General features: G+C 36.8%; 2 protein-coding genes and 1 pseudogene across 2 annotated transcripts; 1 reads left to right on the top strand and 2 right to left on the bottom strand.

Moving 5' to 3' along the window:
- The first annotated feature begins 45,376 nt into the window (after window positions 1-45,376).
- LOC149149403 (gamma-tocopherol methyltransferase, chloroplastic-like) lies at window positions 45,377-99,244 on the top strand. The gene is made up of 7 exons (XM_089442468.1): window positions 45,377-45,703; window positions 55,484-55,670; window positions 58,734-58,822; window positions 97,791-97,901; window positions 98,296-98,388; window positions 98,491-98,578; window positions 98,848-99,244. Exons 1-7 carry the CDS (start codon window positions 45,377-45,379, stop codon window positions 98,949-98,951), a joined length of 999 nt encoding a protein of 332 aa, XP_089298594.1. The 3' UTR covers window positions 98,952-99,244.
- LOC149149404 (gamma-tocopherol methyltransferase, chloroplastic-like) lies at window positions 95,946-98,894 on the bottom strand. Its single transcript, XM_089440846.1, has 6 exons — window positions 98,762-98,894; window positions 97,546-97,650; window positions 97,286-97,396; window positions 96,805-96,897; window positions 96,616-96,702; window positions 95,946-96,349 (listed from the first exon to the last, which is right to left on the bottom strand). Exons 2-6 carry the CDS (start codon window positions 97,579-97,581, stop codon window positions 96,344-96,346), a joined length of 333 nt encoding a protein of 110 aa, XP_089296972.1. The 5' UTR covers window positions 97,582-97,650; window positions 98,762-98,894; the 3' UTR covers window positions 95,946-96,343.
- A 35,294-nt stretch (window positions 99,245-134,538) lies between the features above and the next one.
- Window positions 134,539-136,813, bottom strand: LOC149149402 (polygalacturonase QRT3 pseudogene; annotated as a pseudogene).
- Between the last annotated feature and the right edge of the window lie 7,366 nt (window positions 136,814-144,179).

Raw genomic sequence — 144,179 nt, 5'->3', positions numbered from 1 at the left:
CACTTGCCTCACAGTTCAAGTTGGATTTCACCCTCTTTGCATGCATGGTTTCATCTATGGTGGGATGTGGTTGTTTTCTTGACAGTGGAGCTTTTTTCCACATGACCGACGACAAGAGTTTGTTTAGTACCTTGGAGGAGAAAAATCTATAGATACTCATAGCGATCAGTAATGGTGAAAAGTATAGTGTCTCAGGTGTACGCATGGTTATTTTTTAGAGGGAGAATGGAGCTCGCATTACCTTGACTTGGTGTCGATCGCGATGCTAGAACACAGAGTCTATGATGTAGTCTTCAGTAAGGGAAAGGTTTTCCTTCGACACATGACCACTAGAAAGTTGAAGTAGATCGGTTCACGAGTCAAGAACCTATATGCTCTTGAGGTTCAAGATGCATGCAAAGCCTTGAGGAGTAAGGCAACTGATGGAGACTTGGTGGTTGAGAGGGAGAGTACACTACCTCTCAACATGCAATGCCAGACGAAGTCTTAGACAATTGTGGAGGAGCCACAATTGGTGAAGCAGCTTCAGGAGGTTGTGGTGCAGCCACAACTAGAGAAGTTGAGAGGAGATTGAGTGGAGGCATCCACTGATGTAGAGACCTCTAGTAGGGGGAAATATTGAACCAAGTGGGTAGAGGGATCAGATGCAACCATACCTCCAGGTGGGAGGTGGGGCGATGTGGAGTGATCGTCCCACGAAGGCTAAAATAGGGGTTGGATCCTTGATGTACCTAACCTTTTGGATTCATCTTTGCTACGGGAGACCTGATGAGGAGTAGCAGGACTAGCTGAGTGGGTAGAGACATATGCGTATGGAGCAGTAGAGAGAGATACAATGCAGGAGTCCCAAGATTGTGTAGAGATAGCAAGCTACAACAATGCGAGTGGGACAGGAGTGTTGCACTAGTGAATGATGGCACAAAGAGGTGTGCAATGGTGCGAGATGCATGGAGTGTTGCAGCAGCTCAGAGGTCAGAGAGGGAGGACTTGTTAGTGGCAGAGGGAGCTTCAGCATCAGAGTATGTTTCTAGCCCAACAGAGAGGTGAATTGGGAGATTTTTTGTTTCTAGAGTTGTTGGAGCAACAACACTTGGGAGAATGGTTGCATGCAAAACATTCCAAAGGTTCAAGATTGGGTTCGAGTTGAATGCCTTTCTTGTTGAGAGGGTGTGCTGAAAATGGCAACAAGAAATGCTAAAAATAACACTGTTATAAATAGCAGTTCAGGTACCAATGTTGGACATAGCAGCAAGGAATGAAAAATGGAAGTGCTATAAATAACATTGCTAAAAATAGAATTTCGGGATAGATTCCTATTTTAGTTAGTCCCTTAACTAAGATAGTGAAGTAAAATTTGAATTTGATCTTAGCATTTGTTTGTAAAATAAATAATTAATTCACCATGAGTTAATTAGTTGTAGAAAATCAAACATGAAGTGTATGTGGGGACATGCAATAGTTTCTCCATTAATTGAGGAATTTATCCATCAGTTTAAGAGATAGGGATGAGTTGTAATATTGAGTTGTAATTAGTTGGCTCAATTAACTGAGTCAAGTCCAGTTATATTAATTCAAACAGTTTGTTGAATTAATTGGGAGTTCAGTTAGTTAATGCTTGCATGCATGTAACTGGTGCTCTCCAGATAACTGAATATTCTCTCATAAATAACTCATGCATGTCAGTTCAGTCAGAGACCCAATTGAGATTAAAGGAAGGGATAGTGTACTATTAGTTGGAGGATTTTTCCCTATATAGGAAACTCTTCCATGCTCAAGTAATTATCTCCTTCAGGACTACGTAGTTAGATCAAAGGTCAGAGAGTGTGTGAGAGCTAATTCACACAGGTGGAAGCTTCTGGACCCCAAGAGAAACTGCGCAGGGAAATAGGAGGCTTGGAGGGTAGAGGAGAATGTTGTGAGAGCCTTTGACTATCTATGAGCAGTATTGTTTGATTGCAGAGAGCAGGATATCTTGAGAGATGATTCTTTTTGTAACTTGAACAAGATTTCCACTTGTATGATAATACAAAGATTGGGGTTTTATGCTGAGGCTTTCCCAGGTTATTTCTTCTATGTTATGTGTGATTGATTTCTCATTCTCAGTTATATGTGTTCTCCTCATCTTGCTCAATTTGATTAAGCTTCCGCAAAGTTTGTTGTAGAAGTAGATCTTGTATCTTGCTTTAGTCTGTTGCATAATCTATTGATCTACAGTGGGAATTTCTACAGCTTCCATTCCATGTGTTTTTGGTATATTCTATCGAATTTTAGATAGCTCATGTAAATTTGAGGCCACCCCAATGTCTCGTGCCCACAGGAGTCAAGCATAGTGATTAACGCCATGACTAGTGGTCGATTGAGGCAATCAACGATGTTATTTGTGTTGCCCTTCTTATACTTAATGGTAAAATTGAACTGTCACAGATAGGTGGACCATTTTGATGGTGATCATTTTGTAACTTCCCTTGTGTTTGTATGAACTGTAGAGGTCATTGGTCTATGTGGATGACTGTTTCCTTCCCCAAAATGTAATTCTTCCATTGACGGTGAACCTACACAATGGAATACATTTATTTGTAATAAGTGGGGTACCTTCGGACTATTTCTAAAAGTGTCTCATTGTGGTAAGCCACTGAATGCCCATGCTGAGTAAGAACTATACCAATAGCATAATCAAAGGCATCTGTCTCAATTTGAAATGGTTGTTGCAGGTTTGGCAATGTGAGCACTGGTGCAGAACATAGGTCATTCTTTAACTCGGAGAATGCTTTTTGTTGGGTTCCTGACCAAAAAAACATTTATTTAGCTCCTCCCTTGGTGACTTGACTTAAAGGCCAAGTGATATGAGAGAATCCAAACATGAACCTACGGTAAAGATTAGCAAGACCCAGAAAGATGTGGAGCTTTGTTAGAGTAGTTGGAGATGGCTAATCCGAAATGACTTGTATCTTGGACGGGTCCACATGTAAACCCTGCTAATCAATGGCGTATCCCAGATATTGAACCTCGGTCAGGTAAAAGGTGGATTTCTCAAAGTCAGCACACAACTTGTGTTGTCCCAAGGTTTGAAGGACTTGTCGAATATGGTGGAGGTTCTCTTCCCAACTCTGGTTGAAGATCAATATGTCATCTAAATACACCACCAAGAATGCATTGGTGAAAGGTCACAAAATGTCATCCATCATTCTCATGAAGGTTGCAGGGGCATTCGTCAATCTGAATGACATGACCAAACATTCGAAAATGCCCTCCTTGGATTTGAAGGCAGTGTTCCACACATAAGAGGGTTTGATAGGCACCTCATGATAACCTGATATCAAGTCAATATTGTTGAAATATTTGGCTCATTTGAGCTCGTCCAGAATGTCATCAATCCATGGAGTTGAGTACCTATTCGAGACAACGATATTTCTCATTGCCCGATATTCAACATGGAACCTCTAGGTCGCATCCTTCTTTTGTACCAGTACAATCAGGCTCCCAGAAGGTGATGATATTGGCCTGATGTGCCCTTTTTGTAATAGTTCCTGAATCTACCTCTTGATCTCATCGTTCTCAGAACATAGCATCGATAGATCGGTCCATTGGGAAGCGACACGCCCAGGTTAAGATTGATGGAGTGCTTAAACTAACAATGCAGAGGTACCAATGTGGGTAAGGTGAAAATATCCCTATACTCCTCCATGACCTTTTCCATCTGTTGTTGCTATGCATAGGAGCTATGCCTAGAAGCCGTGGCCACAACCTTCTTCTTACCTTGGGGGTGAATCATAAGGAAAAAAAATTTCCTAGTCTGGGAAATGATCTTACTGCATTTCTGTGCAGTGACCAAACAGATGGTGGTAGGCGGGGCTACCTCTGGTATCCTGTACAAATTATTAGCCAAAGTAATAATCACAGAGGGAGATCTAGACTCATATATAATATTTTTCTTCCACAAGTATGGTTTTCCTAAAAATACATCACAAACTTCAAGAGGAGCGACATCACACAGTACCTTATCAATGAAGGGCTTGATTCTATAGGAAAGGCGACACAGCTGGCTGACACAAAGATCGCATCCTTGATGAAGCCACCTGATGGTGTACGGTTGTGGATGTGTTGTAGTATTTAGGGCTAGCCGCTTCATGACCTATGTTGAAATGAGGTTCTTTTGGCTCCCGATGTAAATAATGAACTACAACGGAGAACCCTTCACCCACATCTGTGAGTGGAAGAGGTGCTCTCCCTCCTCTGGATCTTCAGGCTCAATCTTATGGATCTTGGTGGTGGCCATAGTGGCACAAGGATCCACATCAATGATCTGCCTCCCTTTGTCAATTCCCTTATCCGGTTCTCATTTAGAGTTGGAACTTATGTCTGATTTGAAAGCCTTCACCTCGACCACCGGTGACTACTTGGCCTGATACTCACTTGTATTGTTAGTGGAGCTCTTATGTAACTCACACCATTTTCCTATGTACTTCTTCATCTTCATGGTGTTGTTCTTTTCTTGCGGCTTCGGCAAGCTATCTTGGGTAGCCTCGCCTTAGCTTGTCCTTTGTTTTATGGTTTGGGGGAGCCTTTTCCTTGCTTTGTACTTGTAGATCCAAAATCCTAATTCTTTTGTTTAAACTTCTACTCAATCTTGACACCGTAGAGATATGCCATGCTGAGTGAGGAAATGTCCAAGAACTCACATCTCATCCTAGATGCACTTATGTAGATAGCAACAGTACTTGAGCAGCAAATGCCACTTAGTATCCTTGATACCTAGCTTCGTGTGAACTGTATCAAAAATATTTGTGAACTCTGGCACATCTTGGTCCCTTCCCTTCCGTAGCATGGTCCACTTTATATATTTGTCTTCATAGCTCCCGATAGGGTAATATTGTTTCTTTATGGCATCTCAGAAATAATTCCAAGCAAGTGCAGCTAAAAATAGTGAGGGTTCACTCTCGTCCTTTTGTTCACAATATGTTTTCCACCAGTCCTTGAGGTGTGGGGTATCTTTGAGAAGTGAAAAAGTAATATTTTCCCGTTTGGAAAAGTCATGAACTGAAAAATATCCTTCCAACAGATTTAACCATTTATCTATGGTGTATGCTTCTATCAAGCCTTCGAATATGGGAATATCGAAGTTAACTTGTACCTTAAAACAAGTGGTGCCTCCAGAGTGGTTGTTGGATGAAGGTGCATCTCCTATGGGTAGACGTCGAAGGATCTCGGTAAAGCTATCCATCATCGCATCCCTTTGTCACTTGAGGGCTTCCTCGAGAAACATTTTGAAAGGATCTCCTACCCCCTCGTCTTTCTTTTCTTCTGCCATGGGAGGTTGTTTGCTTTTGCGAGGCTGATATTGCAATGGTTTGACCAGATCAAGCCCTAACTCCTTATACTATGACCTCATTGGGGACATGGAAAGAAAAACAAAGAAAGAGCAGACCTCTCTAATACCACTGATTCGAACTTAAACATGAATGCAATAAGTTATAGATATAATCATAAACACAAAGATGCAGCAGAAAAAAAACTTTATTTCATTAATAGAAAAATATTAAAATATGCTTACAAACAGAATGGAAATAAGATAGCTTGGGTGATGGTAGCTTATCTCTGAGAAGAGATGTGGTGGCTACATGCCTCTAAACTATGTTACAATGAGGCTAAAGGGCCTATTTATTATTGGAAAATATGAGAAAACCACAACCAACAAAAACCATAACCCTAGGAGATGTAACACCAAGAGTTTGTGGGCCCCATTAGGGTTAGTTGGGCAATCAACTTTCCAGAGTCATAACCTAGTCTTATTATCTTTGTTTGATGTGTATGATACCTTGTTGGAAAGGCTTTGTCATGTACTACATGCTTTTCTACATGCTCCTACCTACAGATATGGGCCTACTATGGACCCCAAAAAAGGTTGCTTGGGGGGGGGGGGGCAAAACTGCTCCAGAAGTTCAGGACCCAAAAAATTGCTAAAAATTGTAAACACTGAAATGAACAAGGAAAAAGATGAAACTGACTGGGGGGTCTAGGTGGAATAGGCGGGTGGGCACAGATATCCAACTGGATCAGATTTAATGTTTAAAAATAAGTGTAAATAGGTGAATAACTTAGATTCACACCATGGTACACATAGTACCTAGAAAACATGGAGGGTGTGGAATTGAGAATATTGTATTATAGCTCATGTATGGGAGATGCGGGTATTTTTGTATGGGTTGTTAAATTGAGTTTGAAAATAAACTGAAGTATTCATGGCAAACAAGGGGTTGAAAGCTGTATAAAAAGAGCAACAATAAATCTTATGACATGATTAGTTAAGTATGGAGTACTTTTAAGTATGAAACAATCATTTTCTTGGTTAAAGACAAAGTTAAGGTTGTTATTAGACTTCAAATATAAAATACTAATTATCATAGTCAATAGTCTTCTTTAGGATTAATAGGAGGTCATATTCCGCTATTGATAAAACATCACCTAAAGTTATTGGTATAACAAAGTCATGCATCTATGCTACCATTTTGTTGAAATTATTTTGCAACCCCACAATACATGAAAAGGAGTAGCTAAATAAAATCACTTGAATACTTGGACATAAAAAATATTTACATATGATTTGATTGCAGATATTGAATAGGTCTTTAAAATTCCTTATTCCCCAGTCAACAAACCAAGCACGGTATGATTAGATTTCCCTAAAGCTAGTATGAATAATTGAAGGAATTTTTGGCATAATACTAACATGGTTAAAAACATATGGAGGAAGTATATGTCATACGGGTAATGATATGGACATTGGTATGGTATAAAAGTTGTACACATGGTACTAGGTACAAGCGGTACATATGGTATTGGTAGAGAGGCATAACATGTATAGTTGTGCATGCATAATGACTTGTGCAAGTGTGCATGAATACACTGGGGGACTGTAGGTAAGGAAACTAACGATAAGTATCCATATTTTGTTTCAATCTTAATACACGTAACACATATGAATCTACTTTATGATGGTATGATTTTGATGGTTATGTTGAGCTACCTTGATATGATATTTTATACATGTGATTAGTCCAATGTGCTAGTTCACTTGTTGTGACTAATCAAGGGAAACCACAGGAAGCAAGTGTTTGGAAAGAACACAAAGGCTTTGGAACAATTTAGGGGAAGAACATACATTTCCTCAATTACAAAGAACATGAGGAAACACATTTAAAAGACGTGAAACATAACCTGTAGTTACTCAGATCGTAGTACTATATATCATGTTATGATATTAACTATAGTAAACAAAGTTGAGTTCTACATCTAAAATCTCTCACAAAAATTGTTTGAAACAAATGTTACATGTACCAATTGAAGGAGATGTGCTGGGATAACTCCTTTCTAATTGAGATATATCAAAACATCTACATCAGAAGTCAAGGCCATGGGAGCCTATAAATTCTGAAAAAACTACCAGTGAATGCAGAAATAATATTGTAAGATGTAGTAATACACCGAGGACAGTGTAAATTTAAGGGGTGAAGTATGTAACACCTCTCCATTGTATTTAAAACTATGATAACCTAAGAAAATAAAAGCTAGGTCCAATGTGTAACAAGAAAAATCAATACTTTATTATTACATAAATAAATAATTTAATCACTTGGAAAAGAGAGACACCAAGGGATGAGATTCTTGCCAAGGGATAATTCTTTCATGATAAGGCTTCTAGATATAATTCTAGATAAGCTTGATGGATTGGATATAATTATCCATTAAGCTACTTAGCTGAAGAAAGATGTTAAGTGTAAGAAAAACATAAAAGCCTTACGGGAGAGAAAGGAAAGGTTTTATGGTGAAAAGCCTTGAGGGAGAGAAAGGCGAGCTTTTCTCAGAAAATCCTAGGCCGAATGGATAAAATATCCATAAAAGCAATACACCGCTAATGGAAACCATATCATGAAAGAGGGTATTAAATACCCATGGAAGAGATCAAGAGGAGGCACTTGATCCATGGCAAGAACTCTCGACTCCGGGGTGAACTGGAGGAGTTAGTTCTAAGTTGGGTGGTGGTGCTCAGTTTTCCAAGTGGCATTCTCTCTTGTAATCTAGTTGGATTTAATTGCTTAGGATGTTTTGTATGTGGCTCCTTAATCTTTATGTGTCACATCTTTAAACTTAGAAGTATAATTGCATAGTGCTATCTTATGATTCATTACTTTTGATGTTGTTAAATGTTTAAGAGTATGAGTAGAGTTGCATGAATAATATTTGTTCATGTAATTATGGAATAATTATACTTGTGACGACTATTGAATCTAAATTTAATCGAAGTTTAATTGAGGAATGGGATCCTAGTAGGAAATTGTAAAATTAGGCCACGGGGTATGTGACATTCATTATCCATCATACTAACAATAGCATATACGGATCACAAATGTTTTCAAAAACGCGGAGGGGTATTACATTGGCTTTGGCTCCCACCCATTTTAAAACTCTTAGCGTCCCCTCTCTTTTCACAATGTTTCTGATTAACAGGTGCCAAATTTGATTTCATATTCATGGGCATTTGTTTCAACACAGAGAATGTAATGGACAAGCGTTCTGGCCACTACCAATGTTGGATTCTTCACTATTCATTGAATCTTTCCAATTTGTTCTTGCAAATATGAACGACTGTGTATTGAACAATGGTTCTAACCTTTACCCATTCTCTCAACTTAGGCTCTTTTTTTTCTTACTTTCCTTGGAATTTGATTACGAACCCCTTGCCCTTTATTGCAATCAAAATCAGAAACGCTTGTAGAATTGAATTTCCTATGAATTTGAGAGAGAATAGGAACATAGTCATTCTTACTACTCACTTGATTACTATTCCCACTATCCAATTGATTTCTCTCCGTGAAACCATGTTTTATGGCTTCCGTTTGGGGATTTTTATCAACACCCATTTCAACACCTTAGGCAGAGCTTCAAATATCTGGGACTTGTATAGAATTTTGCTGATTTTATCCTGTTTTACTACCATCCTCCTCATTCTTTCGCACCTCAACTGTATCGAATAATAAATATATATAAGGAGTATAGGCTCGTGGGTGTCGATGATTCGGGGGAAGGAATGCAGGTTGCATATGAGAAGCGACCATAACTGGAGAAAGCACACGAATAGGCTACACATCCAGGATAGATCCCCCCCCCCATCTAGATATTGTGAAGTGTCATCTCCGCTCACATCCCGCAGTACCTCATGAGGTTGTGGTATCTCTGGAAGAACCAAATTTTCCCAGGAAGACCCCTCCAACAAGCCCACCAGGGAAAAATCCAGACAACCCGTCAGGGAAAGGCCCTCGAGTCTAAAATCATGCAGAGCTACAGAAGAAACAATGAAGAAGTCTGCCTAGCAAGAAGAAGAAACCAGTCACCTTTCAAATTTGAATAGGTGGGAGGAGAACAAAATTCAAGTTCGTTGATTTGCTGTAGTGAACAGTGTCTGCATAATGAAAGCCCACAGAGAGAACACCTTCGACGTAATTAATAGGCGCAAAATAATATATTGTTATATAATATTCCTGCATTAATATCTGAAATTCCCTTCCATGTGTATTGAATGAATGGGTCTTTCTTAATCCTAATGTGATGAAAATGTTCCTTTTTATGTGACAAGTTATTTGTTCAATCTCTCTCTGGTAGGATATCTCACTTCATAGTGGCCACAAGATAAATCCTTCTAGTTAAGGAACCTTATATTTATCATGGTCCCAAATTTCGTAAGTAAAGAGAATTTCACTGAAGATCCAACTTAAGATATGTTATTATATCCCTAATTGTTTTGCATTTTGAACTTTCCTATTTCTCTTACCTTTTAAACTTCTTCCCTTAATTTAATTTAGTCTTCCTTAATTGGACTTTTATAAATATGCCCAATATTTTAGTGAGCATACCATATTTATAGATTTTAGAACTTACCTTAACACAATATTTTTGCTAACTTATTGTCATTTTCTCTTTCAAACCAAAAATTATAAAATTCAAAACATTTTTGTTGTACGTTTCATCTTAAATGAATTTTCTCCAAACTATTTAAAATAAAAATGTTATTTAACTTTATTCTAATTCTTTATTTATATTTCCCATTTTAAAATTTACAAGTTATTAATCTCTTTTTATTTGTCAAATTAGTTAAGAGTAGCACCTCCATATACATTAAATGGTTGGTAAACACCTATAGGTGTTAACTAGCATCATAACACTTACTACATGATACATTTGGCATCGTTAAAATTAGAAAAAGTCATGAAAACTAACTAGATTACAATTTTACTTTATATTATTATTATTATTATTAAATCAATATAAAAGTTAAATATATAAACTTTTTGAAAGAATAAAGTGAATGAGATTCTTAGTCGGAGATTTACCCAACTTTGTCATGGATGTTCTTAATCCGTAAATAGGATTTGTTACAATACCATGGCTTATCAATACCACATAAAAAGTAAAAAATTATGTTGGAGATAAATTTCAACTTTTAGTTTGTATATCTATGGATATTATATGGAGGTTAAGTCTCCATCATCCAGCTAATAATTATTGACAATTAAATAAACATTTTGGAAGCCTCATTTCAATCAACTGGACTTAATTAAATTGTTATTCTAATTTGTTACATTTTTTTCTAAATTATTAATTTCTCTTTTATAAATAAATTTTCTTTTCTCCAATCTTAATATTTTATCATTTATTTAATTTTTTTAATATAAACTAAATATCAAATATCATTTTATATTTTATTAAAAAAATACCCATTTTTAAACATTAACCCATAATATAAAAGTAAAAGATTGTAAGATTTATTAAAATAAAAGTCCAATGAAGATATAAGACACTGTTAAGGCAGTAGTCCAATTGAGATACAAGACACCGTTAAATTAATTCATAAGATAAAATTAAAGGAAAGATGAAACCAACATCGTTTACTTTCATTATTAAATTGTTAAAGTAGAAATCCGCCGATATACAACACCCTTATGTTAATATCACAGTGGATTGAAAGACTAACGCTTAAGAAGTTACCTATTGTTTGAATGTTGGACGCGGCTGCTTTGAATATGAGAACTTTATTTGATTATTAGGTGAATATGAAAGATGGGATATTGAAGTTGATGAATACGTCTACGAAGAAATAATCAGATGAAAAGTGCATGCATTGATGAATAGTGCATGCCAGCACTATTCAGAATGTCGGGGACAAATGGTGAGGTAAGCGTTCTGCGTTCGGATGCTGCCGAGTTCTACGATCAGTTCTCGGCCGAGGAGCACTTGCACGTCGGCTTCTACGACGTCCCTTCTCCGCCACGGTCAGATTGATCGAGAAGACTGTCAAATTTGGTTACTTTTGAGTGTGAGACCAAATAAATAAAATACAAGTATGATGTAATATTATAAGTTTTTGAGAATTTTGGAAGAAAGTCTACAACCATTGTTTTTTGGAAGAAAGTCTACAACCATTGTTTTGGGTTCGTGGTTCTCGGCCCATGGTTTTCATAACACACAATATTGTGTGAATAATATATTTTTAATTACACATTAAATATTGGCATGAGAAGCAAGAAGATTGGAGTTGAGTTAACAGTGGTAGGTTTTAATTTAATAGAAAAGTAAGTTGTTATATATATTTTTAATGACACATTAAATATTGGTTCTTGAGTTAAGAGTTGTAAGTTTTTATTTAGTAGAAAAATAAGTTGTTATATAATAGGAAAATTACAACTATGGTTTTTAGTTTGTGGTTTTGGATTTATGGATTTCATAACACAGGGTATTGTGTCAATAACATACTCTTAATTACACATTAAGTTTTGGAATGAGAAAGCAAGAAGAATGGAGCTGAGTTAATGGTTATAAGTTTTTATTTAATAGAAAAGTAAGTTGTTATGTAATAGGAACATTAGGGATCTTTAGCCTAGATTTTTCCATGTTGGATTTTCCAAGTAAATCTATTGTTCCTTTTGTTTTTGTGAATTATTTTTATATTATTTTTTTAGACCTAGGATTTAAATTAACATGTTTTAGATCTACTGCATTATTCATAAATCTTATATTTATGTTATAGATAGACATCATTATACACGGATATGATATTTACATTGATAAATAATTTATTATTTATATCAATAAATAATTGGTTGAATGTTTTAACAATTACAAGTAGGCATCCCAATTTTTGGTAGTTTGATAGATGGATTTATCTTGAGTGATAGTGAATTGGGAGTTTTTTATTTGGTTGATTGGTTTGAATTTAAGTGGATTGTAGATTTTAGAAATATTTTGGATTTTAGAATTTAAATAATAGAACTAAAATTTTCCACTTGTTTAATTTCAGATTATTTTGAAATATTTGATCAATATTGTTTCACCAAATTTAATTTGAAAATATTTTAAAATCTCTAATCAATATAATATTATATTTATTAAGCTAACCATATAAATTAAATGGTAAATGAAGATGTATTCTTTATAAGGCAATGAAACATTCAAAAATATCAATTTTTTTGAATTTAGACTTCTGTGATCTATAATAATTATAACAACTTCTTTCCGTAAAAACCACATAAGAGATATTTTGGTCGTTTCGAACGAGCTAGTGTGGTTCATCTTCACGACAAGATGAACCACACTAACTAGTTCGAAACTTGTCAACTAGAGTATCTCTTATGTGATTTTTAACGAAAGAAATTATAAATATCAACTCTAACCTTCATGTGATTTTGAAATATTTAAAATTTTACAATTAGCATAACAATATCTTTTAAAATATTTTAGAGTTTCACAATTAACATAAAAATTTTCTCTATTCTAAAATTCATATCATTTTGAAATATTCTAGAATTTTGCAATTAGAAATATTCTAGAATTTTGCAATTAACATAAGAATATTCTGGAATTCTAAGATTCATGTCATTTTGAAATATTCTAGAATTTTGCTATTAACATAAGAATATTCTCTTGATGGACTTTTCCTGAGTGTTCGTTCAGACTGACTGTTGTTTTAGGTTGTTGATTGATGGATTTGTCTGCTTGTGAGTTTGGTTGTTCAACTGCTTAAACAACTAGCTGCAAGTTGGTCGCAATTTAGTTTTAAGTGGAAGTGGATTAGGAGGGAGCTCGAGGTATTTGAGTCACTCTATGTATGGAGCCTAAAAACATGCGGAAATGAAAATCCTTTGTTAAGAGTTACAGAGGCAGAGTGATTAAATCCATTATGACCAGAACTAAATTTTACAAATATATGCATGGTTTGAATTAAAATTTTGGAAGTAATTTTCCAAGTATAGTCACATATTATTGGGGAATGCAATTTTCCAAGTATATGCATGGCTATTTGTAATTTTGGGAATAATTTCCAAGTGTATGCATGGTTTGGTTTGACATGGGGATGATCTGCATTTCAAGTTTATTTGGAGAGTGGTGGCAATACACCTCAAGTCTATACAGAAGGGAATGTAAAATGTGAATATTGAGTCAGGTGGGTATTATTATGTAATGAAATTGGTAGTGTAATTAACAAGACTGTAATAAATTTATTTCAGTGTATTAGTAAATCAGAGAGATGCACAAGAATAAAATCAAAATTCATTTATTAAATTGTTTGGAAAACCAATATATTATATAAACACACATAGACAATTTCTAGGACAATGTAGATCCAAATAGTTCGGATCACGAACTCACAACACAAACTACATTATATAGGCACACGTAGACAGTTTCTAGGACAATGTGTATCCAAATAATTAGGATCACCAACTCAGAACACAAACTACCAAGACAGAAATCATGACAAATAGAAGCAACACTAAGACAACCAATACATTATATAGGCACACATAGACAGCTTCTAGGACCATGTAGATCCAAATAATTCAGATCATCAACTCACAACACAAACCACAAAGATACAACTCATGACAAATAGACTCAACACTAACTAGGAGAATACAACTCATCAACTATATCTTGACATATCATTTCTACATTATTCCAACATCCCCCCTTAATGGAGAAATGGATTTTCAACAATGCCTAGTTGTTGTCTACATATTTCAGAGTTCATATTTCCAAGAGGCTTGGTAAAGATGTCAGCTACATTCTTACTTGTATTACAATAGACTAAATGAACCTCATTTGATTGTATCTTTCTCTTACAAAATGATGTTGGACTTCAATTTTTTTAGTTCTTGCATGATAAATTGGATTATTTGCCAACTTCATGGAACTCTGGTTGTCACATTTGATGTTTGTTGGTCCTCTTTGTTTTTCTCAAACATCTTCAAGAATCCTCCTTAACCAAATAGCTTCACACATTGCATTGGTCAAGGATTTCCATTCAAATTTTGTGGATGACAAAGAAACAATTGGTTGTTTCTTGCTGCTCCATGATATGATCCCCGATCCTAAATTGAATGCATATCTAGAGGTTGGTCTTCTATCATGAGGATTTCCAACCCAATCTGAATAAGAAAAACCTGGAAAATCAACATCAGATTCATGAGTATACAAAATACCAAAATAAAGTGTTCCCTTCAGATATCAAAATACTTTCTTTGTTGCTCTCCAATGGATTTCACAAGGTTTAGCCATAAAATGACTAAGAATGCTCAGAGAATATGCTATATCTACCCTGGTAGTGGTGCGGTAATTAAAACTTCCCACCAATTGACAATACAAAGTTCCATTCACTTCTTTAGATCCATCATCATTATACAACTTCGCATTATGTTCCAAAGGAGTAGACAATGGTTTGCATTCAAGCATATGAAGTCTTTCAAGGATTGTCTTTGCATATTTGATTTGTGTGATGATTGTCTAACCAGATTCCCTCCAAATTTCAAGACCCAAACAATAATGCAATTCACAAAGATACTTCATTTCAAATACCTATGACCACTGAATATTAAATTCTTCAATCAACCTAAGTGCACTACCTGTTATGATAAGATCATCAACATACAAATATAGCAAGGAAATCTTCCATATTCATCTCTCTTAATGTATAAGTTAGAATCACTTTTGCTTCTCACAAAACCTATTTAATAAAATAATGAATCAATTTTCACATACCAAGATCTTGGTGCTTGCTTCAAACCATACAAATCTTTATTTAACCTACAAACAAGATGCTCCTCTCCCTGCTTTACAAACCCTTCAAGCTGAACAAAATAAACTTCTTCTTTTAATTCACCATCCAGGAAAGCACATTTAACATCTAACTGATGCATTTTCCAATTTTTTTTGTAGCTAACACAATCATGATTCTAATTGTATTCAGTTTAGCTACAAGTGCAAAAGTATCTTCATAATCAATGCCTTCTTTTTGTGAATAACCTTTTGCAACCGATCTAGCTTTATACTTATCAATAATACTATCAACATTAAACGTTGGTTTGAACAACCATTTGCATCCTATGGGAGATTTATCTTTAGAGAATTTTGTTAATTCCCATGTTTCATTCTTCATTATGGAGCGATATTCTTCATTCATTGCATCTCTCCATTTTTTATATTCTTTAGCTTCTTCATAACTTGAGGGTTCTATGACATTCATTACATGAGACACTAATGCATAATATTTATACCTTATAGGTGGCTGAATTTGATGTGATGACCTCCTTAGAGTTTTATTGCTTTCATCCTTCTTGTTGCTTTATGGAGTCTCTTGTTCTCTTCTTGGAGTGTCATGACTACTAGATGTTTCCTGCTCTTGAACCTGTACCTGTTGTTGTACTTGTTCTTGTTCATGTTCACAACATGCTTCTATTTTGCCATAATCATCAATATCATGCCATACACCTATGTTATTTATTTTATCACCTTCATCTACATTTTCATGAAACACCACATCCCTAATTGCAAGCAATCTATGTGAAGTATGATCAAACAACTTGTATGCATTTTGATAATCACAATCACCAATAAATGTGAACTTAATTGACTTTTCATCAAGTTTTCTTCGCTCATCTTTTGGAATAAGTGTAAATGCCTTGCATCAAAAAACTTAAATGATTCACTTTTGGTTTATATCCATAAAATTCTTCAAAAGGTGTGTTTAGATCTAAAATTTTGTTGGGCTCCTGTTTTTCAAATAAACAACTATATTAGTGGCTTCAACCCAAAAACTGTTAGAGATATTTTATCCTTGAAGCATAGTCCGTGCACATTCCACTACTGTTCTATTTTTCCTCTCAGCAACTCCATTTTGCTGAGGTGCATGAGGCACTGTAAATTGTTGTAGAATGCCATGACTTTTTCAATATTGATTAAAATCTCTTGATTTGTATTCTCCCCCATGATCAGATATGAGAATTTTGATGTATTTCCCAATTTTTTTTTCCACCATGTTTTTGAATTCCTTAAAGTATTCAGAAACATCACTTCTCTTTCTTATGAAATAGACCCAAGTGTATCCAGATCTATCATCAACAAAAATAAGAAAGTACAATGCTCCTCCAAGATATCTAGTTTGCATAGGCCCACATACATTAGTATGAATTAATTCAAGTATTTCTCTTTGCCTTTTTTCTTCATGTATAGTAAATTCCTCTCTATGTTGCTTGCCAAGTGCACATGCTTCACATTCAACATGATTATTCTTCATAACAGGAAGACCTTCAACCATTGTTTTTCTTTGAAGTAACATTAAATAATTGTGATTTAAATGTCCATACCTTTGATGCCATAAGTTTTCTATTGACATTGTTGTAGATGCCAATGCTTGATGCCCTGTCCTAGTCACATTTAGCTTATAAAAGCCTCCAACTCTGGTACCTGTGGCAATAACCTTATAGTGATCCTGGATATATTTAACAAAACATTGTGATTTGACAAATTCTACCTTTAGATCTTGATCAACGATAGTAGAAACATAAATTAAATTCCTTTTTATACCAGGAACATACATCACATCATGGATCTATCTCTCTTTTCCATTAGGTAGCATTACACCTATTAGTCCATATCCTTGAACTTGAAGGGATCTATAATCTCCTAGATAAACACATGTTCAATCAATATTCTCATGATATTCATCAAACTAATCCTTATTACAAGACATATGGAGTGATGCACTAGAGCCAATGAACCAAGCATTCACATCATCAGTCTCAGCACGCAATGCAGCATCAGAAACAAACAATTTGAGATTTTTAAATCCATCATTGATTGAGGTGTTCTTTTCCAAAACATTCCCATTATGCCTTCTGTTTCTCTGTTTAGACTCATTATGTTTCCTTTTATAGCAATCTTTAGCATGATGTCCAGGTTTTCCACAATAATAACAATCATCATTTTTCTTATCATGAACTGGAAATTTAGATTGTCCATACCTTTTTGCTTTGCTTGAAAATTTCCTCCTTTGTTTTTCTCCAATGGCTTGCCTTTGTATGGTTGCTTATCCTTGCCTACCAATGCCAAATATAAATTGTTTGAGCCCAAATTGAAGTTCTTCATCCTCTCTTCCTCTTGTAGAAGAATACCTATTAGTTCATCAAAAGTAGGAGGCTTCTCTCTACCTGAAATATTTGAAAACAAAATTGATAATCTTGCACGAAGCTATTTAATGTGATGGTGACCAAGTCAGTATTGTACAACTTTTCACTAATGTCTCCTAACTTATCACTTAGCACTTTGACACGAGAAATGAAACTGCTTATACTTTCATTGGCCTCCATTTTAATTGACAAAAGCTTGGTCTTGAAGAGCAAAATTTGGTTAGTATTAGATGTTTCATAGAAGCTTTTGAGAACATCCCATATTTCTTTGGATGTTTTAAAATCCCTAATATAAGGAATGATGTTGTCCTTAATTGACATTTGTAGTAACACCTTTGATTTTGTTTCCCTTTTTTCCCAATCTGGAATAGATGCAGCAACAGTTGGTTTGGGTTCCACCCCACTCACTATGGGCTACAAATTATTTCCTTCTAAAACTGTTAACACCTTGAATTTCCAATTTGCATAATTTCCTCCATCAATCCTTGTGGACTCATTCAAATAAGTTTCAGCAAGAAAATTTGACATAATGAAAGAAAAAATTGTCCCCACTCAAAAAAATGCACCCAAATCCACCAGATCTACACCCATATTCACCAGATATACATCCAAATTCACGAGATCCAAAACGAAATGCACAAACTCTTAAAAGAAACAATACTTAATCTTCTTTCCAATAAAAGACAAAGCCAAAATTACTTCTTATTTCTCCTCTTTTTACCAAACCCTCTCTCCGAATTTGTAATTTCGTTTTTTAATCAAATACACCCACTTTTTAACTTTCACCCAAAAGAAAATATTTAACTCCTTATATCTGGTAAATTCTTTTTCACCATAAAAAAAAAAGTTTTAATCCCCTATTTCTCCATTAAAAAACATTCACGTTTACAAACAAAATTTCCTTATGAAAACTTTATATGTAACGTGACTTAAAAAATAGTGCATTGCTTCAAGCTGAAAAGTGAACTCTTCAACGGCCGTGAACACTAGCTTTTCACAAAACAACAATTACTTAAGGTATGCTTCACTTTATTGCTCCACATTTCATCCGAAGCACAATGTTCAACTCTCCATTTTGATTGACCAACAAGTTCCCAAATGTACCTACAGTCCATCTGCATGTAACCTGCCTGAAACCGAAATGTTATGGGGAACATGTGGCAAGGCCTAAGAATACCTCCCACCTATAGATTTAGTTTGCACACAACGGTTTCAGATAGCCAACGAGAATCGAAGCTTGATTGTACACAACGGCTACAGACAACCAACACTTCAATGAATTTTGTCAACCAAGAAACATAAAAGCTTGGGAGCAACACCATAACAACAAGATCTCATAGCCCTCATGGATGTGAGCCCTATTTCTCTCAAATCTTAAGTCTCACTTGATCTCTCTCTCTGGCTCTGATACCATATTATAAAATTAGAGAGAGATGCACAAGAATGAAATCAAATATCGTTTATCAAATTGTTTGTACAAACACTACATTATATAGGCACACATAAACAACTTCTAGGACAATCTAGATCCAAATAATTCGGATCACCAAATCACAACACAAACTACGAAGACATAACCCATGATAGATAGAATCAACACTAACTACGAGAATACAACTCATCAACACTATTTGGACATATCAGCTCTACATTATTCCAACACAGCATGCATCCCTGTGTCACATGGATATTGTTATGTAATAAAATTGGCCAAAGTGAAAATAACAAGGTTGTAATAACTATGCTTTAGTCTGCATCGTTGTGGAGTAGGGTAAGATGGAATTCTAAAAATTTGGTTCATTTGACTTGAGAGTCTTAGTTTAAAAGGGTTAATAACTATCTAAAATCAAATGCGCCAAATTTAAATAACCGAGGCTAGAAGAAGCATAGAGGGCTTGTGACATTTTTGCATTGAGAGGATGCTTTCTGGTGATGGCATCCTCTCTTCTGGCAGGAACCAAAATTGTTCGTAAATGGCCTTCTTTAGGTACTGGATACGTCTAAATTCTTCAACTATTTCACCACTTTATGTTCTTGGTTACATAGTCTGGTTCTGATACCATAGCCTACATGACATAATGGAGGGTTGTTGGTATACTTGATTACCTAAGTATAACTTGGATTATTTTATTTCTTTGTAGCTAAATTAGATACTTTTAATGATTAATAGGTAACAGTTAGGTTTTAACTAGTCAATTTCTTATTGAATAGGTGTGTGCTTCCTCACTGCTCCAGTGGCAATGACCGTTACACCAATGTGCTCTAACAATCACTTTCTCTATTTTTTCCAGGTTTTACTTCTTCTCCTTCGAATTGGTACAAAGGTTTATATCCTCTAGTTCCCGATTGACTGAAAAAGGGTATTTTTTACCCAATTATTTACCTCATCTTCTGAGTGTGCTTAGATTCTTCTAGGTTGGAAGAAAATTTCCCCATATGCATGTTTTCTAACAGTTCGAACTGGAATTTCTTTGAAAGAGATTGTATATAATGAGCCTCAATAAAAGGTCAGACCTTCATTTTCTTTTCAATAGTATACAGTTAAGTCTTCGATTAAATTTTCAGCTTGGTCATGACTATATGTTTTGATATGTCTTTTCCTGTTATGGGTTTGTTGGGGTATACATAGCTCTATATTTGCTTTGTTCTTAGATAATATTGTTTTTACAAAGTTTATTTTTAAAGAAAAGAGGGTGACTGCACTTGTGGAAATCAATTAATAAGGATATTTCGTAGGCATTGAATCTCTATTTGAGTTCTTCGTCAGCCCACGAGGTTCTACACAGAATGGTGGGTAAAAGGATTTTTCAGTTCCAACCTAACCCTTCAGGCCAATATTTCCTAGTCTATTTTGTTTACCATAATTCACTTTTTAGAGTTTGGTACTATATATTACAACATTTTCATATAAGTTACAGAAAATGAATATAACAGTCTTTTAAGAAAGTAAGAATAGGCATCACACCCTTGTAATTTTACTAATGGCATTCCTTCATCTCGCACAAGTCTATTCAATTTTAAAGAATGGTTATCCCCGTTCCTTTCATGACAAGAATTGGGTTATTTTTTTAAAGAAAGTTACATCAGATTTTAGTTACTTGCATTGTAAATTTACATAATTTTTTGTAATTTGCTCAGTTTTGAATCAGAAACTAGTTTATTATTTTTTTTAAGGAAAGAAACACATTTGATCGGTTATCTATTAGGTTACCCTACTGTTATACGTGTCTAGCCATGACTTGACCTAGCTTAACCAGGACCATTTCACTACCAAGGGGTACTCCATCTAGATTAACCATGACCATTTCACTACCAAGGGGTATTTTCTAACAGTTATGTTGAGTTCGGACTACCTCTGAGAAAGCTTATGCTTGGAGTCCCATAAGCTTAACTGGAATCCCCCTTGTCCATTATAAGTCCTACAATATTTTATCTGTAAATGTGTTAGAAAACCAGCACAGATGAAGCTAGCTAGTAAAGGTTGAACACACAACTTTGCAGAGCAAAAAAACTAAAAGAATCGAAAGAACAGAAAGAATGATTGATTCAGAAAATCGGTTACAATGCTCATGATATAGAATTGTTGGGTGAAGATCCCAAGATAATGCGCCACAGTGGTGATCAATGAGAGGACTCAACACCTACAACAAGTTTCGGAGAGAACTAGCCAGTTGCAGAGTGAAAGGAGGAGGAAATCAGGGAGTAAATCCTGCAGAAGAACTATCCAGTTGCAGAGTGAAAGGAGGAGCAAATCATCGAGTAAATCATGTAGAAGAACTAGCCAGTTGGGGAGTGAAAGGAGGACAAAATCAGGGAGTAAGTCATGCAAAAAGGATCTTTCATGTAGTCCCATCCTCTAACTATGTGTCCACATGTGCCAGTAATGAAGGTCCTAGGTGTGTAGTACCTCCAACACCCCCCCTGAACACCACTATGGCGAAAAATAGAAAATGATCCCTGGCAACTAAGGCCAAAGGTCACCCAAAATACAGTGCAACTTGTACTAAAATTGAGGAAAGAGGCAAAACCTCGTGGGAAAAAACCCCCCTCAAAATATAATGTAATCAAAAGAAAAGAGGAAGAAAATACAATTGCTAAGCAACTATGTCCTTCACTCGAAGACGATCATGTAGAGAGTGAAACTTCTGTTCAATGAATGTCTTGGTGAAGATGTCTACAGTCTGTTCTGTTGAAGGAAAGAATTGCAAATCAATGACCTGATCATGTACTAAGTCTCTGATGTAGTGCATATGGATCTCTATGTTCTTTGTTCATTGCCGCTGTACTGGATCCCTGCAAAATTTGAGAGTGCTCTGGTTGTCACACAAGATGATGTTAAGTTATGGTATGTTCTATGCTTAGAGCCATTTACTTATTTTTATTATTATTATTAGCAATCACATGTACAGTAAGTAAAGTGCAGATAAAACATTAAACAATTGACAGAAAACAAGCCAAGACAAGAGACACAAGATGTGGCAGCTAGCCAGGGACAAACCGCAATATCGGGAAACCCTTTGATCATATCATCCTTTATCTTCGATAATTTAGCAGAGAGAAATAGTACATAAATCTGATTTACATTAGCAACAACAAACCCTAGATCAACTGTAAACTAGGGCAGACAATATCTTACAAACTGACTGCCGGATCGGCTTGATTCCTTCACCAAAAAATGCGGCCTTCTGAGGAGAGTCAGTGCCACCTACGTTTTATGGTCAACGCTGGTCAAACTTCTGATCTGCAGTTTCAACCCTAAATTTTGTGTCCTTCCTTCCACATGTGTGAGAGAAAAGTCCCTTTCTACGTAGTTGGAGAAGAGTCTCTTTTATGCGCAGGAGAGAGAGAGAGACATGTGATAAGATGAGTGTGTCCAAATGAGGAAAATACCTCCTCTATTTATATACAAATGTTGATGATGAATAGATGCATCTGTAGGGCTTTTGAGCCTACATGAGTTGCTGGTTGGGTTGATAATTATTCCATAATAAAAATAAATTCATATCTCCAGAAATACTTATCGGAATCAGATGATATTTAGATCAATCCTACACCTCCTTATGAGAGGAATCTAGGAAAAGTATTATCCACCATGAATAAGGTGACCCACATGGAGTTTGGCCCTAATTGCTAATTTTAACACTCACTCTCAACTAGGGAGAACTTCATCAGCAATTCGTCTGTTTGTCGCTACTATTCATCCATCAAATGCACTGCCCTATACAGCTTGACCCATGCTCTGATCTATTCTGCTATGCCCTGTTCTGATATGCTCTACTCTGCTATGTTCTGCTTTGTTCTACTCTGCTTTTTCCAAATTATGAAGAAGAAGATATGATCGAGGATGTATCATACCATCCTCCATTGACTCAAATTCAGTCTCAGAGTGTGTACCACTGGTCCCAGACCAGTCCTCAACCGACCCCAAGTGATTGTCATAGTGGGTACAACTCCTACCACTGGTCCCAGACCAGTATCATTGATCCCAGATCAATGAAGGTCATCCTAGCATAGGGAGTATGGTAGATATAGCGATGCATCCATTGGTACTACTATGGTCCCTATCCTCATTTCCTTGCTCATTAATCAGATGAGAGGTACTTCCAATGAGTCACAAACTGCATGGGTAGGATGCCTCGACAGGATAACTAATCATTCTGTCCACAGGAGAGAAAATCATCCTATCCAGTGGATGCCACGGAGAGCTAATCATCCTGGCCCACATGAGAGTGAATCATCCTATTCCACAATCACCATGGAGAACACATCATCCAGGCCTCATAGGAGAACTAATCATCCTGCTACACAATCGTCATGGATAAAACATCATCTAGACCTCACAGGAGAACTAATCATCCTGCTACATAGTCACCATGGGGTGTCACAGGGAAAGTTTTGATTCTTTTACCCTGTACACATACAACAACAAGGGATGGTGAGTCACCCTATGGTCATATGTCACTCCAAGAAGTACCCCGTACCCCCCTGGAGCTCCTAGAGCTCAATACATCATATAGGACCCTCATCAGAGGGTTTTTGAATGACACCAAGTCATTCTCTAAAAGTCAAAAATTTGACCTTTCCTAGGGGCTTTGTCAGAATGTCAGTGACCTCTTCATCTATACCAATATGTTGGAGAATTTATAGCTCCTTGCTACACCATATCTCGAATATAGTGGTACCTGATATCGATATGCTTGGAGTGATCATGAAATACAGGATTCTCTGATAAATGAATCCCACTCTGGCTATCACACAAGATCATGGTGGTATACAATGTAAATCCAGCAGCTCACTGAAGATCTTTCGTAACCAGACTGCCTCACAAGAGGCCATGCTAGCAGCAATATACTCTGCTTCAGTGGTGCTCAAAGCCACAGACTTCTGCTTCCTGCTCATCGAGGATATCGAAGTAGATCCCAAGGAGAAACAACACCTGAAAGTGCTCTTACGGTCCACCGCATTGCCTGCCCAATCATCATCAGTGTATCCAAGTAGTCTCACATCTTCGGCAGTGTATCTTAACCCATAAGTAATTGTGCCATGAAGATATCTCAACAGATTCTTGGCACCAATCCAATGCATGTGGTGAGGTTCAACCATATGTTCCCTCAATGTGTTGACTACGAAGCATATATCTGGACTGGAGTTCACTAAGAACATTTATTCTCCGACGAGTTGACGATACTCAGTGGCATTTCGTAAAACACGTCCAACAGTGCTACCGCTTAACTTCTTAAAGTCAAGCTCCATCGAGGTAGTAACAGGCTTGCAGTCCACCATACTGAATCTTTCCAATATCTTCACCACATATTTTCCTTGAGATAGGAAAATTTCCCTTGGCTTCTGTTGAACTTCAAGTCCTAGGAAATAGTGCATCAGTCCTAGGTCCTTCATCTGAAATTCAGAAGCCAACTCCCTCTTACATTTGTGAATGAGAGGGTCTGCACCTGTTAGGAAGAGGTTGTCAACATACAACACCAGTATGAGAGGTTTTTCATCTTCAACCTTAAAGTAAAGGTTAGGATCGACTTTACTTCTAGTGAATCCCAACTTCATCAAGTAGTTATCTATCCTCTCATACCATGCTCAGGGTGCTTGCTTCAGCCCATAGAGGGCCTTCTTCAATATGCACACATGAGATTTTCGATCATAAATCTCAAATCATTTGGGTTGCTCCACGTAGACCTCTTCTTTGATCGAACCATGCAAGAACACAATCTTGACATCCATCTAATGTAGGTTCCATCCTTGTGAAGCCGCAAGGGCTATGATCTAGAAGATGGTGGTATATCTCGCAATAGGTGAAAAATATCTCGTCATAATCTATACCTTCCTTCTGGGAGAAGCCACAAGTGACAAAACGAACCTTATACTTTTCCGTACTTCCATCTGCTGCATGCTTTATCTTGTAAAGCCATTTAGAATTGACAATTGTCTTGTCCTGGGGTCTGGGAACTACTTCCCTAACATCATTCTTCATAATAGAGTCATATTCTTCGGTCATAGAATCCTTCCATACTTGATGCTTGACAGCATCTAAGAATGATGAAGGCTCATTTTGTATGATCATGCTCATGATGGTCAGGTATCCCTGATACCTGTTAGGTTTCTTACTTTCACAGAAGGTTCCTCAGGGTGCAGAGTGTCCTTCAGCATCATCGAGTAGCCCACTAAGCCAAGAGGGCCTCTTCCTAGAAGAGGATGGCTCAGGTGGATCAATAGGATCCATGGGTTCATCCACATGGGGCATTGTTACATCATCTTTTTCTTTTGGTTCCCTAGTGTCAGCTTATCGAGAGCTCCTTAAAGTAGGAAGATTGTTCACCTTACCGAGAGCCATATCTTCGTCAAAGGTGACATCATGACTAATCAGGACTTCCCTTTGATGGGCTACATAGGTTCTATAGCCCTTAGTATTTTCACCATAGCCCACGAAGATTCCTTTGTTTCCATATGCACCCAATTTATTCCTTTTCTCTTTTGGCACATGAAAATATATAGGGCTTCCAAAAATTCTAAAATGAGATACGTCAGGTTTCTTACCGGTGAACATTTCTTCAAGAGTCTTGGAGCCCAATGCTTGATGAGGGCATCGGTTTTGTACATATACGACATTGTTTGCAGCTTCGGCCCATAGAAACTTTGGAAGTCTTTGATCATGGAGCATGGCACTAACAACTTCCACAATCGTACGATTCTTCCTTTCCACCACACCATTCTGTTCAGGAGTATATGGTGTAGTAGTCTCCCTCTTAATGCCAGCCTCTTTACAAAAGTCATGAAACTAGTTAGATTCATATTCAATCCCATTAACAGTCCTTAAGATCTTGATCTTCTTTTTGGTTTGATTCTCGATCAAGGCTTTGAAGTGTCGAAACCAAGAGAACACTTCATCGTTCTTTTTCAAGAAGTATATCCAAGTATTTCGAGAATAGTCATCTATAAAAGTAAGGTAATATGAAGATCCTCCCAAGGAGTTCATAGGCATCATACCAGATATGTTTGAGTGAACCAACTGTAATATATCGGAGGTCTTGCTTTGGCTTGAGGGGAATGGTTCCCTTTTGAGCTTTCCTTCGGCACATCCCGGACATACACCTTCTTTCTCTACTCGGAATTCGGGCATCCCTGTCACCATTTGTCTTACATCGAGTAGAGCTTTATAATGAAGCTGAGCAAATCTCCGATGCTAAAGTTCAGACTAAAGAGATGTGTCATATGACATGACACCTAGCGCACTTCCACCGACCTGATCTAATGAATCAACTCGAAACCCAAGAGCAAAGGCATCTTTAACATTGTTTTTCCATACACGTACCTTGCCATCGCTGAAGGTAACCTTGTAGCCTTTGCCTTCCATTGCCGAGATTGACACCAAGTTCTTTTTGAGGTCAGGTACATATAATACATCCTATAAGTGGATCGTATTACCTTGATTCAATTTAAGAGAGACATTTCCTACACCTTTCACAGGATATTTCATATTATCTCGAAAGACAATTTCAAGGTTAGTTTCTTTCTCTATCAGATTATGGAAAACTTCTTTGTAACCAGTGAAGTTCCTTGAGGCACCACTATCAATAAGCCAAATTCCCAGCGAGTTTGAAGGAGCAGAGGTAGATAGATCAGCTGGTAGATAATATTCATCCTGCTTATGTCAACAATGTTAGATTCATACCTGGAATTTCTAACCTTCTTGAATGGTTGTCCTCTTCCTTGATTTCCATCACTCCTTTTACCTTTGCTATTAGATTTTCCATTCCTTTGATTTCCATGAGAGGGATTTTGATCATCATCCCAGTGTGAGTCCCTTCTATCAGGGCACTCTCTTGCATAGTGACCTGCTTTATCGCAAATGTAACATCGTCCTTTTCTTCCACCCTTAGGTCCAGCCTTTCTTTTTTATTTAGTCCCAGAATTATTTCTTTTCTTAGCATGAGAAGAAAAGGCAGCAGGAGGACCTTTAGGCATGGGAATTTCTTGCTCTTCTATCCTTATTTCTTCTTGAATGCATCTTGCCATTAATTCCTCGAATCCAGGAATTATGTTATTGTTGAGGAGAGTAGTCCTGAACACGTACCATTTAGATGGTAATCCTCCAAGAGTTGTGAGTGCCATTTCCCTATCAGTAATAATCTCCCCAATAGATAGGAGATCATTTCTGATCTCAGTGATTCTTAAGAAGTATGCTTGCATACTCTCATCTTTGCCCTTCTTAATTTACTTCAGCTTATTTCTAAGAAACAAGACTTGATTTGTATCATTAAATTTAAATAAACTCACTCGTCTGTCGTAGATTTCCTTGGAGCTGTTTATGTAGGAGATGTATTCTACCAAGCGCTTGTCGATAGAGTCCTAGATGATCTTCTTTGTTTTGACTTCACCGGTTTTCCATTTGTTCTTGGCAGCAGTGGGTGCATTTGATGGAGGCTAAATAATATTGCCTCTCACATGGTCCGACACTCCTTGGTCTTCTAAGGTTAGATCAAGAGACATCTTACATCCGTGATAGTTAGAATTCTCACAGAGCTTGTCTTCAGCAGGGAAGAGTGTTGAGGACCCCATAGTTCTTTTAGGATAGCCTTGCCAGTCTTCTCTTTGGTGATTGCTCTTGCTCTTGCTCGGGCTTTTTCTTCACCTCAGCTCTGATACCATGTTAAGTTATGGTATGTTCTATGCTTAGAGTTGTTTACTTATTCTTATTATTATTATTATTAGCAATCACATGTATAGTAAGTAAAGTGTAGATAGAACATTAAATGATCGACAGAAAACAAGCCAAGACAAGAGACACATGATGTGGCGGCTAGCCAGGGACAAACACCAATATGGGGAAACCCTTTGATCAAATCTTCCTTTATCTTCAATAATTCAATAGAGAGAAATAGTAGATAAATCTGATTTACATTAGCAGTAGCAAACCCTAGATCAACCCTAAACTAGGGCAGACAATATCTTGCAAACCGACTGTCGGATTGGCTTGGTTCCTTCACCAAAAAATGCGGCCTTCTGAGGAGAGTTAGTTCCACCTACAACACAGTTCTGAGAGAGAGTCTGATGGTCAACGTTGTTCAAAATTCTGATCTGCAGTTGCAGCCCTAAATTTTGCGTCCTTCCTTCCACATGTGTGAGAGAAAAGTCCTTTCTACGCAGTAGGAGAAGAGCCTCTTTTCAGCGCAGGAGAGAGAGAGAGATGTGACGAGATGAGTGTTTCAAAATGAGGAAAATACCTCCTGTATTTATATATAAGCGCTGATGACGAATAAATGTGTCTGTTGGCCTTTTGAGCCTACATGAGTTGCTAGTTGGCTTGATAATTATTCCATAATCAAAATAAATTTATATCTCCATAAATACTTATCGGAATCGGATGATCTGTAGATCAATCCTACACCTCTTGACAAGACGAATCTAGGAAAAATATTATCAGCCATGAATAAGGTGACCCACATGGATTTTGGCCCTAGTTTCCAATTTTAACACAGTGGGCTGGTGGAACTAGATGCCCAACTCAGTGAGGAAGTGTTGTAGCCACAGAGCCTGAATAGTGATGTTGACTACTCCTCTGTACTCAACCTTAGCTAAAGAGAGAGCAATAGCAACCTGTTTCTTTCTCGACCAACAGATAGGGCCAGACCCTAGACTAAGTGAACATCTGGAGGTGGACTTGTGGTCAATGTTGTCTCCCGCCAAATCAAAATCTGTGAAGCCAAGGAGATTTAATGCAGTGCCTGCTGCAAATTGAATCTAGAAGGTGATGGTGGCCTGCACATATCAGAGGATGCGGTTAGAAACATTCCAGTGTAGCTCATGTGGCTCTTACATGTATCTGGAAACTACCCCTAGCGAATATGAGAGATCTGGTCTGGAGTGGGTGAAGTACAGCAAGCTCCCCACTAGCTGTTGATAGAAAGTACTGTCAACTAATGAAGTGTCGCCTCCATCCTCAAGGTGGACCCCAGAAAGAAAAGGAGTCGGTTCTGGCTTGCAGTTAGTCATGTGAAATCTCTCGAGGATATCCCGTGCATGCTTAGCCTGAGAGATTTTGATGCCTGTGGCATCCTGGCTAATCTCAAGACCAAGAAAGAAGTGTAATGGACCCATGTCCATCATCAAGAACCTATCATGCAAGGCCCTCTTGACTGCAGCAATGGATGAAGCCGAGCTGCTGGTGATCAAGAGATCATCCACATAAAAAACTAAGATAAGAATAGAATCATGTGTCCTGAGCATGTAAACATTCATATCAGACTTACATCTTTCGAAGTTTTGTGATAAGAGAAAAGAATCCATCTTTGCATACCAAGCTCTCGGGGCCTACTTAAGGCTGTAGAGAGAATTCTTCAGTCTGCAGACCAAAGATGAATCCTGAATGAAAGCATGTGGCTGCTCCATGTAGATCTCTGTGAAGAAAGGCATTCTTCACATCCATCTGATGTACTTCCCACCCCTAGGCAGTTGCAATGGCAAGTGCAAGGCGTATGGAATCCATCTTTGCTACTGGAGAAAAGGTCTCATCATAATCAATGCCATTCACTTCCTAGAAGCCTTTGGCTACTAGCCTGGCTTTCTGTCTAGTGATTTGCCCATTTGTAGCACTCTTTGTACTATAGACCCATTTGCATCAGACAAGTTTCCTTCCTGAAGGAAGGGGGACCAGATCCCAGGTCTGGTTCTCGAGGAGGGGAGTTATACTCCTCCTCCATGGCAGACTCCCAAGAGGGATGCCCAGCAGCCTCAACATAAGACTGCAGATGAGAAGACTGAACCAAATGACAATGCCAGGATGGCATTGGTTTAGTGGAAGTGAGGGCAAGAGGAGGTTTAATTAGCTCCGAGCTAGTCCTCCATGGATTAGAATTATCCCCCACAAGACCATTTCTAGCAGCTGGGTGGTCTTGTGCATATATCTCACTTAAGCTCCTTGTTCTCTGATTTATGACAGGAGAAGTTGATTCATTGCTAGAAGCCCGATCTGGGCTTGGATGTGGATCATCATATGCATGCACTGGATTTGTATATGAAGAATTTGTCTCTACATCTGCATGCTCTACCTCAGCATCTGCATGCTCTGTATCTGCATCTGAGTGTACTGAGTCATCATCTCGGACATGAGGTAGATAAAAGGTGTCTGCATGCAGCAATTGAGATGCATGCGAGAGACTTTCTTCAAATTTGACACTTCACTCAATGATGAGCTTTTCCATAGAGGAAATCAGGAGTCAGTATCCCTTCACACCATTTGCGTATCCAACAAAGATTCACTCAATGCTCTGTGGATCAAGAGCTGTCCTCCTTTCAAAGGGGATCTTGGCCCATGCTCAGGAGCCGAAAACATGGAAGTGGGTGACCTCCAGTTTAGTGCCGCTCCAAGCCTCAAAGGGGGTCTGATCCTTGACAGACTTATGAGGAGATCCATTTTGGATGTAGTTAGCACAATTAAGTGCTTCAACCCATAGCTTATGAGGTAGTGACTTAGCATGCAGCATGCAAGAAGCCATCTCTTTGATAGATCGGTTCTTTCTCTCAGCAACTCTGTTCTGCTGCAAAGTGTATGGAACTATGTGTTGCAGTTGTATGTCAAACTCAAGGAAAAGGTTTTGAAGTGCTATGTTAACATATTCCCCCCCATAATCTGTATGGATGGCTTTGATATTTCTCTCTGACTGTGTCTCAACTAGAGCTTTGAAATCACCAAAGTGTTCAGAAATTTCAGATTTGGCCCTAAGAAGATACAACCAAGTATACCGTGAAAAATCATCAATAAATGTAAGCACATACCTTGCTTTGTTGATGGAAGGATGAGGAAAAGGTTCCATGAGATCACTATGGATCAGATCTAGAGGAGAGGATGCTCTATGAGTCTTGCTGGTGTCAAACGTTTCTCTAGGATGTTTACCAAGGACACACCTTTCACAAACCCCTTTAGAAAAACAGATATTTGGCAAGCCTTCCACCATCTCATGCTTGCTTAGCTGCTGCATATACGTATAATTTAAGTGACCAAGACTCTCATGCCAAAGCCTACTACTATCATCAGTATGTGTAAGCAATTGTTAAACACACATGGACAACAAACAATGTGAAAGATAAATCATTCAGTACATTTTTTATTAACAGGAGATGTACATTTATAATACAATGTTGTGACTCTTGGGTTTCAGATCCCAAGGTCTCTTGGACTGCTTAGTCTTTTCGGCTTCCACACTAACCCTTTAGGATTAGGTGTCCAACATTCCCCCCCTTAATCCGAAGGGTTATGTATGAGTCCAAGAAAAGAGCTGTAATACAAAATGTGCAAAAAATACATGGCAGCACTAGGCTGAATGTGCTCTATGAAATGTTGGTAAAAAGGGCGGTGGTTTAAGGATGACCACCAACACTGGAACGCTTAGTGCAGTTCCCGGAACTCTTCCAATACTGGCAAGAAACTGAAGTTTTCTGCTAGAGGAAGTGTTCTCAATCTGTGATGGTTTAAGGATGACCAACAACTCTGGAATGCTTAATGCAATTCCTGGAACTCTTCCAAAACTGGAAAGAAACTGAAGTTTTCTGCTAGAGGAAGTGTTCTCAATCTGTGATGGTTTAAGGATGACCAACAACTCTGGAATGCTTAATGCAATTCTTGGAACTCTTCCAAAACTGGCAAGAAGCTGGTGTCTTCTGCTAGAGGAAGTGTTCTCAATCTGTTCACGGGCATCTTTGTCTCTGGCTACAACTCCGAAACTGGTGTGGCAGGTTGTGGCTCAGGCTCGCTTGATGTGACTTTGAAGCTTGTAGATGACCATCATTTCCCCCCCTTTTAGATACAAGGTGAGAAGATGGAGAAAATTCAGCTGCAAGACTGTTCAATACTCTGGAACAAGTTCTAACATGTGTTTGGAATATCTTCTTGGTTGTTGATGCCCATTGCCAAGAAGCGATCCATCCAAGATGAATCTTTGTTCTTGCAGGTTTTTTCTTTCTAAAGCATCTGTTTGAAGAATGGCTAGTTTTATGACAGTGCTCACATGGATGAAGATCAAAACAGTGATCTTTCAGATGGCCAACTCGGTCACAGTGTTGGCATTTCATGATCTGTTGTTGTTGTTGTTGCTGTGGAAGAGGGGAAGAATCTGGAACAAATGGAGGTGAACTGTCATGAATAAATCCAGCACTCTGAAACTGAATGGGCTTGGCATAGTCTGGAATATGAAAGGACAAGTCCTTGTCATATCCAAGACTAGTTCTGTGCTTGTTGTGGACAAGCTGTTCCCAAGGTCTGATGATGGGCTTGGGAAGTGCAGATTGAGTTTCTGCATCTGCATATACAACTGCTGCTTTATTTGAATGAACTGTACCATTATTAACATGCTGCTGATGGGTGGTTGTCTCAATGTTCTAAACAAAAACAGGTTCAGAATGGTGTCTATTTTGATGTAGCTCTTCTTGTTGTAGCTGTGATTCAAGCTGCAAAAAATCGATCTTTTCTTGTGCATCATGCAGGCAGGTCTGAATGTCACAAAGAGTGTCTTTGCTAGCATTTACCTTCCCACCAATAGTGGAGTGTATTAGTGTATTCAGTAACTCTAATACCTCATCAAATCTAGCCATTGTCTCAACAAAGAAATGAACACTTAGCAAGTCTAGACAAACCCCAGCTATTGAAGATTTCAAAAAATTAAGAATATCAGTTTGAAAAAGGCACTCAACTAATTCCAGCTAAGAATTTAGCCAATCACAAACAGATTTGTGTCCAGCAAGAATGAGAGGTTCAAAGTCCTTCCAACACAGATACAATAGATATGTTTCACCCTTAAAATGCTCAGGTATACCAAGATACGCTTTGTATGGATGCACAACTAAATGACTTCTTCCTTCTTTGAAATTCAAACCTCTGATATATCAACTCTAATAATAACAGAGATGTGAAGTAGAATATACCAGCAAATGTTAGGAAGACCAGTGACTGTAGATAAGTGTTGCAGATAAGCGTTGCACTTTATGATGATTAACACTCAAAAGCCGCTATTATTTCCCTCACATTTGAGAAAATGAACTGTTGCCACTATTCCCAAAAATAATAAATTACAAACAAAATATTGGAAACAAAGTTTGTATTTACATCAAGCGCCAACGATATCATCTTCACTTGAATCACTTAGTTCTGGCTGCTTCTGATGAAATCTCGGGAATATGGACCCCTTCCAATGTTTCAGATGCGGCAACTGCGTCCACTGACCTTCTGCGAAATCCTAGGATGGCATTTATCAGAATTTCTAAGTCAAATAAGCTGCCGGAAAATGGACGCATGTGAATATTGAAACTCTGCACTCAACCGTTGAGAGCGTTGAAGCAAATACGAGACGATGAATGTGCTCGAGGAATTGCTGTTGCCGAAGAGTAAAGATGGTGGTGTGCCTTTCGCTTTGCGAACGATGGCCCACCTTCGGCTTTGGCCTCAAGCCTCGATCACAACCTCATCTCATGAAGCTGGGATTGATAGTGCGTGCTGGTGGAAGATGGAACAATAAACTAAAGAACCATCACATTTAACCACATCACAGGTGACGGCATATCGAAGGCATCAACTCCCAAATTCAAATAAATGGCGGTGGCATCTGCAATCCCTCTGCACAGTGTTTCCTTCTCTACCAGAGCCTCAAATTCAAATACCCAAATATGTTGTAACCTCAGTTCCTCTCTTACAGGCAAATTCTTCGACGCTTCAAAATATTTTAGATTAAGTTTGTAAATAAAAATACATAAAATGTAACGAAATCATTGCATTTCAACGAATCCAAGAAATGTATAGAAGTCCAAAGATATAACCCAGTTGAAAGTCCTTGTTAGCTATCTCAATGAACGAGGGCTCTTTCACCAATGAACGAGAGTTTACAGAAAGTACAATTTGTATGGTAAAGAAGAATAAACTTTTAGGTCCAACTACTGGACGACCTTGCCAACGTCAGAACTCATAATAATGGTTACTTGCCCTTGTCATTTCTCATCTTATCGCTACAGATTTACTACCATTCTACTCTAGAAAGGTAGGGTTTTAATTTGAAAGGCCGAAAGAACATCTCCATCTCCATGTCCTTCTCGACTCCCCACAGTGTTTAATATACATGGCTGCTATCATCTAAAAGTTTGGGGCAGTAGGCTTCAAACAACAATACCAACTCTGAAATTATATGTGAAGCTACGAGTTTTATTAGGGCCCATGAAAACCTCTGCAGGCAGAGGAGATTTGGAGATCTGGTTCCAGAATCCTTCTTCCGATCCACACGCCTGCCTCTATCGCAAACTCGATGGTATTCACCACCGTCTGGCTGCTACAGGTGGCCCCTGCGAACTGAGGTTGTGCAGAAGTAACGTAAGCGCTGAGGCAGTCCAGCAATTTCTGATTGCACTGGACGTTGAGATAACTGCCAGAGCGTGTAATGCAATAGTCGTGATCTTTGCCAAAGATATAACATAGAACTTAGAGGAAAAAGGCAAGCCAGAGCTTGAATAACTTTAGTGGTCTTTGCACCAGCTAAAGCTTGTCCCTGTTGACGAAGGAAAACGAGTCACCAACCTCCATTTTCGAAGAGCTGACACTGATGTTCATTAAATCTTCCATCCTTGGCTCGCCCATGGAGATCTCCGTAGCCACTATATCCCATTACACTCACAACCTATTCCAAATAAACAATCCAACTACAAGCAAAGCATTAATCCTGAAATGGACATATGCGCAGTGAAACAGATACTAGATTTTGGGAATCGCTGTCAGAACCCACAAGGAGGAGCACAGTTACTAGGATTTCATGATTGACAAGGGATCATTTACTGCGATTTACAGCGATTTCGCTGAGAGAGAGGAGTGTTCGTTCATAAGAATAGGTCTGCACAGTACAGAGGAATGGCAGAAGCGTTTTTGCATTTTTGCATGGGAGAATACAAAGAAATGCAAAGAATAACGCACACAATGGTATCAAAAACTGAACAGAATAGGCGTTACTACACAGTGGCGCAGAAGCGTTTTATGTAGAAAGGCCACAAAACAAAACAATTCACTCAAGTATGAGCTGACAAGGGCAGAGATACCGTCTCAGTGTCAGGCCCAGAGCGCAGGAAAGAATATGGCGCAGAATGAGGAATAAAACGCTCAATAAGGTGGAAATTCTGATCAATTCTAATTAGTAGAAAGACAGAACTGACATGTAGGTAGAGACCACAAAACATGTGGCTCAAAAATGAGCAGGGCTAGAATTCGCCTGCTCTGATACCATGTTAAACACACATGGACAGCAAACAATGTGAAAGATAAATCATTCAGTACATTTTTTATTAACAGGAGATGTACATTTATAATACAATGTTGTGACTCTTGGGTTTCAGATTCCAAGGTCTCTTGGACTGCTTAGTCTTTTCAGCTTCCACACTAACCCTTTAGGATTAGGTGTCCAACAGCAATAAGGAGGATTCAGATTCAATAAATTCAGAAAATGTATATAGTCTAGCTACATTGTTTACCTCGCCGGTTGTAATTTTGGAGCTGCTATGTAGGTCATATATGTTCACTGCATCTGGAGTGAATTCCACTCTCTTTTCAATGCCGGAATGAGTGATCTGATAAACTGATAGCAGGTTTACCGAAAGTTTTGGAACATGAAGCACATCTTCAAAGCTTCCGTGTAAAAGTTCCACTCTACCTTTTTCGGTGACCTCAATAGGTGAGTCATCTCCCATGAGGATGGGAAGTCCTTTGCATGCATCCAAAGTGGAATAGACTTCCTTTGCAACAACCATATGATGTGATGCACAAAAATCTATAATCCATGCATCAAGGGAAGAGTTAATTGCAATTAAAGCATGAAAACTTTTACCTTTCCCGTGTGGTGGATCCTCAGTTTTCTTCTTAGCACCCTAAGGGATGTGGTCCCCAAGGTTGTGCTTGTGAAGGATTTCTGCCATTTGGTCAATTTGTTTCTTCATGCAGGAGGATTCCGAATGGACTCCTCGGTGACAGTAGGTGCATTTGTCTCCTTTCTTCCCTTTCTCATTTCTGGAGCCGGAGGAGTCATTGAAGGGCTTGGTGTACCCTTCCTTCTTTGGATGGGAATGTTCTTTTCCCTTGTCTTTTTGCTGCTGATTTTTCTGATTTGAATTAGACCTATGATTTTTATTTTGGCTACCATCATGCACATCAAGTGCACACGCTTTTGGAGGTTTGATTTTCCTCATGTAAATGAGTTTATCTTGCTCAAAAGTGAGGGACTCCATGAACTCTTTGAGAGAAGGCATAGTGTAGGATTTACCTGTTGCAAGCCGTACTGAATGAAATGTAGACACAAAGATGGAGTATTCTGGTCCAAGCTTTGACATAATAGAGAGAACTTGGCGACTCTCCTCCTTGGATTTGTCAATTCCACAACCCTTGAGTTGCAGCAATAGATCATTATATTTAGTGAAGAAGTCTTGAATTCTGTCATATTTCCATGGATCCAATGACGTAAGCTCCACTACGAGCAGATGTCCTCTCATCTCATCCTATTTCCCATAGAGTTCTTCAACCTTTTTCCAAATCTCATTTTGAGTATTGCAGGCAGATAGATGAAACTACAACTCTCGGGAGGTGCACATGCATATGAATCCGTGGGCCTCATCCATGCGGCTGAGGTACTTGGATTTCTCTATGGCTGAAGTGGGTTCCACAATTGTAGCCATGGTAATCCTGTACAACCCTTTCTGATGAAGGTATCGAGCCATTTGTTCCTTCCATTCGTGATAGTTCTATGGTGTTAGGCTCGATGCTTTGGGAAACTCCATTTTTCTGTCGATCTTCGATCTCCAAGCTGTAATACTTGAAAAATAAAGTACTAGTGTGCCTTTTATCTAGCAACCTGTGAGCTCTGATACCATGTAAATATGTTAGAAAGCATGCTTAGATGAATCTAGCTAGTAAAGGTTGAACACACACCTTTACAGAGCAAAAACACCAAAAGAATCGAAAGAACAAAAAGAATGATTGATTCCGAAAATAGGTTACAATGCTCATGATATAGCATTACTAGGTGAAGATCCCAAGGTAATGCACCATAATAGTGATCAATGAGAGGAATCAACACCTACAACAAGTTCAGGAGAGAACTAGCCAGTTGAGGAGTCAAGGGAGGAGCAAATGAGGGAGTAAATCTGAATGCAGAAGAACTAGCCAGTTGCGAAGTGAAAGGAGGAGCAAATCAGGGAGTAAATCATGCAGAAGAACTAGTCAGTTGCGGAGTGAAAGGAGGAGAAAATCAGGGAGTAAATCATGTAAAAAGTATCTTGCATGTAGTCCCATGCTCTAACTGAGTGTCCACATGTGCCAATAATGAAGGTCCTAGGTGTGTAGTACCTCCAACATTGTCCTGTTTCAACCATCACGGCTTCAATTGATTTCGCCCAAAAATTTCTATTAAAGTTATATTATATAGGAGTCTAATAATCATAAACCTTTAAAGTAAAGACCACTTCATATACAAAATACAATCATTTTTTATTCCTTGTTTATTTAAAAAAAACAAAAAACTTTTTTTTTAATGGAAAATAATGTTAAAACCATTCAATTTTCACATACATAAAAGAAACACAAAAAGCCTATTTTTCTTATAGTACATGAGAAAATAAAGTAAACTTTTAGAAGACTAGAAAATTTACTTATCTATTTGAATAGGTTATAATAATTATCAACGGGAAAGTCTCACTACCCAGTTTTGAGACTAGAAATTGTGTCCATCATCTCTCTCAAGACTTTTCCACACCTAACAATTTGGAATCTCAAATTCCAATTTTTGAGGTAGCCTGTACCTGGGCCTCAAGACTACTCACGTGCAGTCCAGTACCGTACACTCATGAATCAGTCTAAGTATTCCACTGGATCTAGGTTCAACTCAAGAATACCTCCATCCAACATTCTACTTTGTTACCACCATTTTCCTGTGACAAGTTGAGTTTTCCTTTCCACATATCCTCTATAGCTATCCTTGGATATTTTCAACTGAGCTCTGGGTTTTTTGGTGCCCCTCTAGGAAAAAAGGAAAGATTAATAATTGATTCTAACTTTCCAGGAATTCAAGATTTAATTTCCTTTTATTAGCCATTATTGGTTCACAACTGGAACCTTCCACACATCATATCTTTTTATTATTTAATTTTCATCCACATGTAATTTTTTCTAATTATAAATCATTGAGTTATTAAAGAAAAAGTAATTAATTGTGAACAACTATTCATAATATTGGGGTGTTATAGTATACTTTGATTAAAATTTAATTTAAAACATATATAAATATAAAATATAAAATGCAAAATATAATTTTAAATGTTAACATGATGACGATGATGGTGGTTAACATCCACTGAGACCAAATAGGACCTAAAGAAATGAATTATTTAGTTTGATTTAAGATTTTATTCCTATGCTCAAAAAGCTTGGAGAGAAGCCTCCCGAGCTCACTATAATTTTGACATCGTAAAAGGCTAGGAAGGTTAGTATTGCAACAAAGATTATGAAACTGAGATCTAATGTGGTTGTACGCGGAGCACTCTAAGAGGAAGTGACTTTCATCCCCGATGTTCATATTATCACAGAGATGGCAGATCCTTTCCATCCATGGTGTTTTAGGAACTTCCCAACGACCCATTTCACTATGGATCTCATGAGACTTCGTTCTAATCTTGGTGTTAAGTGTGAAGCCAAATTCATGCAGGATTCTAGATCCTTCTACACCGCCATTAATTTCTAGATCTCTATGATTCTAGACCCTTCTACATCGCCATTAGTTTCTAGATCTCCAGGATTCTAGATCCTTATACACCGCCATTAGTTTCTAGATCTCCATTTGAATGACATATAGGATTCTAGATCCTTCTTCTACCTCTATAAATTTGTAATTTCTCTGGCCAGGGATTGCAAGCCAAGGCCCAAGCCTGTTATGTAATTCTAAGTGATTTCAGTTCTCCAGTGATTGTTTTATCTATTCTGCTGTTTCTAATTGAGTAATCTTGTTGTTTCTCCATTTGTCTGTCTCTGAAATTATTCTTTGTTATTTCCATCTAAGTCTCTAAGTATAAATATGTTGTGTGTTATGTATGCTCTAATCTAACAACTGGTATCTGAGCTAGGGTCGAATATCCACTGTGCAAGCCACTTAGTGCCATTACCTTACTCTGGCAGCATTCGTTAAAACGATGGTTGTTACCTTTGGAGCTGTTGAAGGATCTATCCAAGAAATTGCTGAGGAAGGATGGAACTAAAAGGCAGTTGCTGCAAGAAAGACAAGGTCGTGGACCTATGTTGAAGCGTGGAGATCCGTGGAGATTGGAGTTGAAACGTGGTGTTCGTAAGTTTTTTTTTCAAACCAACATATGTATGTGTGAAATGTGAAAAGGTTAAAACATTATATATGCTTTTTATATTTGTTATGAAACATATATAATTATATGTTGGAATTTTGAAAAGTATATTTTAAAAGGAGCAGGAATTTTGAAAAGGGTATTTTAAAATGAGGAAGGTCATTATTACTAAATTTTAAAGAGTAATAATTAAAGTTTTATTTTTAAGTGGAGTTTTTGTTTTTGGGCATCAATATATTGAAAATGGAGATAGCAGTTACAAATATGGAGAAGTTGAGTGGGGCTAATTTTTCCCTATGGAAATCATAGATGGAGGATATACTTATTTTAAAGGATTAGTATTTGTTGATTGAGGGCACAACAAAGAAACCCTCATCGATGACAAATGAAGAGTGGAATAAGCTATATAGAAAGGCGATTGCAACAATCTGCCAATATTTAGCAAAGAATGTTTATTTCAATGTGTCCAGAGAAAAGATGGCAGAAGGATTATGGAAGAAGCCCCATGATCTATATGAGAAGAACACAACATCAAACAAAGTGTTCTTGATGAGAAAGCTTTATAATCTCAAAATCAAGGAGGGTGTTTCAGTTATTGAGCACTTGAATGCATTTAATATTATTACTAATCAGCTTGCCTCTGTTAAAATCGTTTTAGATGATGAAATTAGAGTTATTTTGCTAATGTGTTCTATGCTAGAAAGCTGGGAAAATTTAATTGTAGCTATGAGCACTTCAGCAACTACAGGGACCCTAAAGTTTGATAATGTTAGCAGCAGTTTAATGAATGAGGAGCTATGACGCAAGTCAATTGCGGAAAACCAGGGAGGAGAGGCTCTAGCTCTAGCTGATCGTGGTAGGAGAATGGATAGAGGCTAGCAAGGGCGATCAAGATCGAGAGGCCGATCAAAATCAAGGAGAGGCAGTATCATCTGCTTTCATTGTGGCAAATCCAGGCACATGAAGAAAGAATGTCAATTCTAGAACAAAGGACAAAAGGATCAGAGACCGTCTAGTACAAATCACAAGTCATCTGACACAAATGAAAGTGAGATTACTGTTGTAGCCACAGATGGTGATGTGTTGTTTACTGTTTCAGTAGAGGATGCATGTGTATATACATCTAGCAGTAGCTTTAATTGGATCCTTGAATTTGGGGCATCTCACCATGTAACCCCATGCAAAGATAGTTTTGTTTCATATAATCCTGGTGATTATGGTAGAGTGCATTTGGGGAATAATCTTTTTTGCAGTATTGTTGGAGTGGGAGATGTCTAGATCAAGATGAAAGATGGACAAGATATATTGTTGAAACAGCTCAAGCATGTACCAGAAATGTGCATGAGTTTAATCTCTACGGGATGACTGGATGATGAAGCCTATTCAAAAAGCTTTGGAAAAGGAGGCGGGAAAACTAGCAAAGGAGCATTGGTCATGGCCAACGGACCCAAGACAGGAACATTATATGCATTGAAGACATTGATAGGAAAATCAGATTTGGCTGCTATCACAAAAGAAGGAAATTCAACAGATCTGTGGCATAATCATTTGGGTCACATGAGCGAGAAGGGCTTAAAAATCCTTGTTGGTAAAAATTTATTGCCAGGTTTGAAATCCTACAATCTTGATCTTTGTGAGCATTGTATATATGGTAGACAAAGAAGGGTTTCATTCCTTAGAGGTGGCCATGACAGAAAGAAAAATGTGTTAGAATTGGTACACTTAGATGTTCTTGAGCCTGTTAACATCGAATCATTAGGAGGAGCATCATATTTTGTAACATTTATAGATGATGCATCCATAAAGGTTTGGGCATATCCTATGAAAAGTAAAAGTGAAGTGTTTGGAATACTTCAAAAATTCCATGTTGTTGTTGAAAGAGAGACAGAAAAATTGCTGAAGTGTTTAAGAACATATAATGGTGGAGAATATTGCTCAAATGCATTTAAGGAATATTGTAACAGGTTTGGCATAGAGCATGAGAAGACTGTGGTTGATACTCCTCAACAGAATGGTGTCACAGAAAGGATGAATCACACCATAATGGAAAAGGTGCAAAGTATGTTGTTCAATTCTGGTTTGGAAAAGAATTTTGGGCTGAAGCAGTCAGGACCGCTTGCTACCTCATAAATAGATCTCCAACTACAGCCTTGGATGGCGGTATCCCTAAAGAAGTTTGGACTGGTAATAAGTTGAATTATTCTCACTTGAAAATCTTTGGATGTGAAGCATTTGTACATATTCCCAAAGAAAATAGAACTAAGCTAGATGATAAATCTATGAAATGCATTTTTTTGGGAAATGCGGATGAAGATTTTGGTTATCGTCTATGGGATCCAGTAAAACATAAAATTATTAGAAGCATGGATGTTATATTTAATGAATCAGAAATGTTCAAGAGGACTGTAGGTGAGTTGAAGGTCAATAAGGTTATTGATAGGTTTGAAGAGTAGTAGGAAAACATACCACCAATACAAGAAAACGAACAAGAAATTCAGAAGCATGAAGAGCGACAAGTGGAAAATAATGAACAACAAGAAGAAGGAATCTTGGAGAAACCTTTACAGAGATTCAACCTAATAATGCACCACCATAGTTGGCTCATAGATGTTCTAGGCCTCATAAGCCTTCACAAAGGTATCCTCCTTCAAACTATACTTTTTTGACTGATTAAGGTGAGCCTAATTGTTTTCAAGAAGCTTGTAATGTTTAGCACTGTGAAGAATGGAAGAAAGCAATGGAAGAAGAAATGAACTCTTTGCTGGAAAATAAAACTTAGGAGTTGGTAAACCTCCCAAAAGGTAGAAAGTCTCTACAAAAAAAATGGTTTTATAGGATTAAGCATGAAGGTGACGAAAAGAAGGAGAGGTATAAAGCAAGGCTGGTGGTGAAAGGTTTTGCCAAAAAATAAGGTATTGACTTCACTGAAATTTTCTCACCTATTGTTAAAATGTCATCGATTAGAGTCATTCTTGGTCTAGTTGCTACTTTAGACTTAGAATTTCAACAGTTAGATGTAAAAACTGCTTTCCTTCATGGTGAATTGGAGGAAGAAATTTATATGGAGCAGTCAGAAGGCTTCATAGAAAAAGGCAAAGAAGGCCTTGTTTGTAGGTTGAAGAAGAGTCTCTATGGGTTGAAATAGGTACCTTGACAATGGTACAAGAAATTTGATTCATTCATGTTGGAACATGGTTTTCAGAGGTTAGAAGTTGACCATTGTGTCTATATCAAGAGGTATGATCAAGGAAAGTATATCATATTATTGTTATATGTGGATGACATGTTGATTGTTGGGCATGATAAGAATAAGATCAATAGGTTGAGGAAAGCTTTGGGTAGAAAATTTGCAATCAAGGATTTGGGATCAGCACAACAGATATTGGGCATGCGAATTATGCGTGACAGGAAAAACAAAAGGTTGTGGTTGTCACAAGAAAAATATATTAAGAAGGCTCTTGACAAGTTTAATATGAAGGATGCCAAGCCAGTTGGTACACCCCTTGTAGCCCACTTCAAGCTGAGTACTGAATTGTGTCCTAGTGATGACAAGGAGAAAGAAGAAATGAGCAATATTCCTTATGCTTCAGCAGTTGGTAGTTTGATGTATGCCATGGTATCCACATGACCAGACATTGCATATTAAGTGGGAGTAGTGAGCAGGTTCCTTGCCAATCCAGGCAAACAACATTGGCAAGCAGTATAATGGATTTTGAGGTATCTCAAGGGTACTACTCATTATTGTTTATGTTTTGGTCATGATGAGACCATGCTTGAAGGATTTACAAATGCAGATATGGGTGGAGATATGGACACCAAAAAGTCCACTATAGGTTATTTGTATACATTTGTAGGTGCAGGAATATCTTGGGTGTCAAGGCAACAAAGAATAGTAGCCCTCTCTACAATAGAAGTAGAGTACATAGATGGAACAGAAGCTTGTAAAGAGATGTTGTGGATGCAACGATTCCTAGGAGAGATAGGAATAAAGCAGGACAAGTATGTGTTATATTGTGATAGTTAGAGTGCCATTCACTTGGCGAAAAACCGAACATTTCATTCAAAAACCAAGGACATTGACTTAAGGTACCATTGGATCTGGCATGTGTTGGAGGAAGAACAGTTATCCTTGGAAAAGATCCATACAAATAGAAGCCCTACTGATATGCTCACTAAGATTCTACCACGAAATAAACATGAGTTATGTAGAAGCATGGTAGGACTCGGTGTGACTTGATGACTCTCATTTGGCTTCAAGTGGGAGAAAGTTAAGTGTGAAGCCAAATTCATGCAGGATTCTAGATCCTTCTACACTACCATTAGTTTCTAGATCTCCAGGATTCTAGATCCTTCTACATCACCATTAATTTCTAGATCTCCAGGATTCTACATCCTTCTACACCGCCATTAGTTTCTAGATCTCCATCTGAATCACATACAGGATTCTAGATCCTTCTTCTACCTCTATAAATTTTTAATTTCTCTAGCCAGGGATTGCAAGCCAAGGCCCAAGCCTATTATGTAATGCTAAGTGATTTCTCTTCTTCAGTGATCGTTTTATCTATTCTGCTGTTTCTGATTGAGTAATCTTGTTGTTTCTCCATTTGTCTGTCTCTCAAATTATTCTTTGCTATTGTCATTTAAGTCTCTGAGTATAAATTTATTGTGTTATGTATGCTCTGATCTAAAACTTGGCTATATTAATTTTCTTCTTAGAGTTAGTTAAAACAGAGAGATACTTTTGATCTTCTAGGGTGGGGTTGATGACCTCCTTATAATATATTAGTTTTCTTTTAGCTGCTAAATCTTTCTCACACCACATTTTTTCTTTGAACTTAGAAGTAACAATATTTTTAATGTTATTAATGTTTTGCAATGCAACATTTTCGTCCCTCTCCCAATGGTTTAACCAAACCCTAGTGTCTTGATACCAACCTCGTTTGAGCTTTAGGTGATTTTGGCTGGAATTTAAAGCTAGCTTAAGAAGTCTATGGTCTCCTATAAAAACAAAACAAAAGTAAATATACGTTTTAATTAATATTCAAATTAAAACATATATAAATATATTTTCAAACATATTATAATTGATAATGATTTTTTTATTATTATTAAATTTAATTTTAAATTTTAAAATATTACAAAAACTAATTAATTTAATTATTTGAATTAATTCATATAAATCAAATTTCCAATTTTCAAAATATTTTAAAACTAAGTTACACTCTCATTTAATATGCAGGGACTGTAAAGTTGGATGAATATGTAATTGTGTATGACTAAAGAGTTAACCCTGCATAAATATCAAGAGTTTTTGCTAAAATTAATTTAAAATGATTAATTAATTGACCAAATGAGGTAAAAATAGACTAACGACAATGAGTCACATCTGCATCTTTTCTATGATTGTATTTTTAGTCCCTGCTGCAGGCTAGGCAGGGACTATAGTAATCCATATGATGCTCACTAACATTAATTGAGTTTTTTAAAATTCTTAATAACCAAATTTTTAAGATTGGTGACATATTTTTCATAGCTAAATTTTTTTCGCCATCTTATTTGGCCTCTTCCTGAGGCAGGGAGGCCAGAACCATATGTTATTTTCATGTTTGTTTGATATGTTTCCTTGGCATTTCCAATTGTGAAACTAATGCTCACATTAACTCGATTAAATGTTTTGGTTATTTAGATATGTTAATAATATATATGTTAGAGATAGCACACTGCATGCAACCGGATACCACATGGCTGCACATGGCTACACATGGCTAGACCAGATAGCACATGTCGACACATGACCACTGCATGTACTGCCCTCGTGTCTGTGATATGAGTTAACATTTCATTCCTTCCTATATGTGATACCAGTTAACATTTCATTCCTTAGTGGATTATAGTATCCTACGATATTATTGCACGGCACCCAGAGATCCTGGCTTTTTTTTTCTATTTTGAGCTCTTGGCTTTTTTTTCATGGCGACCTCTTGGTTCTCTTTTTCATGGCCAAGCCAGTGGCTGGACAAAGTTCAAGCCACACAAAAGAGAGGGCGTTTGTTATCTCGAAGGGGACAAGGCGGGGGGAGCGTTTAGCAGGAAGCGTCACGCTAGCCCTCAGTTTGCATCCTTCTCTCAATTCGATCTGCCCAGCTACTCTCACATCGACCTTCCTTGGCGGGAGTACCGGAACGGCCACGCATCTTGAGTACCTTATCAGTGATATGTCAAATGGAAGGACAATCCAACCTGCCTGCTTTGCCGCCTGGTTCCATCAATGGCCATTTTTGGAGGAGCCACCCATCACGTTCGACTACCGTAAGATCTCAAAGGTAAGGGCAATCCAACCCGCCCGCTTTGTCGCCAACGACCATTTCTAGAGGAGCCACCCAACACGTTCGACTACCTTACAACAGGTTTTCCCATTCTTGTACGATCCCTCACTGTTATATATGTTTCATCTCACTGGACACGTTCAATGGACTTATAGTTTTCAGTGATATTATGCGAGTAAACAGACTTTGCGAAGAAAGAAAAAAACCCAAACTGGTCGAACCTGTTATGCGAGAACTGGGTAGCCGGTTTTGCTCGCACCTTCCAAGCTTTCTTCTGTTGAATTGAATGTTGTTCACTGCAGCCTCCCAGCCTCTGCAAAAGTTCCTTTTCCCTCCGCAAATAAACTGGCCTATTGTGTGGAATATTGAACTATTGAACTTACGTAGTTGTGCCTGTCCTGTCAATTTCAATGTATGAAGAATATAAAATATAAAATCTTTGCTTAGACCTTACATCTCGAGAGCCATCCATTTATGTTACTTAACCAGTAGATCCAACAGTAGCTTATCCATCACTACCTACACCATCATAGTAGAAGAGCTAGCAAGAGAACCAACAGTAGGACCAGCATCACAGCCATGCCATACAAGACAGCGATCCAAACGAAACGACCAGCTATGTAATCAAGAATTGCTTTATGTTTCAGATTCACACTCATATACAAACTTTTAGTGAAGAAATCACACTTGGTTTGCATGCAAGCCTCAAGAAGGCACGTGGCGCATTTAATACGTTAGTTTCTCAAATATATCTAATTTTTGTTTATGTGTTTTAGATGTCTGTTTATAAATTGACAAACCAGTCAATAAATCGCAAGAGAATATATTTCGAGAATAGTTTCTTGATTAGTTCTATAATTTCAAGTAAAATAGTTAATTGTAACGTGGATATTGATGAATCTATGTATAATCATACCTAATATTTATTTACCATTTATGAAAGGTAAAATATGTTACATTCAAGCATTTTAAGTCTCAATGATTAGCCATCATGATTGATTAAAAAGTATTTTTTATATAACCATCATTTAAAAAGTTTGTGTTTATAATTCTAATTTATTTATTGTTAAAAATTCAAAGAATCTAAGATTTAAAATGAATTAAAAGTTTTTATATTTAGTAATTTTATGTTTTAATAAATGTAATTGGCTTTGAAGGCATTCGAACTTTTTGTTGTGTGTCATGCAAAAGTTCATTCAGACTTTCTATTGTGTGTGATGCCCTCAATTCCCCAATTTCCCAATGGGTTTCCCCGATTCCGTCACTGCCTTTCCGTCGATCAGAAACTGGTTATGATCACGAGATGATTGCTGGTTAATGGCAAACATAAGTGCTGTAATTTTTTTGTTAAGCATTGTACACTCATTTTGGGAGTAACGAAAAACCCAAGAAATTAGACTAGGTGATGGAAAAACTAAATTACGTTGAGTAAGGTATACACAAATTCACTATAACATAATTTATAAATCTGTACTAGATGCACAATGAATAATAAGATTATGTAGAATGGTTGTAAAGTTCCAAAATCCGTATACTCAATCTCGTGTCTTCTCTCGCATTCTCAATCTCGTGTCTTCTCTCGCATTCTATCTGACACCTTAATTTTGACGTAGTTTTCGTCAATATCTATTTGTATCATATAAATGATTGCAGGTATGGGCTAGGCCACTGTCCAACAACGACGTTGTTGTAATACTATGGAACAGAAGTAGTTCTCAAGCCTCTATAACTGCTAAATGGGTAGACATTGGTCTTCCCTCAGACGCTACTGTTAAAGCTAGAGACTTGTGGGTTGTATGACTACTTCCCATTCCTTTGCATTATATTTCTCTTTACACCGGCAAAATCATTACCATAATTACCACATAGAAAATAGTCACCTTTCTTGAAACTTGTGAGCCTTACAAAGAAAGAATTGGAAAAATCCTCATGATGAAATCCAGAAAAGACTTCTTTGCAATGATTCACAGGAGTACAAAGTTAGTGATTGCAATCATTCATAGGAGTACAATGTTAGTGATTGCAGGTGGTTCAGAGAAGTAGCCTTCCAATTTATAGCTTTGCTCATGTTGGTGGGTCAACAATGATCTAGATCTGGCTTTGGCTCACTGCCTTGTTTTGACAATGATGATCTAGATTTGGCTTTGCCTCACTGCCTTGCTTTCATTGACTTTGGCTTTGGCTCATTATACAGCTCCGTTGTCTGACACTTAAAGCCTTTCCCAACAAAAAGTAGTCTCTGGCTTTGGCTCACTACCTTGCTTTGACAACGTTGATCTAGATCTGGCTTTGCCTCACTGCCTAGCTTTGACTGACTGACTTTGGCTTTGGCTCACTAATTGACTTTGGCATTTATTATACAGTTGCTATTCGACACTTAAGGCCTTTCCTTGGCTTTTGCTCACTGACCGACTTTGGCGTTTATTATACAGTTGCGTTGTCCGACACTTAAGGCCTTTCCCAACAAAAAGCAGTGACTAGCTGTGATGCAGCCTCCCTTGTTTGAAATAGAATCTAGAATATGAAATTTTATAAATTTCTTAAGACATGACTACATAGATGTCCCTAACATATTGTATGCAAATAGTTCCACTACTTCCACTGAGGTCTGAGGTCTTTGGTCCCCCTTTAGGAAAAGACGAAAGACTAATAAGTGATTTTAATTAACCATAAATTCAAGATTTTTTTATTTATTTTTATTAACTATTCTTGATTCACAACTAGAACCTCCGACACATCATATCTTTATATTATTTAAGTTTCATCTACATATCTTAATGTAAAGTTTTCTTATCGTGTTTTCTCAGCAATTATAAATAACTCAGTGATTGAAAGCAAAAAGTAATTAACTGTGAACAACTATTCATAGTATCAGGTTGTTACAATATATTTTGATTAAAATTCAATTTAAAATATATATGAATATAAAATATAAAATATATTTTTAAATGTTCAACATAAAAGCAAAACAAAAATAAATATACGTTTTAATTAATATTCAAATTTAAACATATATAAATATATTTTCGAACTTATGGTAATTGATGATTTTTTATTTATTAGTTTTTATTAATTTAATTATAAATTTTAAAATATTATAAAAATATTTTAAATATTTTAAAAAGTAATTATTGGAATTAATTCATATAAATCAAATTTCCAATTTTCAAAATATTTTAAAATTAAGTTACAGTCTCCTTTAATATGTAGGGACTTTAAGGTTGGATGAATATGTAATTGTGTAGGATTAAAGAGTTAACCCTGCATAAATATCAAGACTTTGTGCTGAATTTAATTTAAAATGATTCATTAATTGACCAAATGAGGTAAAAATAGAGTAACGACATGCATCTTTTTTATAATTGTATTTTTTTAATTAGAATCTAATAGACTAACGACAATAAGTCACATCTGCATCTTTTTTATAATTGTATTTTTTTAATTAGAATCTAGAATATGAAATTTTAGAAATTCCCTAGGACATGACTACATAGATGTCCCTAACATATTGTACGTGTGTCCGAATACTTCCATTACTTCTAGAAAATTCCAAATCTCAAATTTTAGATTTGTATTACTTGCCAACAAATGACTTCACTACATTGATTCATGTGAGGGAGAAGAGAGTTTTGTTGGCTCCCGGTTAATGGTGGTGTAGAAGGTCAACGCTCTCCGTGTGTTTCGCAGCATGTTCTTAAATCTAGCAATATGTCTATTTACTAACACCTGCGGGTTTTGGTGTAACGACAATCATGACTCTAACAACTGGTATGTTGTTAGATCAGAGCATACATAACACACAACGGATTTATACTCAGAGACTTAGATGACAATAGCAGAGAATAATTCACAGAGACAGACAAATGGAGAAACGACAAGATTACTCAACAAGATTACTCAGTAAGAAACAGCGGAATAGATCAAACAATCACTGGAGAATAGAAATCACTTAGCATTACATAACAGGCTTGGGCCTTGTCTTGCTTTCCTTGGCTAGAGAAATTACAAATTTATAGAGGCAGAAGAAGGATCTAGAATCCTGTATGTGATTCAGATGGAGATCTGGAATGATCTAGAAACTAATGGCAGTGTAGAAGAATCTAGAATCCTGCATGTGATTCTAGAAACTACTGGCAGTGTAGAAGGATCTAGAATCCTACATGAATTTGGCTTCACACTTAACATTCTCCCACTTGAAGCCAAATAAGAGTCATCAAGTCACACCGAATCCTACCATGCCTCTACATAACTCACGTTTATTTCGTGGTAGAATCTTAGTGATCATATTAGCAGGGTTCCTATTTGTATGGATCTTTTCCAAGGATAATTGTTCTTCCTCCAACAGATGCCGGATCTAATGGTACCTTAAGTCAATGTGCTTGGTTTTTGAATGAAATGCTGGGTTTTTCGCCAAGTGAATGGCACTTTGACTATCACAATATAACACAAACTTGTCCTGCTTTATTCCTATATCTCCTAGGAATCGCTACATCCACAACATCTCTTTACAAGCTTTTGCTGCAGCTATGTACTCTGCTTCTGTTGTAGACAGGGCTACTATTCTTTGTAGCCTTGACGCCCAAGATACTACTGCACCTGCAAATGTATACAAATAACTTGTAGTTGACTTTCTGGTATCCATATCTCCAGCCAGATCCGCATCTGTAAATCCTTCAAGCACAGTATCATCATGACCAAAACATAAACAATAATGACTAGTACCCTTGAGATACCTCAAAATCCATTTTACTGCTTGTTAATGTTGTTTGCCTAGATTGGTAAGGAACCTGGTCACTACTCCCACTGAATATGCAATGTATGGTCGTGTGCATACCATGGCATACATCAAAGTTCCAACTACTGAAGCATAAGGAATCTTACACATCTCTTCCTTCTCCTTGTCATCACTAGGACATAATTTAGTACTCAGCTTGAAGTCGATTGCAAGGGATGTACCAACTGGCTTGGCATCCTTCATATTAAACCTGTCAAGCACCTTCTTGATATATTTTTCTTGTTACATCCGCAACCTTTTGTTTTTCCTGTCACGCATAATCCGCATGCCCAATATCTGTTGTGCTGGTCCCAAATCCTTCATTGCAAATTTGCTACCGAAATATTTCTTCAATCTATTGATCTTATTCTTATCATGCCCAACAATCAACATGTCATCCACATATAACAATAATATGATATACTTTCCTTGATCATACCTCTTGATATAGACACAATGGTTAGCTTCCAACCTCTGAAAACCATGTTCCAACATGAATGAATCAAATTTCTTGTACCATTGTCGAGGTGCCTGTTTCAACCCATAGAGACTCTTCTTCAACCTACAAACAAGGCCTTCCTTGCCTTTCTCTATCAAGCCTTCTGGAAGCTCCATATAAATTTCTTCCTCCAATTCACCATGAAAGAATTCAGTTTTTACATCTAACTGTTCACATTCTGGGTCTAAAGCAGCAACTAGACCAAGAATGACTATAACGGATGACATTTTAACAACAGGTGAGAAAATTCAAGTAAGTCAATACCTTCTTTTTGGGCAAAACCTTTCACCACCAGTCTTGCTTTATACCTCTCCTTCTTTTCATCACCTTCATGCTTAATCTTGTAAACCCATTTATTTTGTAGAGCCTTTCTACCTTTTGGGAGGCTTACCAACTCCCATGATTTATTTCCCTGCAAAGAGTTCATTTCTTCTTCCATTGCTTTCTTCCATTCTTACTGTGCTCGACTGTACAAGCTTCTTGAAAACAATTAGGTTCACCTTCATCAGTCTACAAAATATAGTTTGAAGGAGGATACCTTTGTGAAGGTTTATGAGGTCTAGATGATCTACGAACCAACTGTGGTGGTGCATTATCAGGGTGAACCTCCTGTAAAGGTTCCTCCAAGATTCCTTCTTCTTGTTGTTCATCATTTTCCACTTGTTGTTCTTCATGCTCTTGTATTTGCTGTTTATTTTCTTGCATTGATGATATGTTTTCCTGCTCCTCTTCAAACCTGTCAATAACCTTCTTGACCTCCAACTCACCTATAGTCCTCTTGAACATTTTTGACTCATTAAATATAACATCCCTACTTCTAATAATTTTATGTTTCACTGGATCCCATAGACGATAACCAAAATCTTCATCAACATATCCCAAAAAAATTCATTTCATATATTTATCATCTAGCTTAGTTCTATTTTCTTTGGGAATATGTACGAATGCTTCCCATCCAAAGATTTTCAAGTGAAAATAATTCAAATTATTACCAGTCCAAACTTCTTCAGGGATACTGCCATCCAACACTGTAGTTGGAGATCTATTTATGAGGTAGCAAGCGGTCTTGATTGCTTCAGCCCAAAAATTCTTCTCCAAACTGGAATTGGACAACATACTTCGCAACTTTTCCATAATGGTGCGATTCATCCTTTCTACGACACCATTCTGTTGAAGAGTACCAGGCATAGTCTTCTCATGCTTTATGCCAAACCTATTACAATATTCCTTAAATACATTTGAGCAATATTCTCCACCATTATCTGTTCTTAAACACTTCAACAATTTGTTAGTCTCTCTTTCAACAGAAACATGGAATATTTGAAATATTCCAAACACTTCACTTTTATTTTTCATAGGATATGCGCAAACCTTCCTGGATGCATCATCTATAAATGTTACAAAATATGATGCTCCTCCTAATGATTTGATGTTAATAGGCCCAAACACATCTGAGTGTCCCAATTCTAACACATTTTTCTTTCTGTCATGGCCACCTCTAAGGAATGAAACCCTTCTTTGTCTACCATATATACAATGCTCACAAAGATCAAGATTGTAGGATTTCAAACCTGGCAATAAATTTTTACCAACAAGGATTTTTAATCCCTTCTCGCTCATGTGACCTAAATGCTTATGTCACAGATCTGCTGAATTTCCTTTTTTTGTGACAACAGCCAGATCTGATTTTCCTATCAGTGTCTTCAATGTGTATAATGTTCCTGTCTTGGGTCCTTTGGCCACGACCAATGCACCTTTGCTAATTTTATAGCCTCCTTTTCCAAAGCTTGTCGAATAGCCTTCATCATCCAGTGGTCCCATAGAGATTAAACTCATGCGCATTTCTAGTACATGCCTGACCTGTTTCAACAATATATCTTTTCTATCTTTCATCTTGATCTGGACATCTCCCATTCAACAATACTGCAAAAATGATTATTCCTCAAATGCACTCTACCATAATCACTAGGATTATATGAAACAAAACTATCTTTGCATGGGGTTACATGGTGAGATGCCCCAGAGTCAAGGATCCAATCAAAGCTACTGCTAGATGTATATACACATGCATCCTCTACTGAAACAGTAAACAACAGATCACCATCTGTGGCTACATCAGTAGTCTCACCTTCATTTGTGCTGGATGACTTGTGATTTGTACTGGACGGTCTCCGATCCTTTTATCCTTTCTTCTAGAATCGACATTCTTTCTTCATGTGCCTGGGTTTGCCACAATGAAAGCAGATGATTCTTCCTCTCCTTGATTTTGATCGGCCTCTCGATCTTGATCGCCCTTGTCGGCCTCAATCCATTTTCCTACCACGATCAGCTAGAGCTAGAGCCTCTCCTCCCTAGTTTTCCACAACTGACTTGCATCGCAGCGCCTCATTCATTAAACTACTGCTGAAATCATCAAACTTCAGGGTCCCTGTAGTTGCTGAAGTGCTCATAGCTACAATTAAATTTTCCCAACTATCTGGCATAGAACACATCAACAATATGGCTCTAATTTCATCATCTAAAATGATTTTGACAGAGGCAAGTTGATTAGTAATAATATTAAATCATTCAAGTGCTCAGCAACTGAAGCACCCTCTTTCATTTTGAGATTATAAAGCTTCTTCATCAAGAACACTTTGTTTGATGCTGTGTTCTTCTCATATAAATCATGGAGTTTCTTCCATAATCCTTCTGCCGTCTTTTCTCCAGACACATTGAAATAAACATTCTTTGCTAGATATTGGCGGATTGTTGCAATCGCCTTTCTATCTAGCTTATTACACTCTTCATTTGTCATCGATAAGGGTTTCTTTGTTGTGCCCTCAATTGGGAAATACTAATCCTTTAAAATGAGTATATCCTCCATCTGTGATTTCCATAGGGCGAAATTAGCCCCATTCAACTTCTCCATATTCTTAACTGTTGTCTACATTTTCAATCAAATTCACGCCCCAAAACACAAAAACTCCACTTAAAAATAAAACTTTAATTATTACTCTTTAAAATTTAGTAATAATGACCTTCCTCCTTTTAAAATACCCTTTTGAAAATTCCTGCACCTTTTAAAATATACTTTTCAAAATTCCAACATACAATTATATATTTTCATAATAAATGTTTTAACCTTTTCACATTTCACACATACATATGTTGGTTTGAGAAAAAAACTTGACATATAAGTGCAAAGCTTGATGTAAAAAAAAACTTACGAACACCACGTTTCAACTCCAACTCCAATCTCCACGGATCTCCACTTTTCAAACTCCAGCAACACGTACGGATCTCTAGTTTCAACATAGGTCCACGACCTTGTTTTTGTTGCAGCAACTATCTTTTAGTTCCAGCGTTGCTCAGCTATTTCCTAGATAGATCCTTCAACAGCTCCAGGGATAACAACCACCGTTTTAACGAACGCTGCCAGAGTAAGGCGATGGCACTAAGCGACTTGCACAGTGGATATTCGATGCTAACTCTGATACCAATTGTTAGATCAGAGCATACATAACACACAATGGATTTATAGTGGATTTATACTCAGAGACTTAGGCGACAATAGCAGAGAATAATTCACAGAGACAGACAAATGGAGAAACAACAAGATTACTCAGTCAGAAATAGCGGAATAGATAAAACAATCATTGGATAACAGAGATCACTTAGCATTACATAACAGACAATTACAAATTTATAGAGGCAGAAGAAGGATCTAGAATCCTGTATGTGATTCAGATGGAAATCTGGAATAATCTAGAAACTAATGGCGGTGTACAAGAATCTAGAATCCTGCATGTGATTCTAGAAACTACTTGCGTTGTAGAAGGATCTAGAATCCTGCATGGATTTGGCTTCACACTTAACAAGTTTGTCTTTGCTTTCCGATTGAAAAATGTGAGAGTAGCATAGCTGTGTGTGTGAAGGGAGGATAGAAGTTCACATTAAAAAATGGATTGAAAGATGTGAGAGTAGCATAGCTGTGTGTGAAGGGAGGATAGAAGTTCACATTAAAAAATGCTTTGTGGAGTTGCTCTGAATTGCGTGATGGAGATAAGAATTTCTTATTTGCTTTCCGTGGTAGAGTGAGATAATTATGTTAAAGGAATATGTACTTTAGATTTTACTTGTCCTTGTGTCTGCTACGAGCACCACCCATTTCGCTAGCATAGGGTGATACAAAAATAATGTTGACGATGACCATTCGATAGTGGCGGAGGACGTTCAGCAGAAATACAGCAGATCAAAAAAAATCTTGAAAACAGTAATGTGATGTTGCAGGCAGCTGTTTTGAATATGAAATGTGGTGGAGTCAGTAGAGGACAATTTATTTAATTATTAGTTGAATATGAAAGATTGGATATTGATGTTGATGAGTCAGTCTAAGAACAAATAATGGGGCCATTCACATCGTAAGCCATCATTGTAAATAGACATGTTGTATCAGCCTTCGTCTGCTGTGTCGTGTTGTACTCGCATTCTGAGGAGCGACTGAGCGACTGAGTGTATTGAGGTGAGCGTTCTGGCTTCGGATGCTACGGAGTTCTACGATCAGTTCTCGGCGGAGTGGGAGGAGGATCGTGGGGAGCACTTGCACGTCGGTTGCTACGACGTCCTTTCTCCGCCCGACAATCTTCTCGATCACAAAGTCGCCACTGTCAGATTGATGGAAGACACTGTCAAATTTGCCGCTATTTCTGGTTACTGTTTGGGTAATATTTTGATTTCTCGAAAGAAGAGCCGTGGTTTTGGAGTAATGTTGGTCTGTGGTCTTGTACTCATGGTTTTGGATTTGGATTTATGGTTTTTATAATGATATTGAGTTAAGAATATAGTTTTATTGAAACTGAGTTAATGGTTGTAAGTTTTTATTTAATAGAAAGGTAGGTTTTATGTAATAAAAAAATTACAGATCTTTGCTCTAAGTTTTATGTAAATTTATAGTTTTTTTGTTTTATGAATTTTTTTTATATTATTTTTTCAAATCTGAAATTTAAATTATGATGTTGTTATAGATTTACTACATTATTCATAAATTTGATATTTATGTTATAGATCTACAACATTATATACAGATTTGATATTTATATTGATAAATAATTTATTGACTGTTTTAATAATTATAAATAGCTATCCCAATTTTAAATAGTTTGATGGATGAATTTATCTTGACTGAGAATGAGATTGTGGATTCTATATCGAGTTGAATGTGTTGAATTTAAGTGAATAGTAGATTTTAAAAATATTTTGGATTTTAAAAATATTATTAATAGAAATAAATTCTTTCACCTTGTTTAATTTCAAAATATTTTGAAATCTCTAATTAATATAATATTATATATACTAACCTCACCATATAAATTATATTATATATTAACAGAACTATATAAATTAAATTGTAAATGTAGATATACTAATTATAGGGAAATGAAACATAAGACAAGGCAAAAAGAAAAAGAAGTCAACTCACATTTGATTTTGAAATATTCTACATTTTTGCTAATTAACGTAAGAATATTCAATTACTCTAATATTCATGTTATTGGGAAACAGGGTTGGAATTTGGATTTCTTTTTACCCGTCATACAATTTTTTTTTGACGTTTTGGATGCTTATGCTTCCCGTCAAGAAACGTTATATTAAAAATTTTGCCCTTCAAGAATGATGTTACCGTTTCGGAAATTTTACTGTTTCCGAAGGTGATTTAATCATTGATGTATTTTTATTTGTTTTTTAAATTGATAATTACGCAGAAGGCTTCGTCTATATTGACTTGGGTTTAAAGAATTTCATATTTTTAAATTATGAATAGCCAAGATTTAATAATCTCGAAATATTTTTAATTCAATACATGATCTGATCAATAATATAGAAGATATCTAAATAGTTTTTCAGTGTCTAGATTATTTAATAATTTACATTTAATGATAGTTTCGTTTGGCTGATGTATGGGCTCTCTGTTTCCTCTACCTGGATGTCGCATCGACATTGGTATGATGGTGGGAGTAAAATGAAATGAGTGTCATACACATAGTTTTCAAAGTCAAATTTCGGTTGTTTTTATTGAATTTAACTTTTTTACGGTAGTTTTCGGCACAATAAATTCTCCAGTACAGGCATAAATTTTGAAAGCAATTAAATGGCAGCATGGAGAAATTGTGTTTTTTTTTAAGAACTGTTTACTGAAAGTATTTTTTTTTTGTGGAAAACTGTTAAATGATAGCATGTTTTTTCAAGAACAGTTTATGTAAATTTGCTGAAACAAATCCGTGTTGTTTTTTAGAACAAGTTTCTATTTTTCAGAATCACAGTGGGTTTCTCTCGTACCAATTTCTAAAACTCTGCTGTTATCTAGTCGTCTCCTATACAACAGTATAATATATTATTTTTAGAGCAAGATTTGAAAAAAAAATGATTGTAAAATACAATAATCCATTGGGAATCGTGAAAAACTACAATACCTTAAAATGCTAATAAAAATTTAAAAGCTAGCAACAATCAGACGGTAGACTCTTGTGAAATTTATGAAATAAAAAATTAAAAGCTAACAACAATCAGACGGTAGACCCACAGTGTTTGAAGAATAAAAAATCAATCACTAACCTGAACTTTGAAGCACAATTTGTAATTTCCTCGCAGTTTCCTTGGAGGCTGGAGCCAATCTTGAGCTGGGCGACAGGCGTAAGTTTGAATCGGCAATGCATTGAGAGAGAGTGTGCACTGTGAATCATGAACTCGATTGTACAAAGAAAACAAGCCCACGGGCCACATTCGTTGGGTAAAAGACATGGAGACCATGCAGTGGCATGCACAGATCTCCGAAATCATCCAGAGAAAGATTCCAAATTTTCCCAGAGAAAAAATCTTCGGCTAAAAGGGAATTGCCCATTCTCTACAAAAAAAAACTAAATCTCTGACTGAGAAAAAATGGCTATTGCCATTGGCTGCTCCCACATGCTAATTTCGTTCCTCCCACATGCTAATTTGACAGCCTCCGCCCTCTTGAAATTTCCACAATTGCCAAGAGTTTCCCGTAAAAGGAAGGAAACAGTGACGTGCAGGCTGTGAGATAACAAAACTATACCTAGGACGTGAGGTGACGTGAGGATGATAAGAAATAGCCATATTATAAGGAAACAGAACTATACCTAAGTATAAGAACGTTTTGGAAAAAATTCGAAACGTCAGAAAAACGTTTTTAACTCTTCTGGGCACGTCAGTCAAAACGGGCATGGACAAATTCCAGTGGTCAAATACGTTTAAAAGGGCTTATGACGGGCAAAATGCCCGTCAAATTCCATCCCTGTTGGGAAATATTCAAGAATTTTGCAATTAACATAAGAAGATTCTCTTGATGGACTTTTCCTGAGTGTTCGTTCAGACTGTTTGTTATTTTAGGTTGTTGATTGATGGATTTGTCTGCTAGTGAGTTTGGCTGTTCGACTCGTTAAGCAACTACTTGCGAGTTGGTTACAATTTACTTTTAAGTGGATCGCTTTTGTAATGCATTTCGAAATATTCTAGAATTTTGCAACTAACATTATTCTCTTGATGGATTGTGCTGAGTGTTCGTTCAGACTGTTTGTTATTTTAGGTTGTTAATTGATGGATTTGGCTGTTCGACTCCTTAAACAACTACCTGCGAGTTCGTCAGAATTGGGTCACTTTTGCAATATGCATATCCGAGAATTGCGTGGTTGGGAGTGACATTTCGATTGCTATTAAACGCGAATGTTTTATACTTATCGTTCGTTGTGTTAAAGATGAGGAATCGAAGAGACCGAGGCGTGTGGTGGACGTGGGATCTGGATTACGAGGGAGCTCCGGGTATTTGATTAAAAAGTATGGATCCTGAAAACATGTGTGAATGGAAATCCTTTGTTGAGAGTTACAAAGGCAGAGTGATTAAACAATTTTCCCAGTATAATCATGGTTTGTTAAAAACATGATTACTGAATGTAATTTACCAGGTATATGCATGGTTTGTTTTGTAGTTTTGACAAAAAAAATTCAGAAGAAAAAGCAGTATGGTATTTATATTATGTTCAAAAACAGTCTGAATATACAGATATATGGCAGGCTTTTTTCCCGGATATGGCATCCTGAGTATTTTCATCTATTCATTTTTCATTAATGCATATACAATTTTTTTTTGGACTGTAATTCATCATAGACATATTAAAAGACTTTCAAAACTATGTAGATACCTGTAAATATGAGATATTATCAGAAAAAAGGAGCTTGAAGCATACCAGAAAATTGTCGACCTTATATGTTGGGCATAGAGAAGGGCTGAATGACATATGTACAGGATTCCATAGAGATGCTCAGGTGCCACTTACAGAATGGAGATTGCATTCCTTTCTTTGAAACTTCATCTGCTTTCTCATTTTGATTACGCCTTATATGTGAGATAGGGAATATATCAGGCTTCCATAGAGATGCAATCCTACCCAGCCATCCTGTAAGGCTATCATTTCTAATGTCATGTTTTCCTTTCACATGTTCTATGATTAATTTAGAGTCGCCATATACATTGATAGGTCCGATGTCCATGAATGTACAGAAAAAAATCAGTGCATGCAGGGCCATGGCCTCTGCTTTGTTATTAGTCCCATGGCCACCATTCCAAAACATGGAGTATTGGAGATCACTTGATATACCAATGTAAACATCGCAAGCGCAAATGCCATCCTTTGTCGCACCGTCAAATTGGGCCCTTGGGAAGGAAAGTTGCTGAGAGTCAGTGGCTGTCATCTGTTGATTTTTCTGTTGGGGAATGTTTTGGAGTATGGAGAAATAATAAGAAATAACCTTATCCATAATACGCCCAAAACTCTCCTTGTTGTTTTGAAAGATTCTTTTGTTTCTCCACTTCCATATGAACCAGAATACAATTAATGGAATGGGTCGCCAAATAGCTTTTTTATAGCCCCACGATTCACATGCTTCTGTTATGGATGGATGTGAAATAGCAGGAAAGCCAAAATAAGTTGCCAATGGCATCCACAAGCCCTGAGATTGTAGGTAGTTTAAAAAAATGTGAAGATTGTCTTCTGTGTTGGCAAGGCAGATTATGCATATCGCTGGCCCCTGCCAGCTCCTTTTCTGCAAATTTGTCAATGTTAGATTTTTATTATGATATACTAGCCATGAAAACATAATGATTTTTAGCGGGCAGCTTATCTTCCATAGAGAGTATGGGAAGGTTTTGTGGGGGACCTCTCTTCTCCATTATATCAAGGAGTGATATATGTCTCTTACTAATACAATGGACCTGCCTTTCTTTACTTGCCATTCAATGCGATCTCTGTCCTCTGTTTTATAAAATCCTGCATATTTCATATTCCAAACAATGCTATTCCATTGGGCAGCCATTTCTCCTTCTAGGCCCAGTCCTCTGTCTGATTTCCATTGTGGAATGGCATCCTTCCATCCTTCTATAACCTGTCCCTAGAAGAAAAGACCTTTTTGGTGGAGGAGCGAGAGAAGCTGTGGAGCGATTGTTGGTTCCATTTCTACGCCCTTGATTGCATCAACACCTATGAGGATGTTGTTACCAGTTTGTAATTTCCATATAAGGTTTCTATAGAAAAAAAGGAATAATTTTTTGTAAACTTCTCCAAATCACCGATCCTTGAGAAGGCCATTTAGAACCGTTCTTGTACCAATAGTAAATATCTTCATTTCCAAGGTATTTCATTTTAATAGTTTGACTCCATAAGCTATTCCCAAAAATTGCTCGCCACAAAGATTTGCACAGTAAGGCCATGCCAAAGAGACACAGATTCATGAGGCCCCAGCCTCCCTTTTTTTTTTGGAAGGGAGATGTTTTCCAATCTAGTAAGATGATATTTTCTCTTATCCTTGCAACCTCCCTAGATAAAGGTTGCCATTAAACTGTTCAACTTTTTTATTATAGCTGATGGAATGTAATACTGATGCACCCAATATACACATATTTGAGCAAGAACCGACTGTGTTAATATCATTCTGCGAGCTAGTGATAAGCATTTAAATTCGCACCCTGATATTCTCTTATAAAATCTGTTTATGATCCATGACCAATCAGAAGTATTGTAACTCGTGGGTTTTAGATGATACCCTAAGTATTTTAACCCCTTTTTAAGGGAAACAGCCTGTATGTTAAATAGCTGTGAGATATATTCCATCTCTTTTGCATTAACCTTACCATATTGGAATGTGGATTTACCTTCGTTAACATATAAGCCTGTAGCCCTTTGAAATAAATTTATTATCTCATGCATTTTATGCCATGTATATCTACAAAGCATAGTGAACAGAAGAACGTCATCCACAAAGAGGTTGTGCGTTAGAAAGTTACCTCTAGAGATGGGAAGAGGGCCAATATTCCCCACTGCAACCACTTTTTTGATGTGAAGACTAAGGGTATCCATGACCAAGATGAATAAAATTGGAGACAGTGAGCACCCTTGTCGGAGACCTCTTTCAGCCTGGAAAAAAGATGTGGGGTATCCATTTATGAGAATCACGTAGTTGACTCCTTCTACACATGCCATGATCCATTTTGAGCACAGGTAATTTAGCCCGATCTTGATAAGTAGACATCTCAGATAGCTCCAGTCAAGGAAATCGAAGGTTTTTTTAAGATCAATTTTAAGAATGGCAGCACCAACATTTTTTGTTTGCATTGAATGCAAAGCTTCTTGAGCTATGGCCATAGCTTCTAAAATGTTTCTGCCACTTAGAAACCCATGTTGTTCTTTTGTGATATGAAATGATAAATTGCCACGGATTCTCTCTGCTATAATTTTAGAAATGATTTTATAGATGACATTACATAAGGAAATCGGCCTATAGTCTGCAAAAGAAAAGGAGTCCTTTTTTTTTCAGAATCAGAGCTATGTAGGTGGATGAAATATTTTGATGAATTTTCCCTTTTAATCTGGTTTCTTCCACCATACCCAAGATGTCTCTTTTCATTATATCAAAGAAGTGTATGAAAATGTCTATGGTCCAGCCATCTGGGCCGGGACATTTGTCATTTTTAAATGATTTCATTACAGAGAGTAATTCTTCTTCCGTTACAGCAGCAAATAGTCTTTCATTATCTTCATCATCAAACATATTTGGAAAAGGATCTATGCCCCATAAGGTATCATTTATCTCCTTGTTAGTCTTTCGTTTGTATGCTTTTTAAAAATGATTGACAGCCTCATTGGAAATGTCTTCTTGGGAGTACAGATGTTTTCCTTCTTCATTCTTGATTTTCCAAATAGAATTTGATGCTCGTCTTTTGCTAGCAAAACGTTGAAATAACTTGGTGTTTTTATCACCCTCCTTCAGCCATGTGGCTCGACTTTTGAGCCGCCAGGAGATTTCTCAATCTTTAAAATATTTTGTTTCCTTTTTCCAAGTTCCAAAATCCGTGCCCAAGTGCTCCATGGAATGGAATGGGAAGTCATACCATCGGCTATTTCATTTAGTTCTTTTTCAATCTTCTTCAGTTCTATACAGTTGTTTGTTTTTTCTGAATTTTCCATTCTTTCACTTTGGATTTAAGATTGCTGATTTTGCCAATCAGGTTTTCTGATGGAGAGGCTTCTACTGTTGAACTGTTAGCCATCCAAAGCTCGTAGACCATGATGTTAAAATCTTCCTCTTCTAGCCAATACCTATTGAATTTGAATGGATAGCTTTTCCACAATTTTTGATTCATGCATTGTAAAGTAACCGACCGATGGTCCGATATAAAAATAGGGAGAGTGTGAGAGCTTGGGAAACCATGTTTCTCCAGTAGTTTTTCATGCATGATGTATCTATCCAGTATTTTTGCAATATAGGCTTCCCCTGAACGACCGTTGTCCCAAGTGGGGGATAAAGATTTCGGGCAGATGTCTACATAGTTGTATTGCAGCATTGCTTCTCTAATTTTCTCCCCAATAGAGTCAGCTTTTTTTCCCTTCCCCCAAACTTCATCTGGTCCCAATGTAAAATTTAGATCTCCCGCGATGAGGAGCGATTAATTCTCTAAGATACCAGAGGCAATAAAATAGTTCCAGAAGGAGGCTCTGTCCTTGTAGGATGCATAGACATTCAATATATGAAACCTATCAGCACATCCTCTATATTTAATAGTGATCAAGATTCCCCCAGGGCATCTGAAAGTTTTGGTAGAGATCCACCTCAGATCCCATAGCATTGCTAGTCCTCCAGAGAGTCCTGATGCCTTCGTTGCCGCTATATACCATGATGGGAACATTCTTCTAAAGAATGAGATAGTGTCCAGACTGTTATGCATTGTTTCTTGTATTAAAATCAACTTGTATGAAGATGATAAAAATAATTTTTTTAGAGGAATATATTCTGGGTTTGCTCCTAAACCCCTTATGTTGATAGATAGCATATTCATCATTTGATAATGTTCTCAGGCAATTTTGCTCTAAGAGACTTGGGTTCAGAGATATGATAAATGGGAATATCAATAAGGGAGGAATCTAGAAAGTTCAGGTTCTGAGATCCTTTGCGGCCCCTAAAATGTCCACTGCCCCTATAGTATTTCCGGCGAACATTGATATTTTTGGCAGAATCTGGGCTGATGACAGGAGAAATAGATCTTCGGGGTTTATGAATAGTTAGGGGGAGTAGGTGGAGCTAGTTCTTCTGAAGCAGCATTTCCAAGTCGCTGTCAATGGAGTTGGTAGGGGATGGAAGAGGAGAGAATGGGGGAGAAATGTGGGTCAAGGGAGCTTTATCTTTGGACGTCGTGTGCTTCAGTGAGGAGTGCATGGGGGGGGGGGGGGGGGAATGGTATAGATTAATAGGGAAATGATCAGGTTTGATAGGTGATGGGGAAGATGAGGGGATGATGTGGATGTCTTCCTTTTGGGATGGGCATCAATCTTTGGGCATTGGAGGGAGAGAGTCTTTCGGGGCATCAAGAGATGGTTCAGGAGGGGGAGGCTGGGGAGAAAAGTTAGGATCACATACCGCAATAATATTCCCCATGGAGATCGATCTCGATAAAGGAATGAAGGAAGGTTTATGATTCTTGGGCGAGAGGAAAGGACGATGGGATAGGCTCCTCGGAAGTTTAGGTGAAGATGGAAATATATGATAATAGGACTGAGAGAGAATATCAACAGAAGGAGACACATCGATTAATTTGTGTGTTTCACTGGTTTCGAAATTGGGAGACACGACAGAGACATTGGAATTGTTTTTCACCTTATAGACCTTTTTCCATGCCTTACCATGAGGCACCTGAGGACATTTTTCTTTTAAATGACTCGTTCTATGACACAGAGCACACCTAAAAGGAACGCCCCAATAGTCCAGCCTTTGACATACAGATAAATTGCCCCAAAGCAGATCGATGTGGTCCGAAAAGCCACCCCTGTAATCTTTTTCAATCAGAAGCCAAGCAACCCTTTTGTCTTTTGCTCCTTAGACATCCAGGATCATCGTAAACAAATTTCCCGATAGCATTGCCAATGAAGGAAAGAGTTTCCTTCATCCACAACTTTATAGGTAGTGCAGGTAATTTGACCCAAATGAAATTGTTCAGAGGGGTGTTCCGGAGGGGATCGAAGCCTCTGTACCATCTGTGAAGAGCCAAATAACTCCGCCCATGAACCCATGGAAGTTTCCAGATGATGTTGAGATCTCTGACCTTCAAAAAATGGAAGCTGTACAAATCATGCATTAGACGAACAATGGTGGATGTCTATCAAAAGAGAGGGCTCCATTGAGCTCCCAGCCATTTCCGGATCTGGTTATCATCCATATCAGGGAACTACCACTTTCCAATCAGGGCTCGTGTTTGCAAGCTAGTAATACGATCAGCCAACTTAACACCATCCAAACAAATTGCAGAGGGAGGGGCAGTAACTTTAGCAGGACGATGATTGTTTTTGTGATGGGGAGCAGAGGGAGATTCCAAATTTAGATTAGAAGCATGATGGGATGACTGGATATGATTTGCTAGCCTAGAGTGCAAATCGGGAGCCTTACTGGCACTACCATATGTAGCTTCAGCTTCTATAGCCGCTCTAACCAGATCTGAAGTGTTGGATTCCATGTGGAGGATGTCCATTTAGAAAAGAAATGGTCTTATGTAGTGAGGAAAATAGGGAGAGGATGGACACGAGTCAAGGAATGCCAAAATAAATAACCATATCCGAAAAAAGCCAGCTCGGGATCTCGATAGTGCTTCGATAATGGGAAAATCTAAATAGAAATCCAGAAGTACAAAATGATATCTGAGGAGATTGTATTGGGAAGCCTAGAATTCTCTAGGCTTTATTAGAAAGAGGCAACTATTCAAAGACAAGGACTAACAATAGTTAAAAAGAAGGTCGAGGGTGGCAGTCGAGGATGTCCTTACGCTCAGTAGGGTAGGCAGGAAGAGTAAATGATGCCTACGGAGGAAAGAAAACTTGATCCTCGTCAGATCGACGGTAAAGGAATGGAAATAGAAAGCCCGACGATGGAAAAACCAGATAAGTTCGAAATGAAGAAAAAGATATAGTCAAGAGGGAACCTCCTGGCAGATAATACAGCAACATACAATCTCGAAAATGCACCACCAATGGCTGATCTTCAGTCGAATGTTAATGCATAGTCTATATACCATAAAGTTGTTTTCTGATGATTTATAAAGACGACCATAGTCATTCAGAAATTACAGACCAGGACATGGATGGTGAAAGAAATATAGCCCTATCTCTATAGTATACCTCGTATATGAACCATTCTAATAGTCCATTACATGATTATTTCATACAATAAATCCAGGGGTATAAAAAGCTAAAAAGAATAATAGTTTAGTCTTTTGCAAAATATATGTAACTCATGTTCTGTGTTATCTCTAATCCTCTTTGAAAACTTCAACTGCAAACAGGATTTATATTAGCACACATCCAAATCTTTACATTTTTTAGAAAGGGAATAGATACACTAACCTTCTAACCGAGCGAGAGCTGAGGGAGATAATCGCCGCGATAGTGCACTGAGGACCAGAGCTAGTGAGCAGTGTTGGGTACAAAACTCTGCGATTAATAATCCCGGGATAAGGAAAATCCAGGCTACCTTTTATAACTAAAGAAAGTTCAAAACAGGTAAGAAGCACAGACTCTCCAGACCAGAGTGTGCAGGGCTGAGAATGTCACCTATTAGGACGTCATGAGAACAAGGAGGTTGAGGTTCATGCATAGAACTCGATATGGTGGCAAGTGTAGCTAGGAAGGAACATGGCGAGCTAAAATAGAAAGGGACATGCAGGCAAGTAAAAGGGAAGAGGTTTGTATATGGAAACCTCTAATACCTGTAAAATGTCAAATGGTCTGGCTTATGCACCTACAAGTGGTTGATTGGTCCACCAAGGGATGGAAATGGTGATTGGTCGCTATCGCGACGCACCTCCACTCAGATCCCTCCTAGCCTGCCGTAGTTTTGATAAAAAAAAATTTACAAGTGTATGCATGGTTGACAAGGGACTGATCTGTATTTCAAGTTTATTTCGGGAGTGGTGGCAATACACCTCTATGCCTATACAAAAGAAAATGTGAAATGTGAATTTTGAGTAACATGGGTATTGTTATGTAATGAAATTGGCCAAAGTTTAATTAACTAAGTTGTGATTGTAACAACACAGGCTACATAAATAATCACTGTGGTTACTAAGTTTTAGTTTACATTTTACTGCATTAATTTTCTTACTTTATGTTGTTAAAAGGATATCTTTTGTTAAGTAATTAATGGATAATTAGGAGTTAAGGTATTTTAACAAAACTGATATGCTCAGGGGAATATAGATGGGGAAGTTGTCTAAATAGGGATACATCCTTGAGCTGGGTGAAATAGACCAGTGGGAAAAATACTCAATAAAATACTCAATGACAGTCTGCAAAGTACAGGACTTGAGGCCCAAGGAACCTGAGTGTAGATAGATTCATTTCAACTGTGACGAGAAGGAAGTGCTCAGGGGAGAGTCTAGACGTAATTGTCAGACTCGTGGCTCGGTGGCGAGACTTTCCAAACAAGATCGGAGTTGCATGATTAAAGTCTTTTAATACATAAGTAATTCAAATTTATATTTAGGAAATGCTCGTTGAATATAAAGAAATACTAATTGAGTGATAGAATTAACTAAAGAAGAAAATTGCATAGAAGTGCATGTAGGACAGAGAACATAATTGAAATGCTTACATTCAACAGAATAGATAGTAAATTTTATAGACAAGTAATGCATGGGCTAGTTATGTTACTGTAACAAGGAGATACACAAACCCTTGAAATTGTTAAGAAAAAACTTTTATGACACCAGGTACAGAATCTCGAATGGATAATAATCAGAAGAGGAAATGAGTTGTAGAAGGAAATCATTTTCGAAGAACTAGAAATCACTACCTATTCATTCAACAATTACCTTTAAAAGAAAAACAGAAAAGAACCTTTACCAATGATTACCAAAGACAAGTAGAAAATAGTAAGGAATATACCATTACAGGGAAAATGCTTTCTTTATAAAAAAATGAAGGACTGAGCATAAATAGAGTTCTTCAAACTCAAAAGAGAGGACTGTAATTTTTATAAATTTAAACTAAGCCCATAGTGGTGGAATTGGCTCATCGGCTTGAAAATGTCTCAATCATTAAATAACCCAAACTCTCGGATCTAGAACTTCATGGAATCATTTATAAATGGATATCCATTGTTCAACATTTTCTTTCAGATAAAAATACCGAGGTAAAACCTCAGCCAAAACTTATAACAAACAGTCCAAAACCCATGTTAACACCGTGTGCAAAACATAACCAATGAACATAGACATCCAAATAAAGGTCTCGCTTAGCAAGATTCGGCGTAAAGCCTCTACCCTGAAAACAATTCTTCCACAATACAGATTATCATATGACTATTAAAAATCTAATGAACCAGAGAGGATTTTCCTACCTGTAAACATAAACGGAAGTCCATAAGATCTTAAAAGAAATACGAATAACATTGTCTTAACGACACAAATAACAAACCAGTCGTAGTGTGATGCGTAGGATACCTACAAACAAGTGACAGCAACTTGAGAACCCAGTTCAAGTCCAAACCTACTATTAAACAAAGTCTCAAGGGATGCCGAGAAGGAAAGGTTCATACCCGAGACTGGAGAACTCTGGTAGATGATGGATCACCTTCAATTCCTGTAAGATGAATTAGTTAGCACAACTGGGAATAAGAATCTGGAAGAAACCAATGGAAGTAAGCTAATGAAGACACAAAAAATTACCATGCTCACCTTCCAGAAATCGACTTTGGTTATGGCTACCTTCCACGGAATCTGAAAGCTATTGAGCCATCCCTGGACAGTTGGAGTAGCTAGTTCGACATCGAACTAGATGAAACACTGAAGCAAAAATACAACCACAATATCTTAGAAAACTGGAGTTGAATAGGGTCGAGGGGTTTAGGATACCTGATGGTAAGGGTATGTTGGAACTCTCCATTGCACGCAAGAGAAATGGGCATGAATCGACCTGAAGGCACCAAGGGCTAACGTCATTGCAGAGCTGCAACAATGAGAAGACCAACAGAAAATGAAACCACAGTCGGTCGGACACAGGAAAATTGGGTAGATGGTAAAACCTTAACCCCTCCCCACCATCAAATTGCCCTCCAAAAATCAACGGAAGAAAATCGGGCCAATTATCATAGGTGAACCCAACCCTCTAACAGACACATGCAATGGGATATATCATGCTCATGCTGCATGTAACATATTACAGGTAACAATTAATTGAGGTCTGATCATGGACATCGACACCATTCGGAAGCCACGTGAAGAGTAATTGCGACCCAACGTGAATCTTGTTTAATTAACGATGACTCAACCATTGCTATGTTTATATATATATATATATATATATATATATATATATATATATATATATATATATATATATATATATATATATATATATATATATATATATATATATTATATTTATATAATTATTTCCATAAACTGTTTTTGTATTGTTACATAGGGTATCAGAGCTCAGGTTCGTACACTGAGACTTTTTGGGGAATTACGTATATATGAATAAATGTGACATTAATCAAAATTACTAAGTAAGTGTGCATGTGAACACAGAGACCCGCATCAACAAAAAAGGGGTTAGAATGCAGAGGTGCCCAAAACTACCAAACCCACCAGTGACAACTCATGTGAATTCCAACCCTGACATTTGGATACATCTAAGAGAGGAATCTCGTCAAGCTAATGTTGTTCTACTCGAAACAGTTCAGAGATTGCATGCTGAGATGAAAATTTTAAGAACAGATAATGAATGACTACAATTAGAATAGGAGAGAATTCTTAGAAGTCTATCCAATCACTAGAACCAACGAGATCTAGACCCAGTGCTGAAGATAGAGAGAAAACCCCAACAACTCAGCATGGAGAAGAGAATGTTGAGTCAGCGGAAAAACATGAGGAAGACAAAGAATGGAATTCGGGCAACGTCTCTAACGAGGGCAAGACGAAAAGACAAAAATCTGAGTTACAAGGAGAATTAAAAAAGATTAAACAATCACTCTTTGAAGGGAAATCTGAAGAGGCGATGGAAGTTTGGTTAAATGACATGAGAAAATACTTTTAGATTTATGATTACATCGATAAACTAAAAGCACGTTTGAACAGTTTCTCAGTTAAGAGATAAGGCTACCCTTTGGTGGGAAGAAATCAAAACGGTAAGTAAAATCGATGAAGAATAGGTTACGTTGAAAGAATTTCAAAAGCATTTCAAGGATAAGTATCTAACTGAACTTTATTATGACGAAAAAGCAAATGAATTTCATGAGTTAAGATTGGGAACCTTAACCATGGATGAATATGTAAAACGATTCACCTCCTTACTGCACTATGTGCCTTATATGTAAGAAGAAAATGCCAAAATTCATTGTTTCATTAGTAGCCTACTCAATTTTATGAAAGAGAAGCTTGAGTTTGATTACCCAATAACCATGGATGATGCGGTGCAAAAAACCCGCATTTTCTATTATCAAATGGAATAGAAAAGTGAGGGACCTAAAGGAGGATTGAACAGGAAGGGTAGGAACCTGATCCCAAATAGACAAACAAAATTTACTAATGGCAGAAATATACAGTAAAAACCTCTAAGTAAATTTGCGGCAAGTAACGAGCCCAAAGCTAAATATTTTGAAAATAGATAGTTAGAAGGAGTTAATAAAGTTGTTAATGACCAACAGTCAAAACCACCTCTGCAATGCTGGGGATGTGGAGAACCCCACTATTACAAAAATTGTCTGCATAAAGCAAGGAAAAAACTACTATCAAATATGCAAGAAGCTTCCACGATTGGAGAAGTGGCGAGGATCATTCCCAAAATTAATGCTGCTCTCGATGACCATCAAGCAGACTACCAACACACCATGATTGAATGTCAAGGTATGATTGCTAAGCAAACTGTCTCCATTTTGTTTGATCCCGGTGATAGCCTAAGCTATGTTAGTCCTAAGGTTGTAGAAAATTGTCAACTGCAGAGCAGTAAGCTCCCAAAACCATGGTTAGTTCAATTAGCCACCAAGGAAGAAAGAAGGGTAATTACAAAAACAGAACATTGCCCTATAACAATTTTAGGACAACCCATTCACGTTGACATTAATATACACCCTTCGGGTTCACACGACATCTTAATAGGGATGGATTGGTTGGAAAAATGTTGGTCCCTAGTTGATTGCAAGTAGAAAATTGTCAGTTTTATCACTGAGTCAGCCGAAGGGAAGGAACTTCAAGGAATCAAGACAAAAACCAAGTTGTGTACTATTACTGCTAGTTAACTAGGAAAATGTATTAGGAAAGGATGTCAGATATTTGCTATCGAGATGGAATTTACAAACTCCAAAAATAAAATTACCTGCTTGGAAAATATTCCTGTTATTCAGGAATTTGCTAATGTATTCCCTGAATCCATTCCTGGATTACCACCCAAGCGTGATATTGATTTCACCATCGAACTAATTCTGGGTGTAGCCCCTGTATCTAGGGCCCCTTATCGCATGAGCATACTTGAGTTAATAGAACTCAAAATGCGGCTTCAATAACTTTTGGACAAAAGGTATATCCACCACAGTGTGTCCACTTGGGGATCCCCCTTACTGTTCGTATGGAAGAAAGACGAAACTTTGAGATTATGCATCGATTATTGTCAGTTAAATAAACTGACCATCAAAAATAAAAATCCCTTGCCATGTATTGATGATCTATTTGATCAGGTGCAAGGAGCCAAAGTATTCTTGAAAATCGATTTAAGGTTCGGCTACCACCAAATAAGGATAAAGGAGGAAGACATTTGTAAAACTGCATTCTAAATTCATTATGGTCATTACGAGTTCGTGGTGTTGTTGTTTGGCCTCATCAACGCCCCAACAACTTTTATGAGTTTGATGCACGGTATTTTCCAGCCTTATCTTGATAAATTTGTACTGATTTTTATTAACGACATCTAAATATATTCCAAGAATCCGGAATAGCATGAACAACATCTCAGGAAAACGTTACAAACTCTACGGGGAAATTAGTGATATGCTAAATATAGAAAGTGTGAATTTTTCAAAAGTCAGATTCAGTACTTGGGTCACGTTATACCTGCAGAGGGAATAACAGTGGATCCCAAAAAGATCAAAGCCATTATGGAATGGGCCATCCGAAAGAATATTACTGATATTAGGTCATTCATGGGTTTTACTGCGTACTACCGTCGGTTCATTGAAGGATTTTCAAAAATCACTTTCCCAATGACCTCATTACAGAAAAAGAGACGTACTTTCCGATGGACAGTTGAATGTCATCAAAGCTTTGAAAGACTAAAACACCTACTTACCACTGCACCCGTGTTAAAGGTAGCAGATCCGAAAATGTATTTTTTGGTTTGCAAAGATGCTAGTAAAGAAGGTGTTGGCGGAGTGCTGACACAGGAGGGAAAACTTATTGTTTACGAATCACAGAAATTCAAGGAGTATGAACAACGATATTCTGCTTACAACCTTGAATTAACAGCAGTAGTTCATGCACTTAAAATGTGGCAACACTACATGTTGGGGAAGAAATTTCTGCTATTAATACATCATAGTAGCCTTACAAATTTCTTTATGAGTCTAGCTTAAATGCTTGGCAGGCCAGATGGACAACATTTTTGAGTGAGTTTGATTTCGAAATGAAACATCTTAAAGGGAAGGAAAATCGAGTGGTTGACGCATTGAGCAGGAAATTACATTGTATTTATGAGGTCCAAATCAGTCAGGTACACTCAAACATCCCTAAAATCATAAAGGAAACATCCCTCAAGGATCCAGAGTACACTTTTTTTTGGTAATAGGCAAAGGAAGCTCAGTTGAAAGGGGAAATATTAGATTTTGAAATAAATTCAGATAATATCCTCACCTTCAAAAAAAATATATATGTTCCTAACCAAAATCTTGTTAAACAATTGTTATTGGATGAGTTCCACAGGAAACCATGTGCTGGCCACCCCGGGTACCAAAAGCTGTTTTTATCCATTAAGAGAGGGTTTGTTTTTTTGCCTGGGTTAAGGAAATATGTCACTAAGTACTTGTCCAAATTTTTGGAATGTCAGTTGGTGAAGGGGGAACATCAGCATCTCGCTGGTTTGTTGCAACCATTGCCCATCTTGGAGTGGAAATGGGAGACCATATCTCTAGACTTCATAACCGACTTACCTCACTCCAAGAAGCAACATGACTCAATTATGGTGGTGGTGGACAAATTGAGAAAAACTACTCACTTGATACCTGTGAAATCCACTTACAAAACTATGGAAATTGCAGAGAGATTTATGAGGGCAATTTTTCGTCTGCATAGAATACCCAGGGTGGTAATTTATGATAGGGATGTAAAATTTACATCCACATTTTGGAAAACCCTCCTTTGAGGATTAGGTACCCAGATCCAATTTAGTACGACTTACCATCCTCAAACGAATGGACAAATCGAATGTGTGAATCAAGTTCCGGAGTACATGTTACATATGTTTGTGATGCAACAACCACATAAGTGGAAAGACTATCTCCACCTAGTGGATGTTTCTTATAATAATGGGCATCATGAGTCATTGGGCATGAGCCCCTTTGAGGTGTTATAAGGGAGAAGGTGCATGGTGCCCATAGATTGGAATAGTCCAGTGAATAAACTAGTCTTGGGTCCTGACATGCTAGTAGAAATGAAGGAGACGATTAAGAAGGTTTGGCAAAATATAAAGGTTTCCCAAGATAGGCAGAAGATGTATGCAGATAAAAAGAGGACATACAGAGAATTTCAGCTAGGGGATCATATATACCTAAGAGTAAAGCCCCAAAAAAGTTCCTTACAATGGAGGGGTTGTGCCAAGTTAGAAACCTGGTACTATGGATCCTTTCAAGTCTTGGAACGGATTGGACTTATAGCATATAAGCTTTCATTACCAAGCCATATCAGGGTGCACAATATTTTCCATGTTTCCTTGCTAAAAAAATATGTGTACAACCCTCAACATATAATTAGATTGGAAACTATTCAGGTAATTAGTTAAGTAGAATACATAAATTTCGGATAAACTGTTTTGGGAAAGTTGTGACTATGAATTATTTATGTGCAAGTCGAACCAGAAGGAGAATTTCTAGTAGAACCTCTTCGTATTATCTATCAGAGAGAAACCACCTTACGAAAGTGAGCCATTACCCAGATTAAAGTGCAGTGGAAGCACATTGGCACGGATGAGGCCACTTGGGAAGAAGATGAATTTACGCGTGAAGCATATCCGACGTTATTTTCTTAAATCATAAAGAAACTAGGGATGAGGTTCCTCATATGGGGGGGGGGGAGATGTAACACCCCAAGCTGCATAAACAATTACCGTGGTTACTAAGTTTTATTTTACCTTTTACTGAATTAATTTTCTTACTTTATGTTGTCAAAATGATAAATGACTAAGGCTGGAAGGCTAGGATATATTTTGTTACCTAATTAATGAATAATTAGGAGTTAAGGTATTTTAACAAACATTGTTTGAAAACAGTTAAAAGAAACAGTTACTCATCTGCTCCTCGGAGGGGAATATACATGGGGAAGGAGTCTAGATAGGGGTACATCCTTGAGCTTGGTGAAATAGACCAGTGGCAAAAATACTCAATGACAGTTTACAAGGTACAGTACTTGAGGCTGGATAGTGAGTCCTGAGGCCCAAGGTACTCGACAGTAGATAGACTCATTTCAAGTCTAATGAGAAGGAAGTGCTCGGGGGAGAGTCTAGACGTAACTTCCAGACTTGTAGCTAGGTGGCGAGATTTTCTAGATAGGATCAAAGTTGCACGATTACAAGTCTTTTAACAGATAAGTAATTCAAATCTATATTTAGGACATTCTGGTTGAATATAAAGAAATACTAATTGACAGATAGAATTACATTCAAAAAGAAAATTGCATAGAAGTGCATGTAGGATAGAGAACATAATTGAAATTCTTACATTCAAGAGAATAGATAGTAATTTTTACCGACAAGTAATGCATGGTTTAGTTATGTTACTATAACAAGGAGATACACAAACCCTTGAAATTGTTAGGAAAAAACTTTTATGATAGCAGGGACAGAATCTTGAATAGATAATAATCATAGGAAGAAATGAGTTATAGAAGGAAATAATTTCTGAAGAACTAGAAATCACTATTTATTCATTCAGCTATTACCTTTAAAGGAAAAAAAAGAAAAGATCCTTTACCAATCATTAGCAAAGACAAGGAGAAAACAATAAGGAATATACCATTATAGGGAAAATGATTTCTTTATAAAAAGTCAAAGGACTGAGCTTAAATAGAGTTCTTCAAACTCAAAAGAGAGGATTGTAATTTTTATAACTTTAAACTAAGCACATAGTGGTGGAATTGGTTCATCGGCTTGAAAAGGTCATAATCATTAAATAACCGAAAATCTCTTATCTAGAACTTCACAGAATCATTTATAAATGGATATCCATTGTTCAACATTTTCTTTCAGAGAAAAATACCCAGGTAAACCCTCAACCAAAACTCATAGCAAACAGTTCAAAACCCATGTTAACGTTGTGCATAAAACATAACCAATGAACATCGACATCCAAAAAAGGGTCTGGCTCAGCAAGATTTGGCGTAAAGCCTCTGCCAAGAAAACAATTCTTCCACAGTACAAATTATCATATGACTATTAAACATCTAATGAACCAGAGATGATTTTCTGACGTTTAAACATAAATGGAAGTCCATAAGCTATTAAAAGAAATATGAATAATGTTGTCTTAACCACGCAAATAGCGAACCAGCTGCAGTGTGATGCATATGATACCTGCAAACAAGTGACAACAACCCAAGAACCCAGTTTGAGTCCAAACGTTCTATTAAACAAAATCTCAAGGGATACCAAGAGGGCGAGGTTCATACCTGAGACTGGAGAACTTCGGTAGATGACAGCCCACCTTCAATTCCTGTAAGATGAATTAGTTAGCCAAACTAGGAATAAGAATCCGCAAGAAACCAATGGAAGTAAGTTAAGGAAGACACAAAAAAATAGCATGCTCACCTTCCAGAAGTCGACTTTGGTTCTGGCTACCTTCCACAGAATCTGAAAGCCATTGAGCCATCCCTGGATGGTGGGAGCAGCCACTTAGACACCGAACCAGATGAAACACTGAAGTAAAAATACAACCACACCAGCTTAGAAAACTAGATTTGAATAGTGTCGAGGGGTTTAGGATAGTTGCTGGTAAGGGTATGCCAAAACTCTCCATTACGCGTAGCAGAAATGGGCATGAACTAACATGAAGCCACCAAGGGCCAACATTGTTGCAGAGCTGCGACAGCGAGAAACCAACAACAAATGAAACCACAGTCAACCGGACACGGGAGAATTGGGTAGATGGTAAAACCCTAACCCCTCCCCACCATTCTATCACCCTCCAAAAATCAACGGAAGCAGATCAGTCCAACTATCGCAGGTGAAACCAACCTTCTGATGGACATATGTAGTGGGATCTGTCATGCTCATGCCGCATGTAACAAAGTACAAGTAACAATTAACTGAGGTCCAGTCATGGACATCAATACCATTCGGAAGCCATGTGAAGAGTAATTGTGACCCTACGTGAACCTTATTTACCGTATTGAATTAAATATAATCAATCACAACAAATAAGTCGTAAGGGCGCCATTAATGAAAACCTAATCATTGCTAAGTTTACATATATAATTTATTTTATATTTATATAATTATTTCCCTGAACTGTTTTTGTATTGTTACAGTGATAAATGTGCGTGAGTGTGCGGGAAAGAGCTAACCAGCCATCCCCAGGGTATTTAATGCCCGGGGATATGCACACCGGTTAACGCGATAACACGCGAAAGCCAAGTTTCGGCATTAACTAATATTTTGGCTTTCGCGTATTATCGGGCTAAGCGGCGTGCATATCCCCGGGCATTAAATACCCTGTGGATGGCTGGTTAGCTCTTTCCGAGTGTGCATCCCTATATCACATGGGTATTGTAATGTAATAAACTTGGCCAAAGTGTAATTAACAAGGTTGTAATAATTGTGCTTCAATGTTCATCGCTGTGGAGTAGAATAAGATGGCTTTCTAAAATTTTCATTCTTTTTACTGGAGAGTCTTGGTTTAAAAGGGTTAATAAAGTATCTAAAATAAAATTCACCATATTTAAATAAACCGAGGTTGGAAGAAGCGAAGAGGGCTTTCCAAAATTCCTAAACTTGTGTTTTTTTTGCGTTGAGAGTTGTAGTTTAAAATGGTCAATAAAGTATATAAGCCAATGTATGTTTTGGGTGCTGGCTTTTATATTGATTTGCTAAAACTAAAGTACTTTAGAAGTATTTGGTTTTGGCATTGATTAAGAAAAGATTAATAAAACATATAAACCAAATTATAGATTTTTGTCAACCTTACAAGCTTATTTTAAAATTTATTCAATTCTTTTTATTAAATATATATATACATATACTTTTGGTTTATTAGCACAGTAGATTAGATAACTACTTTTCAAGATTTTATTATGTTAGAGTTTATCGAAAAGAAAATGTTTCTTCATATATATATATATATATATATTTGTCAATTTTATAAAGGAATTTTTGGCTTATTAGTAATCGTAGGTTAGATAATTATTTTTCAAAATATTATTATGTTAGAGTTTATTGTTAAGAATATATTAGTCCATTTGTTTTAATTTAAATTTTTTAAGTGAGAAAAATTTAATAATGAAAATTTATTTTAAAATATAAAAAAAATTGGTGAATATTACTTTTTAATATGAAAATTGTAAAATGTTTAATCATTTTTTCTAATATTCATTTTTTTTTAATAGTATCTATAGAATCTTGGTACTTACTGCTTGGTAAAATAATGTTATACAAATAATTTTATACTATAAAATTTAGCAAACTATTTTTAGAAAAAAATGGAGATTTACTATTTTTTTGGTTTGGAAAAAGCATGAAAAATTATCGCATCTACAAATATTAGCCCCTAAAATATTCCCTACAATAAAATAGAATGTTAGTTTTATTTATTTTTTACTATATATTAATATAATTTAAAACTATATGTGCACGGGGAATTTAAAATTATATGTCCACGGGGTCTTGCATAGACGACGATAGGGTGCGTTGTTAAGGCACTCCTTGATGTGAATTAAATGGTTAAATTTCTCACCTCGATTAGGGTGATATATTGGACATGATCAAGATGTAGTCATGCCAAACTTACAAAAAAAATAATATAAATTTATTTAAGATTATTATATTTTCACTAATTTATTTTGTTTTCAAAAAACTATTAAAATAAAATATAAAAACAAGTTGCCTTGTCAAACCACTAATAGGGATTGTCAAAATAGCAACCAAGAACGAGTTGGCTCATAGCCATGCTGAGGGTGAATGGAAGAAACTACATAAAGCTGTTATGAAAGGATGCGAAATTGAAGGAGAACCACTAAGAGCTTATATAAACAAAAGTGCAGATGATGGGGACAATATCATAAAAGAGAAGGGATGACATTCCACTATGATGTTATTCATAAAGGCTGGTTGAACAATACAAGATTTGAGGAACACTGCACCACAGGAAGCCTGTAGAATATGAAAGGGCTTCTTTAAGCCAACTGATAAGCCAACATAATTATGAAGAAAAAAACATATAAAAGAAACAATGAACAAATAAAACACACTCACTATGTGAGTTCAAAGTAGCTGTAAATCTCATATTGAATTAAATCATTAACTTCATTGTTAGATAGTAAAATTATTACTAATATGATTATCAATCAACTCCGAAACAAATCTACTAAAGCTACCAATCTTCTGAAAGCTCATTTTGAGCACTGACCACCCTAATAATTTGTTGCCCTAATTTTGCACACAGAACATAGAATCTGTTGACTAATTTGTGAGCAATTTACATAACAATATTAAGCATTATTTCCTACACTTCCCCTTAATGATTAATGAGGTTTTACTATCTTATCTCATAGTGCCAAAAACTGAGCTTTTGCAACTCCTTTGGTGAAGATATCTGCTAGCTAATCCTGAGTATTTATATGATTCAATTCAATATCCTTCTTCTGCACCAAATCTCGAATGAAGTGATATTTCATGTCAAAATGTTTTTTCCTACTGTGATGAACCAAATCCTTTGCTAACTTGATGACACTTACATTATCACAATAAATCACTGTAGGCTGAATTTGTTTTTCTCCAATTTCTTCCAAAACTTTTCAGAGCCAAAGAGCTTGTGTACCTGCTGAGGTAATTGCAACATACTTTGCTTTTGTGGATGAGAGGGCAACAATGCTTTTTTTTTTTGAGCTCCATGTAATAAAACTAGAAGCAAAAGAGAAACAATTACCAGATGTCGACATACGGTCATCAATACTACCTCCCCAATCTAAATCACTAAATCCAACAAGATTGAAATTTTTAGAAGAGTAGTAATGAATACAAAAGTTTATAGTGCCTTTCACATACCTTAAAATCCTCTAAGCTACCTTCATATGTATTTCAGATGGATTTGTCATATACCTTGAAACAAGTGAAACTGAATATGTAATAGTAAGCCTTGTGTGGGTTAGAAATATCAAGCTCCCCACAATACTTCTGTAAGTTTTCTCATCAACTAAATCATCATCATCATCTCTACACAGCACATCTCCATGAGCACTTGGAGTAGGTGATGGATTACAATCAAGCATATCAAATTTATTTCGCATATCTTGTGCATACCTTTTCTGACAAATGAAAATCTCATCCTTACTTTGATAAACCTCCATTCCTAGAAAATATTTCGTAATGCCTAGATCTTTCATCTCAAATTCATTCTTCATAGAAGCTTTGAATTTATCATTCATCTTAGAACTACTACCCATATATAATAGATCATCAACATACAAACTTATGATTAGAATATCAATACCTTCTTGTTTGTAGTAAAGGGTAGGATCACTCTTACTTCTCTAGAATCGATTTTCCAGAAAGTATCTATCAATCCTAGCATACCACGCTCTTGGTGCTTGCTTGAGACCATACAAATCCTTCTTCAACTTGTAGACAATATTCTCCTTTCCTTCCACTTCAAAACCTTGTGGCTGCTCGACATATACTTCCTCTTCTAAGTACCCATTCAAGAAGGCACTTTTCACGTCCATATGATGTATGCTCCACTTTTTATGAGCTGCTATAGATATCAACATTCTAATGGTCTCCTATCTTGCTACTGGTTCAAATGTCTCTTCATAATCAATTCCATACTTCTGTGTGAATCCTTTAGCAACTAATCTTTTTGTGTGTCTTTCAACACTCCCATCATTTTTAAATTTAGTATTATAGACCCATTTTGGTGCCAATATTTTTCTTGTCATGTGAAAGCTCTTTCAACTTCCAAGTGTCATTCCTTTGAATGGAATCCATTTCTTCTTGCATGGCTTGCATCCAAAACCTCATTATTACATGCATCTTCAAAACATGATGGTTCAAAATTAGCCTTGGCTAATAAAGCGAAATTGATAATCTCACCTTTTGGGCTTTCTTCATGTGCTTGATTTGCACTCCTCTCATAAATATCACTCAATATTCTTACCTTCCTTGTAGAACTTGGAAAAGAAGTTGGACTTGAACTTGATATTGAAGAAATTGATGAAGGATTACTTGATGGAGTTAACCCACTAGTTACAGAAACATTGGTTCGCTACTCATGATCAATATCAAAAATTATATCATCATTCAAAATAGATTTTTTATTCTCAACATGGCCTTTTTGATGACCATAAACCCCCCCTTCATAAAAAATTACATTTCTTGAGACAATAGGATTGTTATTTAGGGGATTATACAATTTATAAGCCTTTCTTGTCTCAGTATACCCAATAAAAATACATAACTCACTCTTTCATCTAGATATTTTCTATTTGATCGGGTACATGCACATAAGCCAAAGAACCAAAAAATTTGAAATGATTAACATTAGGTCTTCTTCCATACCAAGCTTCATGAGGAGTCATCTTTTCGAGTGCACTGGTGGGTCTACGTTTGAGGATGTACCCTGTTGTAGCAATTGCATCTCCCCAATAAGAATTGCTCAATCCCTTAGTTTGTAACATGCACCTTGCCATTTCAACCACATTACGATTCTTCCTTTCAGCTATGCCATTCTATTGGGGTGTGTATGTCGTAGTATGCTACCTCCTGATGCCATTCATATCACAATAACTCTAGAAAGCTTTTGAGCAGAATTCTCCTCCACGGTTAGTCCGGAAACGTTTGATCTTGCACCCTTTCTCATTTTCTACGAGGGATTTGAACTTCTTGAATGTATCCAGGGCCTCACTTTTGGCCTTCAAAAAATATACCCAACAATTTTGTGAATAATCATTAATAAAGGTGATGAAATATGATGACTTACCCAAACTTTTAGTTTGAATAGGACCACATATGTCTGAATGAACAAGTTGAATTGGATCATGATCCCTCCATGAAATGGCCTTTGGAAACCTTTCCCTTGCATGTTGTCCTTTAGCACATCCTTCACAAGGGAAAACCAGAAACTAATGCACGTGAGGATAGAAAATTCAGACTATGAAAATTTAAATGTCCATACTTGAGATGCCATAACCAACTTGAATCCTCAAAAGGCATATTTGGAAGATTGATGCTATGTTCATCAAACCTTAAGGGAAACATCATATTTCTTGTCATAGGCACAACATTGATCACCCTATTTCCCTTATTCTTATCATAGATAGTACATGTATTATTTTCAAAGACTACTTTATAAATTTTCTCACATAGATGCTCAACGTTCAACAAATTATGCTACAATTGTGGAGTATAATAAATTTCATGAATACTCTTCATACCTTCTTTTGTTTGGACCTCCATAGCTCCTTTGGCAGAAACCCCGAAGGGTTTATAATCACCAAGCTGGATTTTGGATTTGAAACATTGATCCTCTGCTGAAAGCAATTTCTCATTACCTGTCATATGGTTAGAGAATCCAAAATCTAGGTACCAAACATCTTTACTAGTATTTTCACCTTTGGCATAAGATAAAAATAAGTGATCTGGAGGGTACTCACCACTTTCTCGAGCATAGTTAAAATTTTTACCTTCTTTCAATCTACATTCTCTTTCAAAGTGGCCATACCTATTACATTAGTAACATTGAACATTTCTCTTATCAAATCTACCTCTACATCTTCCTCTGAAACTACCTCTTCCTCTTGAACCACTTCTTCCTCTACATCTTGAAGAATTTTGTCTTCGCCATTTACCTTGACATTGATTGATTTTGGCACTACTGTTGCTTGCATCTTCATTCTTTGTAATTTGTAATTTATAGGAAAAAGCTTTCTCTACACCTTCAAAAGTGTCCTTCAATATTTCTTCATGAGACATCAAGGATCCAACTAGTTCATCAAACTGTAGTTTTGTCAAATCCTTACTTTCTTCGATGATTATGGAAACATGACTCCATCTATGTGTTAAAGATCTCAATACCTTTTTAATTAAAACTTCATTACTTACAGTTTCTCCAAGTGTAGCCATTTTATTAACCACGTCTTTGACTCTCACACAATAGTCACTAACACTTTCAGCTTCTTGCATCTTCAATTTCTCGAACTCTCGCTTCAATGTCTGAAGCTTGACCACCTTAAGTTGATCACTACCTTGGTAAGCTTCTTGTAGAGTCTCCTAGGCATCTTTGGTAGTTTTTGCTCCTGATATTCTTGAAAATAAGATCTTATCAAGAGTTATCTGATTGTGAAACAAAGCTTGAACGTTATTCTTCCTTGCTTCCTTTCTCGTTGTTCTTTGATTGGTTGTAAGGGAATTCCAATCAGCTCGTTCCTCATAACCTGATTCAACAATCTCCCACAATTCTTTTCCAATAAAAAATGTTAGCATCTTAATGCACCAATAATCATAATAGTTCCCATCAAACTGTAGAATGGGCATGTGGTTAGAATTTGACATGACTAACTTTGGCGAAATTCCAACCATAAAAATTTAAGCCAAAACAATGTTACCGAACAGGATTAACTTTGGTGAAATTCCAACAATAAAAATTTAACCCAAAACAATTTTACCTACTCTGATACCACTTGTAGAATATGAAACAGCTTCTTTAAGCCAGCTGATAATCCAACATAATTATGAAGAAAAAAAATATTAAAAAAAATAATGAACAAATAAAACACACACATTTTGTGAGCTCAAACCTATTGTAAGTCTCATATTGAATTAAACCATGAACTACATTGTTATATAGTAAAATTATTACTAATATGATTATCAATCAACTATGAAACAAATCTACTAACACTACCAATCTTTTGAAAGCTAATTTTGAGCACTAACCACCTTAATAATTTGCTTCCCTAATTTTTCATAGAGAACACAAAATCTGATGACTAATTTGTCAGCAATTTACATAACAAGATTAAGCATTATTCCCAACAAAGCCACTAGAAGGATCAAGGAGATAAAATGTAGCAATTAAATACAATGTTGATAAAATTCATTTAAGAGAAGGAACGTACATTTAAAATAGTGAAATTGTTTGTTCTCCAATTCAATTATGCGGTTTCACATGAGAAAAGCCAAAGAATGTCTCCTAATGATGAGGTTTTATTTAAAGGTTTTATTTCAAGAAGAAGAGAAGCTTAAATAAACTAGAGGGCCTAAAGCTCCTAGCTATTGTGGTAATTTTTATTAACTATGGATGCAATGGCTGCTAGGAATGCAAGAAAATAATATGAAATGGTGTTAGAAGAAGGAAGAAAGGAGGAACATGAGAATCAAATTTCATTTTCAGCAACAGTATGATTTAGGGAAATAACCACTAGCCTACAAACATTTAAACTGCATATTTTGTTGAGGGTTATCATAATAAGCTCGTTTCTTGTGAAAAAATTGGGAGTACATCATTCATGAATAAGTTATGGAGGGCACCTAAAAATAGAGAGTGGGAGCAACAAGACTATTGTAGTAAAGAAGTGGCAATTAAATCCATGGAGTTTTTGAGGTTACTATTGCATGTAATTAGTGTTTTTATTTTGACCCAAGGAGAGAATAAGTTTTCCATTGAATTTAAAAATGATTGGGTTCTAATGGAGCAACCACCCAAGAAATGGTTCAGTGAAGAGGAGGAAGCGGTGAATTACAAAGACAACATTGTAAAGCCACATGGGAGGTAGTAGAAAGACAAAATATGGGATCCTGAAAGAGAAAGACAACAACATGGAATGATGAATCATAAAAAACCACAAAATATGAGATCTAGGAGGATTCAACAATCAAGCAAATCACTAGGAGGTCATGCAAATTTTCAACCTAGGGAGTCTAATGCAGGAGCATCAACCCTAGTCAACATTTCTATTAGGCCCCAAGGTTGTCATGAAACCTTTAAAGGGAAATACATTTCCCAAATATAATTTTGTGTAAAATTATGTAAATTGATGTAAATTTAGGTTTCCAAATTCTAGAATAGTCTTGGGGTTATTATGTTTTATTGAGTTGGTGTTTTTATCAAAGATAATTATTTCTGCATTGCATTGTCTTCCACCATCTCCAATGTTTTCCACCACCTTACTGCACATCAAATTAGATTGAGCAAATTGGAAAGAAAAACACTGCCTTATCTTATTCAAATGTAAAGGGGCAACACCTCTTGCTAGAATAAATATTTTAATTGATGAAACCTACCCATGTTTTTGCATAAATAGAGATGCTCAGCCAGAGGTAGATATCCCACTCTCAACTTTTGTATTTGTGTGTAATTTAGCAGTTGTAACTATTTTTTTATTATATTCTTGTTGTTTATTATATTCTTCTTGTGATAAGTTTCTTTCAATTGGTATCAAAGCTGAGTCTAAGAGAATTTGAGAAATTGTTGTTATGTGAGGAAGAAAATAGTTGTTGCGTAGAGTGCATGTGATTGGATTGCATTTAATTTTGTTGAATAATTTTTTAGTGGCATGGAGCTATAGTGGGTTGACCATTGAAGTTAGCTTAAAGTTTTGTATGTGACTATATGTTTTTGCTGAAACATTTACTTCCCATCTTCATGCTTTAATTGGACTGAGAAACTTGTGAACCATAAGTTTTTGGAGTTATTTAATGTTGTAAGAATCATCACCAAGTTGTGAGACGTTGTTGTCATATCAAATTGCTGCATTGAAACCACGTATGTACTTGTATGTTATACATATGTTTGAACTTTTCCATTTAAGGACATTTGTGTAATTTGGAATTAAAGAAATATTGCTGCAAAATTTTCTTTGTGGAAGTTGAGTCCATTGTATGTAGGAGAAGGAATATATAAAGTGTAAAAGTTATTTTAACTTTCATTTGAAGATTTCAGTTATCTGTGAGAGATGGTAACAAATACCAATGTTACTCAATCATCGGTTCTTATTCCGAATGAAAAAATGATGGTTCCTGGTCTAATCAAATGAGAACATTCTTGCATTCTCATGATCTTTGGGGATTCATTACTGATGGCTATTTAGAGTTGGTTTCTCATGCATAAGAGATGGTTCTTACCAATGTTGAACAAAAATTGTTGAGGGAGAATAGAAAGAAGGATTAAAAATCTCTTGGCCTTATTCAAGAAGGCTTAGATGATGTGATATTTTCAGTGGTACCAAGTTCAAAGTCTTAGAAGAAGGTGCGGGACACTCTTGAATCTTGTTATCAAGGTGTATCCAAAGTGAAGAATGTCAAGTTGTAGAACTTGAGAAGAGATTTTGAGAATATAAAAATGAAATATAGTGAAATCGTGGATGGTTTTATGACTCAATTCATGAGTATTCTTAATCAACTATGACAGTATGGTGAAGACCTATAAAATAAGATAGTGATCAAGATTTTTTTTTGAAGTCTGCCAAAGATATTTGAAGTCATGCTTGTACCCATAGAAGAATCTAAGAACACAAGTCAAATGCAAATTCATGAATTGAGTAGTTCATTGATTGCACATGAATCCAAGATGTCAAGATATAATGATAGTACATTGGAGAATACCTTAAAAAATAATATGAAATTTAATAGATGAAGGAGGCATAAGAAGGTCTAGTAATTGAGGAAGAGGTGATAGTGTAGCTGATCAAAGACATTTGCAATATAATTTTGAGAATGAGGAGAAATTAGAGCGAAGCCCTTTTAATTTAAGGGGGAGTAACAATAGAACTCGAAATAAAGGAAATAAAAGGTATGATATGTTTAATGTTCAATGCTATTATTGAAAAATATATGGCCATTTTCCTAATAAGTGTTAGAAGAGGCAGACAGATTCTAGTAAGCAATCAGCACACATCTCAAAAGAGTATAAAGATAATCAGAAGCTAGTGCTTTTGAATTGTAACGTGACTCAAGAATGTTGGAATGATATTTGGTTTTTGGACAATGTCACAAGACTCGAAACATAGATTTGTTTGGTAGTATAAATACTAGTATTCAGTTTGAAGTCAAATTGGGTAGCAGTAATAAGGTATGTGTTAAAAGTAAAGGGGTGATTGTTGTTTATATTAAAAATGGTGAAAGAAGAACAATTGATGATGTGTATTATCTACCGAGTTCAAAATTCAATTTGTTGAGCACTGGATGATAATCGTGTTTATGACATTTAAGATACGGTCATGTATATTTTTCTGGTCTAGATTTGCCATGAAAGAAATAGATGGTGAAAGGGTTACCTGATATTCAACAACCAATAATCTCACGTGAAATTTGTATACTTGTAAAACATCATAGAAAAAAAAATGTATCTAGAGTTTTGTATAGGTTGAAATCTCCACTGGAGATTGTACAACAAATTTGTGTGTACAAATGTAAATGCCTTCATTGGCTGGTAACGTTTAATTTTTAACTTTGATTGATGACTACAATTGAAAAACATGGGTTTATCTTCTGAAAAAGAAATTTGAAGCATTTTATGTATTTAAAGGAGTTAAAGATATTGTTGAAAAGGAACGTTGAAAGAATATTAAAATTTTGAGATGAGATGGAGGTGGTAAATATATGATAAATGATTTAATTGAGTTCTGTCAGTTTCATGGAATCAAGAGACAATTTACTGTATGTTATACTCAACAAAATGGAATAGCGGAAAGAAAAAATCAAACTATTATGAATATGGCTCGAAGTATGCTGAAGGAAAAACATCTACCAAATGAATATTGGGGGAGAAGTGGTAGCTTGTGCTATTTATATTCTTAACTAAAGTATGACTAAGAGAATGAAGGAATGAGTTCTCGAAGAATCTTGGAGTGGTAAGAGTTGTAATATATCTCATTTAAGAATTTTTGGATGCATTGGTTATGCACATGTACCTAATGCATAAAGAAAGAAGTTAGATGAAAGAAATGAGAAATCTATATTTATTGGATACAATAAGGAGTTAAAATCATATAGACTATATAATCCCATCACCAGGAAGTATCTTATTAGTGGAGATGTTGAATTCATGGAAGAAGAAGCTTGGGATGGAAGCATAGATAACTTTGTTGTAGGGGGAGTTGTATTACCTCATGGAGATGATGATGAAGATGAGAAAGAAGTACAAGGTGGATAGTCGATTCCATATACACCTACTTCAAGCACTTCATTAAGCCAATCACTAAGAGTCATCCCATTACATTTCAAAACATTGAGAACTCAAGAACATGGCAAACCATCAAGTTATGGTGGACAAAAAACCACAGGATTAGAGATGAGTAATGAATCTAATCCATGTTACCCACATTAAGAAAAATAATTAAGGGTCATAATACTAGAAGTTTAAAAGTATTGCATGAGCAGAATGATGAAATAGATCAAGTTTCAAATTTTATATTAATTGTAAATGATATTGTAAATCTTGAAGAAACTATTAATGAAGAACTTTGGATAAAAGCTATGGATGAATAAATCGATGCTATAGAAATAAATAATACTTGGGGGATTGTAGATTTTCCTAAAGGTAAAAATAATAAATGTATTAAATGGATTTACAAAACTAAAATTAATGTTAAAGGTGAAATAGAAAAACATAAATCAAGATTTGTAGCTCAGGGGTCTAGCTAGCAACCTAGTATTGATTATAATGAAACTTTTTCACTTGTAGCCAAATTTGACACAGTAAGGATTGTATTAGCTATTGTTGCATGAAATAAATGGAAAATATTTCAGGTGGATTTTAAGTTTTCGTTTTTGAATGGTTTTCTAGAAGAAGAGGTCTACGTGAAACAACCTGAAGGATATGAAATTGATGGACAAGAAGATAAAGTTTACAAATTAAAGAAATCATTATATGCATTGAAACAAACACCCCGAGTATGGTGTAGTAGAATTGATGAATATCTGAATAATAATGGATTCATCAGGAGCAAAGTGAGCCAACTCTATATACAAAGGTGAAATAGGAAGGTTAAATTTTGATTGTGTGCCTATATATTCATGATTTTATTTTCCTAGGAGATTTTTCAATAGATGATTTTAAGACAAGCATGAAAATAGACTTTGAGGTGACTAATTTAGGTCTAATGAAATATTTCCTTAGTATTGAAGTAACTCAATCTAGAGATGATATTTTCATTTCTCAATCTAATTAAGGATATATTGAAAAGGTTTAAATGGAAAATTGTAAGCGAGTTGTAACCCTAGCTACAATTGGTACAAAACTCAGTAAGAATGATAAAGGTTCAAATGTTGATCCAATATTGTATAAGAAATTGGTTGGAAGTCTTATGCATTTGAATGCAAAGAGGTTTGTATTATGTTTTATGTGAGTTTAATTTCCAAATTCATGGAGTCTCAGAAGAGTACCCATTGGTTAGTTGAAAAAAGGATTTTAAGATATTATGATGGAAGAAGAAATTATTGTATCATGTACGCATCATATTTAGATTTTAAACTAATTGGATATATAGATAGTGATTTTGGAGGAAATATTGAAGATGGGAAGGGAACATTCGAACATGTGTTCAATTTTATATCAGGTGCAATAACATGGGGACCAAAGAAGTAATCCATTGTGAATGCATCATCTTTTGAGGTAGAGTATGTTGCAGTGACAAAAGGAACATGTCAAATTGTGTGGATGAGAATACTTTTGATTGAGTTATGGCATGCACAAAGAGAACCAACTCAAATTTTCTATGACAACAAATATGGTAATACATTATCAAGGAATCATGTTTTCCATAAGAAAAGTAAGCATATTGATATGAGGTATCACTTCATTTGAGAATTAGCAAGAATAATGAAATATTTTTGGATTCTTGCATCAAAATGCAATATTGTAAAATTAGTGAACCACATTTACTAAGGTTGTTGAATATGACCAGTTTTAATATTGAGGATTTAATGTTGAGTTCCAATGTTGGGTTTTAATATTGGGCTTTAATATTTGGCTTTTATTATGTTAATCTTAACCATGTTGATATTGGAGGACCTTACTTTTAATATCTAGGTTTTAACGTTAAATTACATTGCAATATATCCAACATCACAATGTGACATTACAAAATATGTCAATCACATTTACTAAGGTTGTTGACTATGTTTGATTTTAATAATGAGTTTTAATATATTGGTTTTACAATGATAATATAAACCATGTTGATGTTGGATAACCTTGGTTTTAATATTTAGGTTTTAATGTTATATTGCATTCCAATTTATCCAATGTCATAATGTGACATTACAAAGTTAGTGAACCCCATTTATTAAAGTTGTTGACTATGTTTGGTTTTAATATTGGGGTTTTAATGTTGGGTTTTAATATTGACTTTTCATATTAGGGTTTTAATATGTTAATATTAAAACCCTAATATCTTGGATGACCTCGATTTAAATATTTGGGTTTTAATGCTACATTGCATTGCAGTTTATCCAACATTGCACCGTGACATTACAAAATTAGTCAACCACATTTACTAACGGTGTTGACTATATTTTCTTTTGATATTATAGTTTTAATATTGGGTTTTAAAACATATTACACTTTTAAGGTTGTTGGATATGCTTGATTTTAGTATTGGGTTTGATTATTATACTTTTAATATTGAGTTTTAATGTTACATTGCAATGTAATTTAGTATAAGTGAGGCACATTTACTAAGGTTGTTGACTATGTTCAGTTTTAATATTGTGTTTTATTATTAGGGGTTTAATGTAGGGTTTAATAATGGATTTTGATGTTGGGTTTAATATTATAGTTTAATATTAGGGTTTATAATATTTGGTGTTTAATATATAGGGTTTATAATGTTAGGGTTTAATATTGGGTTCAATATTAGAGTTAATAATATTGGGTTTATAATATTAGGTATTATATTGTTAAGGTTTATAATATTTGTTTTACTGCTAGAGTTTAATATTTTGATGTTTGAATGATATAGAAATCTATCCAACGTCACATTATGACAAACAATGTCATAATGTGACAATTAATCTAACAATCATTATCATGATGTTACATTAAATTACAATTTATTCAATGCCACATTGCGACATTACAAAACTAGGGTTTAATGTTAGCTATTATAATATTGAGTTTATAACATTGAGATTCAATATTGGGTTTATAATATTAGGATGTAATATAAAGGTTTATAATATTGAGTTTATATTATTGAGTTTAATAATAGGGTTTAATATTAGGGTTTATAATATTGATTTTAACACTAGGGTTTAATATTAAGGTTTACAATATTTTTATTTATATTGGGTTCAATATCAGGGTTGTTAATGTTGGGTTTATAATATTAGGTATTATAATGTTAAAGTTTACACTATTTGGTTTAATGTTAGGTTTTAATATTGTGACATTGGAAAGGTACTTGTCTATCCAACATTGTCACGATGTGACAATAATAATGACAATCATGATCATAATGTTACATTACATTACAATTTATTCAATATCACATTGCAACATTACAAAATTAAGGTTTATAGTATTGGGTTTATAACATTTGATTTAATAGTTGTTTTATAGTATTAGGGTTTGTAATATTGGGTTGAAATTGTTGGGTTTAATATTAGGGTTTAGGGTTTCAATGCTAATTAAAACTAATTGAATACTTAACTTATTTTTACTTTTATTAAAACCCTAATATTAAAATTGAATACTAAAACCTCATACTTATATTATAGTTATAAATTAATTAATATTAATATTATAATATTATTATAATTATTATATAATAAGCTAAAACTAACTATTATAACATATATTAAATAATGTTAATATTAAATCCAATACATCTCTTAATTATTAATGTGGTTGATATATGCTTATTGACATATATCAACCACATTTACTAATGTGGTTGTGCATGTGGTTGATATATGACTATGGATATACATCAACCACATTTATTAACGTGGTTGTGCTAGAATATGTTATTGTGTGAGTTGTGTTAATTAAGCTTATTAATATTTGATGGTAACTAGAATTATATATATTATTTTGGGAGTTTTCTTAAATAAGAAGATCTTTATGGTACGGTGATATTGTGGAAATTTTGTTTTTATGTGGCTCATGGACACAGAGGATCGATGACCGATATGTCAACGAAATATTTGTACTAGGAAGATCCACCCAAAGTGATCACTTTCTGTTGGCTCAACCATGAAGCCTAATCCTGAGAGCGTCGAGAGAATTGAACCTGTGCCCTCTCATTAGAAAATGTATTAATTAAGAAGGTGTTTATGGCATGGTGTATCACATTTTGTATTTCTTTTATAAGCATATACTAGAATCATGTTGGGCCTAATCAACTTAATATGTGAATTCATAGTTGTTAGAAATAACTATTCTAAGGAATATGAGAATGCAAGGGACCAAATAAGAGAGAGTTTAATAGATTGATGAACCACGTAGATGAAAAGAATTCCTTGAGAACTAGCGAGTATAATGGATTTTACTTGTGTGTCTTAGTAGAAGCATTTCTTTTGGTACAGACATCAATTATCAACAAGTTCATGTGACAATTAGTTCTACATAGGGACAAAAAGAAAGAAGTAGGAAGGTTATGTATGCACATAAAAAAAAGAATTAGAAAACTCGTCATGAATAAAGGACAAGTGAAGACATGTATGTAAATGTAGCATGAAAGAACAACTAATGTTAATGCTTGCGGCAAGAATGAAGATGACAAGAAAGATATTGGTTATGACAGCAATTGGGATTAGATGGTCAAAATGAAGAAAAAAATGTACAAGTTAAAGTTTCTGAGTTTATTGGAATAGGGTCAGGAACATATAATAATTTGAATCACATATTGTGATTGTAAGCAAGTCCATAGTGTCATGTTTGAGTTACTTTAGCGGTCCTGTAGAATTTTTAAGTATGAACATGGTATCTCAATTAGTGGATCTTATAATAGTATTTATATGAATCTGTGATGATGTAAGTGTGATGAGGCAATTTGTATTCCTGTGTAGTTCGTGGTAATGTTAAAACCATGTGCTATGGGGGTTTGTGGTAAGCCAAAACCACTTATATGTGAAGTTTGTGGTCTGATAAAACCCACTTAGTGTGATATTTGGTGGTCATCAAAAAGCACTTGATGTGTTGTTCGTGGTAATAACACCTGAGGATGTGTTGTTCCCTAGGAGTTTGAGGAAGGAGCACTAGGAGCATGGTTGAGGGTAAGCCAACAAACCCTAGAGCATGGTTATGGGTAAGGTAATAAAACTTGGGATGATGATGATAGTGATGCAGGGTACACGTATGAAGATATGATAATTAAACGAACCATATACATGAAGGACATCCCAGTAAACTAGTAATTGTAGTAGCTAGTTTCCCATGCATTGCAATAGATGGTTGTTCCGTTATATAAACATCAACATTTTAGTAATGTTTGTAAATGCTAAATAGAATTTTCTCCTTAAAGAGGTACTTTAGTTCATAAGAGATTATGTGTTGCACAAAACATATTGGTGGAAATCTTAGTGATTTGGATTAAAACAAGTAGTAATTAAAAGGGACTATTGGAGTATATAACTCCTATGATTAAAAAATATTCTACAATTTGGGACTATTGGAGTATATAACTCCTATGATTAAAAAATATTCTCGAATTAAATAACTTCTTATATTAATGTGGTTGAGAAATTTAAAATAAGTTCTTTATTTTATTTTATTTTCATTTATATTCTTATAATAATTAATGTGAATGTAAAAATGATTTTGTAAAAGTAGAATTACTTTTAATTTCAAAAATATTTAATGTGAATATAAAAATGTTCTTATAAAATTCTAATTATTGTTAATTTCAAAATCCAATCAAATGTTCACACATTTTGGAAACGCTGGTCAATTATACTTTGACAAATTTATTTATGTAACAATAGTCGTGGACGTCAATATTCACAGTTTACATTCTGTTTAGGCCAGACGTATTGCCACCACTCCCAATCAACTTGAAATACAATCACTCCCTTTACTCCATCACTCCAAATCAACTGAAATACAGATTACTCCCTTTACTAAGAAAATTATAAGCCACACCATGCATTCTTATAAAGTTCTAACTATTTTTAATTTAAAAACCCAATCAAATGTTCACACATTTTGGAAACGCTGGTCAATTATACTTTGACCAATTTAATTACGTAACAATATCCGTGGACGTCAAACAAAATCGAGAAAGTTTTCCAACAAGTTCATGGCGTGCAAACAGGCGGCTACAACTAATTCACAGTGATGTTTGTTTCAAACCTCAAGTTAAACATCTTAGAGTTTTTGGGTCAGTATGTTATGCCTTAGTTCCGAAAGAAAAACGAACTAAGCTTGACTCAAGAAGTTTAAAATGCACAATGATTGGCTATTCTGATGAGAAGAAAGGGTATCGTCTTTTGACCAATGGAAAATTCATTGTGAGCAAGGATGTCATTTTTGATGAAACGGAGAGTAAGAGTGCTGAAGAAATTGAAAATCTTCTTCACAAATTAGAAACTAAGGGAAGTAAAAGAAATGGAAAAATGCAAAGTCAACCAACTTCACCAAATTGGTATGAACTTGATTTTCCTTCCTCTGAAGATGAGTCATCCAGTCCATCTACATCAACAACATCATCAGGGTCTTCTAGCAGTTCATCCGCATCTCCAAACAACAGCAGTTCTTCAGACAGTGAGTCTCCACATTATTCACCTAAACGAAGTACATCAGTTTATATTAATCCTCTTTACAATGATGGGGACTTTACAAAAGCACAAACAAGTGAGCACCAACTTCCGAAATGGGCAGTTCAACTTTTGAAAGATGTAAAGCCTGATGAACAGAATAAAACTGGCACCAGAAGGACACATAGAAGTGAAGGAAATTTTGCCTTGATAGCAAATGATTTTACTGAACCTTCCACATACAAAGAGGCAGTAAAACATAAAGAATGGCAACAGGCTATGGTTGAAGAATATCAAGCAGTAATTGATAATAACACTTGGAAACTTGTTGATTGTCTAGCAAATGTTAAACCCATAGGGTGTAAATGGGTTTACAGAATTAAGTAAAATCAGAAGGGTGAACTTGAAAAGTATAAAGCACGACTTGTCGCAAAGGGTTTTGCGCAGCAGAAAGGCATTGTTTATGAAAAAACTTTTGCTCCAACAACTAAATGGAACACCATCCGATTAACACTTGCATTGGCCGCTCAAAAAGGATGGAAAGTTCATCAAATGGATGTAAAAAGTGCTTTTCTCAACGGGGATTTACAGGAGGAAGTGTATATGACCCAACCACCAGGTTTTGAAGTTGAAGGACAAGAACAGAAAGTCTGCAAATTGATCAAGGCTTTATATGGATTAAAACAAGCTCCCCGAGCTTGGTATGCTAAGATGGACGAATACCTTAAGAAGGTTTTCAAAGAAGTGAATCTGATGATACTTTGTATGTGCGACAACAGGGCAAATATCTGGTAATTCTTGTTATGTATGTAGATGATTTGATCATCACTGGCAATCATGATGATCATATTGCACAGGTCAAAAAGGAGTTACATGCAGGTTTTAAGATGACAGATTTGGGATTACTTCACTACTATCTTGGAGTTGAAGTCTTCCAACGTCCACATCATATTTTCATTTCTCAGAGTAAGTATGCCACAGAGGTTCTTCAGCGATTTGGCATGCAAGATTGCAAGCCCGTTCTCACCCCCATGGAGCAAAACTTGAAACTTTCAAAATTTGAAGGGGGGGGAAAGGTGGACAGTACAACTTACAGACAGTTGATTGGCAGCTTGATTTATTTGACAAATACTCGTCCTGATCTATCTTATGCAGTCAATATTCTTTCACGTTTTATGCAGGAACCACGAGACAGCCACTAGAATGCAGCCAAAAGAGTTCTTCGATATATCCAAGGAACAAAAGATTTTGGTCTTCTTTACACAAAGACTAAAAACTTTGTACTTGGTGGATATTCTGATGCCAACTTTGCTGGTAGTATTGATGCTCGAGCATCAACATAAGGTTATTTAATGAATATGGGGTCAGCAGCAGTATCTTGGAGCTGTAAAAAACAAGCTACAATGGCCACTTCTTCAGCAGAAGCAGAGTACATTTCAGCATGGGAAGCAGCGTGTGAAATTGTTTGGTTGCGCCGAATTTTGCAGGACTTGGGCATTTCTCAGGGAGAAGCTACATCATTGTTCATTGACAGCCAGTTAGCCATCAAACTTGCCAAGAACCCAGTTTTTCATTCAAAGACAAAGCATGTGGACACCAAGTATCATCATATCAGGTCTCCCATTGCCAAAGATGTCCTCAAACCAGTTTATTGTCCTTCCGAAGATCAGATCTCCGACATTTTCACCAAATCGCTTGGCAGAATAAAATTTACTAAGTTCAGGGATGAACTTGGTATCTGTTGTAATGTATCTTTGGATCATAGAGGGGAATGTTAGATGATCCAAAAATACAAATTTTATCATAGGTTATAAAATTAGAATAAAATAATTATTAATTTAAGATATTGAATTAATAATTATTATTCTAGAATGTTTAATTATTTAATGGAGACTTTTAGAATTAGCATATTGTTGTAACTAGATATGACTCTCCAAATGTGTCGTATCTTAGGCTCTATTATAGGAGATTAGTTAGCTAGTTGGTTTGAATAGCATTTATTGTAAATGGACACTTGTTATTTAATAAGTGATCCATAATTAGAGGTAGTTAGGACATGGAGCTTATAAATAGCTCATTGCAAGAGTGTTTGGTTGTTCGGGTGTAAACTCTTGCAAAATCAATTATGTAATTGTTTTTTTTCTGATTAATAAAATTACGTGTCTGAGGTTTGGTTGTTCGGGTGTAAACTCTTGCAAAATCAATTATGTAATTGTTTTTTTTCTGATTAATAAAATTACGTGTCTGAGGACACTTCTGCCATTACAGTTTACATTCTGTTTAGGCCAGACGTATTGCCACCACTCCCAATCTACATGAAATACAATCACTCCCTTCACTCCATCACTCCAAATCAACTAAATACAGATTACTCCCTTTACTAAGAAAATTATAAGCCATACCATGCATATACCTGGAAAATTACTTCTAGTAATTACGTTTCTAATCACCCCGCCTCTGGAACTTTCACCAACGGGTTTTTATACAATCAAACACAAAGCTGGAATAACTTTATTTTTCTTTCATGCATATTATTGAGCAGTTATAACTATCTAGATGTACTTTGGAATTGCTTCATGCAGGTTTCTGAGCAGTAATCACTGCATATTTTAGCAGATCTTGCTTCAAGCCGTCCACCCATAGTTGGAGAGGAGATACACCTTTCATAGCCTTCATTGCTGTCCAGGAAGCCAAACCAAATTGGAGAACCATGGTCAAGAAATCCAACAACCAATAGAAAAGTGTTCCGAACTTCGATTATTGAAGTATATTAACCAACATGAACCTGAGTTCTTCAGATAATTAAATCCTTCTTCTGATTATTTGTAGACATGAATGAGGTTACCTTCTTATCTTGAATTATATACTAGCAAATAAGACATACTGATAAACCAATAAAAAAGAGGACCACCAATCAGAGCAGGTTGGAGTAAATGAACCTTACCAGATTCGTGGAGAACGACACTGTACTTTTAGCTGTTGATTCCCAAAATGGAGCTGTATATTTTGACCAGTCTGCAGTGTTGATATTCTGTTGGAAAAGGCTGCAATCAGTCAGAGCTGTACTGAATGCAGTCTATTTCGCTGTTAACTGTATTACTTGATTTGTTTCATAGTAAAACTAAGGCTTCACCTGCAGCGACAAATCTTCTGCCATCCTCACATAGTCAGCAGTGGAGCACCAAGCAGGAAAGCAGCATATACGACTAATGTTGTCCAAGAGCTCCTGATATCCATTCAAATATTGCAATGTCAGAGTGCATAGCTCTCCCTGCAATGGAAAATATTATGCACCTTTCCCTATATGCACATTCAATGATGACCTGCATCCTTCCTAAATTATGGGGGGGTGTTTTTCAACAGATTCGCATCCAGTGCAGACCCCATAATCTCTGCTGGATCTTCGTATTCACATGGGGATTAATTAATGCCTAGACCGAAGTAAACCCATAGCCTAGTTGCAGTCCAAATTGCTTAGATGGCACCATGTATGTTCTAACTAAACTAAAGAACCCTTCCCCTAAGTGGCCTTGTAACATTTTGAATGATTTGTTAAAAGAAGTTGCAATATTGCCTTAAGTCCTAATGCAATTCACAGTTGCTTATTCATATACCTGCTCTCTAGGCTGAAGAGAGGTCTCCCCTTTGAAAAGATCTCTGTGGCAGCAGGTTGTTATTATTATCAAACCACCAGGAGCGGCTACTCGGACCAACTCTTGCATAAACTGTCAAACAAATTAAGACATAGACATCACTTCCTTGATCTTCAATTGTATAATAAGTAATACAGTATATGATTGAAATACTGTGTTTAAAATCAGTCTTATGTTAACTAAAAGAGAAAAGAAAAAGAAACAATCAAATCTTAGCCCACCTTTTCTTTATCTGGCATGTGCTCGGCACTCTCCATTGCCCATACCAGATCAAAGTATCCATCAGGAAAAGGCTGATCTAATGCGTCTGCTACTTGAAAGGCAACCTGTGCAAAAATGCGGAAATTAAACTCCAGTAAGGGTGGCCAGACTGATTTTAAACACAGCATTTCAATCATATACTGTATTACTTATTATACAATTGAAGATCAAGGAAGTGATGTCTATATCTTAATTTGTTTGACAGTTTATGCAAGAGTTGGTCCGAGTAGCCGCTCCTGGTGGTTTGATAATAATAACAACCTGCTGGCACAGAGACCTTTTGAAAGGGGAGACCTCTCTTCAGCCTAGTGAGCAGGTATACGAATAAGCAACTGTGAGTTGCATTAGGACTTAAGGCAATATTGCAAATTCTTTTAGCATAATTAAATCATTCAAAATATTACAGGGCCACATAGGGGAAGGGTTCTTTAGTTTAGTTACAACATACATGGTGCCATCTAAGCCATTTGGACTGCAACTAGGCTATGGGTTTACTTCGGTCTAGGCATTAATTAATACCCATGTGAATATGAAGATCCAGCAGATATTATGGGGTCTGCACTGGATGCAAATCTGTTGAAAAGAACCCCCCTATAATTTAGGAAGGATGCAGGTCATCGTTGAATGTGCATCTAGGGAAAGGTGCATAATATTTTCCATTGCAGGGAGAGCTATGCACTCTGACATTGCAATATTTGAATGGATATCAGGAGATCTTGGACAACATTAGTCGTATATGCTCCTTTCCTGCTTGGTGCTCCACTGCTGACTCTGTGAGGATGTCACAAGATTTGTCGCTGCAGGTGAAGTCTTAGTTTTACTATGAAACAAATCAAGTAATACAGTTAACAGTGAAATAGACTGCATTCAGTACAGCTCTGACTGATTGCAGCCTTTTCCAACAGAATATCAACACTGCAGACTGGTCAAAAAATACAGCTCCATTTTGGGAATCAACAGCTAAAAAGTACAGTGCCGTTCTCCACGAATCTGGTAAGGTTCATTTACTCCAACCTGCTCTGATTGGTGGTCCACTTTTTCATTGGTTTATCAGTATGTCTTATCTGCTAGTATATAATTCAAGATAAGAAGATAATCTCATTCATGTCTACAAATAATCAGAAGAAGGATTTAATTATCTGAAGAACTCAGGTTCATGTTGGTTGATATACTTACTCAATAATCGAAGTTTAGAACACTTTTCTATCGGTTGTTGGATTTCTTGACCATGGTTCTCCAATTTGGTTAGGCTTCCTGGACAGCAATGAAGGCTATGAAAGGTGTATCTCCTCTCCAACTATGGGTGGACGGCTTGAAGCAAGATCTGCTAAAATATGCAGTGATTACTGCTCAGAAACCTGCATGAAGCAATTCCAAAGTACATCTAGATAGTTATTACTGCTCAATAATATGCATGAAAGAAAAATAAAGTTATTCCAGCTTTGTGTTTGATTGTACGAAAACCCTTTGGTGAATGTTCCAGAGGCGGGACGATTAGAAACGTAATTACTAGAAGTAATTTTCCAGGTATATGCATGGTATGGCGTATAATTTTCTTAGTAAAGGGAGTACTCTGTATTTCAGTTGATTTGGAGTGATGGAGTGAAGGGAGTGATTGTATTTCAAGTTGATTGGGAGTGGTGGCAATACGCCTGGCCTAAACAGAATGTAAACTGTGAACATTGACGTCCACGGCTATTGTTACATAATTAAATTGGTCAAAGTATAATTGACAAGCGTTTTCAAAATGTGTGAACATTTGACTGGGTTTTGAAATTAAAAATAGTTAGAATTAATATATATATATATTTTTTTTCCGAAGGTGGCAAAACCTATCAAACTCAGGACAGCCATCTCTGGCTGCTATCCGCGAAAATCGGTTTGACTCATCACCGTTATCAAGGAAAACCACGCCACCTGTAATAACCAGCTGGTGGTCCGTAAGGGAGCAGGCGCACTCCTGCCAGATGCCTCTGGGTCTTGGGCCATTAACAATTTTATATTCACATTAAATATTTTTGAAATTAAAAGTAATTCTACTTTTATAAAATCATTTTTACATTCACATTAATTATTATAAGAATATAAATGGAAAAAAATTAAAATAAAGAAATTGTTTCAAATGTCTCAGCCACGTTAATATAGGAAGTTATTTAATTGGAGAATATTTTTTAATCATAGGAGTTATATACTCCAATAGTCCCCTTCAATTACTATTTTTTTAATCCAAATCACTAAGATTTCCACCCATATGTTTTGTGCAACACATAATCTCTTATGAACTAAAGTACCTCCTTGAGGAGAAAATTCTATTTAGCATTTACAAGCATTACTAAAATGTTGATGTGTATATAATGGAACAATCATTTATTGCAATGCATGGGAAACTAGCTAATACAATTACTAGTTTATTGAGATATCCTTCATGTATACGGTTTGTTTAATTATCATATCTTCATACTTGTACCCTGCATCACTATCATCATCATCCCAAGTTTTATTGCCTTATCCATAACCATGCTCTAGGGTTTGTCGGCTTACCCTCAACCATGCTCCTAGTGCTCCTTCCTCAAACTCCTAGGGAACAACACATTCTTAGGTGTTATTACCACAAACAGCACATCAAGTGCTTTTTGATGACCACCAACTATCACACTAAGTGGGTTTTAGCAGACCACAAACTTCACATATAAGTGGTTTTGGTTTACCACAAACCCCCATAGCACATGGTTTTAACATTACCACAAACTACATAGGAATACAAATTTCCTCATCACGCTTACATCATCTCAGATTCATATAAATACTATTATAACATCCACTAATCGAGATACCATGTTCATACTAAACATTCTACAGGACCACTACATCAACTCAAACATGACACTATAGACTTGTTTACAATCACAATATGTGATTCAAATTATTATATGTTCTTGGCTCTATTCCAATACACTCACAAACATTATCTTGTACAATTTTTTCTTCATTTTGACCATCTAATCCCAATGGAGCCAAATTTGAGGGCATCACCCTCAGTACATGGCAGGCTGAAAGGGCCACCACCCTTACTGCCGCCGAAGGTCTCAGCGATAAGGTTGAAAGGGCCACCACCCTTACTGCCACCATTCTGATAGTGACCAAGGCACATTCTGATACACAATTTCTTAACACAATAAACAAAACATTGAATCTGACTAAAAGACCATATCCCTGACGATTAGCTCAGTTGAACTGTACTTCTAATCACAAATTGCAGAAAACTTAAGGCAATACCTATTTCCAACTCTATAGATCCATTAATGCACCCTTACAGTACCTGCCGCAACTCCCGAAACTCTCGGCAACCCATCCTTGACGTCATCTTGACAGTACCATGAGGATGCATGTTATTTCATGACCATTAGTTTTCCGACGGCTCTATTTTTCTGAGCAATCGAGACTGGTTGTAAAAAATGGATGCATCATGCTAGTCATCGAGTTGGGCCATCACATAAACACGATGGTATATATCCATGTGGCATTCGTTCTGCCAAATGACCATTAATATAAACATCCATGGAGCATCCGGCTGCCATGCTTCTGCAGATGACCATCACATGGACATACATAGAGCATCTTGCCGCCACTATAAAAGACTCAGAAGATCATCTCAGTGAATCACCTCTCAACAGGAAGTCCCTCCCATTTCAATTTCAAATTTGAATTTTAAACAAATACACAGTCCCTCCCATTTCAATTTCAAATTTGAATTTTAAACAAATACACAATCCCTCCCATTTCAACTTTGAATTTTAAACAGGCACTTTGTATTGTCTGTTTTTTCATTTTTGAGCTAACCTGTAACTAGTAATTCCAAACAATGACAAAATGACTGGATGTTTTTTCCAGGCATGGGCAAACATTTGAACAAGGTCACCACTGTCTGTTAGTGTGATGATAAGAGGATTCTGTTTCCACCAGATTTTGTTATTGGATTTCTTGTTTTCTACTAGTTTGGAGCCGTTCTGAAAGGTCTTGATTAAGATTCAAGCATTTTTCGATGATTCTTCTAATCATGTATGCGTATTGTATTTTGATATGTATTTTATTTGTAGTTATGGATTTTTATACTAGTATAATTTATTATTGGAAATTTCTTGTTATGTAGATAAGTATGTATGTTTTTTAGGGTTTTTACAATTTTAATTTAATTATTAGTAATTATTAAGTAAATAGTAAAAATTTAACTTTTATGGAATATTATGGAATACTCATAATAATATTCAAAAATCAAAGTTAAAATTCATCTCCACCTTAATTATCTTTTAATTAATTTATTTCAATTTAAAGAAAATTTTATATCAACACTTATTATGTTGGACATGTGGTATTAATAAATATGGTATTATGAGAAGTTATTTACAAGTTAAGAATTTTCTATAAAGTCTTGGTGAATCTCCATAGTTAAGAATATTGTTACACATTTTCTAAAATATATAGATATTTAACTCATATATTAATTATTTTTATAATTAATAATAAATATAATCTAAAATAAAGTTGTAATTTAGTGTATTATTATTAATAATAATAAATTGAGCCTGAGATGTATTAGTGGATAAGTGTTTTGAATTTTATCATACATTGATGTTTATTGGAGTTTACCAAATATTTAATTATATAGTTGCCCTAATTTTTTACTACTTTTTAAGCCAATTTTTCTTGTTTCTTCTTCTTACACGATAATTTTAGCTTTTGATATGCACTTGAATTTTGTAAAATGTTCATATTCACTAGATTGAATTTGACCATATTTTTCCTTGCTTTAATAAGAAATGTTGTTGGAAGAACTATGAAAGAGTGCACAAGAGTGAAACATAATTAACAAAAACTAATGTGGAAAAAATATTTTTTCTTTATGGGAAATCATTTTTCCTACCTATAATGATTATCAAGAATCCCAAATTGTCTTTCTACCTACAGTGACTATCAAGTTTTCTCAAATCATTATCATTATCATTTTCATTTTCATTTCCGTCATGTGCACATAACTCTCACAAATCTAAAAATGATACAAGTGATTATCTCTAGTGTATCATGAGATAGATTGTCAATACTTTTGAGATTGGGAAATATGTATCTTAGATTGCAGGCTTGTAACGAGAAAAAATCATTAAGAGAGGAGATATAGAAAGCAAAGTATAATTACATTTTATTAAATGCATTGCAAGTTGTAACTCATGAATATATTTCAAATTTTTATTTTATTATTTAAAATGTATATATTTTTTATTAACTATCTAAATAAAATCATTTTTATTTTTATTTTTAATTATTAAAAATATTTAAATATTTAAAATACTTTTTGTTATTAAAATTATTATTTTCTAAATAGAAAATATAAAGAAAATTAAACCAGGAAAAATAAAATATTTTTCAATATTTTTCAAATAAATCTTATTTTAGTATTAAAATTAATTAAAAAGTATACATATTTCATTTGTTTTTAAGTTAAAATTTTTTAGTTATCAAAATTATTTTTCAAGAAAAAGGAAAATAAAATATGTTCCACTTTTCATAAATTAAAACTTATTTAAAAATATTAATTACATTTTTTTTAATTTTAATAATGAGTAATCTGATGCACTTAGATATGTTAAATATTGAACCTAATAAAGGTGAATAAATTTTGGTCCAGAGTTATTCATGATAATGTTTTTTTTTTTTTTCTCAATCGGTCTACTCCTATTATTTATACAAAAAGTGTTACAGCAAGGCAGCTATCTTGAAAATTCTTGCCATGAAGTTGGCATTTTACAAAAAAAATCTTGACCTTTGTCCACGGAAGACCTACAACAGTGCTTTAAACTTCCATCAAACTCAAAATTGACACACAGCTATCCATTGCTAAACAGAAACAAAACATTAACTGACAGAGACCTAAGACATACATGAACACCGAGACTCAAAAGGGAGGCGAACTCCTTCTTCATATGCAACACAAAAACGGAGGCACGGGCTGGTTCATTCGTCATCTGAGGTATACGGCTATTCCTCAATGACCCGACACCCAAATTGAGCTGAGTCATCAGAATCGGACGGATGGAACTCGGACCCTGTAGGCTCTCCTCTTGCTGGCGTGCTCGGACCTGCATTGGCTTCAGAATTCGCCACAGAAAGGCCTCCTATGACTTGGTGCTGGTTAACATTTGGATTTGTCGTCCTCTGATATGCAGGAACCCCAGGATGAGCCACTCCCGAACCCCTGGCATTCTCACACTATTCAATCGTAACCGAGACTATGAAGGAGGAGTTTGCTAGGGAACATGGAATGCAGAAACAGGCAGTGGGATGTGCATTATGCTCACAGTCATCGATCCTAACTTGCCCTCTTCCCCTGCCTCTGCCACTTCTGGTGGCTGGATAATTGAAGCGACTGAACTCCAACACATTCAAGAATGGGTCTGAGGTGGGGGTGGATAGCTGATGGGTGGCGCGACCACGGGAACCGCCTTGCCTACTCCCCATTCTAGGCCTTTCTCGCGGCATTTTGATATACCGAGGCTTGACAGAGGAGCGAATGCATAGAGGGGGATGACAAAGAAACGAGTGCTCAGAGAGAAGCGGAGATGGAGCCCAGACAAGTCCATGAGCTCCTGGAGCCAGAGCCGAGCGAAAGACGAGGATGGAGAAAACTCTTCAGCCGAACAAAAGATTGACAAACAGAAACGAACTAACAAAGTGGCTCAAGGAAATGCTCAGAGCAATGACCTTTATGGAGTTGAAGGCCTGCGACGGAACCGCGGGAGTGACGAACAGCCTGAGAGCCATTGCGCATTTAACCAGGAGACTGAAGGACAGCATTAATGCTGCCATTAATAGAGGTGTGTGAGACTAGCTCGCCATCCCATAACCATTACCCGTGGCGCAATTGGGCTGACACCTGCCCACTCGACACGCCTCCAACGTACCCTTTAGCCTGTCAATCACCCGCATCCGAGAGCGAGTAGTCCTGTTGCACTAGAGAAGTGCATTCATGTTTGAGTTTTTCATCATCTGAGTCACCGAGAAGTCCTGAGAAATATGGGATCTGCTGGTTTACCCGTTGATTGGCCAGTCTATCTGCTACTTTGTTGGCATTGCGTCTTACATGCTTGAAGGTGATGCTTTGGGGATTCCGGAGCCTTTCCTCCAAAAGTTCGAGTCTGCTGAGCAGCCTCCAGCTAGAAGCTATATTGGCTACCAAGGTACCTGCTTGAATCCTGGTGGCTACTATTATTAGGATAAGGGAATCTCCCTCGACCTCTAATGGAAAGAAGTTTTTTTGATCTGCAATGCAAATCCCTTTCCACAGTCCTTCCAATTCAGCAGCGTTGTTGGTGTCTTTGCCAATGGTTCCATAGTAGATATGTAGTGCTACGCCCACATTATTCCTGAAGACCCCCCAAATCACGTCGGCCCAGGATTGCTCTTGGTTGCCCCATCAAAATTCAATTTGTATGAGTTGATTGCACGAGGAGACCAAGTGAGAGGAGAGGCAGAACTGGTTGGTGGACGAGCTTTGACATGGGCTAAAAAGGATAGGTCCAGATTCCAGGCGTTCATGATGAGATGTTCCTGAGGTGATTCTGGTAGATCCTTGTCTTGCCAGTGACTGGTAGCTAGAGTTTCTTGGAGATTTTGTTTCAGAAGAAGCCACAGAGTGTCAATTGGCCTGCTGATATTGTTAAAAATTATGTTGTTCCTTTCCTTCCAGAGTATCCAATAGAGAAAGCCTGGGATTAGATTCCACAAAGAGTTTAGAAGAGGGCTTTGAAAAGGGTGCTTTGGCCATTTTCTGATGGTTTCTGTTATATCTCCCATCCGTTCTCCCGATCTTCTATTGCATTGTTCAATTTTCTCCCATAACTGAGTAGCTAGAGGACAAGTCTCCATGAAATGCATAATGGATTCAGAGTTGAGATTGCAATTGGGACATCTCGATGGGCCAATGAATCCTCTTTTTTGCAGATTTTCCCAAGTGAGGATACACCTCTTGCTTAAGAGCCATAGAAAGGTGGAGACCTTAGGCCATATTCCTGGTTTCCAGACCCATTCCCATATCTGATCCTTGTCTGTCTGAGTGGCTGAGTAGTGAAGCTGGTAAGCTTCCTTGGTGGTAAACATTCCCCTTGGCGTATGTCCCCAACGCAGTTTGTCCTGCTGGTTTGAATATTTGATTCTTCTGTGATTTAACTCCTGATCAATCTCGGTATAGGTTTCCCCTTGCCAATTGGCCTGCCAGGTGCTAGCGGGTTTCCATAGTTGAAAATCTTGGAGCGTTTGTTGCTGCCAGAATTGATGAACATGGGTGAGATTTGCTTGCTGCATAGAAACCTGCCAGATTGGCTTGTGGAACAGAGCGGCTAGTTTTGGGAGCTGTTGCCAAGAGTCCTCCCAGAACCTAGCTGTGGTACCTGAATGAATTTCCCAGAAGCTATGCTCTTGAATGAAGGCGCTATGAAGCTTTGCAGCATTCCAAATCAAAGAGCCTGGGGTTGTAGTGCTAATTCTTATGAGGTCGCTCCATTGACTTCCTGGGGCATATTTTGCTTGCCATAGCCATGCCCAGGGTATTTGTGGTTTGGAGATCGAATTCTGCCATATACAAGCTCCCATTGTGTTGTTGATTTGGAGAGGATCCCTTAATCCGAGCCCACCCTCTGATTTTGGCTAGCATACCTCCTTCCAATTGAAAAGAGCCCATTTCCTGTTGAGACCAGAAGCTCCCCACAGAAAGTTTCTCTGAAGATTGCGGATTGCTTTGAGGACCCATTTTGGCGCTGCCAGGATAGAAAAAAGATACAGTGGCATGGCCTGGAGAACAGATTTGATCAAGATGAGTCTACCGGCCATATTGAGAGAGAGGAAAGTCGAGGACGAGAGCCTTGAATCCAATTTGTCGAGAAGAGTCCTCCAGGAGGCATGCTTTATGGCTGAATCCAACAGAGGAGTCCCCAGGTATTTAGATGGAAGCATTGCTATAGAGAATCCCATAATACGAGCGATGTTCCTTTGAGTGGAAGCAGGGGTATTAAGAAAGAAGATGTGGGATTTGGAGGCATTGATAGAGGTACCAGAGGCTTCAGAGAAGAGAGAGAGCAGATTTTTGAAGGCTCTAGCCTCTTGAGAGGAGGGTTGGCCAAATAGCATAGTATCGTCTACAAACTTTTGATGGGATAAGGGATGAAGACCATGGAGAGAAATGCCTTTTAGAGCTTGAGAGGAAACGAGAGAGTGAAGCAAATGACTAAGCCCTTCTACCATGAGGACAAGAAGGAAGGGGGATAGGGGATCCCCTTGACGAATACCACATGAGGGGAGGAAGGGCAATGAGGGGGAGCCATTGATCAAGATCGAGAAACAGGGAGAGGAGATGAGATTCATGATCCATCTTGTCCAAGTGGTATTGAAGCCAAATGCCAATAACATCTGATGAATATAGTTCCAGCTAATTTTTTCAAAAGCTTTAGAGAGATCAAGCTTTACAAACATACATGGATTTTTCAGAAGCTTTAGAGAGTGGATTACTTCATTTGAAAGAATGATGTCGTCCCTTATCTGATGCCCTTCTACGTATCCAGTCTGCTCAGGTGAGATGAGAAGAGTGAGGAGAGGTTTGAGCCTGTTCGCCAGTACTTTGGAGATAAGCTTGTAGATGATGTTTCATAATGCAATCGGCCTGTATTTGTTGGGTGTATTTGGTTCATCCCCGTTAGGTACTAGCGCTAAGAAAGTGGCATTTAATGAGGGGAGAATCCAGTGCATAGATCTTGATTCCTCCACTAATTCCCATACCTCTATCTTCATGAGCTCCCAAAACTCATGAAAGAAATTGGCGGTGAAACCATCAGGACCAGGTGCCTTGCCATCCTTGAGTTGGGCCATCGTAGCTTCTACTTCCTGCATTGAAATAGATTGGAGCAGTTTATTGTTATGGTCCTCTGTTATGATTTTAGGAATGTGCTGCGTGATGGTTCTAATGGCTTGATCTCTGCTTCCTGGAGGCTCCCTGAGAATTTCCTGAAAGTAATCTTTAAATTCCTTTTCCATGTCTTCATGCACTTCTAATATTTCCCCTTGTTGATTGTTGATGAATGCAATATTGTTGTGCATTCTTCTTTGGATGGCGGATCTATGGAAGAATTTTGTATTCTTCTCCCCTTCCTTGAGCCACTGGATTCTGGACTTTTGTCGCCACAGGATTTCTTCTTGCTACCTGCAAGCCCCAATTTTAGTCCAAAGGGTCTACTCATGATGCACCTGCTCTTCTGTCCTACCCTCCAAGATGATAGTCTATTGAAGTGAGCTCATTTGCTGTTCCAACTTTTTTCGATTCTCAAAAATGTTTCCAAACTGAGTGCAGTTCCAAAGTCTGAGAACTTATTTCAGGTTTTTTAGTTTCTGTTGGAATTAGAACATTTTGGCTCCTTCAGGTGGGACAAAGGATTTCCAGGCCTCACTAACCATTGCTCTGAAGTTAGGATTTCAGAACCAGAAGTCTTCAAATCGAAAAGGTCTGTTGCATCTTGTACCTGGTCGTGACCATTGTAACATAATGGGCCAATGATCTGATCCTCCTTGGGGCAATATGGAAGCATGAAAGTCCCCTCCCAGGTGTATGGCATTGTCTGAGATGAGGAACCGATCTAGCCTGGAAGCGATATGCTGAGTACCCCTATGCTTATTGGTCCAGGTATATACTCCATTGGAAGTCTGAATATCCATTAATTGATTACTTTGAATAAATTCTTTGAAGCTGCTACTATCACCTTCTAACCTTGTTTTGCCGCCATGTTTCTCCTCCAGCGTCGTTATGATGTTGAAGTCATCGCCACCAATCCAGAGGGGGAACTGCCTATTAGAATTGAGAATGGTGAGAGTATCCAATAGTTCCAGTTTTTGCTGTAAATATTGCAGAAAATATACATTTGAGAGATGCCCGTGAATGTTTGTTCCGATGAGATGGAAGGACGCTTGGATGAGGAAATGGGTAGCATGAAAGTCTTGAAGAGTGAGAACCTACAGGTTCCACATAATTGCCAGTCCTTCGGAAGCCCCAGAGGCATCTACTGAAACTGAGCAGCTGCCTGACCAGACCTTATTGAGGATTCTTTCTATAGCAGTGTTATTACTTTTCGTTTCTTGAAGAAAAACTAATGATGGTTTTTCTTGCTGGATCAAGTTTTTTAACATTCTGTGTTTTGAGGGGCTATTGAGCCCTCTCACATTCCAAGAGATGAGCTTCATGAGGAACAGTGGGTTTTGGGTTTGTAGAACTTTGTCAACTTAGGGAATCGCCTGGATTCCATAAGTATTTCTCCTACGATAATGGTCCTTTGCAAATCTGTTTTGCGCCCTCTTTTCTTCTTTTCTTTTAGAATTTTTTTTCCATCCCAAGGGCTTCCTGCTTGTATACCTAGACATTTATTGTGCTGAACTTTGGTGAGAACTCCTTCTAGCTTGTCGATTTGCCATGGGGGTATTGAATTGTATTCTTTCTGCTTGCATGTTGTTTCCAATTTGAGGATATCCAGACCATCCAAACTAACATTCTCTAGATCCTCATCCATTATTGTGGGGGTATTCTGATCTTCCATGGATGCGTTGTCATGCAGACTAAGGGCTAGAGCAGCATCTAGCTCCATTGCAGAGGACTGCTGGCCTGACTCTGGAATAGTTTTCTCCGAGGTAGAGGGATTTAGGCCAGTATCTGGAAGAGGTTTCTCCGAGTCAGAGGATATTAGTAGGCTGGATGGATCAGAGGCAGAGGATGGCCGAGAAGCTTTGATAATCTGGGAGGATGAGGGTGGGGAGGGGATCGCCTGAGGATCAGAGCTTTGATTCTCTGAGGGATCTTGAGAGGAGAGTAAAATGAATCTGTTCTGGGAATCAGGCTTTTTGGGGCTTTCTGGGGCTGCAGGATTTTTCTTTGCATGCCTCCGGCGATTAGGGACTTTAATGAATCCTTCAAAGTCTTTGCTAGATTCATTAGCAGAGGTTTTGGGCTGGGAGTTCAGAGGACAATCTCGGAAGAGATGGCCATGTTCATGGCATTTCCGACAACGAAAAGGGATGTGCTCGTAGTCTAATGGTTGGATCCATTCAAAATCATCATGAAAGAGACTTACCGAGTCTGCAAGAGCTTTGGTCAAGTGCGTTTGGACACGAGTGTATCTACGGGTTTTGGTTTCCTCAGCGACTTTGATGAAAACCCCCAATCTGTTGCCGATGTCCGCTAGCGTTTCCTCTTTCCAGTATTCCACAGGAAGGGAGTACATACGTATCCATACTGGAGCCCAACTGAAATCTTCCTTATCTGGGTTAAACCTAGCTTTCCAGTCACGAAGGTATAGACCTGAGGAGTTAAAGAAGTATGGGCCGCCTTCAAATATGCGAGATTTGTCCTCCACGCAGTGGAAAATGGCCATGAAGAAGCCTTTGGGGCCAAGCTGCAGAGTGACTTGTCCTTTGGGCTTCCATTTTGAAGCGATCCAGCCCTGCAGAGCCTTTTCAGTTGGCCAAAATCCTAGGAATTTGCCTATGAGCACGTGGTCCTGCATAAATTGGATTTCGCTGTTGATTCGATGACTGGGGAGGTCGACTTTGATTCGTTCTGCAGCTTTCGGGATGCATGTTGCCGAGGTCGCCTTTGGCTGTGACGTTGGAGACTTTTGGTTCACACCTTTGTCTTTGTCATCCGCTTCACGTGCTGCTGAGGGGTCAGCTTCATTATTGACTGGTTTGGATCCCTGATCTGTTTCTGGGAAACTGCCAGGAGGGGACAGAGGTATTGCAGGCTTGGAAATGTCAGAGGCGGAAGCGTTGAAAGGAGGGGGGGAGGATCCCACCCCTCCCGAAGGTGCATCCATGGGAAGGAGGTCAGTAGGTGCACTGCGGCATGAGCTTTGAAAACCAGGAGTATGCAGGGATTAGGGTTGTCTCGTACTAAGCAGAGCCATTATTTTTAAATGTTATAGGGTAACATCTTCATTCATGATAATGTTATAAATATGAATGATTTAAAAATTTATATTTTAAGTAATGCAATAGAATAATATTTATTAAAATTTTGGTTAATTTATATTTTAAAGTAATGCAATAATATAATATCAAAATTTTCAATATTTAATTTTAATAAAAGTAAAACATTTTATAAATATATTATTTTAAAATATTTATAAATTTATGCTTATTTTTTATCTTTTTAATATGTAATAGATTTATGATTTAGAGAAAATTATTGATATTTATAATATAAAAATGATTTAATAAAGAAATGTAACCTAATATTTTCAATTTATTTATCTATTTTTATAATGGTAAATTCATATTTTTATTCTAAAAAATTATTTGACTGAAATTTGTTATAAAATATTTAATTTTTTGTTTATAATATTATATAATTTTTTTCTTATTATTTTTAATTAAAAAAAATTGAAAATTTATTTTCAATTTTTAAATATTTTTAAATTATGTTTATTTTTTATTTTTTTAGATTTGCAATATACTTTTGATATAAAATAAATTAGTAAAAATATCATCATCATATATGTGTAAGGATTTATTTAATCTTTGTTTTATTTTCTCTTAATAATGGTTTATTTTGGATTTGTTTAAAACCATTGAGATAGATATACTAAATTTAACATTGAAGGAATTATACATCCCCTTTATATATATATATATATATATATATATATATGATACAGAATATTTCACTCTAGGCGGATAATGAAATATTTTATTTACGGTCAATATTGAAATTCTTTTTTTGTTATTAATATTTTATAAATACCACATGTTAAATCCATGTTGAGCATGGATGAAATTACACATCTTTATTATATTAAGATATAGGAAGCCCCTTTTAGTGCAACAACATTATAAATAACAATTATGTGTTATAAAAATATTGAAATTAAATAATAATAAAAAATAGCACATACCATGTTACACAATTGAATATAGTTAAAGTCTATATATCTATTTGGCTAAATAAATTTGGCTTCCCTCAATAACCCCAATGATTAAAATCCACAAAATAAAATTATATGGAAAGCATAACCTAAGGTCTTTTACGGATTCAATTAGAAACATGAAGAAGGAGAAGAAATACAAAAGGAATGAAACAAGATAAGACACAAAATCTAAGATGGAAGAAAGGAGATACTAGTTCCAACTAATCAAAGAAAGTAAGGAAAAGAGAGAAGAGGTCAAGAGGGTGAGGACCTTCTCAGAGAATATAGAAGCATGAATACTATATCTAAGGTGAAAAGATGGGCTACAGTGAAGGAATAATTTTCCATAGGTAAAATTTGGAGGCTAATTGAGTAGGGGAGGAGGCCACAAAGAAGCTCAAGGGCTTCTGGAAGAGATTAAGGAACAAGTCTTAGGGGTGGCTTTAGGAAGGTGGAAGAAATAAGCAATATCATGTCAAACATAATTATTCCTTCTCTCACATGTAAACAATATCTACACCATTAAGGATCACATGACAACCATCATCACATCCATGGGTAGATTGGAATAATTTTTTACTCATGGTTTCCTAAATGTACTAAAAATTGGGTCTTTATTATCTTAGGGCCAAGAGATAGAGGAACACAATAGTGCTGAAAGGGGTCTAATTTTCCATTTATTGAAACCTTGAAAGGTCAAAGAAATGAATGGTAACACATTAGATGGGAAGGGTATTAATTTCATTAAAAAACAAGACCTCACCTTTGATGTTAAACATGACAACCATCATCGAATTCAGTTGAGGATGTCAAATTCCCAGGCTCCTAAAAGTACCAAAAATTAGATTTCTAATTTCCTTGGTCCTAAGAGATAGAGGGATCACAACAACCTAGAGAGGTTTGGTCTTATATTTTATGAAACCATAAAGGATCCAAGAGGAGGGTGAAGTGATTAGCTTTGAGGGCATGAAATATAAGAGAGGTTATGATGTTAAGGTAAGATTAGGGATCAACAATGAATGATTTGATATTGAATTGATTATCATATATCTCAAAGAAGAACATGTTGACCATATTAGTATTTTGCTCCTCTATGAAAGGAATACATGAGAGATCAAAAGAAACATAAGGACTGTAGAAATTCTCACTGTAGATTAAATTGATTATGCAATGTACTAAAGCAAAATACTTAATCTACTTCTACAATCAAACTTGCGGAAGCTTAATCGATTTTGAGCAAGATCAAATAGAACACATATAATAGAGAAGAAGAATCAATCACACATGAAACACAGAAGAATACTCTGGGGAAAGCCTCAGCTAAAAACCCCGCTATCTATATTATCATACAAGTGGAAATATCTCAGGATTACACAAGCTTTAGCTCTCACACAGCTATCCAGCTCTCAGTACAATCCCTCACTACTGCTCATAGATAGAATAGACAACACATATGCCTTCCTTCAGTCCTCCAAGCCTCTTATTTTCTTGCGCAGTTTCTCCTGGGTCCTCTAGCTACAACCTGTGTGATTCTCACCTCACACCCTACTCTGACCTCTGTAGTAACTACGCAATCCTCAAGGAATGAATTCCTTTTGCATGCAAGAGATATTCACATCTGAATATTCTAGTAACTGATAGTACATTGTCCCTACCTTTAATCTCAACTGGGCCTTTTTTTGAACTGGCATGCATGACTTATTTATGAGAGAATATTTAGTTATCTCGATAACACTAGTTTCATGCATGCGTGCATTAACTAACTGAACTCATAATTAGTTCCACAAACTATTTGGAACTAATCTAACTGGACTTAACTTAGTTAACTGAGCTAACTAATTACAACTCAAATACAACTCATCCTTATCTCCTTAATTAAGGGATAACTGTTGCATGTCTTCACAAAGACTTCACGTTTGAATTTCACCAACTAATTAACTCAAGATGAATGAATTAATTCTTTTCAAACAGTTGGTGAGACTAAATTCGAATTTTAATTCTCAATTTTGATTCAAGGACAAATCAAAAGTGGAATATATCCCGAAATGTTATTTATAGCAAAGCTATTTTTAGCATTTCTATTTTTATCATTTCTCGTTGCTAGTTTCAACACTCCTTCTCAAAAAGAAAGGAATTCAACTCGATCCCAATCTTGAACCTTTGGAATATTCTGCATGCAACACTTCTCTCTAGTGTTGTTGCTCCAGTAACTCCAGAAAAAAAAATATCCAACCTCAATCAGAATGATGCCTCTATTCTTAAAGTCTCTGACTGTTATTTCCTCTGTCGACTGAAAACTGTGCACCTCTGTGCTCTTCATTATTTGACTACTCTAGCCTCTGTTGCTTTGATCTCTGACTGCATCAATCCCACTAATTCCTCCTGCTACATCCGTGTTGCTACTGGTCCTTTCACCCAGCACTGCATCCGCACTGCACCTCCTCTCATCATGTTGCATCATTGTTGGCTTGTTGGGGCCTGACCCAGGTTCAAAAGAGTTATTAGCCAAACAAATCCCGCACTACTGGCCCTTTCGGCAATAGTCCGCAGAGCACGGCCTGAAGTCTCACCTGAGGTAGTAGGGGAGGGTGTTGGAACCAGGTTTCCGCACCCTTGGGATGTCTTGATGGGGACTAGAAGGGTCGCGATCCAATCTGTGCACTCGCGCTACTCTGTGTGGCTTTGCGTAGATCCACGACGGGTGCCTCCTAGGTTCTTATTATTATATGCATTTATTATCGCTCATATCTATTTCTTAAGGTCGTTAAGCAAACATTTAATAGTAATAACCCATGCACACCATCATAATTCTCATAGACAGTCATAAACTCATAAAACTGATGCATAAACCAAAATATAAACAGATCCACAATATTTCAGAACCAACACAATATTTCAGAACCAGCTTATCTTTATTGATGTCTTTGTTTCAATGCAATCCACTTGCTGCCCTGTGCACACAGCTGCAGGGGTCCATGCACGCAGCTATGGAATCTACCAGGCCTCCACACACATAGCTGCAGAGCCACTATCTAACTACTAACCCTCATGACCAACACTTATAGACTCTGAGCGAATATTACTTTCTCAAACCTGTAACACATTAGATCTTTCAAAAGCTACTTTCTACCCTTAGAGGCTCACTCTATTTATACATTTCCATGGTCTGTGGACCATGGGCAGGCCGACTTACTTCTATTATTTTACATTATTTTTGGCCGGACAACCCTTTGACTTGACCTATTACATTTCGCACTCCGTGCACTTCGCAAAACTTTTTACAATATCATTACACTAACTTATGGGCTTTAAGTCCCAAAACTGTCATGCAGGGCCTCTGCTACCCTACAAGCCCCCAACATAATCATCGTGACTCATCCCGAGTTACTCGTTGGTGCAGCAATACGCGCTGCCAAGGCTTCGCGGTCCACCAACCCTGTGAGTGATGCACTACATTTTGCAGCTCCTTCTTTGTCTCCTGCAACTCTTCTTCAATCTCCTGCTCCATTGCCTCTACTAATTCGCGCAATCGATGATGCTCATTCTGCTCTGCTCGTTTAACACAGAGCACCCCCTCGTAGGATTTTAGCTCAAGCTAGGGTGCCACATGTGGGAATTCTTCACGCTCAAGCAGTAAATCTCCAATTTCTGGTCTACTATATGCACTGTCTGCTGCATCTTGTGTTGCATTTTTGTAAGAAAAATGTTGTTGTCCGCGAGATCCCAATCTTCAAGGTGTATTAGAGACCAACTGTTAACTTCAATTCCATCATTTGTCTCAATATTCATGATCTGTCCCTTATCTTTCATGTGTCATCGGCCAGCCCGTGGTTTAGGTAGTGGCATCCAAACCAGTTCTGCTTCGTGTCTAAGAATTTCTGGTACATCCCCTACCGTTGGTGTTAAACTCAGCACGGCGCCTGCGGCCATCGACACCACACTATCCAGAAGGTCCTGCATCCCCAGTGGCCATATTACAACCCCTGGGCTTACTCCTTTAGCAACAATGACCAACAGTTCCATACCGGTGGGAAGGCACAATAGCTCACTTTTCTCGATACCATAGATCATGCGATGGATGCCCCCCTACAATTTATAGGTGTGTTGAAATTCAAATTCAGTCATTCCCTCCTTTTCTGGCACTTTAACATTACGTCTACGGTAGATTGTTTCGAATATGGCTCGTACTTTGTATCTTAATTACCCACCACCCACTCCTTTTCACCTTAGCTTAGACATCTTGTCATGAACAATGATAGCAACGATCAGCTCCATTTTTATCCACGTAGTAGTGCAGCGCCTTCTGCACAATTGGACCCTTGTGACATACCGCTTCTACGCACACCCTTTCTGTCACACAACTCCCTCACAGATTGCTTTATTATCCCGCGCTCTCTTTCAATTGTCTGGAGCGGTGAGACTGTACTTTAGTCGGCTAGTCAAGTAGTCGGCCCACCCATGTAAAGCTTCAGGTGACTGCCATTTACTCTACCTAGGAAGGGTTCTCCATTAAGCTTGTCGAGTTGGACCACGCCTCCCTCTGTGACTTCTTTAACTACATAGGGTCCCAACCAATGCATTCAGAGCTTTTTAGGGAATTTCTTGAACTTGTTGTTGTATAGTAATACTAGTTCATTTTCTTTGAATGTGCGCAACTTGATATGGAGATCATGCCAAGCTTTTTCCCGTTGCTTCTGTACCTGCTAATGGAATGCTGCCAAAAACAGTTCCTCCTCAAGTTCTTCCAGTTGCCCGACCCTCTATTCTAAAGCCTCACGGTCTGCCATGCATATCGTTGGTGCTATTCGTAAACTAGGAACAATGGATTCCATTGGCATGATGGTTTCTATGCCACAGACTAACCGGAAAGGTGTCTGGCCCGTCAACTTGTTGCAAGTTGTTTGGTATGCCCATAGCACAGCAAGTATGCACAAATCCCAATCGTTTCGTTGTGCATTACATACCTTGGTCAACGCAGTCTCCAAAATCTTGTTAAAAGCTTCAATGGTCCCATTTGATTACAGATGGTATGGCATACTCTATTGATGATATATCTGGAACTCCTCATTGATCGTGCTGATAGTCTCATTCAGGAAGTGCGTTTTGCGGTCGCTCATTATAATTTTTCGGCATCCAAACCACATCAACACATTTTCGAACAAAAATTTTGCAGTTGTAGTGGCCTTGCATCCTTAACTGGCTATGCTTCCGCCCATTGAGTCAAGTATTCTATCACGTGATGATATAGTGCACACCCGTCTTTCCTTACTGCATGTGATATACTTTCCCACAAATCATGCAGTATTCATATGAACCCATGAGTAATGATGTAGTAGGCTCATTGTTTATCTCCACCACAAGAAATGACTACATTGACATAGGCAGTCACGAGGTTTAGCATACAGTTGATTTGACCGTCATTCACAAACAACCATGAAGAAAATAAGCCTCCAACTTTGGAAGTTGTGATTTAAATCTCTGCAAAACAATTTAAAATGGTGTTCTAGAGAAGCACATGGGATGGATGAAAATTTTGCATGTCTATCCCATGTCCATGTTTAATTTTATTTATTATTTATGCTATTTATTTTTAATTAAAAAACTTAGAATTTTTATTTCAATTATTAAAATGAGAGATGTGAGAGAATATGTGCATGGATGATGTGTGCATCTCTAGATAGTTCTAAGCAGAGGTTTCTTCTTGTATTTATTTCTGGATGTGGCTCATGTCTGTATTCTCCTGATCCCATCCCTATTGAAAATAGCAACAAGGAATGTTAAATATAGAAGTGTTAAATTTAACACTGCTATAAATATCATTTCGAGATACCTTCCTATTTTAGTGAGTCTCTGAACTAAAATAGAGAAGTAACAATTTGAATTTGATCTTAGCAGCTGTTTGTAAAATAACTAATTAATTCATCTTGAGTTAATTAGTTGTAGGAAATCAAACATGAAGTCTATGTGAAGACATGCAATAGTTTCTCCATTGATTGAGGAAGTTATCCCTTGATTAAAGGAGATCAGGATGAGTTGTACTTTGAGTTGTAATTAGTTAGCTCAGTTATCTGAGTTAAGTCCAGTTAGATTAGTTCCAACAATTTTTGGAATTAATTATGAGTTCAGTTTTTTAATGCATGCATGCATGTAAATGCTACACTTCAGATAACTCAATATTCTCTCATAAATAACTTGTGCATGTCAGTCTAGTTAGAGACCCAGTTGAGATCAGAGGAAGGGGCAGTGTACTATCAGTTGGAGGATTTTTCCTATATAGGAAAATTATCCATGCAGAAGGAATTATCTCCTTCAGGATTGCGCAATTACTTCTGAGTTTAGTGAGAAGTGTGAGAGGTGAATTCACACAGGTGGCAGCATTGGACCCAAGGAGAAACTGCGCAAGGAAATAGGAGGCTTGGAGGGCAGAGGAGAAGGTTTGTTAGAAGCCTTTGACTGTCTATGAGCAACAAAAGGATTGTACTGAGAGCTGGATAGCTTGTGTGCTAAAGATTTGTGTAATTCAAACATATTTCCACTTGTATGATAATTCAAAGATCAGGGTTTTTAGCTGAGGCTTTCCCCAAAGTATTCTTCTGTGTTCATGTGTGATTGATTTCTCTTTATCTGTTATATTCTTTCTATTTGATTTTGCTCGTAATCGATTAAGCTTCCACAAAGGTTGATTGTAGAAGTAGATCTAATATTTTGCTTTAGTATATTGCATTATCACGTGATCTACAGTGGAAATTTCTACAATACTCATTCTTCATCATCTGTGTGCTTATCAAAAATAAATTTACTTCTCTTTCTATCTTCATGACATATGTATTTTGCATGGGGATATACTTTCCGTGATCCATAATGCAAGGGTATGGATTACTCATTCTTCCATTGAGATTAGCCCTATAGTTCAATAGTTCGGTTAGCTGGGTATATTGTCAATGTTTGATGGCACTAGAAAGATCTAATTCATAGCAAAGAAACAAAAATAAGGTAGTCTGCTATGTACGATCTAGCATATATGAAATATTTGCATATACAAAAGTCATGTATAGAAGTTGCGGATATACGGAAGATATGCACATATACAGAATATATGCATATACAGAAGATGTGTGTATATACAGAAGTTGTGCATATATGCGTACATGCATATCTTCCTTATATGTGTATCTTCTGTATATGTGCATATCTTCTGCATATGTGTAGTTTCCATACATGCGTAGTTTCTGTATATGCGTAGCTTCTGTACATGCACGTCTACTGTATATGCATAGCTTCTTGATATGCACATATACGAAAAATATGCACATATACATAAGAAGAGTATATATAGAAGTTGTGCATATACAATAAAAACATGTGCATATATGAAAAAATTCCATATACGGAAGTCATAGATTCTATATGAAAGATATGTGCATATATGGAAGTTGTGCATATACGGAAGCTGTGCATATACGAAAGATACACATATACAAAAGTTGTGCATATATGCGTGTATGTATATCTTTCGTATATGCATATATCTTCTATATATGTAGATCTTATGTATATGCACAACTTCTGTATATGCACATGTCTTCTGTATATGTGAAACTTTTGTGTATGTGCATCAATTGTATATGGTGCAACCAAAATGTTAACATATGTTAACTTTCAAAAAGGTAAGCATTCCTAGCACGCTAGATCCCCATAATATGAGATATAGAATCATTGCAGGTCATTTTCAGTTTCCCCTATCTAACCACTTTTTGAATCTATCCCCTGTGAATTCCTTTCTCCACAAATCCAAGAGAGCTAGGGATATATCAACTTATTTCGATAAATATAAAAAAAATGGTCCCATCAAGAATAAGGGATAATTTATTTGACTATGATATTTACGCAAAGGCACCAACTAGAACCAATTATTTTCATTTTTTATAACATGTCTATTAACACCAACTATATTAATAGAATACAATTGAGAGTTGTTCAAACTTTAAGAATTTGGGTGAGCTCAACCTTTCCTCCCTCAAGCTAAGTGTTTGCATCTACATGTCACAAATATGGATAGAGTAGTTCCCCTATCTTTCCTTTAAGCCCAAATTATTTCAATAGGACATTCATTCACCTAATTGGATATGACTGGCTAGTTATTCAAATTCATTTAATTAGCATTCATGCGCAACTTCTATATGTGTATATACGGAAGATATGTGCAACTTCTATATGTGTATATACGGAAGATATGCGCAAATATGAAAGTTGCACATATACAGAAGATATGCACATATACATAAGTTGCACATATACTGGGAAATTCTCTATTGAATACATGTTGAATCCACCTCGAGAAACCTCCTAAAACTCTTGAAAATCTCATCCGGGAAAAACCTCCCAGCTTTGGCTCTTATCTCTCCTCGATTTTCCTCTAAACCCTTTTGAATTCACCTCTAGGAACTCTTGTACACTTGCTGGGAAATAATAGATTTTGGCTCCAATGATTCCCTCTGAATCACCCCTTCGAATTAACAAGGAAATCACCTTGTTGGTGACTAGATTATCTGCAAAATACCTAGCCCAAATTATGACTCTTGTTGGCTCTTCTTAGTCCCACAAAATTCTCCTCCTACGCCTTGGGGAAAACATGTACCAATTGGTAAATGTTTTGCATTGAGGCTCCTGGAAAAGCCTCGAATGGACTCCTCTCTGCTCTCCTAAGGTGACACTCAAAGTTCACTGAAGGTAGAGTGGAATTCTCGCTCAAGAAATCCTTCTACTAAACAACAAGGGTTTCCTTGGATTAGCAGCTCAAGAGAACTAGTGATTAAATTTAAAATGATCCAAGATATCCTAAATGAGAGCCTCCTTGCTCTATTTATAATTCTTGGCCTCTCTCTCCCTTGGTTCCCCCCACTCTCCACTAGTTCACCCCCTTTCCTTTTCTCTCTCTAGCTCCACAAGTGAACATTTCCTTTTTCTCTCTCTCTCTCTCTCTCTTATGACCCCCACCCGCCAACGAGATACAATATTTCCTCTTCACCTAGGCTCCTCGAGCCAAAATCATCTCCAAAACTCTAACTACAAAATTGTGCTATGCCTAGCACCTCCCTAATAAATTTCATTAATCTCCTCAAATGAAAAATCAAAATTGGGGATATTACAGTCCTCCTTGCCAAAAATTTATTATCCTCAAGCAATGATTGAACAAACACCCTCTCTAGCTGTTAATCCCCACTACCAATGCAAACTATGCCAAGGTCCAAGATGCGCCACTAATTCATCCCCAAACTCTGCATTTTCCTGTCATGAAGGAATCCCTGAATACTAGGATACCAATCCATCTTGTCCAAAATTAATCTCCCCTTGCTCCCGTCACAATCCTACTAGATATATATACCAGAAACCCTTTGCATACTATCAATGAGTATGACTTCATGATAATGTAGCACTTTTTCCAACCCCTCATGAAGTTTCCCTATCGAGTAGTCCATCTCATACACTCCACAGGTAAAATCCTAAAGATACCACCCAATCCCTGTGGAGATAAAGTCTTGCTTGCATGAGCTTCTGTTGATATTTTCCTACTAGCCAACCTGCCATGCTGATGAAGTCCCCATGCCATTGATGAATCACTAAAGCCCAATGTAATATCTGAATGATCCCCCCCTATAGTAGCCAATTCATACCTAAGGATAACTGAGTATTCAAATACCCTAATGCATGCGTTGCTCTGACTCTAATAGATTTCTCATCGAGCCAACACTCATTAGAGAAATTTTGAGGTCTAAAATGGGCCTAATAACGAATATTATAAAATAACAGCGAAAATAATAAAATAAGATTAGATTAGATTATCATATTTTAGAAGGAAAAAAGAAAACTACCTTTTCAATTTATCTCCCTATTGTTTTACTCAAATTTCGAGTGAGAGAATTTGTTCGATGCAGAATTTAATTCCTCATCCAAGGAGTACCCATGTTGCATATTTTCGATGGACCCTGATGCACAAAAAATGAGAAATACGTGAAAAACGAGATTGCACTCACATTTTTCATGTATCTCTCATTTTTCATGTAGTAGGGTTCCATCAGAGGTATGCAACATGGCTACTCCTTGGACGATGAATTAAATTCTGCACCCAACAGGTGTTCCTACTCGAAATTTGAGTAAAACTGTAGGGAGATAAGTTGAAAATACCAGTTGAAAAAGTAGTTTTTTATTCTTTTTCTTTTAACTTTTTAATTTTTTACTCCAAAAATGGTGAATCATCCCCCATGGTTGACATCATCTCTACCTCGTATCTACTGATAATCAAATTGAAGACCTATCCTTGTACACCATTGGATTACCCTACTAACTATTGTATCACCCTGTACCGTCAAGTGTCCCATATGCACCAATGCATATGTCACTCCATTAACAAACCCGATGTGGTGTGAGTCACTCCCCTTACTCTAGGATGTAAACCCATGCACCATGACACATCACAATGCACCATCGTGTCCACCTGCAAGCCACTACTCAACTTTGTATGCTCCTACATGCCACTGGATGCCATGATCTAAAGTTGAGATAGTATGCATAGACACACACCATAATGGTATCACCACCTCCACTGTCACATCGGAACAACATGTAAAGAAAAATGTAAATGTTCTAAGTTAATTATTGATAATTATAGTACTGATAACTTGGTTTCTACAAAAATGGTAGAAAAACTAGTGTTGGAAAGGGTGCAACATCCTGCGCCATATAAAGCTTCGTGGTTGAAAAAAGGTCAAAAAATGTTAGTAAATAAGCAATGCCAAGTCAGAAAAAACCAATCCTTCCTTTTATTCCATCTAGAAAATTGAAGGGATACAACCTACAACACATCCACTAGAATATTCTCTTCATTCCTTCATGATGTCCTATCTCTAGATTACAATTCTCTTTCAATACTACACAATTGCAATGCAATGCTCTCATATAAAGGGGGTCACCTTCTAAGGAAAATATATCCTCGTATAACTTCTATTGTTAGATATACAATCCAATGATGAACAATCTAGATTGACTACAAAATCACAATGTTTTAAAATGCAACTTTCCAAAAATTTCACTTCAGGGGTGCTACCCTCGAACCCTCTGCAAATGGAGCACCAAAGTACTATCAATACTCTCTCTGGATTATGTGGTGACAAAAGTGTGTAGGGCAAGGTGCGGTGGGGTGGGTAGGTTGGGGAGTAGCCCCACACCCTCTGTCAGGAACTAGGATCAAAACCCAGCTAAATAAACAAGGCCCTCGAATCAATAATGTAATTAGGCTCGACAAGCAAGATTTCAAGAGTAAATGAAAGAAGAAAGAAAAAGGACATGAAGAAGATTAAATGCTTTCACTATCATGAGTTGGGACACTATGTTACAAAGTGTCTAAACAAGAAGGCTAGTAAGAAGCCCTCAGGAGGAGCGGCAGGTGAATCTCTTGCTTCACAATTCAAGTTGGATTTCACCCTTATCACTTGCATGGTGACATCGGTGATGGGTAGTGTGTGGTACATGGATAGTGGAGCCTCATTCTATATGATTGAAAACAAAGAATTCTTCAGTGACTTGGAGGAGAAGGACCTCCAGATGCACATCGAGATGGGAGATGATGGGAAGTATAACGCGACTGACATCAGTATTGTTACCTTTTAGAGGGAGTCTAGTTCTCCTCTCACATTAAAATATGCCATGTATGTTCTGGGTTTGAAGAAGAATTTGGTTTCAGTTGCCATGTTGGAGGACCATGACTATGATGTGATATTTAGCAAGGGAAAGGCTTTCCTTCGTCACATAGCCTCAGGACTGGTGAAGCGGATCGAGGTTCGGGTGAAGAACCTCTACAAATTAGATGCAAAAGATTGTGTTTATTTTAGTACAAAAGCAGAGAAGGTGCAGAGCTGAGACATCGGTGATTTGTGGCATAGAATATTGGGTCACTTGCACCACAGAGCTTTAAATATCATGCAACAAATTTGTATAGGACTTCCCAAGGGTACACTAGAGTAGAGAGACACATGAAAATGGTGTACATTAGGTAAGTACACCAAAGCTTCCTTTCATGATAAATATAGTCAAGCGCAAGTGATCCTTGATAGATTTCACTCAGATGTGTGTGGACCATTCTTGACAGCATCCATGTCCAAGCATAGGTACTATGTAATATTTTTTGATGATTTTTCTCGTAAGTGTTGGATTTTCTTCATGCAGAAGAAAGATCAAACGTTCGCTAAATTTTGTGAATTTAAAGCACTTGTCGAGAATGACACAGGCGGGAAATTTAAATCTCTCAAAAGCGATAATAATGGAGAACATTTGTCGAATGAATTCAAGAACTTATGTGTATCAGAAGGAATTCGATGGGAGTTAATAACACCTCATAACCCACAACAGAATGGGGTGGCTGAAAGGAAGAACAAAATTATTGTGGGAGCGGTAAGGGTGATGTTGCATGATCAGGGCCTACCATTGCACTTGTGCGTTGAAGCATGCAATACAACTCTTTATTTGAGAAACAGAAGCCCTCATCGAATTCTCGGGATGAGTACACCAGAAAAATATTTTTTAGGTAAGAAACCAGATGTGGCACACATCAGGATTTTTGGTTCATTAGTCTACTGTCATGTTACGAAGGATGCATGAAAAAAGCTAGAGCCCAACTAAGTTGGGCATATTTGTGGGGTACACTGATACACCTCACAACTATCGGGTGTACCTTCCATCCAACAGGATGGCAGTGGTTCGTAGAGATGTGAATTTCAATGAATAGAAGGCCATGGGATTTTCCCTTGAGAGGGAGATTCAATTACATGTAGATGAGGAGATTTTAGCTCCAAAGGAGGAACCTCGGGATGATGCGGAGAAGACACATGTAGAGGAGAAGAGAGTGGAAGAAACCACCCATGCAGATACTTCTAGAGATGGATGGAAGCACACCAGAGAGGCTGACAGATTGATGCATGATGCTAGAGGGAATGTGGGAGCACCCACATCACAACGCATGCAGAGGAGGTCACCAGATTGGTACACTGGCTACATGGCTATGATGAGTGAGAGTGTAGAGATTGAGCCATCCTCATTTGAGGAAGCAGTGTAGCAAACAATATGGGTTGATGCCATGGTTGAGGAGTATGACTTCATTATCAGAAACAATGTTTGGGAAGTGGTCCCAAGATTAGCAGACAAGTCAGTGGTGAGTTCTAGATGGATTTACAAGGTAAAGCAAGAAACATATGGGAGTGTGGAGCAACACAAGGCCAGATTTGTGGCAAAGGATTATCTCAAGTGGAAGGAATTGATTACAAGGAGACATTTGCTCCATTAGCAAGGTTCTTTTCAATCATATTTATTCTACCACTACCAGTGCAGATGGGATGGAAGATACATCAGATGGATGCGAAGACAACATTCCTCAATGACATGATTGGGGAAGAGGTGTATATTGAGCATCCAAAAGGATTTGAGACCTTCAACAGAGAGTCACATGTGTGCAGACTCAAGCGAGTGTTGTATGGACTAAAACAAGCACCCTGTGCTTGGTACAGTAGGGTTGACTGTTGGCATTATGGTCGAAAGTATTTGCTACCTAATAAATGCTACATCTTTCTATGTTACGGTTATGAGCTACCCATGATAAAATATCAGATGATTACTTAAGTTGCATATTGATAAATATTGTTGGTTGGCCAAGAGAGTGGTGTTATTATAGGTCACATGAAGACATAGTTATTTGAAGACATGGATATTCAAAGACATGGATTACTTAGACACATAATGATTATGAGTTCTTACCTCATGATGATAGGTTGATACTCACATATGTTTATTATCATGGTTGATGATTATCAGATGTGGGATGTTCCCTAGTGATGATACATAGTTGATATATTAAGGGTTCTTGTGAAAGATCATGTAGTTCTCGATGATGATGTGATGACTATGGTGTTTTCACATATGATATGATGTGAATGATTTTGTGTCACTGCTTGGAGATATGACATATGCTTAGTTGATTCATGGATGGTTATGATAAGGCTCTTTCTACTAATGAAACGAAGCAAGTTGATCTTGATGAGATCAAGAGGATGAGTTGATATCTATATACGTCATACTTATTCACAGGTTGATGATATTTACTTTGTCATATATTCAGAACTGATGATGGACATATACAGGTTATAGGTCTGGATGTTGTTGACAGATGATTATGGTGAAGATCATACATGGTGTATGATAGTTGTTGATGACTATCATGGTCTTACTTAGATATTTGGTCTCTGTTATAAATGTCATGTATATCATTCGATGTAAAGGTCATATAAAGACCCATGATGTAATTATATTTCTGTCATGTATAAACAATTGGTATATCCCCACTTGGTTGGGAGGATGAGTCAAATTTTCTATATCCCCAATTGGTTGGGAGATTGATATATGTATGAGTCGTTGGTGATAGGAAGGTCAAAGTCACTTAGTCATGTTATTATTTTGGAAAATATTTGCAGACTCTGCATATGCTCAGGGGGAGCATGGATGATATAGTGCATCTCAGGATGCAGAAAGGGGGAGTTTTTAGCATGTGCTTAGGGGGAGCATGATTAATGTTTATATTCAGTTGTTCAGATATGAAAGTCTTCTTTTTGGTTTGCTCTTTGCCCTTGATTTCAAAGGGGGAGAGTGTCTTGGTGTTAGTTTACTTTTGAATATTTTGATTACATGTATCATTCTTGTAGGTTGATTGCAAGAATTGATCAATTATGTTCAACTACATGCGGTTATGTGTATACGAAAATTGTGCATATATGGAAGATATGTGCATATCTTCCATATATACATAACTTTATTATATGTGCACATTTCCGTATACATGTAATTTCTGTATATGGAAGTTGCGCATATACTATAGATTGACATATATAAAAGACATGCATATATAGAAGATATAGACATATAAGAAAGTTACGCATATACAAAAGATATGTGCATATACGGAAGTTGTGCATATACAAAAGATGCACATATACAAAAGTTATATATATTAAAGTTTCACATACATTGAGGTTATGTGTATATACAAAAGTTGCACATATACCTGGAAGATATGTGCATATAGAAAAATTTTGCATATACAAAATATATGCGCATATATTTCGTATATGAAAAATTTCCATATATGGAAGTTGCACATGTACGGTAGATGCACATACATAAAAGATGTGCATATATGAAAGATATGCATATAATGCACAATTTCCGTATATGCACAATTTATGTATATGGAATTTGCACATATACGATGTAGATACATAAAAGATGTGTATATACAGAAGATATCCACATATAAGAAAGTGATAGATATATAGAATATATGCGCATATATTTCGTATATGCAAAGTTTCCATATATACACAAAAATGTAGCCTCTATATAGGCGCAACCTCTGTATATATGGAAGTTGCACATGTACGGTAGATGCACATACTTAAAATATGTAAATATATGAAAGATAGGCATATATAAGAAAGTTATGCATATACGGATCATATCTTCCGTATATGCACAATTTCCGTATATGCTCGATTTTTGTATATGGAAGTTGCGCATATCGGTAGATGCACATATATAAAAGACGTGCATATACGGAAGATATGCACATATAAGAAATTTACGCATATACGGAATATATGTGGATATAAGGAAGTTGCCCATATACAAAAGATGCACATATACAGAAGATATGCGCATATATTGCGTATATGCACAATTTCCATATATGCACAATTTCTGTATATGGAATTTGCACATATACAAAATTTATGTATATATGGAAGATATGTGCATATCTTCCGTATATGCACAATTTCCATATATGCACAATTTTTGTATATGGAATTTGTGCATATACGATGCAGATACATAAACGATGTGCATATACAGAAGATATTCACATATAAGAAAGTTACGGATATACTGAAGATATGCGCATATCTTCTGTATATGCATAATTTCCATATATGAACAATTTCTGTATATGGAATTTGCGCATATACGATGCAGATACATAAAATATGTGTATATACAGAAGATATGCACATATAAGAAAGTGACAGATATATAGAAGATATGCGCATATCTTCCGTATATGCACAGTTTCCATATATGCACAAAAATGCAGCCTCTATATAGGCGCAACCTCTGTATATATGGAAGTTGCACATGTACGGTAGATGCACATACATAAAAGATGTACATATATGAAAGATAGGCATATATAAGAAAGTTACGCATATACGGAAGATATGCACATATCTTCCGTATATGCACAATTTCCATATATGCGCAATTTTTGTATATGGAAGTTGCACATATACGGTAGATGCACATATATAAAAGATATGCATATACGAAATATATGCACATATAAGAAATTTACACATATACGGAAGATATGCGCATATACGGAAGTTGCACATATACAAAAGATGCACATATACGGAAGATATGCGCATATATTGCGTATATGCACAATTTCCATATATGCACAATTTCTGTATATGGAATTTGCACATATACGAAATTTCCGTATATACAGAATATATGCGCATATGCACAATTTCCATATATGCACAATTTTTGTATGTGGAATTTGCGCATATACAATGCAGATACATAAATGACGTGCATATAGAGAAGACTGAACAAACCTCTATAGAGTTCAATGGAAATTGAGGAGTTTCTACGGACTATACTGAAAGAAAATTTGAAGTCTCGCACAGGTGGTATGACCACTTGACTAACCGTAGGGAGCACAGTCTCAGTGCTGCAGGAAATTGAAAGAGAGCACGGGACTATAAAAGAGTCTATTTGGGAGCTGCGTGGTGAGGGAGGTGCATGCAGAATCAGCATGTCACATGGGTCGCGATCGCGCACGGGGGGCTACGCTGCCACCCGAGTAGGCTAGGAAGTGACCATTGGTGTCACTATTCATGAGAAGATGTCCGATTTAAGACAAAAAGGAGTGGGCAGCGAGCATTTGAGACGTGTATTAAGGGAAAAATTTGGGGCGATCTGCCACCAATAAAGCATCAATGGCTCAGAAATCGCACAATCGTCATAGGCCTTCCTCTTATTGCATGCACCACCTGTACAATTCAGATGATTATACAACCGATATTGCAATGTCCCTGAACTCCAATCTGAACTAGGTCTTTCTCTGATCTGACATGCATGAGTTAATTATGAGTAAATATTTAGTTTACTGATTGATCAGTGTTGGTTACACCCCACTATTGTAGGCTGAACTCCACTACTGGATCTCCCACTAATTCGTCCATCAGTTGGAACTAATTTAATTGAATTTAACTAAGTTGAACTGAATTAAATAATTGCAACCCAAAATAAACTCAACCAAGGCTTCTAAAAAGTAGGAGACACTCTACATGACTCTAGTTAGACTCCCAACTCGAATTAATTGATCTAACTAAGTCAAGTTAACTTATTTAACTATTACAAGTTGCTATGAGAATTGGAATTACAATTTAATTCCTAATTTAATTCAAGGACAAAATTAAATTAGTATTTTCGTGTTGCGTTTTCAAGACATACAATTTCATAATTTCCCTTCCATGAAAGGCACAATTTGTTTCTTCGAAGTCTCTTTGATATTATTTAATTATAATCAAGCTTTTCATGAGGGATTCCTTTGGATACAAATCCCCATTACTATTGAAGAAAGTTGGAAATCTATTCCAGTAGAGAATATTTCATCTTTATTTAAAACATTATATTTCCTCCGCTAGTGCCTATATCTTCTCCTCAACCAACGTCACTAATTCATGCTTCATTTTCATTTGGTTAGCCCTAGCTACCCATTCATACGTGTTGATGTTTGCCTCTACCACCTGTTCCTTAGGAATTCAATTAAGAAAGTCTATAATCACTTCCGCTTTAGAGGGAGAGTCACCAATAGTGCTATTAATAGCATCCATTTCTATATGGGATCTTCTCACGGTTTCAATTATCTCTTGGATAAATTCTAGATGATTCCCATACTTATCTATTGTCCTTATTATTTGTCCCCATACTGTTTTCCTAACTTCCTTAAGGGAAGGTTTTCTAGAGTGCTCTCTCCTTAGAAACTCCAGCTCATATTAGATTCTCTTGATGTGTTCCTTCACCTAGAGGAGATCTGTCTTGGTAAACTCTAGCTCTCGCCTTTGATTTGGAAGTGAAACCTACAACTCTTTGACAATTTCTGACACTGCTAGCGAGTCCACCTACTCAGGGAGGATATGAATGGCCTTTCTCATGTCTAATCTCACTATGAGTGGGTCCTGGATGTTACTATCATCTTAACAACCTAGTTCTTTGTTCTTTCCCTTCATCTGGATGTCGGTAGAGTTCCTAGCAGATGAGGAGGCCATTATGATAGGGCAATCTAGTGGGAATGATTAGTTGATTGGGGGAGGAGAAAAGGAAAAAAGGGAGATTCCCATAATCAAAAGAAACAAATTAGGGAGTGCCACATGTCACAAGGTGAGGGTAACAAGTTGGTGGGAGAAACCTTTTAAAACTTCGAGTTGTGGAAATGACAGTACACGCATGTGAGTTGGACATGGGGTTTTAGGGCTAAATGAGCTTGAATTTAGGAAATACAAAGGTTATTTTGGCCTAGGAATGTACTTATAAGGATAATTTAACCAATTGAGGTGTTTTATCTGTCCAAACAAGGGAATTTATTAAGGGAGTGCATGTTTCTTCATAGGACATGGCTAGGATTTGAAATTGACCCAAATTCTTGCAAATTCTCAGAGAATGAGGTCTTAACAGGTGGAAACCATCATAGGAAAAACTTCACTGGTTTAAATTTCGAGGTTTGGGCTTAAAATTTGTTGAATTTGAAAATTACTTAGCCCTTTGGGTGTGCACGAGATGAGTTGTAGGATGACCTATGCAGAATAACAAAAATGGGCCTTTCAAATGCCTTTTAAACCAATTCGAATGTGACACGTGTGAGTACTGGATTTAGCGGGTATTTTAAATGATGTCATGTTGACATCACCATGATGTGGGACACACCACATGGAAGGTTGAGTGGTATATTGGATGTGGCATCCTAATTCGACATTTTTGCTAACATGTGGTGGTGCGTGGGCAGCCTACGTGGAGGGTCACGTGGTGCCCCTTCGCATCATTTGGAGGTTAGCATTTGAAATTTTTGGAGTAGTGCGGAGGGCATAGGAGGGTGCCATGTGCCCCCCTCCACATTGCTCTAGTTTGTTATCATCCGGGCAAGCCTATGGCACAAAGCACCTTGAGCCGTTGGATCAACCAAGTGCTTTTGTTGTTGGATCTTTACAGGTGCACAATTCCCTAAGGCCTGTGGTGGGGTGTGCCCATGACACTGTGCTAGAAAACACTTAGCGGAACCCACTCGATGGTCCTATGCCTTTAACCCGCTTTTCTAATAAATAAAAAAAATTAAACCTCCCTTTCTGTGGTTAGAATTTGACAATTCATTCTCTGGTCTCTGAAAGGATTTGGAGGAAATATTCAGGGGTGAAATTCTAGAACCAACATTGGCTCCATGGGGGACAACAAGCCCCTATGGTCTATTGAGAACTCACAATTCCAACACCTTTTTCCATTAGGTTGTGGAGTATTCTTTGAAAATTTGTCTTTCCCTTCCTTGTGCTTTTATTGAAAATTGAGAAATTACAAGACAAAAGAAACTTTTCGGAAACAAACTTCTTGAAAACACATCTTTTTATTTTTATTTATTTAATATTTTTAATTTCTTTTTTAAACATGATCGAACAACGTTCATGTGAATAAATTTTCAGGAACCTTCCATTGACAAGATTCTAGAGGAAATATCCATTGAGGGTCTCCAACTAATAACTATTATTGTCCATAACTTCTTACACTCAAAATAGATCAATCCAAAGATTGTCAAATTTGCCATGCTTTTCTTTATGAGCTCAGATTGAGTCCCATTTCAGTACCAAATATCTAACTTGCAAATTTCATTCCTTCGCTCTCTTGTAAAAAACAACTTTCATCTTCTGCTAGTAGGCTTTTGTTTTTCTTAGAGCCTCCTCTCTTTGTTTCCAAACTTCTATCATTTGATACTCTTTTCTACATCGTGCTATTATCTGGCTCCTATTCATACAACAACTTCATCATTGATAGAGTAAGATTTCATGGGAAGGAAAACATTTGTACCATATACAAATTGGTAAGGGTAGGTTCTGGTATCTCTTTTGGTACTAATTCTATCTACCCAAATTATATACTAAATATTGGCATCACATCCCTTCTTATTCTTATCCAACATCCTCTTGATGACTCTTATCATATTTTTATTTGATTATTTCACCAATCCATTCCCTTGATGGTAGTATCTTGTAGAATGTACCAATTCTATACTATAGTCCTGGCATAACTACATCATCTTGAAAGACTTGAAGACCTTGGCATTATCTATAATCAAACTTCTAAGACATCCAACTATGGAGAGAATGTGATCTTCTAGAAAAGTGATAATAACCTTCTCATCAACCCTGCAAGTCAGAATAACTTCCATCTATTTAGTGAAATAATTAGTGTCCATTAGAATATACTTGTGTTCACCACTTGAATTGCAATGTATTTCTCTAATGAAGTCTAATCGCCACTGCTAGAATGGAGCTTGAACTTTTATAGGCTTCAATTGTAGAGATTTAATTTTCTATTTTCCCATGAACATCTGGCATCCTTGACAAGCCCTGAAAACAACAATATTGTCTTTAAAAAGGGAATGCTAATAATATATGACTCTCAAAATCTTGTATGTCATGGCCTTCCATGATTGTTGTCCATTTCATACTCCACGATAAAGTTCTGAAATAATCTCATGCATTTTTTCTTTAATGACACAAGTTAGTAGGATGTCGACATGTTCTTTCCAGTACAAGCCCATGCCTACAATGGAATACTTAATTACTTTTAGCTTCAGAGATCTGCATTTGGCTTGGGGTAGATAAGTAGGGCACTGCAAATTTTGCAAGAAAAAAATGATGTCCTAGTACCACATGGAACTTTGAAATTTCGAAAGGTCTTATAGGAAGGGTTCTTGTGGATTCCTTCCTATTGGAATGAGAGGTTCTTATGGATTTTCTCTTCCAGGATGAAGATATTATTGTGGATTCTCCTCGTTCAAAGAAGGAGGTTCTTCTGGATTCTCCTCTACACATATGTTGCAAATATCTTCATTAGTGCACATTTCAAGTCCAACATTGTTTGACTCAGTAAGTAGCTTATCCAATTGTTGACCCATTACAAGTTTTGTAACCTTGATTTCCATATCATATTCCTAGAGCTTTTCTATCCATTTTCCTTGTCTACCATTTCTATTGGGTTGTGTGAGAATTTATGTCACTACTGTTAACGGCATGTATGCTATCATTTTGGAATGGAATACGCATTCTCTAAATGCCTTGAAATCTTTCACAATAGAATATGAATGATATATTTCACTTCTGCATCTATTAATGTGCAACTAAAAAATGCTATGGGCTGCTCATGCCCTTCTTTGTTCTTTTGCAAAAGAACTACAACTATGGTGTGCTCAGAGAAAATAGAGAAAATTTGGAACTCTTTGGAAAAGTCTGGAATTTCCAGGACCAAACCTTCCATGATGGACTTCTTGATATTCTCGAAGGATGCACGAGCCTCCAGTGTCCATCTTACCTTGTTATTCTTCCTAAGCATGTCTGTAATGAACTTTAGGAGTTTTACAGAGTTTGCAATGAACCTACAAAGAAAGTTGATATTTCCTAAGAATGAAAACACCATTTAAAAAACCTCGGGGCACCAAAATCTTGAAGTTTGACAACTTTAACTTGAATTTACAAAAAAATTGGCCATATTATCTCAAAATTTTGCCAAAATTTCCAAAACACCTCTCTTATGTGAGACAATGCTCACAATACATTTTATAAGTTTTCCAATTGACTATATATTTTATAAGTTATGATATCATTTTTCATGGAATTAGTTGATAAGACCATTTTATTCATTTATATTGTCTAATCCGATGTACAAGGAAAATATGCAAACATCATATTCATAGTCTCATTTGTTCAAAAGGAGTCTTAGGGTACCATGATAAGACAACTCACAATATGTTTCATAAGCATGCACGTTGACCATATATTTTACAAGTTATGATACCATTTTTCATGAAATTAGTATATAGGATAATTTTATTCATTTATATTGTTTAATTCCATGTACAAGGAAAATGAGCATACAACATGTTTCATAAGTTCATTTGTTCACAAGGAGTGTTAGGGTACCATGAGACAATTATTATTTATGATATGGGTCATATTATTTCTTTGCTATTTTTTTTCTTATCTTAAAATAAAAAAAAAAATATATTGTATATTTTAATTATTTTTAACTTATATTACAAAATTATTAATATAATTCATATTAAATATCAAAAATATAATATATTATGAAATATATACCTTAATGTGCAATATAATCTTTATTGAATATGGTAAGCTATCTATATTTCATAATAACATTATAAAATTTTTAAAATATAAATTTATCACATCATGATTGGTAAAATTTGATGGTACATTGTAATAAAATAGTTAATACAAATTGTTAGCATTTCATAAAGTATCAATATTATAATTATATATATATATATATATAATATCCATGCTAATCACTACTTTAAGAAATCTTATAAATTTTTAAGTGAGAACATCTCGTATTTTTAATTAGAACATTCCTATAATAGTAGTCTACTTTCAATTAAAATAGTTTGCTATAACAGAAAAATACTCGCAAACAGAAATCCATGGCGTATTCTCAGCTTTGGTTGTTGTACTTAGTGCATGAACAACAACTTCGAGATTTTTGAGGTGAGGAAGCCGGAATTGCATAAACAGAGACACACAAAAACATTTTTTTCCACAGAAAAAAGCAAACTGCTTTCATTGAAAAAAGTAGTTTACATATATCCCTCACCTTTACAAGTAGTTTACAAAAAACATATACCCCCACGTATTTTATGTCATAATATGGTTTGGCCAGACAATGAATCTTGTAGATCTCCGTCATAAAACAGGTAGACTGTTTGCATGCCAGTTGTGGATTACTATGCGTATCAGTGTTCCACAATTATACATAGAAATTGTAATGAGATACATGTATAAATAAATGATTAAGAAAACGTTACCATCAGAATAAAAAACTAATAAATATTCAAATGTGGGTGTTAGTCTTTATCTTGCAAAATCGTTACAAGAAATAAAGCAGGCCTGTTTCCAGTTATGGCCTAAAACTGTTCCCAGAAAACGCTCCACGGAAAACAACCTTAGGTTTTGTTCAGAACCCTGCCAATTTTTCATAACACCTATGTAGAATCTGTTTCTATTGAGGCAAGATATGTATGTAATAATCAAGAGACCCCTCTTTAGGAATAAATTCCACTGCCTCGAACAAAAGTGGCACTCTGGTCTACCTGCACTGCGACTGTTGCAGATACTTTGGTATCCGCCTCGATTACCACTCTGTTGCGAGAGACATTTTTGAGAGCATGCCTCGGAAACGATGCATCAGATGTATAGAAAGAATACTGAACATGCTGAATTAGGTTTGGGAAGAGGAGGAAGGGATTAAAATCTAGGACCCATTTGGTTCCTTTGCCCTTGACTGTACCTCGAGCTACAGTCGATTTAAGTGTCATTCCACGGGCACTGTTCCTTTCAACAACTGTCTGAGTAATCGATTGAAATCGCCCTGCCAACTGGACAATGTTCACGCCCTTCCCAGAACCAGTAAACATATTGTCTACAATGTTGACTCCTGATATAATTTTCCTCCGTGATGATTTCAGCACCACGTTGGCATCCCCAATAAGTAAACTATTGGTAATATCAAGCTGCACAGTATCCTCTGCAACAATGGCGGTATAATCCAAATAACTACCGATGATCCTCGTCTGAGTCAATTCACCGAGCTTTAGTTTGATTCGAACTCCTCCAAAGCCCGTGGCCTTGTTATAAGAGTGAACTCCTGTGAGGATATTGGCTTGCCCTGTCACTACAATCCCCACAGCAGCTGAAAAGATGACAACGTCCGTTACAGCGTTGTCGTTGCCCATGAGGCTTATGCCCACGCCGTTGAATTTCTTCTCGTCGGGGCTTCCGCCGGCGGTAATGCGCTGCCCCAGGAAGGAATTCCGGATATATGTCTCGTGCCCGCCCTGAACCATGATGCCAGACGACTTGAAATGCGAGATATAGCAATTATCGATGTTCAAATTTCGAATTTGGGCTGGGCGGGTTCACCGAATTGTTCGGTTAACATGGAGTAACATGCCTGCGCAGTTCGTCATATCTCAGATGCGCGTCCAGATGCATAGCATAGCGTGGTATGGTTTTGTGTATTGTACATGGCCGTTATCCATGGTATGGTTTTACCGGAAAGCGGTTGTCGACAAATATTCCAGGGGTGTCAGCGTGCTTGTAGTACCATCTATGCTCACGGAATGACCGTCAAAACAGATTTCGAAGTCTTTCTCAAAACTGTCTTTATGGTGCATTAATGGATTTATAGAATTGGAAATAGGCGTTACTAAAAATTTAATAGTTTTTTTTTTTTTTTTTACACTATTTTTATAGTGGTCACTTTTTGACGGAGAAGATCTTCAACGCAACAAACAAAACAAGAAATCTAGTTAAAAGATGAGAATCTGAGGATTAGCTGAGTTGATGTAGTTCCCGAAACCGAGAAAAAACTAGACAAATAATAAAATTAAAAATGATAACTTTGAAAGTTAGCTCAATTGATCTAATTCATGAACTGAAAATTAGCTCAGTTAATCTAGTTCTCAAATATGAAGATAAACTACTAAAAATTAGAGCTACTTCTAAGAAGTACCAGAAATGGCAGCAAATTTAATAGCCTTTTCCACCATTCTGACAGTGGCGACTTTTTGATCGGGAAGATTTTCGGGTGGAGCAGGGACGTCGTAGAAACCTATATGTAAGTGCTCGCCCCAGTTCCCCTCCCACCCGGCCGATAACTGATCGTAGAAATCCCCAGCAGCCGAGGACGTGTTCTCGACTGTCACCTCACCATTGTCCCCGGCCATTCTGAATACAGCCACTGAGTCGCTCCTCAGAATTCAAACAAAACACAACACAACACAGCACACTGAATTCCACACCACATCAAAAGGCTCATACATTCATCTCTATTTATGATGCTGGATTCCTATTCTAATGCCTCGATTCTTTGTTCGTAGACTTCTTAGTCAATATCAATCTCCAATCTTTCATCTTCGGCTAATAATTAAATATTTTTTTTCTTACTAACTCCACGGCGTTTATATTTTTTTCCATCACCCAATGAAAAACGCCTCCACAAAACAATTATAAATATATGAACTGGTATACTTCGTGCCCGCACAAGTCTGTCGCTGTCCACTCTTTCAATCGGAGAGCAAGGAAAAGGCCTTCTAAGTCAAGGTAGTCAAGTCATTTCTTGGCATTTTCCGTAAGGAATCCCAATGTAAAATCTAATGTTTTAATCAGAGAAACATTCGTATCTATTATTACTCATCCTGTCAATCTGTGAATCATTTTAAATTAAATCTAGTGGAAATATCTGGACTCTATTACATAAAAATTTAGTAAATTTCTGGACTCTATTACATAAAAAAAAACTAGCATAAAATTTGGTGGGGTTCCATTCTTCATATCAACCTCTTCTTGGTTAGGTGTAAAGAGTTTTGTCACACCCATAAATTCATTAAACCAACTTATGGAATTAAAAAAAATCATTCCTTTCATCACCCCGAATCCTTTAAGAGGTTAGCTTAGGCAATCTTTTTATGTTTCACTTTACCTGCTCCAAAATCGCAGTGATCATCAAAGATCCCGATCATTAATTAAGTATATTTAGGTTGTCCTTCTTTCGCTATTATTCCCTGTGGGCTGTTAGTGTGCAGTGATCTTATTATTAAATTTTTATGAAGTTTAAGAATATGTATGAGATTATATATATATATATATATATATTGGCCGTATTGTTTATATATCTATCTGTATATATATTTATATATATATATTCTTTAGTTGATTTAAGTAGGGTATTGTTTTTATTATGTTTCATGTTTAAATATTATAAAAGGGGTTGAATATAGTAGTCATTTTATGAAAAATAAATTTATTCCAAAGAGTTTTTAAATTCCACCAAGATTCTAGTGGAGATGTTTTTTTGTTGGAGATATTTGCTTAAGCATTGATGTTTTCTCAATTGCGTCGATGTTTCCATAAACATTGATATTTTCACATGGTTCTCTAGATTCACTATTATAGCTCATTAGTTCATCCATCTAGAGTATATTATATAAGTTTTTTTACTCATTGTAATTATTTTTTATTCTTTCTCAAGCTTGTCTGTGTGCTTTCTTTTTCTCTTGCAAGCTTTCTGTGTTTTTTCTATTAACTAGGTTCACTTTGAAACTTTTACATGGTATCAAAGCCTGGACCCAGGTTTGATTCTCCCAACCTACCTCTAGGAGGGGTGTTGGAATAATCACCATGCCTCTATGGAATGCATAATTGTCACCTTGGAGATCGATACCAGTCTAGAAACGAGAAACCTCTTCATGCCTTTTCCCATGATGTTTTCCCTTTTTCCTCTTGTTTAGTTGTTCTATGTTATTTAGATGCATTGTAAAATGGGTACCTAACATGCCTTCTTGCCAAAACCCATTCCTTGTGTTCCCCTAGTAGTACTCCAAGGGTATTGGAGGTGTTTCCTCCTTATCGAAGATGTTTCCTTAAACATTGATGTTTCCTCAATTGCATAGATGTTTCCATAAACATGGTTATTTCCACACGTCTCTCCAGATACACTACTATGGCTCATCAGTTCATCCATATAGAGTATATTATGTAATGTTTTTTACTCATTCTAATTAATTTTTTATTCTTTCTCTCAAACTTGTTTTTGTACTTTTTTTCCTTAAGCTTTCTTTGATTTTTCTATTAGCTAGGTTCACTATGAAACTTCTACATATTCACACAGTCTTAACTAGCCCTAACATAAGCTCAACCTAATTTAAAATAACATTAACCAATTTTTGTGTATCATATGACAGAGCGCAAATTTATCTTTATACTTAATTCTAGCAAGGACATTGTATAAGTGAAAAAGGTCTACGTCGAATCTCTTCTTCAGTTTATTATCCCCAAACACACATACCTATTCATGCATGCTTCAAAGCTTGCAAATGGAAAATCTAATTATCATTTTCAGTGACCATATTCCAAGTTAAAAAATCATGTCAAAAATTACTATTTAGTCTCAAAATTTCAAATTAAAATGTCAATATATTGTAAATAACAATTTTCAGGGAAAAATAAAAAAATAAAAACAAAAACTACGTTAATAATCTTTAAAACTTTCAACATTTGTCAACCCTTTACCTAAAAGCTAGTGCTTCTTAAATTCCATAAATTATCTATATAAATCCATCAATTTGGACTTGTCACGCTTTGAAATAATAATGATCGGAGAAAATTACAATGCGTTACCGATCTATCCATCATTCAATATTTACAAAGTAGTTTCAAAGTTAAGATTTAATATTCACTTAATAAATAAATTATAATAAATCGCGTTCAAAAGTCCCGTTACCCATCATTAGGGAATGGGATGAAACAATGTGGTCAAGGTCTGATCGATCAGGTTGCTATGAGATTTTAAAAACTTTTAAGAGATGATTAAAATCAAGAGCACACTTTTACTAATTATGAATAGAAATGTGATTAGAATTAGTGTAGATATGAATTAAATTTAATAAAAATTGATACATATCAAAATAATTATTTATTAACACATTGTTGTAAAAATATACAAAAATATAAAATATAATTGAATATATATATATAGATATAATATTGTGGAGATTTATTTTTATTTTATTAGAGAGATTTTTAATTTATAAATAGCTTTCATAAAAATATTATTGGGAGTATCATGACTTATCAATATCATATTTTTAAAAAACCATAACTTATTTTAGTGTAAAAATATTTTATATATACTTTATTTTATTTTTTTCTAAGTAAGTTTAATCTATTAATATGATACAAAAAAGGAATTACAGTGAGGCTCAGCCTCAGAGGAACTGAGCATCATTCATCACACAGTCAGAATAACTATCTTTGACTGCCCCAACAGAGGGGAAACCAGTCCAAAAAAATATGAGTTCAAAAATAACCCACACAGGGGTAACCAGTTTGATCACAGCATAACAGAAACAGTTTAACCATATCATAATCCTAACCAGAAGACACAAAAGACTGAACAGAAATTGAACTATCAGCAAGACAAACCGTCCACTTGGCAAACTCGACATCTGGCAATTAGTTGTCTGGGGCTGGTTCTTCCACAATCGGACACGCGTACTTGTCCGAATCGTCATCCTCGTCCGAAGCGCCACGTCCATGTGCTAGATGGTCTCCCTCAATGCTGCAAGCTCCTACACGTGTTCCTGACGTGTCTCCTCGGTGACTACCAGAAGCCTGCGTGTAACTGAGCTTGCCCTCCTCAACATGCTGACTGCCAGCCACTGCTTTACCATGCAAGGTGGCTCGACCTTCATCAGCTTTCCGATCACCAGTGTTGCCCCGGCTCCTGCTGCTAGGTTCTGCTCTGTTCGCCTCCTCAGTGTGTTCAGCTAGAGGAGCTGGCGAATAAATTTTTTCTGTGAAGGTAATTGAGATGGTGGCGATGATTACTGGGTGGTTCAGGGAGCTGCGAAATCGAAACGACGTGGTATGAGGAGCAGAGTGCATAAGAAGGGGACAGTTTGCAGTGTGTACCGCTGCATTTCCATGACCTGTGCCATGAAGCCAAGCTCTGCCTTTGCCGCTTCAGGTATCTGGGTAATGCCCCGCAAAACTAAGCAGGTAGGGGTTATCAGCTAAGGAGGTAGGGGAAACCAAATCGGGGCTGGGCATTGCAGGTGAGCGAGAGCTTCCGCCTCTTGTGCCCCCTCTTCTACTTCACATATAATGGCGGACCATGGTGGGAATGGAAACAGGGGACGAAGCAGCAAGGATGGTGGAGGAATTGACAGAGGAGTGACATGGGGAAATTACATAGGAGTTGTGGACATGAGCAAGATTGTAGAGGCGGGTGTGGGAGTGGTGGAAGCCATTACCGAGATCGATGCAGCTTAATAACCAACATCTACTACCTATAATGGTGCACTCATTTGGCTCTCCTGCCTACGAACGACAAGAACAATGAATTAGGGGAGGAGGGATAACTGAGAAGTTTGCAGGCTCCATTGTTATGTGTGAATTGGTTCTGCCTCGGCCTTTGCATTCATTAAATGGCTCCTACAAGGTGCCTTGAATGCAATTCAGAGTGGCATGGGGGAAGTTGTAGGGGGCCATGTGGCCAACCCGTCCGCTACCTTGTCGTCTTGTCATGTTAATGCCTGGGATGAACACCCGCATCCGGGTGCATTTCTTCTTCCTATACCATTTCAATCTGCACCAATTCATTATATTCCTATAGTTGAAGAGTAGTGGCCATAGTAGTAAGTGTGCCTGCATGAAAAGTCCTTCCACTATCGACCCCATTGTTAGCAAGAAGGTCTGCTACTTTGTTTCCATCCCTACGAGAGTTTTTAGCATTTACAGCTCTGTGTGTTGAGAGCCATTGTTCAATGAGCTCAAGTCGCTCTACCAGTCTCCAACCTCTTCCAACCTTGTTTGAGGGTGTCCCTTGTAGGATTTGATTAACCATGTTGATGAGAATCTGAGAATCCCCTTCAATTATAAGTGGGAAGAAATCATGGAGTTGTGCAAGGAGAAGCCCCTGCCACAGCCCTTCTAATTCCGTCGAGTTATTTGTATCCTAGCCAATTGAGCCTAAATAAGTTAGAAGCAAAATGCCCTGGTGATCTCTGAAGACTCCTCTATATCCTGCTTTGCCTTGATTACCTTTATATGGCCCGTCAAAGTTGAGTTGTATCATGTGTTGGGGCTGAGGGATCCATCTGCCTACTGTCTTTCCTTGTGAGGAAGTTTTACCCTGATTTTCTTGTGTAAGATCCCATTGAAGGTTCCAGTTTTCCTAGATAGTTTGTTCCTAAGGAATAGCAGGATAATCTTCTTCAGACCAAGCTTGAAGCATCAAGGTTTCCTGAAGGTTTTGACCTATATTATTCCATAGGACTTCTCAAGGGGGGCACTGGTCCTTGAAGATATGACGATTCCTTTCTATCCAAACATTCCACATAAGGAATCCTAGGATAAGTTTCCATAGTGCATTTAACAGTTTTCTTTTGTAAGGATTGTTTACCCAAGTGTGTATAGTGTTAGAGATATCCTCCTTAACTCGTCCGCCTTTTTGGTATCTGAAGCTAACTTTTTCCCATTGTCCATTCACCAATGGGCAAGAATTTATTAGGTTCTTAGTGGTTTCTTCTGCCATTTTGCAATTGGGACACATAGAAGGCCCATGAAGGCTTATTTTTCATAGGTTGTCCCAAGTGAGAATTTTATTTTGGTATAGCAGCCAGAGGAAAGTGGAGACTTTTGGCCAAATGGTGGGGGCCCAAACTTTGTTCCATAGTGAGTCTTTGACTATTTGATTTCTTATTGCTAAAGTGTAAACTTCTTGTGTAGAGAAGGTTCCTTTTGCTTCATAACCCCATTTGATTTGAGCTAGACTCTTATCATAGTAGCGAATTTTCTTGTTTGAAAGCTCTATTTCCAGACTGTCCTTGATGAGCTGAGTGCCTTGCCTGATGATATGATCCGAGTTTATCCATTACCTATATCCTTGAGCGTGGGTAGGCTTCCAGTATTGATTTACCTTTGCCCTCAGTTGCCCTTCCCCATCTTGTATTTTTTGAGGTTCTACTAGGTCCTTCAACTTGGGTCTTTGCTGCAAAGTTTTTTCCCAAAACCGGGCATTGTTACCATTCCTAATTTACCAAAAGATGCGTTGTTGAATTAAATCCTTGTGTTGTTTAGCTGCATTCCAGATGAGAGAACCTGATTCAATTTCTGTGGGTTTGATTAAATCATCAACTAGTCGGTTGTTGGCGTATTTCGTTGTCCAAAGGATAGGGAGTATGTGGCTTTGAGATCCATTTCCACCAAATGTGAGCTCCCATGACTGCATTACTATGTTCAGGATCACGAAGCCCAGTACCTCCATATATTTTTGAGAGGCACACTGTGTCCCATTTTACCAGGACCCATTTTCTCTTTTGGATCGTGTTTCCCCATAAGAAAGTTCTTTGAAGATTTCTAATTTCTTTGAGGACCCATTTTGGAGCTTCAATAACTGAAAGAAGGTAAAGTGGCATGGATTGCAGCACGACTTTGATTAGGACTGGCTGACTAGCCATGTTTAGCACATGGTAAGTCCATGAAGAGAGATGGGCTTCTAATTTTTCCGATAGTATTTTCCAGGATGAGTGCTTTAAAGTAGAGTCCATCATGGGAGCTCCCAGGTATTTGGAGGGAAGAGTAGCTTTTGAAAAACCCTGGATTTGAGCAATTGAGGCTTTGGTTGTAGCAAGGGTATGAAAGAAAAAGATCTGGGATTTGGTCGTGTTAATGCAAGCCCCAGAGGCATCCGAAAAATCAGACAAAATGGTTTTTAGTTTGAGAGCTTCCTGGATGGAGCGACGGTCAAACAACATATTATCATCCACAAATTGTTGGTGGGTGAAAACGGGGGTGTTGAGAAAAGAAAGACCTCTTAGATGATGGGAATGAAGCACTTCTTTGATGCATGTACCCAGTCCTTCCGCCATTATAATGAAAAGAAAGGGGGAGAGGGGATCTCCTTGCCAGATGCCTTTGGAGGGGCAGAAGGGAGAGGAAGGGATCCCATTGATCAGAATGGAGAAGAAGGAGGAGGAAATAAGACTCATGACCCATCTAACCCAGGGGGGGAGAAGCCGAAGGCTATCGACATTTTGTGAATATATTTCCAACTTAAACTATCAAAAGCTTTGGAAAGATCAGTTTTTAGGAGCATAGCTATCTTTTTGAATTGCTTTAAGGAGTGTATAATCTCGTGAGTGAGAATGATTCCATCCATGATTTGCCTTCCTTCCACATATCCTGATTGCTCGGGTGATATGAGTAGAGGGAGCAGAGGTTTTAGTCTGGAAGCAATTACTTTGGAGATGATTTTGTATATGACATTACATAGGGCAATGGGCCTGAATTTGTCCAGAGTCTGAGAGTGATCTTCCTTGGGGATGAGAGCTATAAAAGTTGCATTCAGAGAGGGAAGCAGCCATCTATTAGTTCTGGATTCTCCACCACTTGCCAGACCTCGTCTTCGATAAGATCCCAAAATCTGTAGAAGAAAGTGGAAGTAAAACCATCGGGGCCAGGCGCTTTTCCTTCTTTGAGATTTCGCATGGCACTCTCCACTTCCTATAAAGATATTGGCCTGGGAAGAAGCTGATTGTGTTCCTCTATGATGATCTTAGGGATATTCTTGGTTATTTTCTCAATTGCCTGCAGTCTATCTATCTG

This window comes from Pinus tabuliformis, chromosome 9 (assembly GCF_031772625.1).
Source record: "Pinus tabuliformis cultivar Carrire ecotype Pingquan chromosome 9, CPIR1, whole genome shotgun sequence".
NCBI lineage: Eukaryota > Viridiplantae > Streptophyta > Pinopsida > Pinales > Pinaceae > Pinus > Pinus tabuliformis.
This window is presented reverse-complemented; position numbering and strand designations above follow the sequence as displayed.

Bases quoted from the DNA above. Each gene is read 5' to 3' on its own strand.
- LOC149149403 (XM_089442468.1), top strand. From the start codon at position 45,377: ATGGCCAAGCCAGTGGCTGGACAAAGTTCAAGCCACACAAAAGAGAGG. The intron at 55,671-58,733 runs GTTACTGTTTGG...GTTGTGTTAAAG, and splicing joins CAAATTTGCCGCTATTTCTG to ATGAGGAATCGAAGAGACCG. The intron at 98,579-98,847 runs GTAAGGTTCATT...CTTCCTGGACAG, and splicing joins TGCCGTTCTCCACGAATCTG to CAATGAAGGCTATGAAAGGT.
- LOC149149404 (XM_089440846.1), bottom strand. From the start codon at position 97,581: ATGGAGAGTGCCGAGCACATGCCAGATAAAGAAAAG. The intron at 97,397-97,545 runs GTGGGCTAAGAT...TTTGTTTGACAG, and splicing joins ACATGCCAGATAAAGAAAAG to TTTATGCAAGAGTTGGTCCG. The intron at 96,703-96,804 runs GTGAAGCCTTAG...CTTTTCCAACAG, and splicing joins CAGAAGATTTGTCGCTGCAG to AATATCAACACTGCAGACTG.